The sequence below is a fragment of the Neltuma alba genome, unplaced genomic scaffold (genome assembly GCF_004799145.2).
Source record: "Neltuma alba isolate B1F8T4 unplaced genomic scaffold, ASM479914v2 tig00006075_pilon, whole genome shotgun sequence".
In the NCBI taxonomy this organism is placed as follows: Eukaryota; Viridiplantae; Streptophyta; class Magnoliopsida; order Fabales; family Fabaceae; genus Neltuma; species Neltuma alba.
In genome coordinates this window covers 1-121,712 of record NW_021634340.1, presented here as the reverse complement: position 1 = coordinate 121,712, position 121,712 = coordinate 1, and the positions used below count along the sequence as shown (strand labels likewise).

The window sequence follows — 121,712 nt, the reverse complement described above, 5'->3', positions numbered from 1 at the left end:
GTGAACGAAAGAATCAGCATCATAGATGCAAACGGCTCCGTCGGCGGCGGCTGAGATGAGATTGCGAGGGAAGTTTAGGTGGGAGGAGTATAAAATGAAGGGAGGTGATGGTGGCAGTGTGGTCATGAAGAGAGAACCGAGGAGGAGGAGGCATTGAGATCGTATATATGGATGGTGTCGTCGGTGCCGCCGGAGGCAACAACGGGCCGGAGATTGCGACGGCTTTGATCTGAGAGAGATGAGAAGGATACGAGAATAGTGGCGACGTGATAGGGTTTCATCTGAACGATGAACCAAAGGCTTGAGCTTGAAGCCCCATATGATCTCTCGTATGACCCAGCGACCAGGCTCATCGTGAGTATGATCAAACCCCGCAAAACCCTAGGAAGTATGCCCGAGTTGACGGATGTATAATGACAAAAAGGGGCTAAAACTTCAAATTGACGAAAATAGGGGCTAAATTAGTATAAAGTATAGGAGATTTTATTCTATGGCTCACCAATAGTGCCAATTAGTTACTCATTATTCTATTTTTTATTATAAATTTCAAATAACTAATTTATAGATATAAATAATTAGTTAAAAATAATAAATAAGTTAAAAAATATAGTTTTATTTTAAATAGGGAAAATCCCTTAAAAAGACAACTAAATAACCTAAATTCTTATTTGGGTCATTAATTTGTCAAATCTCTAATCGGGTCATATGACCTAGAGAGGGATTTTAAAACTTTATGAAATAACTTTAATGCCCTTTCATTAGAACTAAAAAAAATTCTAAATTAACATATTTCATTTTACAATTAACATATTTTAATTCTAAACTAACAACTTTCTATCTTTATAATACATTTACATGAAGTCTTTAATAAAATTTTATTTATTGCAATACAGCTTGAAAAATTAAGAAGTTCAATTATGCAGTTAACAAATTTCAGTTCTAAATAATTAAAAATTTATATCTTCATAATATACTAACAATAAATATTTGAATAAAACTTGATCACAATATAATCTTCAAATTAACATGTTCTATATTCACTGTTGATACTTTTCGATTCTAAATTAACAACTTTTTATCTGCATAAAACACTTGCAATAAGTTTTTGGAAAAAACTTGATCATAATATAACTTTAAAAGTTAACATGTTATAATTTACAATTAACTTGTTTCGATTCTAAATTAACAACTTTTTATCCCCATAACACACTTGCAGTAAAACTTGATCACTATAACAACCTTGAAAATCAACACGTTCATTACGTAGTTAACAAGTTTTAGTTCTAAATTAACAGCTTATATCTGTATAACACGCTTGTAATGAGTCTTTGAATAAAACTTGGTCACATACAACCCTGAAAATTAACACGTTCTATTTCACAGTTAGTACATTTCTATTCTAAATTAATAATATTTTATCTTTATAACACACTTGCAATAAGGGAGGAAAATTTAATATAAAAACTAATTCACCACTACTTACTTGATCAATTTTTCGATTTGCAATGGTATATGCCAATTTTCCTCATTTAAAATTCTTAGGCAACACGAGAATGATACAAATTCTCATCTCTCTAGATTTCTAATAAAAGGAGTATTAAAGTCATTTCATAAAATTTTAAAATCCCTCTTTAGGTTATGTGACCTGGTTAGGAATTTGAAAAATTTAACGACTCAAATAAGAATTTGAGTTATTAAAGTGTCTTTTTAAGGGATTTTCCCTTTTAAATATGACTTTGTAATAAATTAAAAAAAATGAAAGAGAATATATTAGAAAATGTAATAAGAGAGTATGACAAACAAAGAGGATAAATAATTAAAGAAAAATGACATAAAAAAGTTGAAAATTACAATATTTCAATTCAGGTACATAAGATATCAAAATCTCAAAAAAGAAAATAGTGCCTGATTTGGTATTTTGCAAATATAGTTAAATAACTAAAATGCTGTTGTATCAAATTTTCTATAAAAAAAAAAAAGATATCAAACTTCTCATTGTCAGTATATTTCTTGTCATTACTTGTTTAACACTTATTATTATCAATTCACAACTTATTAATAAATAACTTGTCATTACCAATACATTTCTTGTCATTACTGTTCAATACTAGTAGTCATTGCCAATTTACAACTTGCTAATAAACTTTTTAATAAAAGAGCATTTTTATCATTTAACTATAGCTGCAAAATACCAAATCAGGCATTACTTCCTTTTTTAGATTTTGGACCTCTTAAATGTCTGAATTGGAATATTGCAATTTGCAACTTCTTTTTATATCATTTTCCCAATAGTTAAAGACAAAACTAAAAAAATACAATAATTTTTAAACAAACTCCAAATTCAAGCTTATTAAATGGACCACACTCCCTCCAAAATTGAAAATTAAAATAGGACCGAAGGAATACATTTTAAGATTAGAAGACTACTTAAAACCTTTTGCCATAAGACTTTAAAAATAAACTATATGACTAAAAAAATTAAAATTAAGTTTTATAAATGAATTATTAAAATATCTTTCACTTAAAAAAAAAAAAAAAGGCGGTTCATCCTTTCGTCATGGTTGTTCGAGTCACAGTTAAGCTCTATTATCTGCTATGGCCAAAAGAAAGCTCAATTGTATAGATTTACCAATGCCAAGTAATGGCCATCGTGAGATGTTCCTAAAACAAGATTTGAATTCATCATCGTATGGTTTACTTAAAATATTTTATAATCATTAGGTCGTTGGTACCTTTTAATAACATAATGTATGTTATATACATAATGATAACTTAATCTACAAACCATCCAAGAAAGTTTAAAACATCATAAGGATATTTGCAAGATTCCTATAATGGAGGTTTCCGGCTTCAAAAGAATAATTGTGAACAGCATTCTCAATTTATATTGTAGTTGTAAATTTGTGGCAATGAAGTTGTCAAATCTAATGAGATAGTGACGGAATATGAAAAGATATAATTATGATTTAATTATATTTCCAAAATATTTGAATTATTTAGGATATTTAGATTATTTAGATTTTCAGTTTTTTATTATTTTAGTATAAGTAACTTTAAGTTTCTTATTAGACGGCAAACTTGAATCAATAAATTAGATTAACAATTATCGTTCTTTCTCACTTACTCTCCTGACTTTCCTTTCCTTATTTTATTTTCTTCTTCTGCCTCTTCTTTTCTTCCTAAAATCTCTTCTCTTTCCTCATTTTCTCTTCTTATTTTGCATCAATTTTGGCATAGAGCTAGGTTGTAATTTCCTTTCCTGTGCCTAAATTCTTTTCCTAAACCACTAAACACATCCTCCCTTCAAACTCCTCCATATCTGTTACTGCTTTTCTGTTGTCGTTCACTACCTTCCTGTAATCTAATCATCAAGAAACCGCTTCCATTGAAAGTGGCTTGAGAAACTCAACCAGATCAAAAAATTTCATAGTGAAAGAAGCTGTCACGTATTACTCCATTCTTCTGCAAGTGAATTCTGGCATGCCGAAGCTGCAATGTCTAGAATTAGATTTTTGCAACAAGAACACTTTTCAACTCAAACTTTTGGAAAAAATTACACTTTGGACTCTATCTTTGTTTGAGAAAATTTCACCTTGAACCCATTTTGGCAAAATTTGCACTTATGACCCATTTTTTGGCTGCCTCTCCAATTGTGGACCTTCAGCATGTATATGGAGAGCTGGTATGAGTATGACACTCTATTCCAGCGTCAATCAGATTTTAGAGATGAATATCGATGTCATTACTCAAACTGTGGTCAATATGAATATGTATCATAAAAAATACAAGTATACTAATTATGCTTATGAGAGTTATGAGCATGTCGTGCAATGACAACTTGATTTCAAGGTGCGAATAGAACAATTTAAAGTAAAACTTGATACTGCAAGCAAGCATATGACTATGTATTTGATAAGTTGGAAAAGAGAGTTGATGAGGAATTGATGGGCTTTATAAACTTCTTCAATAACTCAAAGAATCAAACAGAAGAGGCTCTCCAAACAACCAAGCCAATAAAGGTCAAAGGACCTTCACTAGACACGGAAGAAGATATTGTCAATCTAGTTGAAGTGGCACCTCCAACTCATCTGGAGTCAATTACTCAATATGCACCGTTGGACCTGTTTGTAATTGAAGTAAGTGAGGTCTCTAACCAACCATGTTATTATTAGTGACAATAATTCTGCGAGGGATGATCCAACTGTCCAACTGGCAAATAAGTAGTTTTCTTCTCACAGATTGTGGCCAGCAAGAACCAATCTCATCATTCTACAAAGCCACCTTATCTAAAAGTTGCACCTCCCAAGGTTGCCCTATTACACCTACACCTCCCAATAAAGTTCAAAGCTCCTTCACTAGACACGAAGAAGATATTGTAAATCTAGTTGAAGTGGCACCTCCAACTCATATAGAGTCTATTACTCGACTTGCATTATGGGACCTGCTAGTGACTGAAGTAAGTGAGGTCTCTAAACAAATTATTATTAGTGACAATAATTTTGTGAGGGATGATCCAATTGTCCAACGGGCAAATAAAGTGGTTTCTTCTTAGATTATGGCCAGCAAGAATTAATCTCATCATTCTACAATACCACCTCATCTGAAAGTTGCATATCCCAAGGTTGTCCTGTTGCTGAACGAATTTTTCCAACAATATCTTGTCAATTGGAAAGGTTTCCTAGATAGTTTCCAAGATCTAGCTACTCATTCCTGTCAAGATTTTCTTTTTTGGTACCTCACCTGTTGGAGGGATTCCATATTAAAGCATCATGTCGAAGTCTTATCCCGCCCTTTCCTCCCTAGCATTGCACATCACTTTTAACTCGTCCAGAGTGGAGTTCTTCAAGAGGGGGAGAAATGATGGGATATGAAAAGATATAATTATGATTTTATTATATTTCTAGAATATTTGAATTATCTAGGATAGTTAGATTTTTAGGATTATTTAGATTTTCTAGAATATTTGAATTATCTAGGATATTTATATTATTTAGATTTTTAAGATTTATTTAGATTTTTAGTTTTATTATTATTTTAGTATAAGTAACTTTAGGTTTTTCATTAGACTACAGACTTGAATCATGGGATTAGATTGACAGTTATCATTCTTTCTTTCTCTTCCTCTCCTGACTGTCCTTTTCCTTATTCTATTTTCTTTCTTCTGTCTCTTCTGTTCTTCCTTAGATCTCTTCTCTTCCTCATTCTCTCTTCTTGTTTTAAATCATATAGTTATTGATAGAGTTGAGGTGTAGAAAGAAAGGCAACTGATATTAAGATGGTATTACTTGGAGATGAATATTTGAATTTGCAGCGTGCATTATTGATACACAAGGGCCAAGTCTAAGATATTTATTATTCAATTTTGTTGCTGTTTTGTTTTATTTTAATTAGTAAAATGTAATACATAACTTCTTACTAATTCAAGATTCACCTTTTCAACCCAAATTTTAGTCATTGTGGGAATAAGGTTAGAAGATTAAGATGCTCATTTCCTTGTCTCTTGAATGACTGGTTATATGTTTAGTTACCTCCAGTTAAATATTCTATTATAGTAATGTAGAATTATTAGGTGTGTGGTTAGAAATTTTGGCCAAAAAGATCAAGTTAGGGGTCACTCAGGTGATTCAAAACTTATAAAGTGTCTAACTAATTCTATTTAGATTTTTGCATTTCAAATTCTCCATTTTTGGCAAGATGATTGCGAATTACGTGTGTGTTTAAAAAATCTCGTTCCAAGTCCCAAGTAAACACTTGAATTACCCAAATCAAAGGTCGGTAGCTTAAGACATGAGCTCTCATGTTATGGTGGGCACTGTTCGTCATGGGGAATGACACAAGAGCGCCCTTCGCTCTGTGTATTTTGGTATGATGAAATCTTGCACTCGTGAGGGCCCTAAATTATTGTGTTTAGGAACTGGTGGTATGATAAAATTGTGAATCATTGTTTAAATTGCCTGTACATGCGCAATATTTGACTCTTGCACCTTGAAAATTGTTTCTCTTTTCCCCCCTTCTGTTTTCTTGCTGTTTTTCCTCCCTGTTTTTGGGCTTGGGCGGAATATTTTGAGTCCATATATCTCGGGTCCATCTCTCTTAAAATAATAAACTTGTTATTACGATTGATTTTTAATATAACAACTAGTTGGGATTTAACCTGATTTTAAATATAAGATTCTTATTTTATTTGTTCTGAATATTTGTTCATTTTGTCCCCATGTAAACCCTATGATGGTTGTGTATGCCAAGAAACTTTCATCAAGTGATAGTTTTAATGTATACAATTAATAAAAGTTTTGAAGGAAACCATCCATTTGTTTATTCATAACTAATTTAATTAATTTTTTTTAATATATATAACTTATTTATATTATATTACCATAGGAGGAAGTATTAAATTGTCAAAAATTTATTTTGTGAAAGTAATAGAGTCTTGCTCCCTTTTATTAGTTTTTTTTTCAAATTCAATTCCATATTTATATTTTTTAATCCTTTACGTTTTCCCCTTAACTACTTAATCAAAAATTTGTCTTCCATCATTTTTTTAAATTTTTATTGCAAATATTGGACATGCATGGAATTTTAGATTAGCTCAAGCCTAATATGTTTAAAAAAAAGGGTAAAGTCAAATTCTTGTTTTTTAATGATCAATAATTAAAAAAAATTAGGGAAAAAAGAAAAGAAAAAGCCAGGTGCAAGGGATTGGCCTTGGCCTGGGCCAGCAATCAATTAAAAGTGGTGCTGCCCATCAAAGTTTCAGATATTGGGCATCGGCTTTTTTTTGTGAAAGCCATCATGATAATCACAAAAAGCCACCGTTGCTCCCTCCAAAATAATTAATTAAATTGATCTGTAGAGTCTTCTCTTTACAAAGTTCTAGAATTAGGCTTGGTTCAAATTCCATGACAAAAATACCCTTTCCTAGATCCATCGTAATTTTCAATTCTGGCTGCTGCAGACCGCACAGTCAAACATTCTGACTTGTCATCCATCATTTACTTAAAAAAATTGAGGTAAGCTCTATTTTAATTGCTTTTACACGCAACACTAAATTTTAAAAGCATTTGTATTATTCGAAAATTGTCTGAAAATTTTTATTTTTATTGCAAAATTTATTTATCTAAATACCTAGTATCATAGATCCTTAACCGGAGCAGCTTTTCCTTTTATATAACTAAAGCATAATTAAAAAAACTTAAACGCGCAAAAAAAAAAAAAGGTTGCACAGGAGTATTTAACGAAATTTTAAATATTTCGCATTTGTGAGATTTTTCAATAATTTTACACATTAGCAATAGTAGAGACAATTAGGAGTATTTTTCATTTATGATATGGAGAAAGGCCTTTTTTTTTTTTACAGAATAAAATTGGATTTGGAGTATCCTTTATATGACAATAAATTTAAGATAATTGCATATTGATTAATTATAAACACTGCTTTAAATTCTTTTCCCAATATGCAAATGAATTAAAAAGTCTGATAATGCAATAATCTTTGACCATTTTGGGCTGACACTGAATTTTCCCCATATTTTTGGGGCACAGCAATAAATGTGCATGCCAGCTAGAAGAAAAGGAAAATGTCAAATTCTTGTTGTAAGTGCAGCCCTTGGTGGTAATGGATGACCACAAACCCAAATTTGGCTGTCAGTTGGAAAAATATGATGCTGTGGCTTGTGGGGGTGACAGAGAATAATGCTATCTTTTCAGATCTTTCATTAGATTTTTCCTTTCAGCAAATTAGCCGCAGTTTTGGTAAGAGAGAATAATACAATATTCACCAAGCCTGGATGTTTAATTCTTCCCTCTTCTCCTTTCTCTCTCTCTGCTTTACTTTTAATCTTTAATTGCTGCTTATTCAATACATTTTTTCCCTTGCTTTCCCTTTACTGTTTCTTTCTCTCTCTCGGTTTCCTCCATTGCAAACCAGCTTCCTTTCCAGCTTGCTCTGGTCCCGATCTTTTCTTCCTCAAGCACAGCACCCACCAACCATTTGCCCCGCCTTTTTCTCTTTTCTATCCTGTGAAATCTAGCGATTTTTAGTCCCTCTGAAGTTTTCGATGGAATAAGAGTTTTGTCTGGCTCTCATTACTCTCCGTTATTTTAATATCCCACTTGAGTCCATAGTCCCGCTTGTAGTATCTGAGTTTTATATTGTGCTTACAACGGAATCTATCTATGCTCATTGAGTTTCTATTGGTTGAAAGAGAAGGCCAGCTCTCGCTTCCTTGGTTGCTGGTGGTAGAAGAAGATCAGGGAGGCGAGTTTAGATACTACAGAAGGTAAATGGATTCTCTGTCTTTCTGAATCACTTTTTTTGTGCAACTCTCAGTCTCATTTTGCTTTATCTTTTTCGTTTGCTTGGATGATAAGTGATGCTTTCGCAAGTTTTGGGTTTTTTTCCCCTTCTTTTTTTTTGGTTCTTATTGATATCTACTGCTTGTGATTACAATTTACAAACGGTGGGATATTGGATAGGCCTTTACTTTCCCAAGGGATTTCGAGTTTAATTTGTCTTTTTCTGATAAGGTCACAGACACGCGAATGGATTTCTGATTTGTTCAATGTTTGAGGATGGCGCTGCTTTTTGCCATTTTACCTGAAAACCCATACCTTCAAATTGAATTGATTGAAATTTTCCTATTCCAAATCTTGATAAAGCACAGGGGCCTAAAAAATCATGATAAAGCTGAAACTGGTGATCAGCTAACTTTCTGTTTTTAGTTTTTGCTTATGGCGATTCATAGCAACAACTGAAACGTTGGCTGTAAAATTGGAATGTTTAAATGTGAGTTGCCTAGCTGTGTGAAAGATATACTTAACCTTATTCTTGTCCTCAGGTGGGAATGCATTAATTCTGCCAGTGGAAGTATTTTGTGGGCGAAATTAGTTGACCAGATAGCATTTAATTATGTCGACCAATAGTTCTTTGAATGTGCAGCTGTCTAAGAAGACGACATTTTTGGGTCTGAAACTATGGGTCTTAATTGGGATTGTTGTGTGTGCATTTATAGTCCTGATTCTTTGTATGTTATCTGTATGGGCGATGTTTTGGAGAAAGTCAAAGAGACCGCTGAACAAACCACTGCATCACAAATACCAATGTGTCGAAAGAGATCAAGGTCGATAAGGTTGGAGTGCAGAGTTCTTATAGTCACCCAGAAAGTGTATATGTTCCCTTTCATGAGAAGGCTAGTGATAAGAATCCAGATAAGGCTTTAGTACGGTCAGGCATGAGCAAATCCAGTGATCCGGACAATGTGAGTCAGTGCAGTTCAATGTATCATCACGAGAGAAGAGGTAGTTCGATGTCAGGTGAGGATGGGAGCTCTGGGACATTCAAGAAGCAATCTGCATTATCATATGGTGGAATGGTGCCTGCCTCTCCTTTAATTGGTTTTGCCAGAATTCTCTCATCTTGGGTGGGGCCACTGGTTTACGCTTAGGGATCTTGAACTTGCAACAAATCGATTCTCAGCAGAGAATGTGATTGGTGAGGGTGGATATGGGGTTGTTTACAGGGGAATGTTGATCAATGGAACCGAGGTGGCAGTGAAGAAAATTCTTAATAACTTGTAAGTTTTTTCTTCCTGTTGTGCTCATTGGCGTTATCTTAAACAATGACGTTATTGATTCTTGCTCTCTGTGATTGTATTGTTTATAGGGGACAAGCAGAGAAAGAGTTTAGGGTTGAAGTGGAGGCTATAGGCCATGTTCGACATAAGAATCTTGTACGCCTGCTTGGATATTGCATTGAAGGAGTTCACAGGTAAAATTTGTAATCATCCCGTGGCAGTGCGTATGATCTCTTTCAAAACTCATTAATAGCTGAATGTTTGAGTGTATCAAAGTGTTTTCTTTTTTGGGGTCCAAACAGAAGAAAGATAATCTTCTGTTATATGTTTCTTTTTCTCTTATAAACAATTTACTTTCAAATAAATATGCAGGATGCTTGTGTATGAGTATGTGAATAACGGTAACTTAGAGCAATGGTTACATGGGGCCATGCGCCAACATGGGACATTTACCTGGGATGCCCGCATGAAAGTTATAACTGGCACAGCCAAAGCGTAAGTTCAACATTCAACTTTCAGCCAAAGCGTAATTTGTGTTGCTTTTCATTTTAATTATTACTACTACCATTTTATTTGTGTAAAAACCTGTTGATATGTTATAGACAGTTAATTTGTGTATCTGCTTAATTTTTAGAACCCATTAAGTTTCCAGACAACACAAGACTGGAGCCTTTTCTTCTTTCATTGGAATACGGATTGAATTCTCAAGTCTAGTAACCATAGGATCTACTCTGCAGATTTTCTGTATAGTTGCTGACATTGTTGCCAAGTGTACTTAGCATTTTCAGATTTATCATTATGGAGTTTCATGTTTTTATGAGCTTCTCACAGAATTTCAGTTTGTATTAAACCCCAGTCTTTGAATCTGAAAACACTTCTTATTGTGACTGTTGGCAGGCTTTCATACTTACATGAAGCAATAGAACCGAAAGTTGTTCATCGTGACATAAAGTCTAGCAACATATTAATTGATGATGAGTTCAATGCAAAGGTTTCTGACTTCGGTTTGGCCAAACTTTTGGATTCAGGAGAAAGTCACATCACAACTAGAGTCATGGGAACATTTGGGTACACTGAATATTTCATTTCTTCTTCTCCTTACATTTAATTAAATGATTCACACACTTTGAAACTTATCCTGTTCTGAATTCCAGTTATGTGGCACCAGAGTATGCTAATACTGGTTTGTTAAATGAGAAGAGCGATGTTTACAGCTTCGGTGTTTTACTTCTTGAAGCGGTTACTGGAAGGGACCCTGTAGACTATGCCCGTCCTGCTAATGAGGTAACAAACTCTAATGAGCTAGTCTGCTAGGCTGTTAGTTCTTACTGTGTCTTCCATGATATCATCGTTGCTTTGAGTGCTTTATTTATTTATTTTTTTTCTTTTGAGTGAAAATAACATCGAGTGCTTTATTCCTTTGGCAGGTTAATCTTGTTGAATGGCTCAAGCTTATGGTCGGTGCCAGAAGAGCCGAGGAAGTCATAGACCCATGCCTCGAAGTCAAACCATCAACACGGGAATTAAAACGTACCCTTCTGGTTGCACTTAGGTGTCTTGATCCTGCTGCAGAAAAGAGGCCCAAAATGAGTCAGGTTGTGAGGATGCTTGAAGGCTGATGAAAATCCATTCCGAGAGGTATACATCAATATAACTTAACCCTCCTTATATATATTCCATTGTCTCCCTGAGTACTCTCTGTTTGTTTTCCACATTTTTGGAACTTTTGGATGCAATGTATATTCTCTTTACTTTCCTGCGAAGTTTTGCTGACTTACCATCAACTAGAATGAATAAAATGTTAGCCACCTGGGGCTGACCAAGATGAGATATGATGAGGATAGTGATCAAAGATTCAAACCCTCCCGATATAATTTTCTTTTTAAAAAAAATTGAGATATTGGGTGTTAACTTGATGAAAAAAATTTTCTCTTTGATCTTCTTCCAGTATATTCTTACCTAGTCCACTCAAACTTGTTAACATTTAGATATGCAGAGGAAGGATAAACTTACGCTTGTGTTATGATTCTGTATCTGCATATTTACAAAGCTTTGTGATGCATAATACTGAACTGATTTAGCTAACTAACTGTCTGATATAATCGCTTACAGGATCGAAGGAACCGAAAGGGCCACACTGCCAGCATGGAAATTGAAACCACAAAGGATCTGCTTGCTGTGGACGCAATGCTGAGAAATCTGGGGATTCTGAAAGCCATAAGCCAGAGGCAACTCAGACTATGATTGACAATGACTCGGCCTAGGCACGCAATTGCTGTGCATCGATTCCATACACATCCAAGTTTGTCTTTTTTGAAAGTGAAGTATCTGAATCTGAGAAGAATCAGATCAGAAGCAGCCCCTTTGATTTTTGGGTAATTAAGGATTATTTATTCATCAGGTAATATGAGACACCAAAACCTACAGGGAAGATCAGAGTCAGATTGAGTTTATGTTGTACAGAGATATATTCAGGGCTCATTCATTACATCATTGTTGATATTTTGGCCCTTTGGGCTACGAGTCTGGATCTTTTGGAGTTCTTTTTGTTATAAGGTTCTTGCAAGGTTCTGAAGGAGAAAAACTAGTGCGAGAAAAAGAAGAGAAAATCTACTCTCTGCGAGAAAACGAGAACTCGAAGTGATCCTTATACTTGGGTGGGCTATTCTTGCTATATTATTTTTAGAGAGTGACATTGTGAACGACTATTATATTGGATTCATTCATTTTCTTGCCGTTTTTACTATTTTGTGTTAGTGTTTTATTCAATCAGGTTATACCATCCTCATTTTTCTTTGACTTTTGCACTTTTTTCTCTCTCCTAAAAGCCGAAGCTCTAGAAGTTGTTGTGGCTTATGCATTATGTAGATTATAACATTATATTCTTAATATAAGAACTTTTTTATTTTTATTTTGATTTAAATAAAAATGTCCAATCTATTTTATTTTTTATATTTATTTATTTTTTTAAAGATAGTATTTATAATAATGGTAGTTCTAATAATATATTTGATTAGTAAGGATATTTTAAGAAAAATAATATTTATTTATTGCGAATAATTAATTTAATTAGTTTTTTTAATCTACTGAAATTAGTCAACTAGTTTTTATATTAAAGAGAAGTAGTATTTGTTTATCTTTTTGGTAATTTGTCGGATTATTATTTCTTGTAGGTTGACCTCTCCATTTGTTATTCCCTATGATCCACGACTAACTTGTAACAAAAGTGAAAAACCATGTTGTTCAAGTGTATGAGCAATATTTTTTTCTGGAGGGGTTTGGAAAATCACCATATGAGTTACCTAAGTTATAAGCGGTGTTTTGACCGGGGAAAAAGAAAGAAAGAAAGAAAAAAGAAAGTTTATGAAGCGTGTGCCTTCAAGCTTGTTTGGCCCTAATATCCAATTGAATTAGTATAGTTTTATATGACTAAATGAAACATAATACTGCCTCTCAAGTCCTAATTATAAAATTTTGTTTGTAATCTACAAATAAGTCTTATAATTAAAACCGGAGGTAGTATTATTTCTCGTAAGATTGGATTTAGTTCTAAATATCATTTTTAATCATTTTCTTGAAATTATTTTAATTACCTTACCTCCGTTTTAATTAAAGAACTAGTTGACTAATTTGAGAAGATTTAAAGAAAGAACTTATTAGTTATTGTAATAAATATGTGTTGTCCTTTCCTAAAATATCCTTGCTGATAAATGTGTTGGCTAGAATTATCATTGTTAGAAGGACTACCTAGGAAAAAGATACTCCTCCGGTCCTTATTATAAAGACCCAATTTGACTTTTTTATTTGGTCCTAATTATAAGACCAAATCCCTTTTGTCCTTATATTTATGCTTTTTTTTCCAAGATAATCCTTCTAATAATGATAGTTTTAGCCAATATACTTAATTAGCAAGGATATTTAAGAATGACAACACTTTTTATTATAAATAACCAACTTACTTACTTCCTTAATCTCCTCAAATAAGTCAATTGGTCTTATAATTAGGACCGGAGGAGTAATATAAATATGAGAGATAAAATAAATTGGGATCTTATATTTAGGACCAAAATAAAAGTCAAACAAGGTTTTTTATATAAGGACCGGAGGTAGTAATTTTTTTAACATGTGCAATTTAATACAAGTAGTTTGGAGAAATGTTATAAAATTAAGAAACAATTTGGATTGATATATATATTATATATTTGGACAAGGATTGTATATATTTAGAATCAAAGTAAAATTATAAATTTTTAACTAATTCCTATAGTTAGAACAAGAAAGTATGAAAAATAATACTCCTCCGGTCCTTAATAATAACTCAATTCTTGAGTTGGTTTTGGGTCCTAAATATAAGACCCATTTCTCATATTTATCATTTTTTTTTTTAAATTACCCCTATAGATACTCTCTCACCCATAATTCAGTAAAAGAGGGAGAGGGGGTATTAAGAAAGATGATTATGGTATTTTGGAAAAAATGTGTCACTTTTCTTATATTAACTAACTTAACCTAACTCTTCCTTAATTAATCAATTCGTTAAATGGGTCTTATATTAAGGAGCGAGGAATAATACTACTTTTAATTTTTAATATAAGATTTATTTAATTAATTTGGATAGATTAAAAACATTAGCTAAATTAATTATTTATAAAAAAATATATTTCTAAGATAACTTCTTAAATCATTTGTGTTGAAACTATTCATTGATATAAACTTTCTTAACATATATAATTAATAAGAATATTATCTTCGGTCCTAATTATAATAGCTAGTTGACTTATTTGAGGAGATTAAGGAAAGAAATTAAGTTAGTTATTTGTCATAAATATGTGTTGTCTTTCCTAAAATATCCTTGCTAATCAAGTGTATTGGTTAGAACTACTATTGTTAGAATGACTATTTAAAAAAAATACATAAATATTATAAACAAAATAAATTGGGGTCTTATATTTAGGATCAAAATAAAATTCAAACGAGGTTTTATATTAAGAACTGGAGATATAGTTTGAACAAAAATAAGAGACAAAGTAAAGTAAAATATCGCATTTAAAATCACACTCAAACTCTAGTTAGCTTACCGGGGCATCAATATCACACAAACAGATATAGGCACACAAAGGGCAAGATTTATGGCAAGGTTCATGCGTGCACTATTAATAACTTCCTATTTCGCTTATGGGATTGTACGTTTTATTCCCTCGATTTTAGAAAGTGATGATAAATTCTTTGAAATCTTAATTTTTTGTGCAACATAAGTTATAGCACGACAAGAATCAATGATTCAGTATTTGTGGCCAACCCTATTAGTTCAACACTTACACTATTCATTCGCACGCTTTTCTGATCCTCCTAGGTGTAAATAAATACTCCCATACTTAGTACTTAGTATAAGATCTATTTAACTAATTTGATTAAATTAAAAAAATTAGGTGAGTTAATTAATTATAAAAAATATGACATATTTTTCTTAAAATATCATAATCATCTTTCTTAATATCTTCTCTTCCTCTTCTACTTGATTATGGTTGAGAAAAATCTATAGGGCTAATTTAAGAAAAAATTGATAAATATAAAAAATAAATCTTATATTTAAAATCAAAATTAACTTAATAATTACGTCACATGTTAAGGATTGGAAGAGTATATTCTTGATTTAAAAACGTACGCACGCGAGTCTATTTCTTTTATTTTATTTTTTGATGTGATATCTCTCATTTAATTTATGGTGCCCCAACTTTCACAATCATTTTAATTTGGCAGGCAGTCAAATATATGATTCATTGGTCAAAGCTTCCAATAATTCATTCAATATTCTGAGTTGTTAGTTCCTTTATTCACGGGCTTGCTTTACGGCTTTCTGCTGTGCTGCCCCATCTCTTACTCTTCAACCTTTTTTTAAAAAACTTTTTTTTTCTTTAATTATAATTCACACCACTCACATTTTTTGGTGAATAATTTATAACTCAGCTCTCGTTACTTGAAACTAAAATTATATAAAAAATAAAAATTATTAATTATACTTTTTGAAGCATGACAAATGGGTAGTGCTTTTTAACTTAAAATATATGTAGAACTGATTATCTAAAAAAATCTTATTTTAATTTAAAGTGTATGATATAAAAATATAATAAAATACATATAAATTATTTATAAGATATTAATATTTTCATATTATGAATAACATCAAATATCTGGTAAAAAGAAAATCAAGGATGATGTTTAATTATTTAGCGACAAGAGAGGATATGCCTTGATTAATCAAACATGTATTATACATAAATTTTCGTTTTTGTAATGTTGTCGTAATTAATATTAAATAATTTGAAAAATACTTGCATCATTTTATTTATAGTAATTATGTCAAGTTCTCTAATTATGACCATATTTTTAAAATATTACTCTTCTGGTCCTATTTATAAGATACTTTCAATATATTTCACACAGATCAAGAAAAATTTTAAATTGTATTAACTTTTCATTAACATATAACAAATTTCCAACTTTATCCCTCTTTAATATATATTTTTTTAAAAAGAAATAACTATCTACACTATAATAAATGAAAGACAATACGGTACCTTCATGATAAAAATTTAACGAAGTGACTTATAAATAGGAAAAAAAAATTTCTTTCTATCTTATAAATAAGACCAGAGGAGTATCATTAAATTAAAAAATAAGATATATAACTATATATGATTAGAGAATTTAACATAATGATAAAAACTTAACCTAAATATTATTTTCATTTTTTTTCCATATCTGTGTAATGTATTAAAGAATCTATGTGCCAAAAAATGCCTAAATAATAAAACTAGCCATTCTTGCTTGCTATAGACTTGGTCGGTGAAGAAGAGAAGAGAAGAAAGCTCCATTCTACAAGTAACAGAGACAGGTCACATTAAATTATTGAAATTTTTTAATATGAGACCGGAATGTCATAAATATTTCTGCGTCCTTAACTACCTAAGTTTCACCTAAGCCTTTCCTTCTAGATGACAAGAGGAAAAATCAACCAAGAAATTAAATCATATCAAATATATTATATATAATTTATTAGAAGTCGTATTGTTTACAAGTTATGATGTGATTTTTCGTTTCTTAAATTTCATGGATAATACATGGGGAAAACATATGTGGCTATAAAATTATATGACATTCAATATTACTCGCTCTAATTTTTTTTTATAAGATTCAAATTTTTAATTGGTTTGATCTCTTTTATAAGATTTAATTTGGGGTTGTTTGAATACTAAATGCATTTTTATCAAATTTGCCCCTAATTAATTGCATTATTATTTTCCCATAAATTTTTCATCTTTTTCTCTTATTATTTCTTTATCTCAATTGCCCTCTTATAAATAAACATATATTTAAGGAAAAAAATTACATTCCTTACATTTTCATTACTTTTAACTACTATAAACATATTTTTAAAACACAATTTCATTAATCAAATCTTATTTAAAAAAAACCACAAGTAGTATTAAATAAGATTCGGGCATTGTTAAACTTAATTAGGAGTAGTGCTTTTAGTGTTTTTTTTTTTGGACTAAAGTAAACTTTTAATCCTTTAACTTTATATGAGGTTTTATTTTGGTCCCTTAACTTTAAAAATATATTTTTAGTCCTTTTAACTCCAAAATTGTTAGTTTTAAATAATGATTTTTTGTAACAATCATGATTGTTTTGAATATTAAACTTACCATATTATATTCAATAACGTTTATCAGCATTCAGAAACTCAATATCATTATTTTTTGTTAATAATTTAAAGATTAGAGGACTAAAAGTTTACTTTTTAAAATTAAGGAACCAAAATGAGACATTGTGTAAAGTTAAAGGACTGAAAGTATACTTTAACTTTTTTCCCCCTACCCACAAGGGCGACATTATTTAGCAGAAATCAAGTTTCTTCCACTCGACCTAACTATCAAAGATCACACGGAAAAATATATATTACTATATAGGTAGAAATATTTGAAATTAATTGGAAAATTATTCCTCTCTCCAATGAACACAGACAAGTTCTAAAATTGTTCAGTTTTATCCATTAGTGTGATCACTCCCCATGTTACTTACTCCATACACATGTGATTCATATAAATGAACAAAGGCAGGCATGAAGTCAAACGCATTTTTTTTGGAAGCTTACTGAATTCAAAATTCTGCTCAATTGCTGAGACGATATGGATGATAATGATAGTGACATTCCATACAATAATATTGACTTTAGAGGTCGGCAATTAACGTAATTAATTGACTGCTTTTGGTTTCAAATTGGAAATGATTATAACAATAAATAAATTCCATAGAACAAAATTAAAAGGAGCCCACGAGACAAGCAAACTGTTTTAGACTTCCTGGTCAACAAGGGTAAAGTTAATTCATTGAAAGCCATGGCCAGAAGAGAATTTTGATACTATTATGGTCAAATTAAAATTTCCTTTTTAATCATTTAATTTTATACAAACTTTTTATTTCTTATCTTAATTTTATAAAGTATATTTTCAGTCTTTTAATCCTAATACCATTAATCTCGAATCATGATTTCATGTGACGCTCATTGTTATTTTAAACATTAGACTCAATATATAAATATTTGATAACATAATTTTATCAACGTTTAAATTTCAGTATTAATAATGAAAATAATGATATTATGATTAGACAATTGGAAAGACCATATAAAATTAAATGACCAAAAGTCTTGTATAAAGTTAAAAGAGTATAAAAGTTTGCTCTTGTATATTATTACGAAATATTAACTCAAGAGACTCTGTGTGTGTGTGTGTGTGTGTAACCGTAAATTAAATCATAGAATCACCAATAGTTGACATATCGTTAATGCGATCACCTAATTAAAAGACAAAATAATTAGCGTGAAGATTAAGTAAATAAGAGAGATGAAGAGAGGATAAAAAGATTAGATAGAGAAATTTGTCTTGATTCAACCCTATTACATGTCAATTCTCCACAATAATACTAAAGATTTTTTCAGTGTAATAATTATAGTTGCAACTGAACATTTCTTGAATTTGGCCTCAACTCACTTGTTTCAGCTAATAAAAAAAATTAGTATACAAGTACACTCAGCCTAGCAATAATAAATACACACAGCCTAAGGATACCTTTTCTCATAATTAAGCTAACTAAAAACATAAAGAAAGCTTCCTTTAATTACTCTACTAATTAATTTAGGGCATGTTTGAATATCAGTTTGGTGGCATACATCTAATTTTGCAAACCTAATATTTAATCGAATGCTTGTTTAGTAATTATTTTGACTAAATTTGATTTTGCACTTCAATGTTTTGCTTTCCTAGTGCGACTAGAATGTTGTTGGTTGTATTTCTTTTAATTAAAATCCAAACCTTGTGAAGAATTAGCCCATTCTATTAGATTCAAAGCCGTTGGAAACCTTTTTTTTTTTTATAATAATGTCAAAACATGTACTCCTGATCTTAATATAAGATCTATTTAACTAATTTGATTAGATTAAGAAGTTAGGTAAGTTAGTTAATTATAAAAAATATGACATGTTTTTCCTAAAACACCATAATTATCTTTCTTAATATTATTACTCCTCACTTACTTAATTATAATTAAGGAAGTATCCATATCGGTATCTACGAAAATTGATAAATATGAGAAGTATATCTTATATTTAGGATCAAGATTAACTTAACAATTAGGTTCTATATTAAAGACTGGAGGAATATTAAGTAACTAGATTGTTCATTGTGTTAGTGAACGATGCAATTAAATTCGGTGGTTTGAATTTGATAATTTTTCAAAAGTGAATGCTTGCATTTCCATGATATAATTTGAATAGTACTTAGAATTACAATAAAAAAGTGGAGAGAAAAGGTTAAAAAGAAATTAATCCTTTGAAAAATGTGGGGGGAAAAAACCATATAGTGCTGAGTTTTGACCGCCCAGAATGTTATGTTCAACTAAATAATTATGATTAACGCTTTGTTAGTTCCGCTGATTATGGTCATAGTAAATTGGTCTCGTAATGATTTGCACCTAATTCTGAGCTTAATTAAAAAAGGATTATTGCAATTTCATAAGTATCTATCTGGTTAGTCGTCAGTTACGTCAGAATACTATATAGTCTGAAAAGTATGGGAGTTAGAAATATGAATAAGGATGCAACTGTCCCTCTAATTTTATATCATTGCTATTTTTATTATAAGTCATTTGTAATTTATTATTTTTAATGAAAAATTTAAGTGATTTGGGTTTTGGGAATCAAGGCCAAAACATGTTTCTAAGTTCAAAAATTACCTACTAATATGGTTCTCACATTAGCAACAGGATTCGAACTTATAATCTTATCATTTATGAGCCAATTCACTGTAATTTTATTCTCACATACTATGATAGTGCATACTAATAAATGCCTTATATTGACAAAAATTTCCAAATTTATCTTTGTGAAAGTTTTTTCTCGATCTACATTTATAGACCATTCTCAGTTCTCCATCATCTTTCTCTTTTTTCTAAGTAAGGGTATAAGATTTCAATTAGTTAACCTTGCAATTATTAATCATAGATAAAAATATTTGCTGATTTATTTTTATTCTATTTTGGAAGAAAATATGTAGATGTTGAATATATTATATAACATCATTTTAAAAGCTGAAACCTTAGAGCATCATATCCAAATATGAATAAAGTTATGATGATTTCAATGAAGCCAACTCTTATAACTATTGCTGTATTTTTATGATGAATCAATGAATTAATCAATATAATATATAAAAACTAAAATATTTCTTTACGTCATTCATATAGACATGCTTAATTTATCATTCATATAGCTGATATTAATTTTTGAGTACAGGATGCTATTATATAGAATGAGGTACTTTTCTTTTTGGTTTCATTTGAATACTTTTGTGAAAAATAGAAAAGTACTTTTCTAGTTGATATCCAAATCTCAAAGAGAACATTAATTATTAATTAATTTATAATACATTGAACTTAGATTAATTATTTATAGATATCAAATATTTTGCTAGATTATTAGTTTAGGCCAGCTTGCGTCCCCATAAATGAGAATTGTATCAAATTTCAAATCAGTCAAATATGCTTAGCTATTTGATTTTGACACCGATATAAAAAATTACTAAATTCTATTAATGGACTATTTGTATCAAAATTGTGATCCAAATTGAGCAACGTGTTTTTTTTTTTTTTTGGGTACAATTGAGCAACGTTTTTAAATTCAAATGGCTGGGAGTATTTCTTTGGCCCAAAAAATAAAAAAGGTTGGGAGTACTTCTGGTGTTGGATTTTCAAGACACTTTACGAAAAAAAATATAAGATTATTTTATAATAAACTTGGAATGTGAGAAATATATAAATTTTAACATTGTTAATTAACTTCAGAACCATTCCAAATTTTGGTGAGGCATAGTTGGAATATTCGATTGAAGCATGCTATTGATAAGAAGTTTATAAAATCCATAATCAATCAAAATTGAGTAGATTTTTTTCGGCCAGAGAATCAAAGTTGATTAATTAATAGGATATAATTTGAGGTAAATGAATTAGGTCCAATCATTAGATTATGAAATTAGGCATATGATATTTATGAAAACGACTGATTATAATTATATATTAATATTTTATATATTCCATAGTTCAAGTTTTTAGTAAATAAGTACAAATATATAAACCCCCAATAAGCAATTGACACTCTTTATATCAACCATTTTTTTTTATTGATATTCTTAAATCTTCATATCAATTTTTACGAAAGGAATGAAAAAGATACCACCTTCCGTTGATAATATTAGGATTGCATAATTAATTTGTGTGAATACTAAGAAAATTAGTTAAATAATTTATTTGTAATAAATATGTGTTATGTTTTCTTAAATATCTTTTTTAATCATATACATTAGAACTATCCATAATAAAAACTGTCTTCATATGTGCAATTAGAAAGGAAACTTAGCTTTGGCCAAAAATTATAAATATATAAAACAAAATAAATTGAGGTCTTATAGTTAGAATCAAAATAATTTTTTTGGTATAATTCTTATATTCAAAACTGGAGAATACTTTATAAAATTAAGGGCGGAAACGAAACATTATATAATATTATAGATAATCAAATGTACACTTTCTGTTAAATAAAATCCATCATAAATACTGTTATATGCGACTTGTGAATAGTCTAATCGTTATAAAATTTTCTTTATATATATATATATATATATATATGATGGGGATGGAGCAAATCAATATATACATATACATACACACAGATATGAAAATCAATAATGGAAGTGAAGTTAGGTATGCATCCACAAATCGAACCAAAACTTTAGGCGTTGCTGCCATCAAAAGGAGATCAACATCAACACGCAAACGCTCAAAACCCACACACATGCATTGAATTTCTTCAAACTCTCTCTCACATATTGTACGGAACTCCATTATTTCACCATTCAAATAAAATCCATTTTCATTTTTGTACGCAAAAGATCCAACACCCACATATATAATAAATACTATCTAGTAATTAATAACTCACCATAATATACACGTTAAATCGTTAATATCAATATCCAAAACCCTACTTTCCCCCACCACCCGGCCACCCAGCCAGCTACCTATGAATTTATATATATATCGTAAGTGTTACAATATATATGGCCTTGTCAAAGCTGAACATTTATGAATTATACCAACTTTTAAATAATTTTGTACTTTATAGTGTTGGTGGTGGTGGTACTCCATTATTATTATTGTTGTTATTATTAGTGAGCACCAACTTCTTTCAATTGCATAGTCGAAGTCCAAGTACACATGGCTCTGAAATTGAGAGTTTAGAGTCATGGCCGTTGGTAATTATGTATTGGTGTGTGTATATTCATAGGAAAAAGAGACTACGTACTATATATAGTATTTTCTACACAAAAACATTTATATGCGCAGTCCTTACAAAGAAGAAAATTAAATTCGATTTGTTCTGAACCTAATAAGTAATCGCAATTGATAAAAACTGTGTGTGTATATATATATACAGTGCAAGACGCAATACTGTGTATGTAAATGGATAATGCAAAAGGAATGAGATGTTCTAATCAGGCAGACTACGGAAAATAAAGAAATATATAGATCCAGTCAGTGGATATATAGAGACGTACATGTAATAATGTAATATATGTGTATTTCAAATAAACATTTTCTTCAGCGGTAAACTAGATCTCTTACTTCTCAGGGGTTCAATTTTCATCCATCGTAGGAAAATCAGAACCCAGAACTGATCTCAGAATTTCACAATGCGTTTAATAGTGAAATCAGTGTCCTGATGAGAAGCATATAGAACTCTTCATAGAGAGAGAGAGAGTCAATAATGGTTTCAGGTACCTTCATTATGCTAAGGCGGTCTACATCTAGTCATGATCGATCCGCTTAGTTCATCTTTCGCATCAGTACAGCGACAGTTGATCAGTACAAGATATAGTAATAGGGTTTTCTTCCATGGATATATCTAAATATATATATATTCATGGCTGTCTACCAGGGAAGGATGAAGAAGAAGGAGGTAACAGGTCGTGCAACAAGCCATGGTCGTGAGGGACTTGCTGCTGGTGAAGATGAGTGTTATTATTAGGGTTTTGGTGGAACATGGGATGGTTTTGGTGGTGATGAGGATGATGATGATCATCGCCCTGGTAACTTGGAAGAAACTGAGAAAGAAGTTCCTGGGGAAACATGGCTGTTCTTCCCAGCTGTGAAGAACCAAAAAGGGATGGCGGTGCTGCCGCCGCCGATGATAACATCATGGCAGCGTTGGCGCTGCCGCGAAGTGTTGCCGGACAATGGTGGTTGTGCTGTCCTTCATATGTTGTGACCACAATTGATGGATCCTGGAATGACCTCTCCACCCTCTTCTTCACATTGCACTTTTGACTTGTGCATCTGTAATAACTCCTGCAATATGGTATTCATCATATGTTATGAAGTGAAAAAGTACCAATCACTTTCTAATTACACGGATTTGATTTCTTTGAAAGTAAACTTCTGAATGATGCACAAGAGTATACTTTTGATAACATAAAAAAGGAATTTAGTAGTTCTCAAGCAATATGAAAATGCAAGAATCTTTTGAAAGAAAAACTATATATGATGATATATATAATCAGGTGCAATGAATATAATGATATGAAACGGTTGAGAGGAATCTGTATGAAACTATTTTGATATGATCATAAGCAAAACAGTTTTCACACCAAGTACTTGGAAATAATTAAAGTGTTGCCTGCTTATACTAGCTAGGACTGAATTATTGCATCAAATTTGGAACCCCATATATATTGCACAGTTTAATTAATCATTTTGGTTTTAAAATTAGCAAGAGGATATAAATAATATGGGGAAAATAATAATAATAATAATAATAATAATAATAATAATAATTTGTGAGTATTAATGAATAAATATTTAACCTTGGGTAAGGACTGTTCTTGACGGCTTTCTGCCCATATTTCCTCCACCTGTATCCATCTTCTAAGTGATCGACCTCACTTTTAGTCAAGAACGCAAAACGCGGCTCTCTTGGCTTTTTCTCTTTCTTATTCCCTCCCTTTGGCTTGTTCCTGACAATTTCACACCAATTTCATAACAAGAATCCACACAGTTTCACACAAATCACTTCAACAACACAAATTAATACTGAGATAGAGAAGTTATTAGGGTTCAGTGCCATTATTTCCATGTTACAACACTTTAATTTGGTTGCATAGTTTTAAATCAGTATAGATGCTTATAGCATTCACATATACAAGTACTAAGATATGCAAAAACTGGAAAAAAAAAAAAAAAAACCCATTTCACTGAGGCACTGAAAATCATAAATCTGTGGATGAAAAGGCTAATACTGATATAGGTTTGAGTTGATTGGCATATACTTTATCCGAAAACTTAACTATTCAAAGAAAAATCAGAAGTACAATTCCCACAGAGAACTGATATGGAAGGTATATACATTGAACAAATCAGATCCTACTCATCAAATATCGAAGATGGATCAGGCGAAAACATCTCAGCAAATGGAAGGAAAAGAAGAGGAGGAGGAAGAAGAAGAAGCAAAGGAACTTACTCTTTCTTAGACATTTCTTCTGCATCTTGGTCCTTCTCTTTCTTGACGCTTTTGGTGGCTGAGTCTTCTTCTGTTACCACAGCTTCTTCTGCTTCATTATTAGAAGACGAATTGGACACAGAGGAATTGAGCCCCACTTGAGAATCTCCTACAGTGGTCGTCGGACTAGTGACTACAGCTGGCTTCTTTGGATTGAGCTCATCGTTAATGGAGGGCGAGATCACTTCAGATGCTGATGAGCAAGACAAGTCAAAGGCTCTTGAGAGAGTATTATAGTCCATGAATCCACCATTCAAGCAATCTGTGAAGCTCGTACTACCGTGTGAGGAAGGATGATCAAACCCTTGAACAAGGTTCTGGTGGTGGTTGTAATAGAAATTGTTAAGATCATACTGATCGTAATAATGATCCTTCTCATTCGCCATGGAAGAAGAAGGAGAAGAGGAGGAGGAGGAGGAGGAGGAGGAGGGAGGAAGAAGAAGAAGGAGCAGAAAGATATGGAGAGTTTTGAGAGAAATTTCAGGCAAGACTTTGTTTGGTTGTTATGGGAAAGGAGGCTTTTGGTGCATACAACTTCGTTGGCTTTTTCTTTCTACTTTCACACTCTTGAGTTTGGGGAGGTAAATGAACAGCGCCTTTTATACATGTATATATATGATTTGAACTTTTTGTTAAATAAATACAAAAGTTTTAATTTCATCCCTTAATTTTATAAAATATCTTTTAATTCATTTAATTCTAACAAGTTAAAAGTTAATCAACCAACAATTTTGAGAATATTTTATTACTACTTCCGGTCCTTAATATAAAAACTAGTTGACTAATTTAAGTGAATTAACAAAATTATTTAAATTAGTTATTTGTAATAAATAAGTGCTATCTTTTCTAAAATATACCTGTTAATTAAGTGTATTGGCCCAAACTAATTTTTATTACAATGACTATCTTGGTAAGAAATAGATAAATATCAGAAATAAAGAAAATCGGAGTTTTATATTTAATAATAAAATAAAATTCAAATGAGATTTATATTAAGGCAGAATGTAGTAATATTTAAAATCTCAGTATCAATATTTTTTTTTTGGTTAATTATGAGACGGAAAAAAATACTCTCTGCAAAATTAAGGGACCGGAATGAAATTTGAACGAAGTCAAAGGAGAAAAGTGTATTTCTACCTGTTGTTTAATTACTACTCATATTTTAAAAGGGGAAAGAAATGGAATATTTTGTGGTGTTTCTGCTTAGCTTGAAGCGTGATTTAGTTGATTTTGTATTTGTCACGCCATTGGTTAAAGAATTATTTGTCAATTGGTTGGAAGACTAATTGCATATTTAGCTGATATCGATAGCGACGTCTAATCAAAGATGTCAAGGGAAATAACATCTACGGTAAATTATTTTTTGTTCCTTATTTTAATCTTAAATTTCAATTTCAAATGATCGTTTTGAAAACATTGACACAAAAAAAAATAATGTAATTTTTTTTTCAATATTTCATGTAGGATATGAAGGAGTATGTCCTTTTACTAGTTACATGTCACTGTAAATTCATAAAAAATTTTAAACTGGTGCAGATAATTAACATTTGAATATTTGTTCTATGAAAAAAAAAGAATATTCGTTAAATATTTGCATGTTTGTTTATTATTACTTTGTAGATTGAGCTGTCATAAAATTGGTTAAAAATATTTTTGAATTTCAATAAAGGCGCCTTCAATCGGCTGGAAGTTTTTTCAAAGCATTAAAAATATATATTTCTTAGTATCAATTTGTACGAAAAATTAAAAATAAATATAGCCTTAGGTACACAAACACAATTTGTATTAAGATATTAATTATGATACATGACAAAGCATTGGGCCCATTGTATATGGAAGGCAGGTCATGTATTCAGATTCAGCTGTTTTTCTAATTTTGCTTTATATTTTAATAATCTCAGAAAAATTAGTAAATATTGAATATTATTTATTAATTTTTTAGGTTTCTCTTCATATAGTTTTAACTGTACTGCATATGATTATTTTTATATTAAATATTCAATTGGTTCGGCATAATATAATGAAATATTTATGTTAACCAGCAAGTGTAAAATTAGGGAAAATAATTTATGTCCAACTTTAAAATGACAATAATGAACCTGCAGATTAATTAAATAAGTTTATTTTTGGCATTATGAATAATTTTTCTGTAACTGTAATTTTCTGACAAATCTTTTTCCCTAATAATTGAAGAATCTTATGAATTAATAACTTTTATGACAAGTGAATGTGAGGCTCAAAATGGCCAGATCCATTATTGACCAATTACGGCTGCCGCAGATATTTTACAATTATTTTTGATATTTTTGACCTAGGAAGTGGTTCTACTTTATTTTGGTTGATAAAATTATTAGGTCTTTTTATTACATTAAACTTAAAATGCATAATATTTTTCAAATTTATAAACAATATGTATTCTTATATTTAATGGAAGAAAAGTATCTTGAAATTACAAATATGATCCAATCCATACATAATTTCTTACTCACAAATTTTTTTTTCATACTACTAAGTCACAAGACCATTGGAAACCAATGCATGTTCTAAAATAACATAGACACAAATAAGTATTACGAAATCATTGTACTACGCATCATTTGTAATTTTAAAATAAAGTCAGTTATATTTATGGATGTATATTATATATTTCTAATATATGTATATATATATATTATATTCCTCGATTTCACTACCCTAGATTAATTTTAATTTATATTGAGATATTTTTTAATTAATTAGTAAATAAATATTATAATGACCACTTTTACATATTTTTATGAAGGATATTCTGAGAAAAATAAAAATTGTATTATGTTATATATAAAAATCTAAGGATATAGTATTTATATTTCAATCAAATTAAATAAAAATTTCTGCACACATACAAAGCCTTGTATATAATTTTTTATTTTATTGGAAAATTTGTTAATCAAAATGTGACAAGTATACTTAAAAAAAAAGACACTTATATAACCATTCAATAACAAAATAAAATATGACTGTAAATATACTTTACAACAAATTAAATTGCGTAGTTAAAAAATGTGCTTGTTTTAAGGTTTTGTGCACCCATTAATTAGTTTGTTTTGATATATTGGGATGATATTAGGGTATTAGACAAATCTTAACCTACTTTTATTTACGCAACATGTATCATCTTGGGATGATGTTTTATATACACACACATACTATCTCTGATCCTAATTATAAAAGTTAGTTAACTAATTTGAGGAGATTAAGAAAATAAATTAAGTTAGTTATTTATAATAAATATGTGTTGTCTTCCCTAAAACATCCTTACTAATCAAGTTTATTAGCTAGAACTATCATTATTGGAGGGACTATCTTGGAAAAAAATATAAATATGAGAGACAAAGTGAATTGTGGTCTTATAATTAAGATTAAAATAAAAATCAGACAACATCTTAGGTTATGTTTGGTAAAAAGTATTGAAAATTAGGAGTAGGGATTGAAACTGGAATTAAGAAAATCTATTAAAAGAATATATCATAAGAAATTATTTGTTGTAAGAGATTAACCAAATCCATGTATATAGAATTAGAAAATACTATGAGAAAAAGTAATATTCTCCAATCTCACCTCTATAGATTTGTCTAATCCTATATAACAAGTAATTACTCATATTAAAACTATTTTATTGATTTTTCTCAATTGCGATTTCAATTTCAATCCTTTATTTTCAATGCTCTGTACCAAACTATCAAGGACCAGAGTAGTATATTGTAGAGGAGTCGTGCACGCAGAGACATAGAGACCGGCCGTTGAAGAATGAATAATAAAATTTTTGGAAAATGAAGAAAGAGGGAATTGAAAAGGGAAAAAGGAGGGAGGTGAGAAAGAAAAGTGAGAAAGATGTCGGGGGAAGAGGGGCACCGTCATTTGACCGCCGTAAGGCACGTGCGAGAGCACGCCTAATAGGACCGGCGAATATGAGGATGATGTGGCTGATTTTACTCCAAATGATAAGCTTCTGTAGACTTCTCACGACATCCAGCAGCGAACCGGCCACCTCGCCCGCGGTCTGAATGTTTTACCAGACCATTCATTTGATAAGAGGTGATAGGCTGTATGTACAAAAAGCAGAGACGTAATTAACACCAAGTGATTATTCACATTTAGTATTCTGATATTATTTTCTTGATTTATTTATTATTTTGATATTATATTTTTAGTTACATTTAATATGTTAATATTCAAAGTACTGGATGTACAAAAAAAATAAAATTAGAATGTTGTATATATTATAAATAAAATAAGAATATTAAATGCACATGATAAATAATACTAGAATGCTAGAACCTGCTCCCTTTAGTTCATAATGTGTTGGTTAGAAAAAAATTATAGTTCAAAATATAAGAAGTTGTCAGGATGATCAATGTGATTTTTTTTTTTTAAATTTTTGCTCGTATTAATATAAGAGATAGAAGAAAGAGATGAGCAATAATAAAAACATGATACTACCTCTGGTCCTTAATATAAAATCCCGTTTGATTTTTATGTTAGTCCTAAATATAAAACCCCAATTCATTTTGTCTCTCACATGTACTCAATTTTTTCCAAGATAGTCCTTCTAATGATTATAATTTTAGTCAATATACTTGATTAGTAAGGATATTTTAGAAAAGACAACACTTATTTATTACAAATAACTAACTTAACTTCTTTCCTTAATTTTTTTTCAAATTAGTTAACTGGCTCTTATAATTAGGACAGGAGGTAGTATTAAAGGTAATTTTGTCATTTTTAAGGATAAAATGTAAAAATTTTATCATTCTAGGACAAAATTAATGACTAAATTTTTTTTTTTATGCTTAAAAAAAGTTAACCAAGTTTATATATCATAGATCAAGGACCATATCAATATGTTAATTAATAATGAGTTATGTTTGTTTGTTTGTGGGGGTCCGTGTGGGGCATGATGAGGGAGGGAGAGAAAAAGGGTAGGGTTGCGGAGTTAGTGCCACGGTTATTGCCTCAGCTTTTCAATACCAAACAAAACCGCGGTTGGTCCCAAATATCAACACGTACCCCACCTCCCGCCTCTCCCTTGGAAAATGACCCCTTCGCCACGTCACCACTATACGCACTCACCCTTTCGTTTCAAAAGCACCCGCTTCTAGTTGTTACACATTTTCACAGTGTTCTCAAATTGTACTACCTCGGTCTTACAACATTATACTCCTCCGATTCTAATTATAAGACCCAATTAATTTATTTGAGGAGATTAAGGAAGTAAGTTAAGTTGGTTATTTATAATAAATAAGTGTTGTTATTCCTAAAATATCCTTGCTAATTAAGTATATTGGCTAAAACTATCATTATTAGAAGGATTATTTTGGAAAAAAATGCATAAATATAAAAGAGAAAATGGATTGGGTCTTATAATTAGGACCAAATAAAAAGTCAAATTGGATCTTATAATAAAGACCGGAGGAGTAATATATTAATTTTGTTTTTATTTAATATACGTATTTTAAAAAAATAACAGTATACATTATAATATTACCTCCGGTTCTAATTATAAGATCTCGTTCGTAGAACAAGATCTTATAATTAGAACAGGAGGGAGTAAATAAGCAACAAAATAATAAATTCATATTAAAAATTTAATAATATGACTTATAAATACAATCAAGAAAAACCTTTCTCTATTTTATACCAAAGGAGTATTAAAATTCTAGCTTTCGAAAGCATCAAATGTTTGAGAAGAAAATTTAGATTAAATCATTGGATCGTGTAATATATGGGCTTAAACTAGATCATACAGCCTATGAATCATATTTAAGATTTGAATTTTTTTCAGAAAAACAAAATGTGTGTTGGTGCGTTGGCCCAAATAGAACACCAAAGCTTAACCCAACCCCACTCATTTTGTAAATGGGCCAACTCGTATTTTGGAATCTTAGCGGAGTAACATTTAATCCCAATCCAGTCAGATTCAATTCTACCGTCTCCAATCTACAGGAGTTGGATTTAACAGAAAAGACTAACCTCCTAAAACATAATGAACCAAAATTTGAATTCCCCTTAAAAGAAGTATTCACATTTAGTATACGATAGTATCTCAAATAGAATTACCTCATATTAAAAGATACTTTGGCAAAAAAAAAAAAACTCCTATCTCTCGGGTGTGCCCCACAACTGTTATGGATAATTAAATATTACTACCTCCGATTCTAATTATAAGATCCAATTTTAATTATAAGATCTTGTTTGTAGATTACAAATGAGGTTTTATAATTAGAATGAAAGTAGTATTACTTATAATAAAGCAAACATCTAAGTAGCATTACAATAAACCCTTCACTCACATTACGTGGATATAGTAATCCGACTTATCCATTGATTTTAACCATAACAAAGTCGAATTAGGATGGTTATGGCATTTAGAAGGCAGAAGCAAGGAGGAACTCTCAGATTTGGATTGGAATGATTCCAAGTTGAGTTTTTACAGTTGCAGACTCACCCTAACTTATGATGAATCATGTATCCATGAACTTGGCAATGAAGAACTGAATATTTGGAGAAGCATAATTTTCTCTCTTTTTCCAATCTTTTTCACACCACAGCCTCGAAAAACACCTAGTCTAAGTGTTTCTCGGCCTTCTTCCACAGCTCTTTTCCTTATGTCTGCCAATAAAGCAGCTCCTTCAGGAGTTTTCATGGCTTCTTTTCCTGCTTCAGACATCTCTGTATCGGCTTCTTCCTTTTCCGTCCCCTCGATTCGATCCTTCCCATGCTTGCCGACATCAGGTCCATCTGCCTTCTTGCCAACAGAATCATCAGGACCACTGCTTCCCCACCATTTGTTTGAAGTAGTCGAAAGGCCTTCCGACGGAAAACCATACTTGAATTCATCTAATGCTGTCATTCCTTTGGTCAAGTTTGAGCTGACCACGTTGTGGGATGGCCTGGTTTCAATGTTCTTGCTTCCTTGTTGATGATGGGGATTGTGAAACACCGTTACACCCGATGCCTTTGACCTCGCATCATTTGGGTGTTGTAAAATACTGCAATTGAAGAACAGCCACCATTAAAAGTTTGATTAGTATGGATGTTCCATTGAGATTTGGTTCCCCTCATTTTCAAAGGAAATTTCAAATTTGGAAAGAGAAAGGCATAGTATGTACAGAGCTCATGTGTAATTGTAAAATGACGTCCGCTAATGAAGTTCTTTAAATCAAATCCTCTAGAGTCATACAATTATGTATTGAGACACATGCACGCACCCATACATGCACCGACAATGTGACTACACATAGGTACCATTTCCCTTCCCTGCAGCCATCATCTTTTCTTCCTCCACCTCGCTCTAAAGACACCAATGAAGCTATTTTTGGGGCTGCAAATGGTTCACCCTTCCACCGAAAGACGTTTACTGCTAAGTTCTGATGTATTCATGCCAGATAGCTAAATTTCCAGGTAACTTCTAATGCATATTTCGTAATTTTTTTTAACGTCATCTTATATTATTTCCTATGCTTTCTGGGACTTTCAAGAGACATGTGACAATTGATTTAATAAAAGACATTACAAACAATATACAACTCCCACAGAGGAAACAGTCCTTTTCCTATTGGTTGGAATAAGAAAAGACATTATTACGATCAAAATGGAAAAACAGAATACGAAGATCACATAAATCCTCTTATAACAGAAAAACGCCAGATTTAAGAAGAAAACAGAGTGAGAAAAATCAGACACAAGAAAAGGAGATTAATACAACCCATTAAGAGTTAGTTAATGAACACATTCCTGATATAAATAAAACTACCAATATTTAAAGAATGCATAGGTGCTAGGGGATTTTGAAGCTTACCTTTTGTTATTGCCGCTTATCAATACCATTGTCGCAGTTCTTAATATGAACAGACACGGTTCAACTCAGACCTGGAACATTAAAATTTGAAATAATATTTTCGTGAAGATTACACAAGACTTTATTATTAATAAAAGATACAGCATGTTCAAATTTTCAAAAGGTTGTTGGCGCAGTAAGAAATTTATAGAAGTTCCCACTAATAACAATATCATCATGAATATGCACTCAGGAGGGCTGCTGCAATGGACAAAATCGAGAAAGTTATCTAACAAAAGTAAAGAGCGAAGATATTGTTGTCATAAACAAATATAAGAATACAACATACGAAATGACTCGGTTTGATGGTTCTGCTTTGCCAAATTGTTGAGGAGAAAGCAGTACCAAACTCAAACAACTTTCTTTCCCTCATCCTCTTTGCATCTGCCAGGGGCCTCCCTAATCCTATTACCCAGATAGCAACTATTTGAACTGTTTTAATGTAAAATAAAATATTCAATTATCATTTTAATAACTTGATCACTTCTAACAAGGATATTAAAACTTGTTCAAGAAAGCATGATTAAGAAATAGAAATAAAATTGTTTAAAGAAAAAAAAAAAAAACACCAGCACAATTGCAACAATACGAAAGCAAAAGGTTTTGCTCCTTGACTAGGAAAGTAAAGCGGAAAACGAAAGCAAATATAGCTCGATGACAGAGTGTTGGAAGATAATATAAGAATCAAGGGTTTAACCAGTTTTATAGAACAATAACGAAATATATTCACCAGAAATTTTAGTGAAATTTGATATTTTTGATGAAAGGAAAAATAAACACCACAAAACAAGGGGAAGAAGAAACTTGCCGACAATCCAAAGCAGCAAACTTGCTTCCAAGTAGACAAAAATTGGATTGCAATGCCCTTTATGAACTCCATTTCAATCGCAAAATCTTAAAGGCAACACAACTTGAACAACAATTACAAAAGTTCAAAACCAGATAACGAGGGCTTTCGAAGATTTCCGACAAAGAAATATCAGAAAATAGAAGGAAGCATCGTTGTGTAGATTACCTCTCAGATTTCAATTTGGATTGGAATTTGGAACAGTGCTTACTGCTTAGTCGTCCGGCATCCTTCACTCGAAAGCAAGAAATCAATATTCAATGACAGGAAATAAAGAGGGGGAAAAAATGTGACTGCCCGGAAAAAAAAAATCTGAAAAAAAATAACAGTTAAAATTTAAAATTTTTTAAAAAAATTATTTTAAAAATATATTGTTATTTATTTTTTGACTGTAGTCATTTTTTAGAAGTACAGCAACCAATATGTATTTAAAATTTTAAAATATAATTATAATTTTTTTGGGATTTTTTTTAAAAAAACTGAAAATCTATAAAATTTTTTTTACTTCTTTTGTAATTGTATAGATAACGATGTTAAACTCGTGAGTTTAAGTAAACTTATAATAGAGATGTAAACTCATATCATAAAAAACTCATAAGAGTTTACCTTTATTAATAAATTAATATTAAAAATATATAATTAAATAATTAAAATATGAAAAATAACAACAATTTTATTTAAATATATTTTAAATTAAAATAATTGAAATTAAATCTATCAACATTAACAATTTATTATGTCCAACAAAGAAAATTCTATGGAATATATAAAGTTCTAAACATAACTAAATCTAAAAATTTAGCACGGGTTTAAAAGTAAATTGACATGATTTTATAAATTAAAAATATAAAAATAGTAAATTCGATTAGTAAATTCATAAATCAAAATGAGTTTACAGCTAACATGAGTTTAACAATAAATCGATATGATTTTGCAAGTGAAAAATGTAAAAATGTTAAACTTATAGAGTCAACTCACGAGTTTGACAATAATGTGGATAACTTATACTTCCAACTAGTTGGAAGTTCAATTTTATTCTAAATATAATATTTCAATATATTTTATTGACGATATTTATTTATTTTTTTCGAAGTAACCCCTATGAGATTTTCATCAAGAATAGTTTTAATTTATATAATTAATAAGAATATTTTAGCAAAAGAAAATATCGATTTATTATAACTAAATGACTTAACTAATTTTTTTAATTTTCATAAATCATCTAAGTTTTGTATAAAAAACAGAGGGTGGTATTTAAAAAAAATAAAAAACAATAAAGATTGCGGGTAAAACATACATGATATAAATAAAGACTTGATGATGAATTGCAAGTTTTATTCTAGTCTATGTCCAGGAAAAGACTTCACACCTCAAGTTTGAGATGATTTCGTTAAATTAAAAGTAGATGGTTCAATCTTGCAGGATGATAGAAATGGATGTGGAGGTGCTGTTTAGAGCAATCATGACCAATGGCTAGTTGGATTCAGCTATAAACATACCTTTGTGCAACCAATGATTGCAGAGCTACTTGGCACAATTCATGGTCTACACCTTTGTTGGGACATAGATTACCAGAATATGGCGATATATACTAACAGTGTAGAAGCCTTGTCTATGCTATGTACAGGATGTGAACAAACACATCCTTTCAAGGATATTGTTGGTGATGTTAGACTCTTACTTCACAGGGATAGGAAGGTTGTGCCAATTTGTATTTTTAGAGAGTCAATCCCTACTGCTGATTATCTAGCTAAACTCTCTCATTTCATGGAGAATAACTTTTGTATCCAAAATCAACCGCCACATATTGTGGTAGGGGAGGTTGAGAGAGAAAACTAGGTCTTGCTTTGTACTGGTGGCCTTTTGTAAGGAACTCCGTCTTTGATTTAAAAAAAAAAATTATGTATGTATCATTTTTAATCTATTTTTGACGTCACCTATATAATGTAAAAAATAAAGTTGTTAGTTGTTAGTATTTTTTAAATATTTATAGTGTTCTTTAGGTCTGAAATACAATCACTTTATCCCTACAATCTATTTATTAAAATAAATTATGTATCCAATTTTTATTCAGTCAATTAAAATTTAAAGAGGAGTTAATGAAAAACACCCACCTAAAAAAGATTACGCGTACAATTTCAATTCAATCAGTTATGTTATGTTTAGAAACACTTTTAGTGGGTTTATTATTGAGTTACGGCAGAAACACAAATATTGAAACTTGCGAAAATAAGTTAACTAAGCAAACTAAATCCGTCTAATACAGGGTTTAGGTATAAATTTATTTCGAAAACTTTTACTCAAGAATATCAGGCACTTAGAAAAAAGTTTAAATCCCTAACAATTTTACTCCATACTGTTAAAAATATTAATAGCTAATATTAATACTTTAATACCAATGTTAGTTTTTTAACGATAGGATGTAAAATTGCTATAATTTAAAATTTTTGGGACAATATTGAACCCAAAAAAATTTCCAGGGGAGGGTAAAAACTAGGGGTGTTCAAGGCCGGCCCGTCCCGGTCGGCCCGTTCCGGTCCCGGTCTTATTGGGACGGGACGGATCCGTCCCGAAATATTTCGGGACGGGACAAACCGGGACGGGACAAGAAAGGGGACCGGGACGGGACGGGACACGGGACGGGGCCGTCCCGTCCCGGTCCCGTCCCGGTTCTTTTTTTTTTTTTTAAATTTTTTTAATTTTTTATCCTATTTATATAATATCATTTTTTTCATATTTTTTTAAGATTTGAGACTATTGTATGTAACTATGGAAATATTTATTTAGAGTTTTATATTTGTTAATGATTTGGGATCATTGATGATTAGAATTTTTAGCAAGTTTTTATTGTGTTAAAAGCTTTTGTTTAAAGTTTTTAATGACTATTATATGTAATATTTTGAGCTTTTGTTTAAGAGTGCCCAAACAAATAAAAAAGAAAATAAAAAGATGTTTTTATAAGGTTTAAGCCCAAAAAATTATAATTAAAAAAAATCAGATTTTTTTAAAAAATTAAAAAAAATTAAAAAAAATTAAAAAAAAAAATTAATTCGGGACGTCCCGGTCCCGTCCCGGATCCGTCCCGTCCCGACCGGGACCGGGACAGCCCCGGGACGGACCGGGACACGGGACAGATTTTCTGTCCCGTTACTGTTCACCGGGACGGAACCGGGACGGGCCTATCCCGGTCCCGATCCGTCCCGTGAATAGCCCTAGTAAAAACTTTTGGAATAAATTTACACCTTAACTCTACTGTATATTTAACTACTTAAGAATCAAGGATGAGTAGGAAAAGACGAAAGTACCCAAATGTAGAGCAACTAAGAAATGGTTGGAATGGGAGTAGAAATACCATGGCAATGCCTGAAAATTACATTTGGTAAATGATGGAATAGTGTTAACATTGGAAAATTTGCAGCAAGTATTAGAAATATGATAAGATTACTATACACAATAGTACTACCGTTGTTTTTTACATATTTCTATCTTATTTTCTCTTTCATTCCACCTTACATTTCTCTTCATTTTTTTCCCAAAAATAATCCTTCTATCATATGAAACATAACTTTCTACAGAGCATTGATAAGATTCGACTTTATATATGCATACAGAGTAGATAAGTAGCCGAAGACTAACTCAGCTAACTTGTTGGCAAAAGGGGGTGAAAAACTCAGCTAGCTAATCAACCTCATGCTGATTTATCAGGGTCCTTCTCCTTCTTTCCGGCAAGAATCATTGAAATCTGTAGCCCTCTACTGAATGCTTGATTGAACAACAACCTTGTTTGGAACTCTGATACAAATGGGAACCATGACAATACAGCAACAGGCATGAAGATGATGAATCCCATTACGTATTCATATGCTCTGGATAGCTCCTTCACTGAATCCCACACTACAGATTCCTTCAACAATCCCCTGCATGCTTGTGCAATCTTCACAGTTCAACAAGAAAACACACCTCAGTGGTTTGGAGTGCAAAACAGAAAAGTTATTTCCAAGTTTTGAGAATATTTAATTAAATCATAATATAACAAACCATGCGTTATTATTTCCAATTTATAAATAGCGTGACTCATTCCTTAGATTTTAGAGATATGTGTATAGTTACTTCATGTCAAAAGGTTCAAGGACAAAAGTGGCATGCAGACCTGGAAATGCTTCTTCTGAGAAAAATGCATTGTTGTCTAAGTTCTGTCCACACTACACCAGTTAAAAAGTTAATATTTAACTTCCAGTAATTTTTATTTCATCAGAGGTGAAGCCAATTACTTTCTAGAAGGCAGACGTTCCCCAGGAAAGGAACAACTATATCCCATGCAATGGTATTGCCCCTTGGCTTGGTTTGATCACAGGAAGCACATGCAATATAAAGCAATAAAACTTCAATTGGCCCAGGAGACATCGAAGATTAACTAGTTAAACATAAAAAGCAATAAGATATTCTTAGATAGTGCTTTGGGTAATGTATAGATTTAACTCACCAGAATAATAGCCCATCCAGAGGGCATGAAGGCAAGGATTGCAGCAAATAGATCATTCATGGTGAGCCCACAGACCACAAATAATACAGTCATTACTGACATGAAGCCAAGAAAGAGAAGTGCCTTAAGAACACGAAACATGAGCTGAAAGTCTGTGCCGAATCTTTGTCTGCCCATGGATACCATCTGACAGCCAAATCGGATTTATGAAAATAACAGCAGACCAAATGCAAATACGTATTAGACAAGTAAGAAAACCTCAAAACGCATAATGGCAGTTCTAAGTGCTTCTCTGATTAAAAAAGAAGGCCCTACTTTACATCTTAAATTTGACTTATAAGGATAATCATGTCCCAAATCAGTTTGGTTCTTCAATCACATTTTACATCACCTCAATACACAAATTCTCAGTTTTACATATTCCTTCATTCTATCAAATCAGATTTAACATTTCTTGATACAACCCTTTATGATCTCCGTGTTGAGGCATTGTCTATAACTGTGAAGTATATCATAAATGGGAAGATATAGGATAACGCAAAAAACAATAAAAGGACTTATTTGATATAAAAATGAAACTTATAAATTCATGTAACGTTAAAAAATGATTAAAGGATCACATTGATGTGTAATCGATCTTTTGGCGATGAACAAGCCAACTCGCTCATCTTTCAAATTTTACTCCACTTTGCATGAAGACTATGATTAGAGGTCTCAGACAATGGAAAGCAATTAGCTCTGATCTATGAATAGCATTTGCATACCTTCAAAACAACAAGAACAGCAACCAAAATAATCCAAGAAAGTCCAAAGACCTGTAAGGAAAAGTCCAAGTTGTGAGATGGAGCCATTTAAACCTAGCAGTTATTGATATGACTGAAGAACAAATAATTGAGTTTTGTACCAGCAAACTTTTGCTGTGATGAGCTACATCCAGGTGGTAAATGATTCCATATTGGTACACAAAGAAGCGAAATGCAAGAATTATCTCAAGTACTTTTCCCCTGAAATGCGAGTATTTCAGGTGTTCATTTTCTTTATCCCACCAAGATTCCCAACTTTTGTCAGGTGGGATACCAATACCACCACGGTTCCCCATCCACCTCTTCCAATCTGACCAATCATCCACTGTTTTTTGCCAATCAAAGCCAGAGGGATTGAACAAAAAAGGAGCAAACAACCATGAAGTGGCCAAAAACCACATTGAGAATGTGACAAACATATAAACGTTTGAGCTACGATATGACATCTCGTAGACTTCACATACAATCAAAAGTAAGAGAATCTCTAGGCCCTTCACAAAATGACTTCTTGAGTACAACCTGTAGTTATCAGCAAATCTTGCATGGAATACAACAAACCCCCGACCAGTTGATCTGTATTTAGAGCCTCCATGCAAGATAGTTCTTCCATAATAATGTGACTTGGTTCCTAGATGGAAGGTAAAGAAGACGGAGGCCTGCTGGAGCTGCATGATGATAAAATCACCCAAGGCTGTGCGAAAACCCTTCTCCAAGCCGGTTTCCATAACCATGGGTAGTACCAGCAGTAAGCCCAACTGAAAGACAGACTGGGTTGCCAAGGCCTTTTCAAGGGCTATGTTCTGAATCATGTTTGGACTCTGAAGTATTTGTCTTTCAACCCCACTCAAAGCCATGTATAAACGTCCATACAAGAACAAATAGACAATCCACACGCTCATCTGAAAAAAATATTATGACATTCAAATACAACCATTTGTCTAGCCACCATTTAATTCATGAAAGCAGGGTTCTCTGTTTTCTGAATATCTTTTTAGTTCCACCTAGTTGGGTGTACATTGCATCTATCATGATTTGTAAACTACACTTTTCGTGTGTGTGTGTGTGTGTGTGTGTGTCATTTCGGTGGTATCCAATAACACCACTCAAAGGTTAAGTAGGTTATCGTAAACACCCTTCAATTTAAGCAGTGTCGTTTTCATACATAAGACCATATGAGTGAATTGATTTTGACGGGCAATATAAATTTGGTCCACCCTCAACATACTCAGGCAGTGAACACACAGTCTCAAGTGATCCTGATATCAACCTGAATGAACCTCATTTATTATTAGTTATAAATATTTTGTATGAGGTCAATATATGAAGTGGCTATACAGGCGTCTTGACAGCCATGGTTAAGCGCTCGTCGTAAACCTCTAGCTTCAGGGCCTAGGTTGTTAATGGACTGTGGCAAGAGGGAAAAGACAAAAGAGTGTATGAAGGCCTGTCCAAAGGGACGGGAAAGGGTATCACAGCTGTGAGCGTCTCTTGGATCATGAATGTGGTGAGCTGGGTGAGAGAAAGTGTACTATTGGGATTGGGGAGGTTTGGGGCGTGGAGGATTGTGAGGATGTGAGCAGATTGCCGTTTAGTAAAGGAGAGTGCCTGGTCTTCCGAACACCAGGTTAGGAGAGAAGGGCTCCTTTCTTCATTTTCTATTCTGTTTTCAGTGTAAGTTCTGAGTGTGAGTGTCCTCCTATACTTTCCAGTAGCTTATTTTCTACTGTAACTCTGTTTTTACACACTATTTGGGTATTGGATTAAATTCAGTGTTAGATTTCTATCTATTTGGTTGGGCTCCGTCAGCATGATAAGAAATTACCAAAATATCCTTCGATTATCTGTTTCATACCATTCCTACTGAGAAGTTTCCTGTATGGTAAAATATATGTGCACTTTTATGTGGTCATATTCTCCAATAAAAACGATAGATAAGTGGACATTTTTCCGACTCATGATCAAATGATTGGGTTCTTCAAAAAATTTCTTCCCTATGTTGTTCTTGAACTAAATAGCAAATACCTTCGGGCTTCACTAAAGTCATCTGTATCGTCTATATCATGGTGGACCTTCTTTCAGAATAATTGGACTTAAATTTATCTCAAAATCACAAGAAGGTTCAATCACAAGTCCTAGGTTAATCTATTCAAGCAACATGTTATGTGGCCAAAAAAGGCAACCTCCTATTAATAATAGCCATCAAATAAAAGACTTGCCATAATGACTTAAATTGATTACCATGCTACTGAAATAGAAACCAACTGTTGTGAAGTAGAAGGATAACATTCTGTAGAAGTCAAACCGTCGTCCAAGCCGATAAACATCACGGCTGAGTGTTTGCTCTCCATTTCCATTTGCAAGCTTAGCCTCAAAGAGTGATATCTGATTCATGCCTACATCACGTGCCTTACCTACTTGGATGTATTCATGATGTGTGATAAGTCCTCCACGAAGAGTTGAATTGAACCCTAACAATATAAGAATAATTAGTCTTACATGTTCCATCCATCAATCAGACAATTTCTGCTGAACCTTGAAATACCTGCAAATACATCCTCGCTTAGGTTTATAACTTTTGAAGCTTTACTGATGCCGCCTCTTGTTATGTGGAAGATTCTGTCAAATATATCAGGATGTCCATAATGGAATCGTACCCTGTAAATTAAGCAATATAGAAAACTCAAACAATGAAGACTCATAAATACTATTCAACAAGGAAAAAAAGCATTAAACTCTTGCATATCCAGTCACATCGTTGATTTAAAATTTTTCAAAATTTCCCTTATATTTTATCATTTTTCTGATGGAACTAAATGATTAAATCAATAAGTAGTTGAATCCACAAAAGTCAGTTGTGGTTCTTCAATGTCCCCTAATGAAAGCAATAATTTACAAAAGAAAGAAAAGAGAGAAAATGAAAAGAAATGATGTCCTTCTAAAGTAATGACTTTTTTAGATTATTTATGGATACGTTACTTCAATCAAAGAAGAAAAAACAGATAAAAGTCCTCCAGTCCCAAAGTTAGGACAACAAATCTACAAGAGGAATGCCCGGAGATTGTTTTAACACGTATATATATCTCTGATAATGATTTCTTGAATTGCTAATAAATCATCTTTAACCAAGTGTTAAGGGTTAGATTCTCCATATCCCCATTCTCGTATTTGATTTAATTTAATTTCAGGAAAAAAAATAGCAACAAATCCGTTGACAGGGTGTCAGGCCCAGAGGGCTTTTGCCCAAAGAGCCATTCCAGAGAGATAGAAAATCATGCTTTTGCAATGCCCTAACATCACAAGCTTTTAGGTTGCGTAGTTCAATGGTTTCCTGACAATAGAGACTCAAGATAAATAAAGGAGAAAAAAGAAATGGAAAAGTGGGGAAATGCCAAGATATACTTGCAAGTACCAACCCCCTTTTGGGCAGATCAAGTGGAAAAGAAAGAAGATGATAAAGGGATAAGAGACAGCCAAGGACAAATACTCAAGAACCTTCATTCCATATTATGAACTACATGCAACATGACATTCATAGTTATGGACAAGCATACCGGTACCAACCTTAGAAGATTTGCTAATACTCGTTGGCCAATGGTCACAAAGCTAGTCTCTTGGTTTGACATGAACCAAGCAAGTGATGAAACACTGCAAAATAAGATATTGTAGATATCATAATTATTTGATTGTGTAATTATTAGCTGACAGTAGGATGTAAACATAAGATCATGGATTCTATCCCTTTAGTTTAGCAATTTGTCTTCTAGCATTTATTTTCCCTTTTTTAAAAATAAATACTTCATGCAAACTCTCAATGAAATCATCAAGAACTATTTCCCTCATCCTTTTTGTCAGTGACTGTATCAATATCATGAAGCCAATTATAAATTTTCACTTTATAACTTGCGTTTTTGAACTAGAGTTATCCTTACCATTGGTTAAAGACTCCAGGATCAAATGGTCTAGAGACCGTACCTTGTTGCTACCCAGATCTCTTAATTAAAATTTCCCACATAAGCACAGCAATCCAGTGTTTTGTCCGCATTTCAAGCCCAAAGGGATTTCAAGTTATTGGGCATGCCAAATAAACTAAAGAACTAATAATGGGCTTTCACTTGATAACTTAAACATTTCAAGTGGTTTTCGTCACTAACCATAGAATACAGGTTTTAGGGTTAAACACCCCCCACCCCCCATAGAGAGGAAAAAAGGGGGGGGGGGGGGGAGGCTTATTCAACTGATATTGAATACATTGTCACAGGGCTGACCTTCCAGTAAATATATGCTCCCTTAGACCCAATATGGAGGGTTTCCGCTGCCCACTGTGATTTCTATGGAATTCCTCCAATAGATTTCTCATTTTGAAAGCTTCTTCATAGTAGTTGTCCTTATAAAAGAGAATATGACAGTGAGCAGACTGAATTACAGAGCATCAAATGCATCCTACATTTATATCCCAAGCAAAGCTACCTGATTCATGTCTATGGTCTGCAAAGCTTCTCCACGTGTAAATATAATAGCATGATTTTGGTTTTCAGGCTTCCCTTCACCAATCGCTGTGGGAGAACCAGGAAGCTTGATCCGATATATTTCCTAATAATGCAACGGAAAATCATTTGTACTAGAGTCACATGATTACAAATAAGGACATTGACATTCAGTTAATCATCAACCATCATAGATGGATCAGAATAATGAGGACATTTAAGGACCGGAAGAAACATGACACTAAGGGAACCAAATTATATCCGTAGAATAGCCACAGAACCAAATTACATGCCAATGAGATCCCCAAGGATACTGTTCGGTATTTCATTCCCCACTCCACAATGACTTGTCACATAACTTCTTTTAGAAAAATTGCATAAAGCAGAAATCATGAGGAAACATCAAACTAAATTATTTTGTCCATACCTCATCATACTTGTCCCCTCCTTTGACAAGAACAGAGTAATAAACTTTCTGAGTTTTCTTATCCACTATCTCTTCCTTTTCATCAATGTAAGCGACGCGAAGAGCCGGATTTCTGCATGGCAACTTGCATGTTTATTGTGGATGCCATGGATATCATCTATTATGCAACTATTTACAATTCTCCAAATGATTACATTGACTCACGTTAACATAAGATTGAGAATATTATTATAGCAGCTTCTGTCTCGGGAATTTGTTGATTTCTTTTGAGAACCATAGATCTGACATGAAACAACATAGGTGAACTTTAAATCAGCCCAAGCTTGGGCACGATCCAAAGAGTTTCTCTGATCTTCACTGAAATCTACAGTCCTGTAGCGACCAAAGATGGCTGCACAAGGAACATATTTCACTTATAAATGGATTGCTTCTGCCACATTTTGGAATTTGATTTTGAAAAAACAAAAAGCAGACATAATAGGAAACTAACCATTGTCTTCGGCATATTGTAGAAAGCATTGAAGGTTCAGAGCTTGCCTATAGTACATCATTCCTCTTACTAGAAAAAGAAACGGAATTAAAATAAATAGAGATGTACATAAAAATCTAACAAAGAAAGCTATATATACACTATGATATTAACCTGTTCGATAGAGTGTCTGCCCTCTGCAAGATGCCCACTGACGTGTTAACTCACCTTCATCTACTTCTCCAGGATAATAATGTTTTAGATCTTCAAGTCTTTCATGGAAATTGGTCCATTCATCTACGGTACATTTAGGGAGTACAATGAGCACAACTAGTAAGTGTTAAAAAGGACAAGGGAGCAAATCAACAGAAGACTCACCGGGATATATCTTCTTTAAGTAAAATAAAATTGAAATCCCATCTTCATTTTCTTTATTGAGTTCCTCGTCAGAATACAACACATCCTCTTTGTAATATGGAGTAAGAACGCTAAAAAAGAAAAGCTCAGAAAAGTTCCACATCACAGAAGCAAGAGGTGAAAAAGCAAAACAACCATCTATATCTTCGGGACACTTGAGAAACTGTAGATAAGGGCACATGACTTTTTAAATAATAGGTATATTGGGAAAGAAAGCCATTATAGTCACAAACAATAATTAAAAAAATGGTAAGCATAATAGTTACTTTTCTCTTTTAATTGATTATAACAGTTGGCAGCTTGATTCTTGGGGGACCAGAGGCACTAGGTTTGATCCCTACCTCGTCACTTTCCTTTTCCCCAAGGCCTTACGCCACCTTTGTAACTGGGGAAAAAAACAGCTCCCAAAACTGCCCTTTTGGAAAACAACACATTTTGGACATAAAGTACCTATCTTCTGGCTGCATGTATATTGTAATTTACTTCAATACATTAGTCTATCACAGCGACCAACCTGAAAGACAGCATATCCTGCACTTTGGGAGCCTTTGGCATATTCATAAATAAAGAATTTGCAAAGAATGTAATACGCCGACGAGCATCCAGATTTTGTGGCACATTTATGGCAGACTCCTTGACAGTTAAAAGCAAATGAAGCCTAATAACCTATAGAGAGGGAACGAAGGTATCAAGAGGCATGCACAAATAATAATGGAATGTGACAAGTTAAGCGTGGTTGTCACGACCTACCTTTTCCTTCCATGACTTGTCTAGTGCAAGTAAAATGTTAATATTGACAAACCTCTGTCCTTCCACGTCATTATCTACAGTATTACGGTCATTATCTACAGTATTACAGTCATTATCTACAGTATTACGGTCGGGAGCATGCAGGATTCTGAAAGAGCAAAGCCAAGCCAATGTCATAAATGAGTGGGCAATCATATTAATGTTAAAAGGAAATAATGCATTATTATGAAACATTTTCATACTTACGAAGGGTCATCAACCATAACATCCTGGAAAATAATTTCCACTATATCCTGCATTACATTGACTATCTGGGGCCTCAATGACTCAATTTTGTGATCATCAGTTTGCTGTCAATGGAATAAATATCAATGTTTGTAAGCTTTGAACTTTGCTCTAAAATGCCTCGCATATGATTTTGAGAAGTATGACACTCCCTATGGTCCAAAATACAAGTCTAGTTTACCCACCGACACACAGACCAACAAAGGAAGTTAAATGGAAGTTAACTCATCAAATTTGTCAAAAAATTATAACACCTTCCAAAACAACACTTATTAAATTCAAAGATGACATTAATTTTAATGAAAAAAAATTATATACATAAAAGGGTAAACCAAGGGAAAGAAAAATCTAATACGCTAGATATTACCAAATGGGACTTATATTTTGGACTAGGAAAATCTTGGACAAAAGGACTTGCATTTTGGAACAGAGGGAGTAAGAATCAGACGTGTAAAAAAACATAAAATGGAAACAAGATACCATTAGAGTTAGGAATTTCTCCAACTTCTCACTGAGTAAGGGCAAGCCATTCATTTTGAATTCTTTGACAAATGTGTGCTGTTCTATGCTCCTTTCAACTCTCTGACATATTCGTTTCACAACCCTGTCTCATGGCCATCCAACCACAAAGGATTCTATAAGCAGAAAATATAGGGGCAAGCAGGGGGCACGGGCAAGTTTCCTCTCTCTCAACTCATTCATCACAAATAGTATATAATTTGATTGAGAGAAAAGATAGAAAAAGATCCATGGGCTGAAAAATGTAGTGAAAGATCAATTAACCATGAGTGTAGTTAAACCTATAATAGTTCGTTTTTCTTAAACATCATCACCCCATGGTCTCTTTCAATAATTCTCAATTTTCTAAGCTGGGGATGGAAGGCAGGGCGAGGAAGACTATCAAATTGCTTCTTACTTACGCCTTATCTGCTCCATCTACCAGGAGGTGATATATAAGTCTCCTGAGTGTCTCATAGCATTCAATGACTGCTGAATACATGTACTCATCACTCTTAATCTTTTTAAATAACTCAGCGTCATCCTTCCCCTTGTAATCTTTTGCCATGTCTAGTGCTATTGGAATCTATCATGTATGAAAGGAAAAAAAGGAAGTAAGTAAAAGTCACGGGAATTCAGCCAAAAAAAAAAATTTATACAGATTCATTCACAACATATACCTTACTAGCAAGCAAAAATGGGGGCCACTGGATTACAGAAACATGACTTGAGCGGTAGGGGACAAGCAACAGATCTCTATCCCTGCACAATTTAAAGATAAAAATAATAATCAGAATCTTGAAATCCATGCATCAGCTGTAAGGAGCATTAAGTAAGTAGTTTGGACCTATTGCTGATCAGGTCTTCATCTCTCATGGAGTTTATAAACTCATTCCAGACCTGAGAGAAGCATGCGATATTTCTGCGTTCATTTGATTCAATCTGAAACAAAAAGTATTCTTTAGCCCCATATAAAAAAAACAAAACAAATAAGTCAGCGAATCCTTCTATTTCTAATGACATAATGGCAATTTTTCTACACTCATAAGTCATGGGATATTGAGCAAGTTCTCTCACTCTCTCTCAGCTTGAGCGATAGTGTTATGTATAATATCGCTGCTAATGCATGCAAATGACTATAATTTTACATGTATATATAATATGAGAGCCGTTAAAAAAGCAGTACATAGGGAATGTCACAAGTAGAGTTAAATGTCTTGCATGATTAACTAAATAATCACAACAATCATGTGGGTCAAATAATCGCATCACATACAAGGTTTCTGAAATTGTAAATATGAAGTTCAGTACCATATCCTCTGGCTTAGTCTCACTGTTACTTCCGGGCAGGAAGCACTGACTGAAAGCTGATGGTATAGATTCAAATCTGGAGCGCAGCATCCCAAGTGTCCTTATCTAAGAGATTAAAAATGCCCCAAGGACATAATCAACAGAAAAGTTTTTTACCACCAGTACTATAACCTTATTACCACAATAACAGCAATTTATAAATATTTTGAACAGTAAAAGCATGCACGGAACATCTGTTTGAAGTGCAAATGTGTGTGTGTGTGTGTGAGAGAGAGAGGGGAAATTTTTTTGGAGGAGTAAAACGAACAACAAAGAAAACCTTAAAATCCACTAACCTCGCCCAAATGATGAAAGGCTCCAATAATCCCGCCAAGTAGAGCAGAGTAAATGGCATACCATATTTGAGTATCCATAAAGTAAACCTAGATATTAATGAAATGTATAATAGAGGCATGACTTCATGAAGATAAGAAGTAGAAGCCAATGCAATAGATCAAGGTAAAGTCAGTGACCCAAGAAATTCCGTTTTACCCAACTCACCAGTATAATTGGAGCCCATATTGGAATGACAACAAAAATATTATGAGTATCTGTAGAATTTGCATAGTGTGAGCTGATGCCAACTATATCCGCAGAAACTACAGTATAGATAATGAGAATATGCAGTACAATGTTACCATTTTCTGGAAAGAATTCATGCCACTGGAAGTTATCTATAGGCATCTCCATGATTAATTTTGTGGGTCCAACAAGGGGCAATATCTATGAAAAAATAGTTTTGTAGAGCAATGAGAAAATCAAGTTGTTGATACATAGTTACACACATAAAGGACAATGAAGAAACTGCAAGCAACATGATGGCAAGATCTCAACAATTTACAGTATGAGGGAATAATTTGTTGATTTCTATCTCTGATCCCTTAGTTTACAACTGAAGCGTCCATCTTTGTTTCTTGTGTAGGACATCGACCCTCAACAGAATAAATACCAATGATATGCTACAAATTAGAAGGCCAAATAGGATTCTTTTCTCTTTTCTCTAACAAGTGTTCCTTGTGTAGGACTATTTCTAAAATAACTATACAGTTTGTTCAGTTGTTCTTACATTGTACTGTGGTTACTTTGCTTTGGGACGAGTTATTGGGAATCTTCGGGCAGATTTGAGTTTGCCCAGAAAATAGGGATTAATTTATATTGATTCAGTATGTAATTGTGCAGGAAGAAGACAAAAATTTTTGGGGAAATGCGTGCATAGTTGTATTTAGTTGGAAAGGAATGTTATAATATTTTATTATGGGGGTTTTTGCTCTTAGTCTTAAAAGGTGGTCCAAGTCCCTATTGTTACCATACATCATTGCCACATCAGTGCACGTCATCTCTAAGGACATTGACCAAAGTCAGCCAAGATTCTAAGGACTGATTCCTCAATGAAAAATTATAGGGGCCTTGACCCAAGTTGACTAATCTACAGGAACCAAAAACTATGATTTGGCATCATTTTATTTAAATTCCTCCACAACTTCTAAGATTTATGACCTGCATATTAATATAATTATAAAATTATAAAATTATGAGTAAAATACTCTAACCACCCATCTATTTTGCATCAATTACATAGACAATCCCTGTATTTTGAAAACATAAATTTTAGTCTAAACAGCAATACAGTTAAAGAATATTCTAAAACGATTCTGAAACATAATATTTTTAGTTTTAAGGAGGTCCATGCATGTTTTCAAAATAAGAGGGAAGTTTTTGTAATTTAGGTTAAATAAAAGAGAGGTTAATGTATTTTACACTAGAAATATAAAAAAATCTTAATTATTGATAAATCATGACTTCGGCTATATTATACCCTTAACTAGTGGAAAAAAGTGTAGAGCTCTTCTGTGTTATATAAGATCATCAGGAGAAAGGCAAGTTTGCACAAGTCACAATCCAGCAGCAAGCCCATGGAACAAACAAAGAAGCATCCTCATTTATTTTAGTTTTGAAATTATTACTGCTCTATTTTTCTCCTAATCTATTATTTTTGTTTAATGAAGAATAATGGTTTCAACTAATTAAGCATAATAACCAAGGTGTACATCCTAGAATCATGGGGCTAATATGGAAGGTAATTAAAAGAGCTAGAGTTAAGGAATCAATTGAGGGAAGATATGTTGACAACCTTTCTCATATACATTTCTCTTCCCTCCATTTCTGTCAGCCCTATCTTCCTTTTTCCCCTCTATTTTTTTTTATTTTTCTTCTCTTGTTGCAAGAAAATTCATTTGGACCAGGAAAATAAGAAAAGTCAGTGTCAAGCAGAGGCTGACCATGTGTGGCAAAAAGAGCCCACATGTGGGACCAAGGGAGAGCGGCAATGAGAGATTTATGTGCATAGTGGTGTGCAAAGCAACTGAGGTTTTTCAATATGCTTTTAGAGTAACATTATCACTGTGTCAACAAGAAACTCAGGTGTGACATTTTAAAAATGTAAATGATATAGCAAAGCCACATGTAATTGACCTAGAGACTTTACCTCCACATAGTAGCTAAATGCTAGCTTGCTAATTAGAAGCAGGATCCAAAACAGGGTGTACCTGCCACAATAGACATATGTTAATGCAAAAGTAAAGAGGAACTTTTAGAAGATTCAATTGTGCCAATGATTGAAAAATTTTGTTTAATAACAAAAATATAGCAGGAATACTTTTCACATGAGAAATATGAGTGCTCAAAATTGAAGACAACACCAACATGTATGTAGTGACTGACACATAATGGAATGGATGATCTAATATAAAAATAATTTTGATAATGGAAAAGATCCTTCAGTTATAAATATAAGAACATAGCAAAATCGCACATGCAAGAGTGAGAGAGAGTCACTTTCCTCCTGCTTACCAAACAGGTCATAAACATTGTGGAAATTGCAATCAAAGATACATTCACCAGCACAGTAAATTGCAATTAAAGATACATTTATCACTATGTACATAACTGAGACTGAAAATCTAGCCAATTTAAAATTGGAATTCTCTGTATCATTCTGATTGATTATCCAACCATCTAAAAATAATTTCTTGCTAAATACAGATGGAAGCCAATTACCATATAAAATCAGGTGATTAAATAAAAAGTTACCAGAGTTTTTCACTTACTTCAGTAGTGATAACAAGTCCTCATGCACACCCCTACCCACATACAGTTCTGGCTGAAGAAAGGTTGATGTTCATGAAGAGAAAACAAATTAGAGATATAGAAGAATTAATTCAATCACCTAGCAAGCTGTAAGTCTAGCAAATGCTGGTCTTGTTTACCTGAGCCCACCACATCAGAAGGGTAACAATTCGCACATTTGAGTGCTCCAGCTTTCTCCGTATGGGTGGAAGGAAAAACAGTATTACAGCCACAATGTTTGGCAGTAAGTAAATCACAACAACATACGTATATAGTGACTGGTTCCCCCAATCCCCAGCCCAACTGGTTAAGGATTTTAGAAGCCCTGATGGATTCTGAAGAGAACTAGAATAGCTGACTGGCAAAACAACAAACCAAACAGCTGCGGCAACAAATTTCAGAAGATACCGTAGCAACTGGGAAATTTTCATATTCTTCAAGGCATTCCAAGTCAGAATAATATCCAAAGAAGCTGCAAATAGAAGTTATGAGAAGTGGTTTGAATGGTAACACTAACAATAATAGCAAGCAGTCGCATTAGCACTTATTCCCACCCAACATAAAGCACAGAAAATTTCAAGCACATAGGATCAAGCACCTTGCAGAAAATTGAGAATGGCATGTGTAATGAATATGCTCATAATACTTCTGAAGACATCTGCATCATAAAACATAGCAAAAGGTCCCAAGGAACTCCATGCAACAATAATCATGGCCTGAAAAGCAGTATCTTCACAAATGACACAAACTTCTTTTGTTGAAATTTGAAAGCTATATCATAATTCCAACCATCATGGATTGAGATTACTTGTAAAGCCAAGATAAAGAAGATCCACATTCGATCAAAACTCCGATAGAGGCTCCAATATGTACGAACTTCCACAAAATTTGTTTTGGGCTTCTTTCCAGCTCCAGAGCTAGCTTGGTTAGGACCCTAACATTGGCATTTGATATTCAACAACAGATATTTCAGGAATAAAAAATGACTGAGACCAAGAACAAGGAAATGAAAATGCAATTTTTTTCCCCTCTTAACAAAGAAAATTTCCTGAATTCTGGAGACGGTCATGGAAAAAGAAATATAACTGTATAGATTGGCAAATAAACTTTGAACCATGAACCACATGAAATATGTTTCAATACCATTTAGAAAGATGATTCATCCAATAGCTAAGGAATAGAATTTGCTTAATTTCTTTTTGACAATTTCTTAAAGAAAGAAAGCTAATCAATGTATTTGACCATCTATTTCTTATTTCTAGCCTACAATTTCATTATTCTCAGTGGCAAGATTAGTAGTGAACAAAGCTCGCAGTAGAAAGGTCACCATACAGAAGCGCAGAAGTTTGACACTTGCATATTGACACAAAGCCACATAAATAAAGCATTTCATAACATGTGGAAAATATCAACACACCATGAAGGAGTAGAAGATATATATACTCATTTAAAATCATTCCTATTAAGCAGTTTCATATACAAGAACAGCTTCGTGAGACTAGCATTTGAAAGTTCAAAACCACAACTCTTGAAATAAGGAAGATAAGGGGAAAGGCATAAAGAGAGACCTCATTTACTGGCAGTGACTCAGCTGAATTCCTGAAAAAATCTGCTTCTGGGTCCATTGGCCACCCCAGCTTAAAGCATTTGTCAGACCTAGGAAAACATAGAGTTGGACATCTTGTAAAACATGATAACAAAAAGGTTTTAGTGTTGTTCTCAACATTGAGATAATTATAAACTCATTAAAACATTTACCAAAAGTATTCATTCAGATCATCATAATTTCTCCACTTGGAATGGCTGGCCTTGCCCTGGTTGTTCCTTTGAGCTTCCTGTTTCATTAAATTCAGAGAAGAGTTTCAGGCACACATGTTTCATAAGAATGTAGCAAAATTAATACAATTATTACTGTATCAAACTCACCTTTGCTAAAACATTATAAATAGGAGTTATAACATCCCTCAGAAAGGTTTCTTCACCTGGAGCTTCTGCTTTGTCATTCTCCCCACTCGCAGGATGGACATTACTTTGTAGAATATCATAGACATGACGGCACATCTTTGGCAAAAAAAGTAATCAAGAGCTATATCATAATTTCATTGATTAAAGAACTTGCATTTTTCAATCTCAAGCAAAAGGGGGAAAAAAAAATCTGTGATAACGTAGTAGCTATCTACACCGGTTAATTACTAGTCTTGCAAAATACTACTGTACTAGAGTCTTACGAGGAAGAGGAATGCTGTGGGGGGAACTTTCTAACAGTTACATGCAGTTGATAGTCACATCATTACACAAGGAATATTGAATCTGGTACGGTTTATAGAAGGGTTAACTTGGCTAAGGTAAGATATCTTTCTTAACTTTAATATTTCATATGCTCCAAGAAGAACAATTTCAAAGTCAAAATGTTTTCAGCAACGTAGCTATATATGATAGTGTAATAAACGAAACACAAGAAACGTTTTTACATAACATACTTATGAATAAATCACTGAGTATTAGAACATGTGCTTGATGCAAGGCTCACCATATAAATATGAATTAAAAAAAAAAAAAAACTCACATGATGAAAAATGTAGCAAAGACATTCAGGCATAAAGCGAATATTTGAAGCTTCTCCCCAAATAAGAAGATAAAGAGCTATGTATATCAGCTCTAGCTGTTGTTTGTCACCATCTTCTGGAAACCTGTAGGACCAAAAGTAAGCAAAATTTTGGCAACGTTATCCAAAAAAAAAAAAAAAGAAAGAAAAGAAAAGAAATTGCACAAAGGAAAATTATACAAGCTGCCCTTGTTTCTAAAACACGATTAAAGCTTATTACAAGAAACATCTCATAGACTTCAAATAACAATCCTCCAATAATAAATTCACATACCTAAGATTGGGTTTACGGCGCACATGATTACACCATGAATAGTAATTCTTGAACATTTTATCCAGTAAATGTGGTACAGTATTTTCATGAAGCCGCAAGAATCTCTCATTAGTCTTCAAATCAAACATAAAAGTATGATATTATATAGCAATCTAATACATAATAGAGATTTAAGAATGAGAAAACTAGAGAAAATGAAGCTGTTAGTGAGAATCATTAATTCACCTCATGAAATTCAGGTTTTGTGTTCCTTATATCAATGTTGGCAAGCAATAATATTAGGTGCTCTCGTTGATTTGCCACATTTCCTTTCTTCATGTCCAAAAAGAAAAGAGAGATTTGGTCAGACAAGTCACTAGAAGTTTCTAGGACAAAAATAACTTGTATTTCCCATGTGAGACACCATATTAAATGAGGGTAAACATGAAAGGAATGTGTATTTTTTAATGACATTAACTGATTTACTGAGGTGTAAATTAGTTGAAAATGCCTTATAATTTTAAATGGAGAGAGTGTCTGTAAAGAAGACACAAAAGTTTAACTTTTATGATTGAATCAGGTTCACAATTTTGAAGCAGTAAACAAGTTAATCGTACAAAGTAAATGATCCTATGATCCATCGCAAAATTTCAATGACTCTTGAGATGAAAATAGATAGTGCTTAGATGACGGATGACATTGATAAATAAGTGATTCATTTGAAAAGTTATTATCTCTTGTTTCCTATTGATGTTTTGTTCTTTCATTAAAAAGTAAGAAAGATATATGGCCCTAACTCTCTCCTACATAATTAACCGGCTCAACTTCAATCTTAGAAGAACCTAGGAAAAGAAACAAATACTCCTTTGGTCCTATTTATAGGACAGAGAGAAAAAGTTTTCTTTGGTCCTATTTATAAGCCACTTCATTAAATTTTTACAATGAATGTACCATATTGTCCTTCATTTATTATAGTGTAGTATTATTTTTAAAAAGAGTATATATTAAATAGGGGTAAAGCTGGAAAGTTGCTATATTTTAATGAAGAGTTAATGCGGTTTAAGGTTTTCCTTGGTCTGTGTGAAACATGTTGGAAGTGCCTTATAAATAAAACCAGAGGAGTATGAAAAATATTTATTACCTGAAACCCAAAAATAGAAGACAGCCAGTCAAGTACGTCATTAATTTCTTTAAATCTCTCCATTGGGATTCTAGAAACACCAGTAGAGGAATCATTTCTTGAATGAATTATAGGCAATGGAAGATTTTCCAGATTGCGAAGAGCATTAAGTGCTGCTTGGATCTATATTTTCAGAAGAAATAAAAGATAGTCACAGGAAAAAGTTAAATTTCAGGAAGAGTATCATATCAGCAGAGATAAAACTGTCATTGCATGAACTCTCAAACATACAAACCTCAGAAACTTCCATGATTGCTGGTTTAACACCAACAGCATACAGTGGAAGAATGTTATAGTTTTCACATTGTCCCCTTTTCTTCTCAACATCCATTGCATATTCTTTTGTCTAGTGATGAAAGAAAGAAATCCTTATTCAGGGTCCTTACAATGAATAGAAAGTACCCTCAAAATAAACTCATAGTAATCTAATCAAGAACATCGAACCTTATTTTCAATATCTTTTGGAGGTACCATTGCCTTCAGAACATCATACAATACAGAGGCAATCTGAAGAATCTTGTCCATCTCCTCTCTTCAATAGCAATATGAGAAGAATAAGACAAGGTAAATTAATGGCATCACTCATTTCCAAACAAAAACAAAAAAGGAAAAAAAAGCTATCATTGACAGAACTTGCAGGAGCAGAATTTAAGATGAAGCCTCACGGTTTCTTTGTAAATTCACCACCCCGGACATGTTGCTCATAGAATGTTTGATAGTACCACTGCAATTCTCTGGTATCACTTCTTTTACTAAACTGTTTAGTATATTCCCCTTCCTGCAAACAATTTTTTTTTTTTAAAGTTCCAAGAGAAAATGAGAAATAACTGCAGTTATAATTCTTGTCTGATGCTAACGATTTTCGTGATTAAAAACTAAAAAAGCAAAAGAATATTAATTAGACTGGTTAAAATATAAATCCATAGGACAGAAATCTTTGCTAGGTGCTCATAGACACCAATAAGAAGTAAGAAAATAAAACCTAAACAAGGTAAAAAAAAAAAAAAAGGAAATTGCAAGCAAACAAGATTAGTAATCTACTCTTTGCAGTCTGTGCAACATAAAAGTCTTGAATTGACGAACCCCACGCCCACTTGATGTTGGATCCATTATATGAGTCTTCTCAAATGCATGGAAGCGGCCTATTAAACAAACAAAAGAAATTAATATTATTAATGTCCTATATAGTCACTCAAAACTTTGAAGAACCGAAAACAAACTATACTTCATGTGCAACATTAATATAGATGACAGTTTTCATTGACCAGTTTGAATTTTTAAGAAGACAACATTGAAAATTAAGTAATCACCAACTTAATTCATAAACAGAAAGCAAAACTTTTTAATACACGTAAAAGGAAAATGTAGCGCTTAATCGTAGGGAACAAAGGCAAAGTAATGTTTTAATAGAAAGGCTATCTGCCCATGAGCAAAGTAAAAGAAGATGCGTTCAAACACTCACAAAGATAAGCAACTCTGGGATTTTCCTCCTCAATTTCATTGGCTGCACGGAGGATTGGAACAATAACTGCAAGGGAAGATGGCACAGATTCACTGTCAGTAGCACCCTTCTCATCCAACAACTCCACATCACTCGTCGGCAGCCGTGTCATCCGCCGGGAAGGCAGCCGAGGGACACTGGGCACAACACCCTTTGTGCCACTCGTGCTCGCCATTTCGCCAACAATCCCACCACCACCAGTACAAAATTTGTTTCTTCAGTTTTTACCCAGAAAATTTCACAAGTACCCAAATGCTTAAACCCAGCATTCGAGTCTGATGAAGTGAAAGGCAACATTGGTTTTTTGTATAGGGGAAAAAGAAAGGCGGATTGGGTAGGATAGATTAGGAACTTTTGATCGCGGGGTGGGCCAAAGGAAGAAGCTTTAGAGTTATAAAATTGAGGAAAGGCAAAAGTGGTTTTGAATGGAAAATCAGAGCAACAATGGTACGTGTGCTGGTCTGGGGTTGTGTTGTTGCAGTGAGTGCTTCTGCTTTTTAACGAAAGGAAACTGATAATCAAATGAACGATGAACCTTCAATGTGCTTTTTCGAGGAAGCAGCCAAAGGTAGTATGACTTATAATCGGCATTGCTTCTTACTTTTGCTTTATCAGTGTCCTTTGTGTTTTGTTATCAGTGACATCGAAGGGCGGGAAGGAAACTGCAGGTTTTCTTTCTCCCTAAGGAAGAAGAACGCGGGAGCCTTGCTAATCAAATCCTGACACGTTATACAGGTCCGCTTAAATAAAGATTTTTTTTGGGCCTGGGCTGAATAAAGAGTTGAGTACAAATCTATAATTTAACTCTTTAACTGGTGAATTTAATGATAATGTATTACAAAGAGTTTACAGAAATTGATTCAAAGAGTTAGGTAGAATATGATCATAACTAGCACTTGGATTTAAATACAGGCTTTCTATCTAAGGGAAATAAAAAGATTTAGGGGATGTTTGGGTGATGACAAAATTATAGTTTCATAAGTGTTTTTACGGTATACGAAATAAATATATAAAAGAGTTTGCTTCTATTTACGAAAAAATACTTTTAAAAAATGTTTCTCAAGACTACCCAAACATCTCTTTAAATGTATGCTCTGTTATTGAATTTTGTTCCCATTGTAATCATTTAATCACTTTTATGCGTGTTTTTAAGAGGTTCTGACACTTTTTCTTTTCACACGGGATTCTGACACTTTTCAGTCTTATTTATTACTCCTTCCGTTCCTTATTATAAGAGAAAAATAACTGAAATGCGTTGATCAAAAAAATAGTTAAAATTAGTTAAGAACAATTAATGTATAAAAAGTATAATTTTTTTCCCAAAAATGCCCTCATTAATAAGGAGAGAGAGCATGAGAGAAAACAATTAAATTATTAAAAGAAAGAGAAGTGGGAGGGAGAGAGAGTGTGAGTTGGAGATAATAAATATGGGTAAAATAGGAAATCAACACAAAAAAGTGGAGACAACTTTTAAGCGTCTTTTATATATAGAAACATGCCATAAGCATCAAATGTCTCTTATAATAAGGAACGGAGGGAGTAGTAATTGTGTTTAGAACAAGATGTAAAAAAAAAGTAATGATCTAAAAAATATGAGAGAAAACGACAAAAAAAAGTTAGAAATTACAAATCCCAAATCAGGTTTGGTAACACAACTTTATTTGGTATTAATAAGTCTAAATTTGCAAATGACAACAAATTTTTGTTGACATCCTTGTTTGATATTTACAAAATTCTAACTTCTTTTTGTATCATTGTCCCAAAATATAAAGTATGTAACCTTGAAACAAAAATAAAAAATCCTTAATACCAAAAATATAATAAGTATGTAAATTATAATTTATTTATTTTCCTTTAAAAACTACAAAAAAGATCAGACTCTGGAAGCATTCAATTGAGGGGAAATTTAAGTTTACCTAATCAGAATTCAGAATTAACTTTTTTCAGTAACTCCAATAATTTTGAATAATTAGAGTTTAAAGAAATATAAATACTAAAGTGAATGAAAAATGAAAAATTAATTTGTGCAGAACACCGTAAATATCTACAAAATGAATATTGAAGTGATTATTGCTGAGTAGTCATCTTGCTTTTACTTTTTAAAAAACAAATGCACAGGGAATAAAAAGGGAGGAAGGGTAAATTAGTAAGTTTCATCACCTTATTATATGTTAAAGCTAGTTTTGACCTGTGAGACAAAGTTGTGTCAAATTATATATATATATATATATATATATATATATATATATATATATAAAATAAGTGCACGTTATAAAGATGTTAAAGCAATTGTATCTTTGCCTAACCCGTAAAGGCAAGCTCGTATAATAATAGACCTTCCCTTTTAAAAGCCTTACACTTTAAGCAATTAAACAAAAATAGGCAAAGCAACACAATCCATCCGCTTTATAAAAAGAATGAGAAGAAAAGTTGAGGGCAAAGTGAAAATAAGACAAATAAGACCAACTCAATTATTTGTTCACTCGGGTCAGGGCCAGTGCCATTCATATATACGATTGCAAAATATTTTCAGCGAACATATATATCATAAGTAATAACTTCATCTAAAACACGGATGGTACAAAAGAAATATTACCTCTCTTCCTGGATATAAAGTCTAAACAACTAATCCGAGAAAATTGAAAAAATTAGTTAAATTAGTTAATTATAAGATATGTGTGTTGACTTTCCTAAGCTACCTTCTTTAATCATATGCATTGGAATTACCCTTTGGTAGGAACTCTTTACAATTAATATGGATGTTTTAGAGAAAAAAATATAAATTTGAGAGACAAAATAGATTGAGGTCCTATATTTAGGATAAAATTCAACCTTTAATTAGTTTTTATGTTAAGGATAAAAAAATAATACTATTTCTAATCCTTAACACATAAGAGCCAGAAAATTAACTTACAAATATTTAAAAAATTAATTTAATTAGTTATTTATAATAAATTGATATTATATCGTGATGATTTTAATTAAACATATTCAGAGACAACTATAAGTTAACATCTTATCTTAGTATGCATTTTCACATGAAACTAAACACATTCTAAAATCTTGTCTACCACGCACCACAGCTTGTTTGGATGGATGGTGATGCTTTGTCAAGTATGTACTAATTAAGAGTAATTAATTTTCCCTAATCATAATTAGGCATTGAAAAATTTTCTTTTTTTTTAAATGCTACTTTCAACAATGGCAGATGGTGATAATGAATGGTACATAGGGGTTACTTTCATACCACAGTATGGACAGCCAATGCCGAAAAACCATACAAATAAATATGAATAAGATATTGTAAATTGATTTAAACATAATGATAGTGAGATTATGTGCGCGAGAGGGTTCATACTATCCGGCTAACGTGTGTTTGTTTCTTTGTGTGTGCGTGATGCTTTATTTACTCTCAAATTCATGTACATGTTGCAAATCAATCAATCATTTTCATTATATATAATTACATATATATATTAAAAAGAATGAGAAGAAGCCAAAAATATAGGTAATGATTTTTTTTAATAAGTACATAAATTCATTAATTCAAAACATAAAAAACAACAACAAAACATAACTTCTCTGCTAATGCCCAATCTATGTGCGGCATTGGTGAGGTTTTTTTTTAATATGTGTGTGAGTATGATTAATCAATATCTATCAATCTTTATGAACTAATATCCCCTCAACAAGATCTCTAAAGGGATATGAATGATGATTTCTTTAAAATTAAAGGATGATCCTTTACAAGAAGGGGTTTTCTTATATTAAAATTTTAAAATTATGACATATATAATAGCAATAAACATGAAGTTTGATGACTTAAAAAAACCTTAATTAAGACCCACATATTGAAGCTTCAAATTCAATCCATGTAGGAAAAAAAAGAAAAATAATATTAAAATAGTTTTATCCCATACGTTGGTTTTTTTTTTTTTCCCTAAATACCATCCTCTCAATTACTAGCTAGGCCATCTATATATTTACATACTCTCAATAGAAGTTAATTTATATATCTTTAGACTATATGTATATTTGAGACAAAAATCTATTACATTAATTTCTAGGAAATGCCATATGGAAAAGCATAATTAATAAGCTAGCATATACCAAGAGCTTGGTTCTTCTTATACCTCAGGCTAAGTCTAACTATAATTTTTTTAATATAATTATGTGTGTGAATAGAGATGCTAATTAATGGCAAAGCAACCAACATTAATTGGTTAATACTATCTTATTATATTATAATAATTTATATTTAGCAAATAGTAAACTGCGTGCCCTTCATGCCCTCCTATTAAATGTACTACAATTGAATTGACCAACATTCACTTCTCCTACGTAAATCCAAAACATAGCATCTTCTTCTTTTGATGGACTCTCTTACTTTTAATTTGACACACAAAGAAAAAGAGTGCCAAGTAGAACTTAACAACGTTATATATAGATAGCTTGACCTTTCAAATGTACTTTGAATTTTTATTATTATTTTTTTAAATTTATTACTCTACCAATCAATGTTTCCTTATTTATTAATATATTAATACAATGAAAGGTTCCGTAAATTTTTTAGATATTTTCCCTATCTATTATGAGATTTATAATTAAATGATGCAGTAAAAATAATTTTTGAAATAATGTGTGCAATGTTATAATTTTATTTAAAATTAATGATATATACTATATTTTGAAACTTTAGTTTAAAATTGGCCAAAAAATTGTTAAAAAATTTCTAGAATACGTGAAATTACAAATAAATTAAATACAGTGGAGGTACAGGGCGTGGAAGTTTATATTGAATGCCCACATTTTAAGGAATGTAATTCATCAGTGCTTGCTCTGAAAACGAAAACATACCCCATATAGTACGCAGTATTATGCATATGGTTTGTTTTGATTTGAAATTTCAACTTTGTTTCCGAAATGATTATATAAATATTAGTCGTTCTCTTATAGAGACCATGAAGACAATTTAAGTTAATTAATTAGAAGATTAACATTAAAACTTAATTAAAAATAAAAAATCTAAACCATTCAAATAAAATATGAATGGTACAAAGTGTATGTATATTACACGAAACTCGAAAAGAAATACAGACATGGATTTCTAATAAATAAAATAAAATAAAAACGAAGTGAATAAACATCATTTTTGGCATCTCATCAATTTATTTTCCTCTCACTTTCATGCATATCTTCATATATATCCCTTAACACACGCAAATAAACACATACACACACATACATATATATAAAGACGTACGTAGTTTATTGAATCCTCGGAGATAACCAAGAGCCAGCTGTGTAATTCCTAGGTTTTCCAGACACACACATCGTAATCTTCATCTTCATCGAGATTATCATGGGAAAGACAGTGATTAAGCAACAAGCATCCTCGACGATATCAAAGAAAGATCGTCGTCGTCGTCATCAAAGTAAACTTCACAAACAACAACATCAACATCATCATCTTCTTGAAGGGTTCGACAGCTTGATCAACGATCTGAAACCCAAGGTGTACATCACAGATTCCTCAAGCTTCAAGCAGCTCGTTCAAGACCTCACTGGCAATAATAATAATGGAAGCCCTAATTCTTCAATAACTTCTTCTTCTTCTTCTTCCAAAGTCCATGATGATCCTGATCTTCATCATCAGCATCATCAGGTTCAGTTCAGGGTTGAGCCCTCGGTTTCAGCAGAAGCACCAATAACAGCAACAACGACAACTTCATCTGAAGAGTTCTGTCGTAGCGATAATAATTATATGAATGATACCAATGAACTCATCATGTCGATGTACAGAGAAGTTGCAGACCTTGATGGATTATTCTTCTGCGGAAGTACTAATAACCAGATGGTGCAAATCTCGGAGGAAAACGACACAGCCTTTGAAGATATATTGGCGTGTGAGTATGATCAGATTAATTATCTGGAGTCACTGCTTTTTGATGACGATGATCACCAAGCTGTTGTTGAACAACCGTTGATCACTGATCCCTTCTACGCACAGATCACTCAGCCAGCAGAGATCAGTGTTTACGACTATGACTTTTCAGGACTGATTAATTAGCGATATATATTTATATATGTGCATGCTAGCTTTTCTGGTTGATGTATGTACTACTTTCGTTCAAATGTTGAGTACTTTTTCCGGCCTGTTCATATGTATATACCTTCGATTATTGTACACAGAAGTCATCGTATTCGTATCAGAGATTGTATCTATTTCTAAGCGTATTCTTTTGTATATAAGATCCACTTCTTTATGTCCATTCATCATGTACTGTGTGCTTGCTTTTGCTTTCACCAAGCGTATCTGTTTGCTTATATATTTATATATATTGCGGATTTGTGATTAGAGCTGTACAGTTTTGCAGAAGATGATCTGAAACTCTGATCAGTATGTAATCAGACAATGGACTTTAAAGTTCGGAAGAACGGTTGATTAATGAATAATCTTAGCATTATGCTGATGAGTATCACAATTTATTTTCAGTAATACTTTTATTAATTAATTGCGTGAGGCTTAACAGATTCATATATATTTCCAGCTGAGAAAAAGGCCAAGTTTTCCAGTATATATATCAGTATCAATCAATCAGTTTCATTTAGTTTAATATGTCACCTGTCAATTAATTTCTTTAAACAAAAAAAAAATTAAGAATGAAGACGAAATCTGAAAGAGGCAGAAAGAAGACAAACCCTTGAATGTTGATGGATGGCGTGCCTATTAAGTCCTTCTACCGCTTTCATTTTTGTTGTTATTCAACCCCCACCCCCAAGGCAACAAAATTAATGTATAACGACTTGAGGATATAATAATTTATAGAAATTTCATGTATGTGCAGGTTCAAAATTTATGATTTTATATTTCTTCCTTCCGCAATATAAGTAATTGTTTTGCAAGTTGGTTTAGTCTAAAATATAAGTCCATGACCTAACACTGGTAGTTCGTTGGTACGACTATTGTTATAGAGTTATGATGGAGATAGAGATAATCGATTGAAGATATTTGTGAAAAGATAAGATGATTTTTAAAAAAATCAATGAATTTTAATTAATTTTCTGTAAATTAGTTGAATGTGAGTTATAAATAATAAAAATAAAGTAATTGTTTACATGTGTTGGATAGTGTGACCCGTAAAGCTCAAATTTTGTAGAAAACCGGCTCCTTTTTATTATGAAAGATTGCAAATGGGTATCCAGGATGCTTCACTGCTGCTCCTCCTGTGTTTAATATAAGGTTTAATTAAAGGGTTGATGTTGGTTATATATATATAATTTATTTTATATCTTTACCAAATTTTTTCCAAATTAATTCTATTATTATTCTCCAATAATAATCAAGTAGGAGAAGGAGGGAGAAAATTAAAAAAAATGCTTATAGTATTTTTTAAAAAAATATTATATTAACTAATTTAATCAGCATTGTTAATATACTTAAATTAGTTAATTAGGATTTATTTTAAGGACCGGAGGAGTATTTTTTTCCCCTCCAAATACAACTGTCTCAAGATGATTAGAAATATTTGTAAATGTAAAAATCCTAGAGAGAATGAACTTGAAGACAAATAAATCTATATAGACGCTTGAATATAGACGCTTGAATAACTAAACGTTTGGTGCTGAAAGAAAATATGAGAAAAGTTTAATGCTAGGACATGTAGTCCAATATTTGAATAGGCTGCTACAGAACAACTTATTTCCAATTTTTTTAAATTTGTATGATTTTTTTTAGGAAAAATCCTAAAAAAGCGACTGTTGAATTTTAAAATGACAAATCAGTATTGGTTACTACATTTATAAAGAAAATAACTATACTTACAAAGCAAATAACAACATATTTTTATAGTAATTCATGATTTGTCATTTTGAAATTCAACAGTCACTTTTTTGAGATTTTTTCTTTTTTTTTTATGTGACTACTTGATTTGATTGGACTAGATTCAACTATATAATGCAACAGCATAAAAAAAAACCAATTGATGAAACAAGAATGAAAAAAATACAACATATATGTATTGAAGCAAAAACGAGTTATTTAACAAACAAGCAAATCCAAGAATTTAAAAAAAAATCAAATAAATATCTACAATTATACTCTCACTTGGGCTTCCCTTTTCCCTGTGTTATTTGTGTAGAAGCCGCATTATATAAAGACTTCAGTTGCCTTGTTATCAACTTACTATTATGTATAGCTAGTTGGAGCTCCGCATCACTCGACCACCATTGTTCCAACCCATGAGCTTCAAGAAACCTCTGCTTCTCCTTTGTCACCACAAACAATTTTGCCGCCGTTTGCCCGCTGCTGTTGCCACCGCCACTTGCGGGCCTCACATTCTCTTTATCTTCATCTCCTCCTCTTGCTCTGCCGCCATCGCCACCATGATCCGGGTCGGTATAAGAGCAGCATATATAATCGCTGTTATTCACATACAAATGCGGAACCCATCGACCCGAATCCTTCCAACTTGTAAACCGGGTCATCCAACTGCTTGGATTGGATCCGGATCCAGATTCGGGTCCGCCATTTGGATTGTTCGGATCATCCTGGGGATCTGAGTTTGAGACGAAGGATTTCTTGACCTTTTTCCAGAGAAACTCAGCTTTTTCTCCGATGTTTCTGAAACTCATGGCGATTGAAACCGAAGGTGGATTAAACAAATGTGTGTCCACGTAAATTCCTTCTTTGGCCAAAGCTTTTCCAACCTGAAGAGCAAAACCAGCTCCAAGAGAATGCCCTGCCACACACACATTGCTGCTCCCATAGGCATCGCAAGCAGATCGGAGAGCCTCTAAGGCAGAGTTAAACCTCACGGATCCTTTGAGGCTTTCCCAGGCGAGAAATCGGAGGTCATCTTCGATGTCACGGCGGATGGTGGGGCCTTTAAGGAGTGTTCCTCGGAGAACGAGCACGGCTTTGGGAGCTCCGCTGGGTCTGATGAGGACTAAATCAGCCATGGCGGCGGATCGATCCCATTCGAGGATTGCTCCGAAGATGGATCCGTCACGTTCATCAATTAGCGTTTTGGTGAGCTTGTACTTGAATGGAATCCACCAATGTGGCGCTAGAGCGTTTGACTGTGATCGATTCTCTTGCCTATCAAGTTCCAGAAGGTACACAGCTTGGATGAAGCAAGCTATCACTGTTTTCTTGTAATTCGGATCCTTCCTGTAAAGAAAATTTCATGAGGTTAAAGATTGAATTATTGGAAGAATAATAATGTGAAAATCTGGGTCCAGAATTTATAGAATTGTAGTGATGAGTGTCTGTCTCTGTTTTTTTGTTGAAACAGAGATATGTGTATCTTGGTTCGGGATAATAACGCATTAATCAGTTATTTCTTGTTAATCCACAGGGTTTTGTCAAATCTTCTAATCTTCGAATTTGTTTTCCAGAAAACAAAATGGACTGTAATCAAAGGTAATGAGATTGATGCATAAGATTATGGTAATCGTGTTTCCTTGTTTCAAGTTCAAACAGAGACAAAAATGCAATAATAACTAATAAGAATGTTATTGACTAATGCAATTAACTATTGTCATTTTGCCGTCAATAAACTCTTCTGTGTTATATTTACTTCTAAACTAAATGAAATTTAGATCTTGCATCGAGGGATTCGTTTAACTATTAAAGTATTTTGTGAAACAATGTGACATTAGATTTTTAGCATAAAATCTAAAATTAAATTTAGATTTGTATTTGAAGGAGGGATCGGGAGATGATAATGTAATTAAACTTGCCAAACAAACTGCTTTTTATTAAAAAAAAACTTATTTTATTATGGAAAAATATGTGGTTTCTACTATCTACAATGCCTACTTTGTCCAAGTATCAAGAAAAGATAATACATATGCAGTTCAACTAATTGCAATTGCTTGATTAATAATTTTCAAATTAAGAAAACAGATAATACAAAAATTCAATCTCTTATTATCTTGGCTTTGACTATATTCACCCACGCAAAGGTAAGCTTATCCTTGAATCCAAATAGGAAATTACCGCATTAAATCAAATTGCTGATAACAGTTAAGGAAATGCAGTAAATTAGGGTCTACAAAGTTCTATGCTGAATGCTTAAATACTATGGCAGCTAAGGGCCAGAACAATTCCTTTTAACAGATACATAAGCCAATTCAAAAATTACAGAAATCAACCACAGAAAGAAAGACAATCATATAACTAAACAATCAGACTTGGAAATCCAGTTAAACGAGATATCTTAGTTAGATTGGTCTCTGAAATAGTCAAAGCAGCCAATAAACTCAAAAAATTTAATTACATGTTTGAAATAGTTCATAAATTTTCTTATCTTCTCCCAGTTCCTCGTAGATACTGCCAGAAAAGGTCATTAAGCAAAACTGGAAACTTATGTGAAAAACTTTCAAGTGTACGTTCATAACTCAAAACGGATTCTGCTGAATAGACAGAATCGGATCAAAAGACGGTAAAAGAAAACATAAGAGATCCAATTCGAGAAGCTTTCAAAATAGGGAAAACCGATTCTGCCCAGATATTCAGAAAACCCCGAACACTGCTCTGTTTCGAACTTGCTTAAACAGAAGCAATGTTCATGCACTAAGGTGAAAATCGAAGCTAGAGCACTCAAGAACTAATCAGATCCAGAATCGGAACGCTAAATTCACAACAAATCCAGTGAAATTGGTAGTACTTACCAACTAGAATTAATGAGGTCTCTCCAATTAAGAGTGGTCAGATTGCGAGGGCCAGAGACATGAAAAGCGTAGGGGTGAGCTTCGGCTTCGACTTTGGCAACCTGGTTTTGGTTTGAAATCTCACCGTCAGAAACCGGTTTCGCCATTAAAGCACCGAAGTTCTTTCCTTCTTCGTTTCTCACTTGGTTCGCTTACATGATAGAGCGGAGAGAGAGAGTGTGTGTGAATTTATGAGAAGTTGGTGGCTTTCCATTGTTGAAAAACCTTATGTTGATGCTTTGAATCCGATTCGACGTGGCCATTTTCAGAGAATTTTTTTAATCAGAAAAAATACTTGAAGAATATATCCATGGCCTCGCTCCAACGGCTATATTTGTTTCAGTTTTCGAGTCGTCCGTTTTCAACTTTTCATCGAACTGAAATGACCAAACTGTCCTTGCCTTTTTATTCCTTTGCACCTTTTCCTTACGAAAACAATCAACATAGGTATTGTGTTATTACAAAAATATAATAAGAAAAATTGCAGCCAGATCCCATATAAAGGAATTAAATACAAAAAATCTCTTAAAATCATGAATTATTCTAAAGTCTAGAGACTTTTTTTGCAATAAATTTTATTTATTTAATTACCAAATTATCTTTCTTTTTTTTGAAGTTTGTATTAACGACTAAAAAAGTAGCGGTTGACACAACTCAGAGTGCAAGGATTGACAACTATTTCGGCTGGTTTGACAACACATTTTCTTAACATATCACAAAATGTAACGCATGAGTTGTCAAACCAGCCGCGATAATTGTCAATCCTTGCACCTTAAGTTGTCAACCACTGCTTTTTCAATTGTCAATCGAAACTTTAAAAAAAAATAATTTGATAATTAAACCAGTAAAATTTATTACAAAAAAGTCCCTTGAGATTTTAAAATAATTTTATGATTTCAAGGAACCTTTTTGTATTTAATTCTCTTGGATGAGACCTAATTGTAATTTTCTCGATATAGTATTAAAAATCACATCAAGAGCGTTGGCAGGAGAGAAAAAACCAGGACCCTCTTAGAGTTGCATTTGTATCTCAAGATTAAATTATATATAATTGATGTATGATAATTTTAATTCATGGTATGGATAATCAATTATGCAAATGCAAGTATAAGGGTGTCCCGGGCTTCTTTTTTTTTTTTTTTTTATCAATATGACTTCTAATGCTATATATATATATATATATATATATATATATATATTAATGTCATGAGGCATTTCAGGTTGTTATTGTGCATCTTCCGTTACGATGTCACACAAATAGATGCAAGAGTGCACACGGGGAAAAAAAGCTAGCTTACTATATTAATTTTTTTGCCATCAAGTTAATTTATTATATTAATTAATTTTTATGACCACATGTTTTTAACCCATGATGTGTAACTGAAATACATTTCATTGTATTTATCAAGATAAACCTATACATAATTCATATGCATTAAAATATAGGGTATTGGAATATTTTATGATATTTTGATAAGAAAAAGAAATATTTTATGATAATATTTTATTGATTTCTTAAAACATCACATGTAATATTTTATTGATTTGGCACAAACAGTATACCCTTAAAAGTCAACTTCATTTTGTGGTGAAGCTACATATTCACTCATAAAAATAATGAATATTACGCTAAATTAACAATCATGACATTTTTACTTAATTTAAAAGGATCCGTGTGCTTTTTTGTTGTCATGTTAAATTTATAGTGTCAGGTGAGAATTTACAAATAATACATATTTACAAACAAGTGGATTACACAAAGACCTACATAAACATGTACGGGTTCAGGAAAAAAATTTCCGAAATATTGAATAGCTTTTTTTTTATAGTACAAAATATTGAATAGCTGTCGTTAAACCCGATAGAATACTTTATACTTTATGAAATGAGCCAAGTCACATAAAATAAACATAGATAGAAAGACGATTACAATAGCAGTATCCAAAACATCTATACAAACTCAATTCATTATTTTGGTACAATAAATAGAACAGAAAGAAATAGGTCCTTGGGATGGAAAAAAACTGCAACCGTAGTTTCTTCCCCCCCCCCCCCACCCCCACCTTGCCTTTTATAGTAGATTTACATATGAGCCCTTGTTCTTAGTTGGTCAATGTCTTGAACCAAAGCGCCTCTGCCTTTGCTGAAACGAAGCCAAGGCCTCCACAAACTGATCCTTATCAAAATCAGGCCAGAGGTGAGGATCAAAGAAGAGTTCAGTATAAGCAAGTTGCCACAACAAGAAGTTGCTCACTCTGAGTTCGCCACTGGTTCGGATCATTAGGTCCGGGTTTGGAAACTTGCTGCACCTGGTTTCAAGTTCTTGCTCCATCACACCTTCGTTAATGTCTTCTACTTCAATAATGCCATCTTTGACCTTCCCAGCCACAGCTTTGCAGGCTTGCACGACGTCGTATTTGCCGCTGTAGCTAATTGCTACGATAAGTTGCAGTCCACAGTTTTGCTTCGTTCTCTCTTCCATGTTGTTTATGACTCCTTGCAGAGAGTCTGGGAGTTTCGATGTGTCTCCTATTACTGATATTTTGATGTCTTTCCTGTAATAATAATTATATATATATATATATATATATATATGCACCAAAAGGGATTTCGTTTGGCTATTCAGAAAATAATGATAAATCGGTAATAATTTATAAAAATTAATTGATATTTTAAAATCAATTTTGTAGTTATAATTAAAAAGTTTGGCACCAACAAGTTATTAGTTGAGATAACAAACGGTTTTACCTATATAAGAAGAAGGAGAATACAAATTCGAATCACCAGAAGCACACTTGTTAATAGGGCTTTAACAACCCGACAATGATTAGTTTTAAGTTCAAAATTCGAATCCCCAGAAACATACTTGTTGGGAAGACTTTAACAGCATGGTAAAAACTAGTTTCAAGCTCAAAGTGGTGACCTGAAGTTATTCTAATTTAACCAAAAAGCTAAAAAAGGTTGGCTATAAATTACTAGCAAGGGTGTTTAACACGGTGAAGTCGATCACCTACCTGTTGTAAGATTCAATTAAGTTGTTTATGGTACTTCCAAAGAGCGCCATCAAAAAATCAACCTCCACCTACATCATCACAATCTAACTCGTGTTAAAGAATCTACTGCGGACCCCAGAAAATATGAGATAATACTAAATTCTGTCTTCATAATCTAGGCATAAATCAAATCAAGTCAAATCATTTTATTTTAGGTCCACAAGGTCTCTCGTCACTTTTTTTTTTTTTGACCTGAGACAAGGTCTCGTCACTTGACATCAAGCATATTTGTTGAAATTTTTTTGACTATAAACGTTCGAGATGGATGTGTGAGTCATGATAAGGAAAAAATAAATAAATTTGATGCGTGAATCAGGCGACTCTCAATGAGTTAGGCAGGTGAACACGTCAGCTCAGGGGTGTTTGGGAAACCCAAACCATGGTTTCAGAAGCACTTTTCCGCAAAACGAGGTAATCTCTTCCACATATTACTTCGTAATCCGTAAAAACACTTCTGAAACCATGATTTGATTTCTATCCAACACCCTTCACATTACAATAAGATGAAAATTTTTCACCTTGGCTACCATTCTAGGTGGGCTAAATGAGTACTAGTAGTTGACACTCATATTCCCAGCTTTAATACTAACAGTACGACTTACGTTTTTTACTCTAAAACATGTATAATCAGACAATTACGTATTAGGGACACGAGAGGGCCTAACGAATTCCTGACTGGAATTAGAGGATTTTTTTAATTGATTTTTTTATCACGTTATCAAAGATTGGCATTCCTATGTTGAATAGAAATAAGAAGAATTACTATAAATTTCAAGGAAAAAAAACGTAATTATTTAAAAATTCTAGAATAAATGAGATGTCAATATCTTCACGTTGTTCCTTATTTTTTTTTTTTTGATAATTACGTTTCTTTCTTAAAAAATAGTGAGTAATCATTTCAGACTCAAAAAAAACAACTTCATTCTTAGATTCTTACCTCTAGTCACAGAATGACAATTCAAAAACTTCATAAAAGTTAATACTCCTTTAGTTTTTAATATAAAATCTATGTAACTAATTTGATTAGATTAAAGAAATTAGATAAATTAGTTAATTATAAAAAATATGACATGTTTTCCTAAAACATTATAATTATCTTCTTTAATATCCTTCCTGTCTCTTCTACTTGATTATGGTTGACGGAGTATCCATAAAGATATTTAAAAAAAAATTAATAAATATAAAAAATAAGTCTTATATTTAGAATCAAAATTAACTAACAATTAAGTGTATATAAAAACCGACGAGTATAAGTCAAATCAAAGCTACCTCTCCTGAGAATAAATGCTCACCTTTGGACGAACCCAATTATCAACAGAAAACGCGAAAACGGTCAGAACCTTGATCCCCCAACTGCAACACAGATCGATGATCCTCTTCAGCGACTCTACGCCGGCCTTGTGACCCAACGAGGGTGGCAGCCCCCTCATTTTAGCCCACCTCCCGTTTCCGTCCATAATCACCGCCACGTGCTTCGGCATCAGATCAGGCCGCAGCTCCGACGGCAACGGCTCCGGCTGCTGCGAGGATCCCGAAACGACAGCCACATGTGGCGGAGGAAGAGCGGTGCTGGGAGTGTGAAAACTGGGGAACAATGAAAGACGGAAGAATCGGTGTGTTTGGGAACGGTTGTAAGTAGGAGGAGGACTTGAGGTATGATGCCTGGGAATGGGAGTTAGAGCATTCTCCACCGGAATAGGAAGGCTGTGCAGGAACATGGTGTTCCTTCCTTGTTCGGAACCAGAGAGGTCCGTAAGATTTTGAGCTTCATTTAAAGAGGGAACCTTTTGGTTGCTTTTATAGTACTCATTTGGTGCTTAATGTAAGAGATAATTATTAAATTGATTTTGATCATAAATATAAAACATATTTATTATATTTATCAATTTTTTTAAAATTATCTATATGAATACTTTCTTAACTATAATTGGGTAGAAGAGAAAGGGAGGATATTAAGGAAGATGATTATGGTATTTCAGGAAAAACATATTATATTTTTTATAATTAACTGATTTTTCTAACTTTTTTAATCTAATCAAATTAGTTAAATAAGTCTTATATTAAAAACAGAAAGAATAGTATAAAACACAACCATCTAGAAGGCCGAATTTAGCTAAGCACTATCACGTGGCTGAATGCTTTTTTTTTTTTAGCAAAACGTGGCTGAATATTAATGCATAGTCTCTTTACATCTGGCAAATAGCCCTTTACAATGGTACCATGTAAGAAAAATAAAAAGTTGAATTAGAGGGACTCTTTAACTTGTAGTTATGGTAAAGATGACTTCCTCATTTTCTTTCCCTTCCTAATCCTTCTTCAACGTCGTCGTCTTTTCTTCATTGGACGATTTCAGATTTAGGTAAAGAAGAAGGAAGCCGATCATGGTGAAGAAATAGGAAGTTCGTTTAGGAGAGTATTTTTGTTTTTATACTTTTGTTATTTTAATAGTGTGTACGTATATATGTATAATAAATTAGATTGTTGTACTCTTAATTCTCATGTCAAACAAATTCATATAATCTCAATTACATTACATTCTCAGCCATTCCATTCCATTACCTTTTTAATGATTCCATGAACTAATTAAATGTATTCTTTCATGGTAATTTTTTAATAATTAATACTGACACAATGTAATTTTTAATTACGCATTTTGCTATTACTATGAATAAAATTATCTCATGGATACAAAGAAGAGGGGTTACGAAAACTTGAAGTGGATGAGAAGCTTAGTGATGTTTATTCAAATAATAATAATTCATATGTGTAAAGCATTTATATATTTTTTATGATATTGTTTTCTATGTTTTTCTTAAACTTGAGAGTGTGGCATATAAATTAATTCTAAATTTGTGCACCAAGTGTAACTTCCCAATCAAACGGTGAGTCCCGGAGTCATTTACCACAATTTTCCTAACTCCAAGTGCTCGAAAATAAAGAAAATGAAAGCAAATAAAGATGAGAAGAAATTGAAGATCCATCCAACATTGGGATAACTAATGTTATAAGAGAATTGCCAAAAAAAAAAATAACACAAAAAATGAAGAAAAAAAATAATAGGGCAAACTTACTGCGAATCTGCTGGTTGCTAGAAATAAACATGTTACTAACTTATGTCAAGTACTACAAATCGACCAGGTATTGGAGACTGCAAAGCCATGTTTGGACCAAAATAAAATTAGAATATGGACCACACACACACACATATATGTATATGTATAAAAGATTTTGTAAGATATTTGGTGCAATATTCACTAATTAATTATGGATAGTGTTATCTGATACCTCGATATTTTTATAATGCATACAATACCCTGATCTTTCTTTTTTTTTTTGTGTGCATCTAGCACCATAAAGATTAGGGTGTTGATGTAACCCCAAAAAAAAAAAAAGAATCTGAATACACTATAAAAAGATCAGGGTGCTGGATGCGGTTTTTAACCCGTTAATTATTTTCTTGCACCAAAGCGCCTATGTCTTTGCTGAAATGAAGCCAAGGCTTGCACAAACTGCTCCTTACCATAATCAGGCCAGAGTTGAGGATCAAAGACAAGTTCTGTGTAAGCTAATTGCCACAATAAGAAATTGCTCACTCTGAGTTCGCCACTGGTTCGGATCATCAGGTCTGGGTTTGGGAACTGGGTGCAGTTTGTTTCCAGTTCTTGTTCGATCAAGCTTTCATTAAGTCTTCTACTTTCACAACGCCATCTTTCATCTTCCCAGCTATGCCTTGCAGGCTTGCACGACGTCGTATTTGCCACTGTAGTTAATTGCTATGATTAGTTGTAGTCTTGAGTTTTGCTTCGTCCTCTCCTCTGCGTTGCTTATTATTCTTTGTAGAGAAGTTGGGAGCTTTGATTGGTCTCCTATCACTGATATTTTAATGCCTTCCCTATAAAATACCAAAAGGATTTGCTCATTTATTGTTAGGAAAATGGCAGGGAGGTACAAAACTAGCGTTCAAATATGTAATGTAAATCCAAGGTAAATATATATATAATGTAAATCACAATTCATAATTTTTAAAATAGTCTAATCACAATAAAGTCTCTTCAAGACTAGTTTGTGATTAAATTTTGTAGCAAACTTATCTAAATACTCCTAATTGAGGATTTGAAAAACCACAGTTATGAGTAAAAACTTTGCCAATAACCTTGTGCTCCCCATACTTAATGCAAAACTTAATTAACTATTTTAAATAGATTAATAATGTTAATTAAATTAATTAGTATGATATGTTTTTTTAAAGCACCCTATGTATCTTCCTTAACTATCTTCATCTCCTATTTTATTATTGTTAACAAAACATGTGAAATAGGCCTTACATATAAGACCAACATTAACTCCTCATAGATCTTATATTAAGGGCGGAGAAATAGTTTAGTAGCATATAAAAAGCTCTTCTGAAACTGAAGTCATGAGTTTGATTATATTTGTAATCTCAATTTTTTATGTCAACCCCCTTTAATTAAAAAAATACTCTTTCAGTCTTAATATAAGACCCATTCGTAGTGTAAATTTACACTACAAAATGGGTCTTATATCTAGGACCGGAGGAAAGTAATAATATATTAAATAATAACAATCAGGCAGTTAGGTTATTTCGCCCAAAAAAAATAATTTTAAAATAAACCCTAAATTTTTTATAGAAATAAGGGAGAAATCACTAGATAAGCCTTCATACATCTTTCTCCCAAAAAAAAAATCAAAAGTTGTCATCAAGTTGGATATTTGCAGGACATAAATATGATTTTCCAAAATTAAATACTGAAATGAAGTACTTAAAAGGTGTTTAGATGGAATCAAAATCATGATTTTAAAAATATTTTTATGGTATACAAAATAAATATATAGATAGTTTGTCTCATTTTACGTAAAAATATTTTTATGTTTCGAAAACACCTCCTTAGTAGGACATTTAAAACCGGGAGTCAGCTCAGGTACCTTGTGAAAGTCTCATTTCGGTGTTTAGTACGGTTCTTTCGAGAGACCTCAACAAAAAATCAACCTCCACTGCCAATTAGAAAAAAAAAAAAATGCCGTTCAATATATTTATAAATTTTATTTGAACTTATGGCTTCTATATTTATATAATTATTTTTGAGAGTGCTTTTATGACTTCAACAAATACCATTAGACGATGGTAAAAGGGTAAAATTATATGTTATACTTTTCAAAATTATAAGTAGTAGTGGAAATTTACATTATTGTTCATTCTTAATTCCTAGTTCTGGCAAAAAAAAAAAAGAAAAAGAAAAAGAAAAGGAATAGATCTTCAATTATTTATTTAAAAAATAAATCAATATTAAATCCAGATTAAATAATAAACAATAAATCTGCACTTATGAAATTACTGCTTAAAATAATTCATGACATAAAATTTTATTACAAAAGATCAATATCTGTAATGTGAATAATTAAGATGAGTGTCTGTAACAAAACAAAAAAATATTAGAATGAGTCTCTTTCATCAATACAAAAATTTAATGATAACATAATTTAAAAATTAATAAATTATATTTTATTATTAAATATAATACAGCCAAAAGAGACAAACATATGACATTTATTATATTTCTATTCTATTATTATTACTCAGCAATAATTTATATCCCTATCATATTTTAGTTTTTTTTTTTGACCAGCATCCTATCATATTTAGTGCAGGATACAAATAACTTTTATATGAAAAGTCACTTCCTTTTGGTTTTCTATCCATAGACATGGGTAGGGGTACACATGGGCAGGGCTGGGCAGGGTAGGACCCCTGCCCGATGCCCGGCCGAAATATGAACGGGCTGCATTGTGCAGCCCGCTGCCCGCCCGGCCCTGCCCATAGAAGCCCTAACCATTTTGGGCTGGGCATGGGCGGGCTGGGCAAGGCGGGCTTCGTTGCCCAAATAGTAATAACATATCGATATCACATGTAAAAAAACTTTCATCCATAACTGAAAATTACATTTCATAATTTTGCATTTTCGCACATTGAAATTATCCAGAAAAATAATTTAAAACAAGTCTCAGCAAATATCTAAATAAATAATATTCATAATCCATTTAGAACAAAACAACTCTCAAGATTATAATTAAAGCCTTGAATTCAAACGGTTTGTGTCATCTCCATAAAGTTGAGAAAAGAATAAAACATTTGAAAAAATTGAAGAATGGTTTGAAGCACATGAGATATTCCATTGATGGATTGAGATGACGATGTAATATAAGCTTGATTATCCATTCAAGTGGCAAAAATTAAAGGTTACCTAAAGGAAAAAAAAAATTGTTAAAATATTAAAACTGAAGCAATGGTTAAAAGGAATAATATAGACCATATAAAAATATGGTGAAATAATTGTAAAAGATAAATAAAAAAATTCTTAAAATCTTATAATATTTAATATAACCACTTTTAATATGCAAAACTTATTATGTGATACAATGCAGTTAGTAGTCCATACAACTAAAAGACTTCTTTCCATCATATGATTTGTTCATAAAAAATTAATACAAAATAACTAATATAAATAAATATAAACTAAAAGACTTCTTTACAACAGCAACACACAATAAGATGTACTCAATAAAGCTCATGAAGAACAAGTTAAAAGCAAAATACTATTGTTTGTTTAGAAAAATTAGATCTCTAAGACGGAAAACTAACAGACATGTAACACATAATAAATTAAATTGCAAAGAGGAGGGGAATAACTTTTTTTTGGGGTAAAGAAATGTAATATATTAATATTATTTTTATAAATTATAATGTATATAAAATATAATCTGGGCAGGGCCAAATGGGCAGGGCAGCATGTCCTGCCCGATGCCCAGCCCTGCCCATGAAATGCCCAGCCCAAAGATGCCCATTCTTTTTCGGGCTGGGTTGGGCAATTTTCTTCGGGCTTGGGCGGGATAGCGGGCATTTGGGCTTCATGCACACCCCTAGAATGAGAGACATGCAATGGCGTGTGAAAATTGATGGTCTACCTCGGTATGGTATGCCCGGGAATGTGGATCCACCACCCGCCTGCTGGAGTACATTCAATGCAATAGTGCGTAATTATCTTATTTATAAATTTTTCTAATACATTTTATATAGATTAAGAAAAGTTTAAATTTTTTTAACTCTCATTTAAAATTCAATAACTTTCTAATTTTATCATTATTTAAAATATATATTTTTATATGGTCTCGTATAAATAAAGTCAGCACAATAATAAATTAAGGATAAAATTATATATCTATATAAAAAAATTCTCTTAATATACTATAAATAGAACAAAAAATATCTTTTCTCATATAAATAGAACCAAAGAAGTATTATTTTAAATACAAGTAGGTATAGGATCAGAAAAATATTATTAATTATTTTATAACACCTAGGTGTTATAAAATAATTAATAATATTTTTGATCCTATACCTAATAAGTACAATGAGAAAAATAAGTGAAAAAAATGTATAGGATGGCTTATTGTCGTATAATAATATGATCAATTCAGAGTAATACCACAACATTACCGCATAAAAGGAAAAAAAACATATAATATTTATTATATTTTTATCATTATTACTCAGCAATAATAAAAATAATTTTATCATATTTTTATTTCCAAGATACATATACTAATTTTAACATGAAAACTGAAAAGTCACTTTTTTTTACATTGATATCTTTTTTGGTCTTTTCATTTCATTTTCATTTAATTTAATGTACTCCTAGACATAATTTTTATAAATTGCGGAAATCCTAAAAGAAAATAATGATAGTGTGATTTTGATCTTAATTCATTTTATTTCTTGTATTTATTATTAATAAAATGATATGTAATGTAATGTCACATATATAATAATATTTTTTAAAAATCACGTCCGTGATATATTTAACTTCTTTAGTTTACCAATGGACGCTTACCTTGGGGCGTTTCCAATTATCAGCAGAAAATGCGAAAACGGTCAGAACCTCAATCCCCCAACTGCCACACAGATCGATAATCCTCTTCAGCGACTCTACGCCGGCCTCGTGACCAGCCGACGGTGGCAAACCCCGCATCTTGGCCCACCTCCCGTTTCCGTCCATTATGACCGCCACGTGCTTCGGCATCAGATCCTGCCGCAGCTCCGGCGGCAACGGCTCCGGCTGCAGCGAAGATCCCGACACGACAGCCACATTCGGCGAAGGAAGTGCCATCCTGCAACTCCTGGAATCGGGAAAGAGCGAACGACGGACGAACCGGTGTTTGTTTGGGAACGGGCATAAGTGGGAGCACGAGGCTTATTAGGAAGCGGGGTTACAGTATTCTCCACCGGAATCGGAAGGCTGTGCAGGAACGTGGTATTCATGTCTGGAATATGACAGTGTTTGGCGCAGCGGGGGACACTGAGACTTGGGGGGACTTCGATTTATATAAAGAAGAAATTAGAGGAGCAACAAATTACTCCTCCTAGATATCACTCTTTACATGTCTCACACGAACAAAATAAAACCTTAAATTTTTTTAATTTTTATTTAAAATTTAATAACTTTTTAATTTTAACTCTATTTAATGCATATTATATCTCAAGTAAACAAAGTTAACATAATAATAAATAGAGGGTAAAATTGTACATTTATATAAAAAATTCTCTAAATACCTTGTAAATAAGGTAAAAAATATCTTCTCTTTCTATTTTATAAATAGGACATGAGCAATAGGTACAAGTCACAAACTATCATCAAAAGGGCAGAATTTTTGAGGTAGGAGAGCACGTGGCGGTAAGAGGGAGGCCATGCATAATCTTTAACCTGCGTTAAAAATTCAATTCAAGTTGTTAAGCAGTAAATCGGTAAATCAGTTTGCTTCAGTCAAACATTTTGGAAAAATCAGCATAATTGAATTATATATAAATCGGCAGCGTATATTTTTTTCACTTGACTATGTATGAAATCAGATTGTTTTGTGTGAAAACAGTAAGTTAGATTGTGGTTTAGTTATAGTATGTGATTTTCCATTTAGTATGTATTAATGTCTTTTTTATTTAAATAATTACTTTTTTCAAAATTATATATGGGTATTTTTATGTATCTTAATTACATTACACTATTTCCAATCCTTAATATATAAAAGAGATAGTTGTGCAGTTAGATTTGATTTTAAATATAAGATTTCAATTTAATTTATTTCTCTTTTTTTTTTCAAAAATATTTTTATTAATTATAAAATGCTACCACAATAGTTTGAGGAATTCAACACACATTATGACAAATACGCAACTTAATTAATTTTTTAATCTCTTCAAATTAGTTATTTAGTTCTTATATTAAAGATTAAAAAATAATATCATATTAATTATGAAGATTGAGAGCACAAAGTTTTAGAGCAGCGAGAGGGGAGTACAGAAGAAGCTAGGGTGCGGATTGAGTTGGGACAATTTTTTTTTTTTTTAAATATCAGAGGATCCTTCTCGTCTATTTTACTAAAAACAAAGGAGAATATTCTAATATTCTCATCCATTTGAACAAACAGACGAGAATATTAGCCCATTCTCATCTGTTTTATTAAAACAGACTAGAATATTAGCATATTCTCGTTTGTTTTGGAAAACAGAGGAGAACATTGAATATTCTCATTTGTTTTCTTAAACAGTCATTAATGTGCGAAGTAAATGGCCTACTTTGTTGTGGTGTTAATACATAATTAAAAATACATTGCACATGGTTAAAAATGAGTTGCACATGTTTAAATTCATATCTTTTAGCTGATAAAATTTATAGGTGCTTTTAATGAATCTAGATTCTAGGGGACCAAATTCTCACATTATACATGGGGACTGACTAGGGGTGGGGATCATGGATCACCTCAGCCGCGTTCGAACCCCTTTGCCTAAAAGGAACGTCACTGCGTGGGTAACTAATTTGAAGAGGAGACTGATTATATTATAGGTTAATTAAAGAAATTATCGCTGAAAATTAAAACTAATTAAACCAAATCAAGAATGTTATATCTGAGGCTAATTTAGGAGATAAACTATGAGTTAGGAAGGACCCATTTAAAATGGCTTATAGGAAGCTTTTTAATTGTAATTTAAAGAATACAATATAAGTATGTGAGAAAAGCTTTATTTTAGAACGTGTTTGAGTAGCTAAAAAAATGTTTTAAAAAGCACTTTTTTTACAAATCCAGGTAAACTTCTCTATATATTTACTTAATATATTATAAAATTATTTTTAAAATTATGGTTTGGTACTCATCCAAACACCTCTTAATTTACTTATAAGACGTGTTTATTAGTGTTTATTTAAGTGATTCCAAACAGCACTAACTAACCATTCATTTATTTTTTAAAAGAATTAATCTTTTAATCCTTTAAAGTTTGATTCGGTTATGACTCAGCCACAAATTAGTTAAAACTCAATTCTCACTCTTTTCTCAACTTTTAATAAATTAACCCTTTTTTATATATAAAACTTAGCTTAGTCAACACCAAGGAACAAAAAACCGGACCGGTCAGTAAACCGGTTGAGACACTAGGTCAAGGGTTAATGGGTTAGATCGGGGTCAGACCGGTAATAATTAAAATAATTTAATTTAATTTAAATGTGTAAAAATATTCCTATTTTAAAAAAGAAGCAATATTTAATTAATTAATTAATTTTTTCCTTTTAATTCTCTCTCCTCTTCGTACATTAAAATTTTTTCTGTTTTATTTTTTTACTTTTATTTCACATCTTCCCTCCTCATTCACATGGTTTGGTTTGCTTTTTCAAGTTTTCAGCTTTTTGTTGTTTTTCCCACTCCTTCCCTCCTGCCACACGGATCTATCAAATCACACACCACATCCCTTTTGTTTTATGCTCTACACTTGCGTGCCGATCTCATCTCCTCTCTCACCAAGCCTCCCCTCTCTTCTCTCTTCGTTCTTACCTTTAATCACAGTCTCTCTCCCCCCTCTCTTTCTCCTTATCTTCCATCACAACATGAGTTGAGTTGTGAGTCGAATGCTGAGATGAAGATATAGATAGCACCGACAACCATGGAGTGCGAATGACGATGATGAAGCAAGAAGTGAAGAGTGAGATGTCACAACCACGGCTTAGCAGCGACGAACACAGATGAGTCCTAGCATTCTAGACAGACTAACAGAGAGATTTAGAGTTTCTCTTCTTTCTTTCAATTTTTTCTCCAAATATTCACTGTGTTTAAAATTTTTTTAAACATAAAATGATGTCGATTCTTGAGAGTGGAAGATTAAAATCATTAAACTGGACAACCCATTTTAACCGTTGGGTTACTCGGTTTTTACCGGTTCTTATTGGTTGAACCGGTTTTTCCCCAGTTTGAACAGTGTCCGGTTTTTTCTCTGAACCAGACTGGATCAAAGACCAGTAAAACCAGTGAATTGGCCGGTCTGGTCCAGTTTTTTTTTCATTGGTCAGCACATAATCATCCTACATGCCTTCCAAGTAAGCTCCCATTTAATAATTGTATTTGAATTTTTTTTTATGTCATGTCTTGCAAACTTTCTTATATATGTAAGTGTCAGGTGCGTGTTGTTACATGTGCTTCTCTTTTTTTAACTTGTAATTTTGCTACTTTATTAAAGAAAAAAGCTAGTTTATATTAAAGGTGTTAGGTTTTAAAATATGAAAATTTATTAGAAAAAAAGAAAAAGTATATTTGATTTTAAACCATACGTTTTCCAGAATACACTATTAATACCACCATAAATACATATATGTGACAAAGAATAAAGATACAAACTCCTCTGATACTATTTACAAGATAGAGAGAAGTTTTTATTCTATTTATAAGTCATTTTATTAAATTTTTAACGTGAATATACTATTTTATATTTTATTTATTATAGTATAGATAACTATCTTTTTTGGAAGAGATATATATATATAAATAAGAGTAAAGTTAAAAAGTTATTATAGTTTAATAGAAAAACTAATGCATTTTTAGATTTTTTTTAGTCAGTATGAAATATATTGAAATTGCCTTATAAACTAGAGATGAGTAATTATTAGTGTTTGGTATAGGATGGCTGCCGAAGTAATGAAAGGTATGTAAATCACTGCTCCACTCTCAGGCATAAAGTCAATCGTCTAAATTGTTGAGCATAATATATTGCATTCATGATATGTGGAATTCAAATTCTCTCCTTTGCTTGTAAATTTAGGACTCAATGTCTTACTATTAGAACAGATTTTTAAAGGAAGTTTAATACTTCCTTGAGTCTTTAATGTGTGTATATACGTATATATAAAAGCTAGCTATGATCAAATTTAGTTCTAAATATAAAACATTAATATATTTTATCCATATATAAAAGAGCTAGTTGTGATCAAATTTAGTTCTAAATATAAAATATTAATCTACTTTGTCTATATATATAAGAGCTAGTTGTAATCAAATTTGATTATAACCATAAAACCTTAATCTATTTTGTCTTTTAAATATATAATTTTTCCCCAAAACATTTCTATTTATTGCAAGGGGTTATATTAAAGTATAATTCCAATGCACATGATTAAAAAGAGTAATTTAAAAAAGTCAGCACACATTTGTGACAAATAATTAACTTAATTAATTTTCTTAATTTTCAAAATTAATTATTACCTCTATTTTTAATTATAAGATTTCATTTATAAACTATAAACAAAATCTTATAATTATGACCGGACATAGTCTTTAATGTGTGTGTGTGTGTGTGTGTGTATAAGAGCTAGTTGTGATCAAATTTAGTTCTAAATATAAAACATTAATCTATTTTGTTTATATATATAAGAGCTAGTTGTGATCAAATTTAGTTCTAAATATAAAACATTAATCTACTTTGTCTATATATATATATATATATATATATATATATATATATAAGAGGTAGTTGTGATCAAATTTGATTAAATATAAAACTTTAATATATTTTGTCTCTTAAATGTATAAATTTTCCACCATAAAATATCCCTATTATCTCAAGGGGTTATATTAGAATATAATTTTAATGCGCAAGATTAAAAAGAGCAATTTAAAAAGTCAACACATATTTGTGACAAATAATTAATTTAATTAATTTTTTAACATTTTAAAATTAATTACTATGCCTGGTCCTAATTTAAAATTTTATTTATAGATTATAAATGAAGTCTTATAATTAAGAACGAAAATAGTATCTAACTAGCTTTTATATTAAAAATATGAAAAAATCCCAAGTGGAAAAAAATTCATTTAATGTGGAGACAAGAGACGAAAAGGGAGAATATTTCATAGGCACCAAAATTTGATATTTCGCATAAACAAAAGCATAAAATAACTTAAAATAAGTTAATCCAAACAACTTCTCAAGTTCTCATGATAATAAATATAGTTAAATTATCAATATTGTCGTCTTCCACCAAAGAAAGCGCCTGTGTCTTTGCTGAAACAAAGACAAGGCCTCCACAAATTGGTCCTTGCCAAAATCAGGCCAGAGATGAGCATCAAAGCCAAGTTCAGTGTAAGCAAGTTGCCAAAGCAAGAAGTTGCTCACTTTGAGTTCGCCACTGGTTCGAATCATCAAGTCTGGGTTGGGAAACTTGGCGCAGCTTGCTTCCAGTTCTTGCTCTATCAGCCCTTCATTAATGTCTTCTACCTCCATGATGCCGTCTTTGACCTTTCCTGCTATGGTTTTGCAGGCTTGCACGACGTCGTATTTGCCGCTGTAGCTAATTGCTGCCATTAGTTGCATTCCACCGTTTTGCTTTGTCTTCTCCTCTGTGTTGCTTATCATTCTTTGCAGAGAGGTTGGGAGTTTTAATGTGTCCCCTGTTACTGATATTTTAATGCCTTTACTGTCAAACATATATAAAATAAGTTTTACATGTAAAACTACTATCAATTCTCAAATTAAGTACTACCTCCAGTTTTAAATATAAAATCTCGTTGATTAATTTGATGAGATTACGGAAAATTAAGTTAGTTATTTGTAATAAATAGGTGTTGTTTTTTTTTAAATATCATTGCTAATAAAATTATTGGCTAGAACTATTATTATTAGAAGAATTATCTTGAAAAAAAATATAATGAGATTTTATATTTAGAACCAAAATAAAAGTCAAACGAGATTTTATATTAAAAACCTGATATAGTACTATATATTAAGGACTGAAAGTGTAGTAATTTATAAAATGGCAACACATGATTTCTAAAGTAAGTTGTAGGAGTTTACAAGTTTTTTTGCCTTGCTATTATTGTTAGAAAAAGAGTAATGGATACCATCACCGTCAAAAAATTAATGTTTATGATTAATTTTTTTAATGGTAAGGCAATAATACTCTTTTCTTAATATTTTTGGAATGATATTGAGCTAATAAAATTTTCGAATATTGCAGTTTTTCACGAAAAAAAGTAACTCTTAACTGTTAATTAAAAGTAATTGATAATTAAAATGAAGTTATAATTAAAAGCCAGATCACTCAGGGTTTAGGACAGCGGAGGCAACTACCAATTGGCGGGGAGATTAACTTTGACCCAGTCAGTCCTGTCCACAATTCCCTTCTTCACAATGCAAACAACCCGCATCCCAGCCTCAACCATTGCAAGAATCCAGAGTCACATAAGAAAGTTTGTTTGGGGCTCTACTGCGCAGCAGCGAGGCATAAGTCTAGTCAACTGGAATACCATGTGCCAGCCAAAGGAATGCGGAGGCAGCGAATTAGTCGATCTTACGGGTCAGAATTCTGCTTTTCTTATGAAAATAGCCCATGCAGTTCGAACACAACCACATCTTTACTGGGTTCAAATCTTAAGAGCCAAATATGGGTGGGAGAAAAACAGAGGACGCACCACTTCAAACGCCTCGTACCTCTGGAAAAGCCTTTCAAACCTCTGGACGGAACTAGATATGGGAATCAAATGGAAGATTGGCAATGGTAAAGAAACCCGCTTTTGGACAGATCATTGGGTTGGAGACCTTGGACCTCTAGCGCAACTAGCCTTCACGCCCATTGATGATGAGAAGGAAAAAGAAACCGTCGCCAGCTTCACCACAGAAGGAGGGGACTGGAACTGGAACGCTTTCAAGCACCTACTTCCTTCAGAGATAACCCAGCAAATAGCGCATATTGACCCACCAAGACCCAGTGCTGAACCAGACAAATGCTTCTGGCATATGGACAGCAGGGGTGCGTTTACTACAAGGTCAGCGTACCGGTTACTTAAACAAGATGATTGGGATGAGGCAAGCACCACCTGGAAACTCGCATGGAAATGGCCAGGACCGCAGCGCATACGCACCTTTCTATGGCTCGTGCTTAAGAACAAGCTACTGACTAACCAGGTTCGAATGAGAAGGCACATGACCCAAGATGATACCTGCGAGATATGTGGCGAAGCGACGGAAGACATAAACCACATCTTAAGAGACTGTCATATGGCTAGAAGCTGTTGGAGCCTAATTATTCCCGGACCCTTCCAGCACCGCTTCTTTAACACCCCATTCGAAGAGTGGCTACAGGGGAACCTCAAATCTGTATCCCCGAATCATCTTTGGTGCACAGCTTTTGGAACTCTGTGTTGGAAACTCTGGGAGGCAAGGAACAGGACTTTATTCTGTAATGAGTCAATCCGAAGCCACCGTCTTGTTAACGAAGTCTTCTCCTTAACTCATCATACCATGCAGGCTAGAGAGTTCAGGACGAAGCTTCGTAGGAGTTAGCTCTCTTTTGTTTGCTCCGTTTCGTTGTACTGCCTTTGTATATATTTGAATAAAATATCTTTCATTCGAAAAAAAAACTAAGGTGTTTATGGTACTTTCAAAGAGCCGCATCAAAAAATTAACCTCCACCTGCATCACAACACCAGCTTTCAACATAAAAAAGCCACTCATTTTTTTGGGGAAAAAATCTATAGTGCACCCAAAAAAAATATAAAGTGCATTAAAATTATGCATTCATGATATATACATCAATTAAGTAATTTTATTTATCAATTTTATGTGGCCAGTTTACTTGGTTTTTTCATGAGTTAGGTAGAATAAACCGTATCAGTCCATACTAAAATAAGTTCAAAAATTCATTTAATGTGGATATTCATTGTTTTTTTCCTCCCCTTTCAAGCAAGTGAAAAACAAGTTTATCATTTATTTGGAAAAATTAATCTTTTGGTCCCTATAATTTTCACTCATTTATAACTCAATCCCTATACTTTGACTCGGTACAACTCAGTCCCTCTAGTTTTGACTCGGTTGTAACTCAGTCCTTAAAATTTGACTCCCTACAACTCGGTTCCTATAGTTTTAATCATTTTATAATTTAGTCCCTCCTTTTGTTAGATATATAATTTTATTTTTAAAAAACACAAGGACTAAATTATAAAATAGACAAAACTATGAGGACCGAGTGGCAGGGAGTTATACTTCAAGAACTGAGTTACAATCAAATCAAAACTAGAAAAACTGAGTTGTACCGAGTCAAAGTATAGGAACTGAGTTATAAATGAGTGAAAACTATAGGGACCAAAAGATTAATTTTCCCTTTATATTTTATAAAATTAACCCAGAAAACAGTTACAGCTCACAGATCAAAATGCTACATATGACAAGCTAGCTAACCTTTGGGCGATTCCAATTATCAGAAGAAAACCAGAAAAGCGTCAGGACCTTAATCCCCCAACTGCAACACAGATCGATAATCCTTCTCATCGACTGTATGCCGGCCTCATGACCCGCCGACTCCGGCAACCCCCGCATCTCGGCCCACCTCCTGTTTCCGTCCATGATCACCGCCACGTTTTTCGGCATCAGATCCGGTCGCAGATCCGGCGGCAACGGCTCCGGTTCCAGCGATGATCCCGAAACAACAGCGACATCTCGCGAAGGAAGTAAGGTCGTGCGACTCTGAAGATTTGGAAAGAATGAGGGAGGGAAGAATCGGTGTGTTTGGGAACGGGCACAGGCAAGAGTATGAGGCTTAGGGAACAGAGTTAGCATATTCTCCACGAGAATAGGAAGGCTGCGGCGGAACATGGTATTCCGATTTCGGAAGGCGACTGTGCGTGTTTGCTTGCCGCCGTCAACCGCCGCGCAACTTGAGCTATGCGAGCTCGGCTATAACCGACAAGCATGCAGACAAGGCTTTACATTTATTATTAGTATATTGTGGTCCATCTCACCTCTTGTGAAATGAGATTGTTGATGAGTTCTTTAATCTTTTTGGAGGATTTACATGTGCTATTGTCAGATTGATTGTGGTTCTGTCTCACTCATCACTCATGTCCTCTCGACTCTCGAGATTTCCGAAAGCCCCCAGCTTTTTCGTTGGATCAATTTCTTAGTTCCAAACTCCCACCTCTGGTCCTAATAGTAAAAAATTAGTTAAGTTAGTTATTTGTAATAAATATATGTTGTTTTTACTAATATCTTTGTTAATTAAATATATTGGTTGAAACTACCATTATTATAATCACTATAGTTATTTGTAATAAATATATGTTGTCTTTACTAATATCTTTGTTAATTAAATATATTGATTGAAACTACCATTATTATAATCACTATCTTGAAAATAAATAAATAAATACGAGAAAAAAAAGATTATAGTATTATATTTAAGACTAATATAAAAGTTAAACAAACTCCTATATCAATTACGGAACTAATTTTAGTCTGCTCAGTTTTAATTTATATACTACCTTGAGGTAGTATTGACTTTCAAGTTTTTTATTTGACAATCTAATCAGGTCAAATTCAAGTATCTTCAGTCTAATTGATTTTCTTAAAAATGTTCTGTGTAAACACTCGAATTTGAATGAGACCTCATTTTTAAGCCGCTAAAAACACCTTCGACTAGGTCCAACATATGTTTTGTTCTTAGCTTTTTTATTAAAAAAAACTTCTTAATAGTTTAATTTGATTATTTAGACAATTTATTGATGTGTCGTCATTTAACGAAACCTGGTTAGTTAAATATCTTAGAGGTTGCCTAATCAACTTAAATTGTCTAGTTAATATGATATATAGCTATCATCAATCATGCAAAGGTTCCTTAATTTTTTTAAAATATTTGTTATTCTTCTCACTTTCAAACAATATTTAAATAATTCAGTGATAGTTGCCTTGCAAGCTGATACTTTCATATTTTATAATATTTCATAAATTATAAATCATTTTGATATTAAACCTTTTCGTTTAAAAATACTCTCAAATTACTTTTTAGAGATATTTTATTAGCTCAAAATGGAGTTAAAATGAAAGAAGTTATGATTATATGAAGTTGGATAATGAGATATTAATTTTTAGGTGAAATCTTTTAATTGGAAACTAGATATTTAACGCTTTTTAATGACAGATAATTCGTAAAATATAGAGTTAAATTGAAAGAGTGATGACATTCAGAAGTTATCTATATATGATGATGCTAGTAAGTCATTCCATTGAGTATTTGCTTCTATAAAAATTCTAACTGATTAATATTGAAACAATCAATAAATACCATGACTTTTCAAAGAGACATTTTAAATGGAGTAGTCCTGAGCTTACTTTTCAATGTTATTCTTGTGGGTGACACCAAATCAACTTACTACCTCTGGTTTTAAGTAAACAATCTAAGTAATAAGTTTGTATTGATCCTTAATATGAGATATTAATCCAATTTGTCTTTTAAATTTATAATTTACATATGATAAGGTTTTCATTAATGGGTTGTAACAATAACACATTTAGAAAAATTATTCTAAGAAAACCAACATCTAATTATTACATATAATTAATTTAACTAATTTTTTGAATATCTACAAACTAGGTGTCCAACTTCTATATTAAGGAGCCAAGAGAGTAATTATTTGATGAGTGTTACCAGCCAAAGCGTCTTTGTCTTTGCTGAAACGCAGCCAAGGCTTCAACAAATTGCTTCTTGCCAAAATCTGGCCAGAGATGAGGATCACACACAAGTTCTGTGAAGGCAAGTTGCCACAACATGAAGTTACTCAGGGTGTGTGTTTGGATGAAACCAAACCGTGGTTTGGAAAAGTGATTCTGAAGAATAAATTCTGTGGAGAATATATTTGTGGAGAATAGATTCTGAAAAAAAGTGATTATGAGAAGTGAGAGTATTTGAATAGTTATTACTAGAAGCACTTTTACATGTCAAAATTACCAAAAAGGGTATAAGTTAATATGATAATTATATAAGGAATAGATTTTATGATATATTTTGATTTGAGGAAATAAAATTGTTAATGAAAAATTTTTAGTAACATAATTAATAATATATAACATAATATAATTAATACATAATTAATATGTGTATATATATTTATAAAACATAATATTAAATATGTTTATAGAAAAATGAATTTTTTTTTTTGGCTAACAGATAATTAATTAATTTTCTTTAAAGATTTTAAACGTGAAATATATATATTTTTAGAGTAATTAATTAATTAATTAAAACAAAAGGGAGCAAAACGGTGCGCACCACCCCCAACCTAATATACTAATCTTCATCTTGGCGGAGAAGTTGAACACGAGGCGGAGCGGGCTGAGGGAGAACACGCCGAACGAGCAGAGAACGAAACACACACACACGCGGGACGGCGGCTGGGAAAAACAGGGGACCGAAGCACGAACACAAGACGGAGACGCTGCGCGACGGCAGAGGGGGAACCTCCCTTCATCACCATCGTCTTCATCCCTTCTTCTTCTCAGCTCGACCACAGAACCAGCGACGGCACGAGCTCGACGAACCAGTGAACCAGAAGCACATACTTCGACGAGAAGAATTTCAGACCTAAAGAGCGAGGCACCAGAAGAGTTTCAACCGACTGGAATGGAAGGAGCTCTGAAGTTTCGACCGACTGATAATTGAAGCCAGAAGATAATTGAAGCCAGGGCTGTTCGGTCATGTGAGGAGGGCCCACCATCAGCCTTCAATAATTAGAGCCAGAAGCGGACGAAAATAGCTTCTGATGAAACCATGGTTTGGGGGTTCAAAACCATGGTTTCCCCCAAACCATGGTTTTAAATATTTGGGATGCTGTTTGGGTAGCATTTTCCCCAAACCATGGTTTGGGGTGCTACCCAAACAGAGCCTCAATCTGAGTTCTCTACTGGTTCGAATCATTAGGTCTGGATTTGGAAACTCGCTACACTTGGTTTCCAGTTCCTGCTCGATCAAGCTTTCATTAATGTCTTCTACTTCCACAACGCCATCTTTAATCTTCCCAGCCAAGGCCTGGCAGGCTTGCACGACGTCGTATTTGCCGCTGTAGCTAACCGCTATGATTAGTTGCAGCCCACAGTTTTGCTTCGTCCTCTCCTCTGCGTTGCTTATCATTTTTTGCAAAGACACTGAGAGCTTTGATGTGTCTCCAATCACCGATATTTTTATGCCTTCCCTCTAATATACATGCACCAAAAAAGATCCAAGAGTTTTGTACTGTTAGGCTATAAAGCAATTGGCATATTATGAAACATGTTGAAAGTTTCTATGATAAGGATAGGAGTCGAGCGTTTTAAGGAAATCTGATTGATTGATATTGAGATGAAGTTATAATTTTAAAGCTTATTGGCTAGTAGATGTTTAACACATGCAGTGGAGTGCGTTGATCACCTGTTGCCAGTTTCAATTAGGGTGTTTATGGTACTCTCAAAAAGCTGCATCAAAAAGTCAACATCCACCTATGTCACAATCCAATTTCAATATAAAAGGAAAGAAAGGATCAGGAGATGATCAAAACCGAGAAGAATACACAATTATAAGACTTCGTTGGTAGATTGTAAACGGGATCTTATAGGACCGGAGGTAGTATTGATGCTATGAAAAGCTAGCCTTCGTGCGTTTCCAATTATCGCGAGAAAACCAGAGAAGAGTCAGAACCTTAATCCCCCAACTACAACACAGATCGATCATCGTCATCATCGATTTTACGCCGGCCTCGTGACCCGCCGAGCTCGGCAACCCTCGCATCTTAGCCCATCTCCTATTTCCGTCCATGCTCACCGCCCACATGCTTTGGCATCAGATCCCATAGCAGCTCCGGCGGCAACGGCTCCGGCTCCCCCACTGACCCCGAAACAACAGCCGCATCTCGAGAACGAAGTGCGGTCCTGCGACTCTGAAAACTGGGAAAGAGTGAAGGAGGGGAGAAAAGGCGGCGTGTTTGGGAACGGGAACGAGTAAGACTATGAGGCTGAGGAAGTAGAGTTACAGCTTTCTCCACGAGAATAGGGAGCCTGTGCAGGAACATGCTGCTCCGGTTACGGAATACGAGAGAATGTGTGTGTTTGGCGCCACCGTGGACGGCTGGGATTTGAATTCGCTTAAAAAGCGACCTTTATATATTTATTTACAGAAATTTTATTTATTTAATTATGAAATTTTTGGTGCAATGGGTTGACTGTGAACACAACGACCGCAAGGGCCGAATTTTCTTTTAGATTCAAAATTTCTATTTCTATGTGACGTAACTTCTTAATAGTTTGATTTGATTATTTTGACGGTTTATTAATTTGTTGTCATTTATTTATCGAAATAAACAATTTTTTAAGAAAAACATTAAGCAAGATTTTGCATCATTGATAACCATTTGATTTAATCATTCTGATCATAAATATAAAACCTTATATATAAGGTTATACTGTTTTATGAGTATTATATTTTCACATGGTCAATTTAAGTTTACTACATACCAAGGTTCAATATCATCCCCTTAGACTATGTGTACAAGGATATATTTAGGACCGGAGGAGTATAATCTTAACTAAACGTATTTGAAAATTTGAAATTATTTAATCAGTCATGTTTTATCCAAGTGACCTTATCAGGTTATTCTCCACGGACATATATATAATGGGAATAGCCTGTGCAGGAACATGGCGTGTGTTTGTTTATGCAGAAGAGCAACATATCAGTAGGTGTTCTCTTTCAACTTTCTTGGAGCAATAATGCTTTCTGAACTCTTCATCACCAAATGGACCATTTACACCAACAAAGTAGAAGAATTAATCGTTCTAATATCAGAAGGTCTAGTTAATCCCTTCCTCAGATTTGAATTTTCGTTAAAAGAGATGGTCATATTTAGTATCTCATGGCATCTTAAAGTGAGATCGCTTCCAATGAAAAAATAACCATATGCCAGGCAAAAACAAACACAGATACCTGAATTCGCAGCTTCAGTGGTAAATATCTGAACTTCGTAGCATTTTTTATTTGTAGACGGAGCATTATATTGTTGACACTAATGGTGATAGACGCTAGAGAAAAATCTTGGGATGCAAATACTACCCAGCATGTGGATAATTTTGCACATGTAGGCGTATTCAGTATTCATGACAGGTTTCTTTCTGGGCTTCATCTTGCGGCTGCGTGGAACGTCCACGTACAGTTCGGTGGGTAGAGGACCTTACCCACATATCTTCTTTGGATTCTGGATTCTCTCTCTTGATTCATATTAATCGATCGATATTCCTTGCAATGATCACAGGCATCTGTATGTTTGGAATCACAGGTTTGCTGACAAGATCATCATCGATATGTTTGAGGATAAGTGCGTGTGAATAGAAGTCCCACATCGACTAAAATGAAAAATAAAGTACACTATATAAAACTCTGACACAAATGACAGACCGCCGAGCTGGGTCGCGTCAGCTTGTAACCCAAGTGGGGGCATTAAGGTGATGGAACACGGCTCTCGCATCGCCTGGTTGGGTCGGGGGAGGCAATATGCTGGCCTGTCCGTTCCAAGTGGAGAGCTGAACCATGGGTCCTAAGCGAAGGCTTGAGATTCCTGGTTCCTAGACGAGAGGGCACTGCGTGAGGCTGGTTTCACAGAGCAGCGACAACCTCTGGCTCCTCACAGTGGAAGGATCACAGGCTGCTGCTCCTCCGGCCCACTACGCCCGGTGAGCCTAGCCGCTTGAACCATCGCCTTTTTGCTCCGCCCAGAGAGGTCTGTTTCTGCTATTCACATGAATTCTGCATTTTTGCAGAATTTAAAACTGAACCCTGATCACCAACACCTACATTGTTCTTATTCCTCGCCAATATCCTTGCTTTTTAGTGTGTTTACTGAATTAAAATTTTCCAATAAAAATTCTATATATACATACTACCTTTTGTCTATAATATAAGAGCTAATTGACTAATTTAAATATATTAAAAAAATTTTTGATTTTTATGCCATTGGTTTCTCTCTCCTTCTTGATGCTCTCCTTTCTCTACTCTCCTTTCCCCATTCCTCCTTTAATATTGACACAGTTCGTAGGAAGATGTATTAAAACCTGTAGTTATAGCAAATATGAGTTCTTCATTTTCTTTCCCTTCCTCCATCTCTTCAACATCATCGTCGTCTTTTTCTTCACTCGACGATTTCAGATTTAGGTGAAGAAGAAGGAAGCCGATCATGGTGAAGTAGGAAGTTTGTTTAGGAGGGTGTTTGTGTTTTTTTTCTTTTATACTTTTTGTTATTTTAATAGTGTGTGTATATATATGCATAATAAATTTGATTATCATTCTCTTAAAATCTCATATCAAACAAATTCATGAAATCTCAATTACATAACATTCTCAGCCATTCCATTCCATTACCTTTTTAATGATTCCATGAACTAAGTAAACGTATTCTTTCACGGTAATCTTTTAAAAATTGATCATTAATAATGACACAATGTAATTTTTAATCATGCATTATTATTACTATGAATAAAATATTTCATAGATACGAGGAATAGGGTTACAAAAATTTGAAATGGATGAGAAGGTTAGTGATATTTATTTAAAAAAATAATTCATATATTTAAAGCATTTATATATTTTTTATGATATTGTTTTCTATGTCTTTTTTCTTAAACTTGAAAGTGAAGCATATAAATTAATTCTCAATTTCTGCACCAAATATAACTTCTCAATCAAACGGTGAGGCCCGGAGTCATTTACCACGATTTTCCTGACTCCAAGTGCTCGAAAATAAAGAAAATGAAAAAAAATAAAGATGAAAAGAAATTGAAGATCCATCCAACATTGGGATAACCAGTATTATAAGAGAATTGCAAAAAAAAAAAAATGAAGAAAAAATAATAGTGCAAACTTACTGCGATCTGCTGGTTGCTAGAAATAAACATGTTACTAATTTATGTTAGGTACTACAAATCGACTAGGTATTGGAGACTGCAAAGCTGTGTTTGGACCAAAATAAAATTAGAATATGGACCAAACACACACACACACACAAACGCACACACATATATATGTATAAAAGATTTTGTAAGACATTTGGTGCAATAGTCACTAATTAATTATAGATAATAGTATCCGATATCCTAATCTTTTTTATAGTGCATACAACACCTGATCTTAATTTTTGTGTGTGATCCAGTTACTCTAAAAATTAGGATCTTGACGTCACTAAAAAAATAAGACAGGGATGCTAAATGTACCATAAAAAGATCGGGGCTTTGCTACTGCTTTTTACTCATTAATTATTTCTTGCACCAAAGCGTCTATGTCTTTGCTGAAATGAAGCCAAGGCTTGCACGAACTGCTCCTTACCAAAATCAGGCCAGAGTTGAGGATCAAAGACAAGTTCTGTGTAAGCCAATTGCCACAATAAGAAATTGCTCACTCTGAGTTCGCCACTGGTTCGGATCATCAGGTCTGGGTTTGGGAACTGGGTGCAGTTTGTTTCCAGTTCTTGTTCGATCAAGCTTTCATTAATGTCTTCTAGTTTCACAACGCCATCTTTCATCTTCCCAGCTATGGCCTTGCAGGCTTGCACGACGTCGTATTTGCCACTGTAGTTAATTGCTATGATTAGTTGCAGTCTTGAGTTTTGCTCCGTCCTCTTCTCTGCGATACTTATTATTCTTTGCAGAGTGGTTGGGAGCTTTGATTGGTCTCCTATCACTGATAATTTAATGCCTTCCCTGTAAAATACCAAAAGGATTTGCCCATTTATTGTGGCAGAGAGGTACAAAACTACCGTTCAAATATGTAATGTAAATCACTATTCATAATTTTTGAAATGGTCTAATCACAATGAAGCCTCCTGAGACTCGTTTGTGAGTAAATTTTGTGGCAAACTTGTCTAAATACTCTCAATTGAAGATTTGAAAAACCACAGTTTAACGAGTAGTGACTTTGCCAATAACATTTTACTTCTCCGGTCATTAATGTAAAACCTAATTAACTATGTTAAGTAAATTAATGATGTTAGTTAAATTAGTTAATATAATATGTTTTTTTTTAAAACACATTAAGCATATATCTTCCTTAATTTTCTCTCTTTCCTATTTGATTATTTTTAAGAGAATATCAATGGGGTTAATTTAAAAAAAAAATGATAAACATATGAAATATACCTTGTATATAGGACCAGCATCATCAATTCATAAACATATGAAATATACCTTGTATATAGGACCAGCATCATCAATTCATAAACATATGAAATATACCTTGAAATTGTGAGTTTGATTATATTTGTAGATCCAAATTGTTAATTGTTAATGTCAAACCCTTTAATTGAAAAACAAGTAATGACTTCCACTTATATTAAATAATAAACGCTCAAGCAATGAGGGTAATTAGGTTATATTTCGCAAAAAAAAAAAAATTATTTTAAAAGAACCCCTAAAAATTAAATAGAAATAAGGGAGAAATCACTAGATAAGCCTTTATACATCTTTCTCCCAACAAAAATCAAAAGTTGTCATCAACTTGGATATTTGTAGGATATAAATGTGATTTTCCAAAATTAATTGATATTGAAATGAAGTACTTAGCACTTAGCAGGGCAATTCAAACCGGGGAGTCAGCTCTTTCAGTCCAAAAAAACGAAGGAAAAAAAACCGGGGAGTCAGCTCAGGAGGTACCTTGCGAAAGCCTCAATTTCGGTGTTTATGATTCTTTCGAAGAGCCTCAACAAAAAATCAACCTCCACCTGCCGATGAAAAAGTAAATACCATTCAATATATATTTATAAATTTTATTTGAATTTATGGCTTCTATATTTATATAATTATATTTCGAGATGCTTTTATGAATTTAAAAAATATCATTAGACAATGGTAAAATGTGTAAAATTATATGTTATATTTTTCAAAATTATAATTAATGGAAAATTTTACGTTCTTGTTCATTCTTAAATGTCATAGTCTGCACCAAAAATAGAATAGATCTTCAATTATTTATTAAAAAAGCAAATCAATATACATTTAAACTACTTTTAATTAATATTAAATCCAGATTAAATAATAAACAATAAATCTGCACTTATGAAATTACTTGGTTATAATATCTCATGACATAAAATTTTATTAGAAAAGATCAAGATCTGTAATACGAATATTAAGAATGAGCCTCTCTAACCAAAAAAGAATTAAGAATGAGTCTCTTTTCATTAAAAAATAATACTTAATGAAAAATATTTTAAAAATTAATAAATTATATTTTATTTATTAATATAATACAGCCAAGAGAGAACAGACATATGAGATTTACTATATTTCCATTATTATTACTCAGCAACAATTATATATTTTTATCATATTTTAGCGCAGAACACAAATAATAGGTTTTATATGAAAAGTCGCTTCCTTTTGTCTTTCTGTGCGAACCTCTAGCTGAAGGACAATCAATGCGATAGTGTACAATCATGCAGTATTATTTTAAACACTACTTTTTAAATTTTTAATACAAGAACTAGTTTTATTTTTAATTTGATTTTAAATATAAAATTCTAATATATACATTAAATGCTAAACTAATATACTCAATTAGTGATGGTATTTTAAAAAAGACATCATCTATTTATTATAAATAACTAATTTATCAAATTTTTTTAATATATTTAAATTAGTCAACAAGTTTTTATGTTAAGGACATGAGAAGATATAAATTACTTATAAGGTAATTAATAACATTCTCAGATTTTATACCTATTGAATACCATAAAGAAAATAGATAAGAGAAAGTGTACATCATATATTTTTTTTCCAATATTCTTTCTGCAATAGAGATAAATGTAAAATTTTTTATTAATTTAATACTCCTCTGGTTCTTAATATAGGACCCATTTAACTAATTTGATTAGATTAAGGAAGTTAGGTAAGTTAGTTAATTATAAAATTGTGACATGTTTTTCCTAAAATACCATAATCATCTTTCTTAATACCCCTCTCTATCTTCTACTTGATTATGGTTGATGGAGTATCCATAGGGGTAATTTAGAGAAAATTGATAAATATGAGAAATGGGTCTTATATTTAGGACCAAAACCAACTCAGTAATTGAGTCCTATATTAAGGACCGGAGGAGTACATTTCTTAATGTATGAGAATGATATACAAGTTACTTATATCATATATAAGAATAGAGTGGTACTATTCAATATTTTTTGTTCTTCAGTACTTTTTGTAAGAGATTTTTTTTCAGAATTTTCCGAATTCTTCTTATATTCTAATTAGAATGAGTACTTATTAATGATGTCAATTATTCAAAACCGTCAATCAATATACTCCTCTGGTCCTATTATAAGACAGGAAAAAAATATTTTTTTCCTTATTTATAAGGTATTAAGAGAAATTTTTTGTATATGTGTACAATTTTACCTTTTATTTATTATTTTATTGATTTTATTTACATGAGGTATAATGTATAATAAGGATAAAACTAAAAATTATAGAATTTTAAATGAGAGTTAATGAAGTTTAAGATTTTTCTTCGTTTGTATAAAATATGTTGAAAATAACTTATAAATAGGACTACGGGAGTAATTATTAATTGCAAGTCTTTTTTAAAAATAAATTTAAATTTTTAACATATTTAATAATTCACTTAACTTTAACTACATTTATTATCACTAGTTATTCATCTCTTATAAAAACAACTGAGACCAGTAATCTATAATTATCTCTGAATTGCGATGTAAAATTGATGTATAGGATGGCTTCTTCTCGTATAATAATATTGATCAATTCAGAGTAATACCACAACATTATGGCATATGCATGAAAGGAAAAAAAATATTATTTATTATATTTTTATTATTATTACTCAGCAATAATAAAATAATTTTTATCATATTTTTATTCCAAGATACATATACTAATTTTAACATGAAAACTGAAAAGTCACTTTGTTTTATGTTTATTATCTTTTTTGACCTTTTCATATCATTTTCATTTAATTTCATATACTCCTATATTTATTATTTGATAAATTAATCTATAATTCAATGTCACATACATAATAATATTTTGAAAAAAATATGTTATATGTAATTAAGTGTGACATATTATCTCCGGTTTTTAATGTAAGACCTCTTTTGACTTTTATTTTGATCCTAAATATAATACCCCAGTCAACTTTATTTCTCATATTTGTGTAATTTTTTCCAAGATAATCCTTCTAATAATTATAGTTTTAGCCAACACATTTGATTAGTAAGGATATTTTAGGAAAGACAACACGTATTTATTACAAATAACTAACCTAACTTATTTTCTTAATTTTCTCAAATTATTCAACTAGTTTTTATAATTAGAATTGGAGGTAGTATTTAACTTCTTTGGTTTATTAACGGAAACTAACCGCTGGTCAAAGGGGGGGGGGGACTAAAGGAAGCTAACCTTGGGGCGTTTCCAGTTATCAACAGAAAATGCGAAAACGGTCAGAACCTTAATCCCCCAGCGGCCACACAGATCGATAACCCTCTTCAGCGACTCTACGCCGGCCTCGTGACCCGCCGACGGTGGCAACCCCCGCATCTTGGCCCACCTCCCGTTTCCGTCCATAATCACCGCCACGTGCTTCGGCATCAGATCCTGCCGCAGCTCCGGCGGCAACGGCTCCGGCTGCAGCGAAGATCCCGAAACGATAGCCACATTCGGTGAAGGAAGTGCCGTCCTGCAACTCCGGGAATCGGGAAAGAGCAAACGACGGACGAATTGGTGTGTTTGGGAACAGGCATTAGTGGGAGCACGGGGCTTATTAGGAAGCGGGGCTAGAGTATTCTTCACCGGAATAGGAAGGCTGTGCAGGAACATGGTGTTCATGTCTGGAATATGACAGTGTTTGGCGCAGCGGGGAACAGTGGGACTTGGAGGACTTTGATTTATATAAAGAAAATTAGAGTAGCAATAAATTATGTTCAAGACACAAACCTTCATCAGAAGGGCAGAATTTTTGAGGTAGGAGGGCACGTGGTAGTGAGAGGGAAGGACATGCATAATCTTTCAACTCTGTTAAAAATTTAATTCAAGTTATTAAACAGTAAATCGGTCAACATAATTTAATTATATATATTTTTTCCTTGACTATGTATGAAATGATATTGTTTTGTGTGAAAAAAATAGCAGTAAGCTGGATTTGTGGTTTAGTTATAGCATGTGATTTTCCATTTACTATGGATTAATATAATGTCTTTTTTATTTAAATAATTATATGTTATGATTATTTTTATATATCTTAATTACGTTACTCTACCTCTTGTATTTAATATATAAAAGAGCTAGTTGTAGAGTTAGATTTGGTTCTAAATATTTCTTTTTTTCCTCAAAATATTTTTATTGATTATAAGATGTTACCACGATAGTTTGGGGAGTTCAACACACATTATGACAAATAATCAGATTAACTAATTTTTTAATCTCTTCAAATTAGTTGTTTAACTTTTATATTAAAAACCAGATATAGCATTATTTTAATTATGATTGACCTGACCCTGATTTAATAATGGTTAGACGAATTACTCTTGAATAATTACTTCAACCTATTTAATAACCGGTTCAACTTTTAGTACGTAATTAAAGATGATTGATTTTAAAGGCTTTCTCACATGGGATTAGATAATAACAATTTTGCATCATGCCTTTAAAAAGATAGATATGGGTAACATTTTCCATAGTTACCTTTTTCCGCTTGCGTGTAATGTATCTTTGATTATGTACAAAAGTTTTCAAAACAAAAGTCATTTGTACGTAATTAAAAATATATTTCACATGCTTAAAAATGAGTCGCACTCCTTTAAATTCATGTCCTTTGGCTGACAAAATTTATAGGCACTTTTAACGAATCTAAGGGACCAAATTGTCAAATTATACACGGGAATTAGCTAGGGGTAGGATCACGGGTCACCCCAGCCACGTACGTACCCTTTGCCTGAAAGGGACGTCAGTACGTGGGTAACTAATTTGAAGAGGAGATTAATTATAGGTTAATTAAAGAAATTATCGCTGAAAACTAAAACTAATTAAACCAAATTAAGAATGTTATATCTGAGACTGATTTAGGTGATAAACTATGTATGTATAAATGTTTATTTAAATGATTCTGAACAAGCACTAATGGACAATTCATTTATTTTTTAAAACAATTAATCTGTTGATCCTGTAAAGTTTAACTGGTTATCACTCAGTCCCTCAACTTTTAACTTAATTAAAACTTAATTCTCATTTTTTTTCTCAGCTTTTAATAAATTAACCCTTTTCACATATAAAACTTAGCTCATCTTGCGTAGCTTCCAAGTAAGCCCCCATTTAATAATTGTATTTAAAGTTTTTTTTTTAATGTTAGGTCTTGCAAACTTTCTTATATGCAAGTGAGTGTCAGGTGCGTGTTGTTATATGTGCTTCTCTTTTTTTTTTTTTTCACTTGTACTTTTGCTACTTTATAAAAAGAAAAAAGGTGTTAAGTTTTAAAATATCAAAATTTATTTTTTTTAAAAAAAGAACAAGTATATTTGATTTTCAACCATACGTTTTCCGGAGTAAACTATTACCAATACCACCATAAATACATATCGGTGACAAAAAATAAAGATACATAATTATTAGTGTTAGGTATGGGATAGCTGGCGAAGTAATGAAAGGTACGCAAACCATGCTCCACCCTGTCAGGTACATAGTCAATTGTCTAAATTTTTGAGCATAATATATTGCATTCATGCTATATGAAATTCAAAGTCTCTAGCTTATTTGTTTTATAATTTAATTTTAAATATAAGACTTCAATATATTTTGTTTTTTATATTTATCTATTTTTTGCAAGATAGTCTTTGTTATAGTTCCACATATTAAATATTTTATCAAATGATACTTGACTAGCAAGGGTATTTTAGAGAATACAACACATATTTATTATAAACAAGTAACTTAACTAATATATTTAATCTACTCAAATTAGTCAAATTAACACTTATATTAAGGATCGGGCATAGTATTTCACATGAACAATTAAAAAACTGAAATAAGCTTACTCAAGCACCTTATAACCATTTCGCGTTTTATCATATAAAACTCTTTTCACATATTAATATTATATATAGTATAAAATCATTTAAAATAAGTTAATCCAAATTAGACAACAGCTCATGATAATAAATATAGTTAAAAATGATCAATGTCGTCTTCCACCAAAGCGCCTGTGTCTTTGCTGAAACAAAGACAAGGCCTCCACAAATTGGTCCTTGCCAAAATCAGGCCAGAGATGAGCATCAAAGCCAAGTTCAGTGTAAGCAAGTTGCCATAACAAGAAGTTGCTCACTCTGAGTTCGCCACTGGTTCGAATCATCAAGTCTGGGTTGGGAAACTTGGTGCAGCTTGCTTCCAGTTCTTGCTCTATCAGCCCTTCATTAATGTCTTCTACCTCCATGATGCCGTCTTTGACCTTTCCTGCTATGGTTTTGCAGGCTTGCATGACGTCGTATTTGCCGCTGTAGCTAATCGCTGCCATTAGTTGCATTCCACAGTTTTGCTTTGTCTTCTCCTCTGCGTTGCTTATCATTCTTTGCAGAGAGGTTGGGAGTTTTAATGTGTCCCCTATTACTGATATTTTGATGTGTTTACTGTCAAACATATAACATAGGTTTTACTTATAAAACTAATATCAATTCACAAATTAAGTATTACTTATGGTCTCAAATATAAGAGCTAGTTGACTAATTTGAAAAAATTAAGAAAATAACTTAAGTTAGTTATTTGTAATAAATAAGTATTGTCTTTTCTAAAATATCCTCGCTAATCAAATCTATTAGCTAGAATTATTATTACAAGGATTATCTTGAAAAAAGGGATAAATATGATAAACAAAGTGGATTAATATCTTATATTTAAGACCAAAATAAAAGTCAAACAAACTCTTATATTAATGATCAGAAGTAGTATTATACAATAAGGACCGAAAGAGTAGTAATTTATAAAATGACAACGCGTAATTTTTCTACAAAATATGTTTTTATTTAGAGTCTATTTGGTATGAGAAAAAAAAAGATATTGGAGAAAAAATTTTAATAGCGGGATTAAAAATTTTTAATTAATTTTTACACTATTATATATTACTTCATCTCTTTATTAAAATTTGAAAATCTTACTTATCTGATTTTTTAAATATAGTTCAGTAAAATTTTCTTTCTCCTCCGTCACTCTCTATTTCCTCGTACCAAACAGCACTGTAGAGATTTTTTTGGGGCCAATCTTAGAAAGAGACATAGAGCACAGGGAAAATGGGAAGGATGGGTATAACTGTAATTTTCTCTAAAATTCAATAGGCAGACAGAGACAGGACAACATTTGATGAAATAGGGTATTTAGCTGTAATTTTTGCCGAAAATGAAAAAAATTGTCAGATTGAAAGTTCATCACGGCATGAACGATTTCTAAAAAATACAGCATATTGAGAAATAGTTTTCATAATGTAGCATTTGTGTAATAAGTTTTAATGTTTACAGTATTTTGATAAAAATGTCTAAGTTTTTGTTGTAATAAGACCACATTACAGCCAACAAAAAATTTGTCAATAGACTACTTTAAAAGTCTTGACCAAAAAACAAAAAGACTACTTTAAAGGTCAAAACTAACAGCTTCATCATTAAATTGTTACCTCCGGTGCTAGAACATTTTTTTTACCCTAAATCGTTAGTAGAATGACAGTTTAATACCTCATTAAAAAATAATATCAAATCAGGATTTTTCACGATTTAAATTCCCAGATTTCGTCATTCAATTTCTCATATTATATTATTATAGTACTGAAATTTTTTTTTAAAAAAAATTCTGCTCTGACATTAACTTTATTATGGGGTCCATATGAAAATTTTTGAACCGCTGCAATGATATATATGGCTATATATGGGACAATGTTTGTTTTTTTCTTTCTTTTGAGCAAGTGAAAAACCAATTTATCATTATATTATATACATATATATATAACAAGTAAAAAAACTGGACTCCCATTTTATAGATAGGAGAATTCATCATATTTATATTTGAAAAAAGTTTAAAGCCCTATTCAATAGTTCATCACTTGAGAAGAAATGTGATCGCCTTGCCCAGAAAAGAACCAGAAAACAGTTACAACCCACAGATCAAAATGCTACATATGAAAAGCTAGCTAACCTTTGGGCGATTCCAATTATCAGAAGAAAACCATAAAAGCGTCAGAACCTTAATCCCCCAACTGCAACACTGATCGATAGTCCTTCTCATCGACTGTACGCCGGCCTCATGACCCGCCGACGCCGGCAACCCCCGCATCTCGGCCCACCTCCTGTTTCCGTCCATAATCACCGCCACGTGTTTCGGCATCAGATCCGGTCGCAGATCCGGCGGCAACGGCTCCGGTTCCAGCGATGATCACAGCCACATCTCGTGAAGGAAGTACGGTCGTGCGAGTCTGAAGATTTGGAAAGAATGAAGTGGGGAAGAATCGGTGTATTCGGGAAGGGGCAGAAGCAGGAGTATGAGGCTTAGGTAACACTCGAATTTGAATGAGACTTCATTTTTAAGCCTATAAAACACCTTCTCCTAGATTCAACGCATGTGGGTATTGGCTTTCAAGTTTTGTTCTTAGCCTTTTTGTTAAAAGAAAAAAATTCCTTCGAAATGCATATAGTTTAATTTGATTATTTTGACAATTTATTGATGTGTTGCCATTTATTGAAACCTTGTTAGTTAAATATTTTAGAGGTTGCTTAATCAACTTAAATTGATTAGTTAATATGATACGTAGCTATCATGGATCATGCAAATCTTCCTTAATGTTTTTTATTAAAATATTTGTTATTTTTCTTACTTTCAAACAACATATTTAAATAGTTCATTCATATATAGTTGCCTTGCAAACTGATACTTCCATATCTTATAACATTTCATAAATTATAAATGATTTTGATATGAAATTTTTTCATTTAAAAAAACACTCTCAAATTACTTCTTAGAGATATTTTATTAATTAGATCAAAATGGAGTTAAAATGCAAAAAATTATGGTTAATTATATGAAGTTGAGTAATGAGTTATGAATTTTTAAGTGAAACTTATTAGTTATTTCATTAAAAACTAGATAGTAGAGCTTTTTAATGACATTTCTTTCGTAAAATATAGAGTTAAATTGAAAGAGTGATGACATTCAGAAGTTATTTATGATGATGCTAGTAAGTCATAGCGTTGAGTATGTGCTAATTCTATAAAAATTCTAACTGATTAATATCAAAACAATCAGTAAATACCATGAGTTTTCAAATTCTGTTCTTAATTTCCCTCTTTCTGTTTCAAAGAGACATTTTAAACGGAGTAGTCTTGAGCTTACTTTTCAATGTTATTCCCGTGGGTGACACCAAATTAACTTACTCCCTCTGGTTTTAAGTAAAAGATCTAAATAATAAGTTTGTATTGATTCTAAATATAAGACATTAATCCAATTTATTTTTTAAATTTATAATTTGTATATAATAAGAGGTTTTCATTAAGGGGTTGTAACAATAACGTCTTTAGAAAAAATATTCTAACAAAACCAACATATAATTATTATATATAATTAATTTAACTAATTTTCTGAATAGCTGCAACTTAATTGTCTAACTTCTACATTAAGGAGCCAAGAGAGTAATTAATTTATGAGTGTTGCCCACCAAAGCGTCTTTGTCTTTGCTGAAACGCAGCCAAGGCTTCAACGAATTGCTTCTTGCCAAAATCAGGCCAGAGATGAGGATCAAACACAAGTTCTGTGAAGGCAAGTTGCCACAACAAGAAGTTACTCAATCTGAGTTCTCCACTGGTTCGAATCATTAGGTCTGGATTTGGAAACTCGCTACACTTGGTTTCCAGTTCCTGCTCAATCAAGCTTTCATTAATGTCTTCCACTTCCACAACGCCATCTTTAATCTTCCCAGCTACGGCCTTGCAGGCTTGCACGACGCCATATTTGCCGCTGTAGCTAATCGCTATGATTAGTTGCAGTCCACAGTTTTGCTTCGTCCTCTCCTCTGCGTTGCTTATCATTCTTTGCAAATACATTGGGAGCTTTGATGTGTCTCCAATCACCGATATTTTTATGCCTTCCCTATAATATCCATGCACCAAAAAGATCAGAGAGTTTTTATGCTGCTAGGCTATGAAGCAATTGGTATATTATTATGAATTGTGTTGAAAGTTCTTATAAGAAGGATATGAGAGAAGATTAGGAAAATTAATTGATTGATATTGAAATTAAGTTATAATTAAGAAGCTTGGCTAGCTAGTAGATGTTTAACACAGTGGAGTGAATTACCTGTTGCCGGTTTCAATTAAGGTGTTCATGGTACTCTCAAAAAGCTGCATCAAAAAGTCAACCTCCACCTATATCACAATCAACATGTATTAGTTATTTATAATAAATATGTGTTATTTTTTCTAAAACATTTTTGTTAATCATATATATTAGTTAAAACCATTATTTGATTGAATCTTTAACATGTACAACTAATATAAAAACTATTTTGAAAATAATATAATGCATGAATATGAAAAATAAAGTAGATTGGGATCTTATATTTAGGACTAAATTAAAAGTCAAACTAGTTCTTATATTAAAGATCAGAGGCAATATAAGAGTTTGTTAATCATTTAGTTTTGATTCTAAATACTCCTCCGGTCCTAAATGTAAGACCCTTATACACTCTTGTATAAGAGTCTTACATTTAGGACCGGAGGAGTAATAGTATAAACAATAGCCTGGGTCTTGTAAATTGCAATTGCTTCCTTGTGAATTAAATCGGAAACAAAAGAAAAGGAAAGAAAGGATTAGGAGATGATCAAATCCGAGAAGAGTCACCGATCACAATTATATTAATGCTACGAAAAGCTAACCTTCGCGCGTTTCCAATTATCGCAAGAAAACCAGAAAAGCGTCAGAACCTGAATCCCCCAACTACAACACAGATCGATTATCGTCATCATCGATTGAACGCCGGCCTCATGACCCGCCGACGGCGGCAACCCCCGCATCTTAGCCCATCTCCTATTTCCGTCCATACTCACCGCCACATGCTTCGGCATCAGATCCGATCGCAGCTCGGGCGGCAACGGATCCGGCTCCGCCAATGATCTCGAAACAACAGCCACATCTCGCGAATGAAGTACGGTCCTGCGACTCTGAAAACTGGGAAAGAGTGAAGGAGGGGAGAAACGGCGGTGTGTTTGATAACGTGGACAAGTAAGACTATGAGGATGAGGAAATAGAGTTACAGTATTCTCCACGAGAATAGGAAGCCTGTGCAGGAACATGCTACTCCGGTTACGGAATACGAGAGAATGTGTGTTTGGCGCCACCGTACGCAGACGGCTGGGATTTGAATTTGTTTAAGAGCCTTTATGCTGGTTAAAAAAAAAAAAAAAGGAAATTGACTGGGAACACGTCTACCGCAAGGGCCGAATTGTCTTTTAGATTCAAAATTTCTATTTCTATGTGACGTAACTTGCTAATAGTTTAATTTGATTATTTTGACGGTTGTCATTTATTTATTGAAACGGTGCTATTAGTTAAATAATTTAGATTTAGAAGTTGCGTAATCAACTTAAATTGATTTCATCAATGATGCAAAATCTTGCTTAATGCTTTCCTTAAAAAAAAATTTATTCCTTATTTCCAAACATTATATATATAATTAATACAGTTATATTTGACTTTATAAATTGATACTTTTATATTTTCTACTCTTAAAAATTATAAACTGTTTTTGATACGAAACTTGTTTTGTTTGGAATTGAACTCGACTTAAATTTTAAAGATATTTTATCAATTATGTCAGAATGGAGTTAAAATTAAAAAGTTATGATTATATGAAGTTGAGTAATTAGGTACGATTTTTTAAGTAAAACTAGAAACTTCTCCCCGGGGAACATGTGAAGAAACATGAAAATGTTATATGGTAGAATTATTTTAATATGGCAGTAATGCATTTAAAAGTTGTTTATTATGATATTAAGTGGCCAATTTATTGAGTATTTGTTTTTTGTTTTCCAACCTTCTAACCCATTAATTTTAAATTAATCAATCAGTCTCATGAGCATGACTTGTCAAATTGCGTCCCCCCCCCCAATTTGTTTCAAAGACATTTTAAATCAAGTACTTTCATTCTTGTTATTGACACCAAATTAATTATTACCGGTCAATTTGCTCATGTTTTGCTAAAGTGTATTTCAAGGTTTTGGAATTTAACACGTAAGTTTCCAAATTAACCATTCAATAAAGATGAAACTGATCTTTCTTCAAATAAAGTTGAAGAGAGGCTATTATAGATGGGATAATAACATGGCGGCTACAAAAATTGGATAATTACCCATAGTTTTTTTGCCCCCATTTTTTTTGTTTAGTTTTTCATTTTTTGGCACGAATTTTTTTGTTTTGTTTTTCATTGTGAGACATTCAACCTAAAGATAAAATTGTGTCCATTTTATTCAAACGCAGTCTGAATAGATGCCTTAAGAGGTGGTCTTAACGTATTTACAAAGCATGATTTATCTTTGATTCAATTGAATTTGTTTAATATTAAATGATATTGAACCTTGGTACGTAGTAAACTTTAAATTGACCATGTGAAAGTATAATACTCATAAAACTGTATAAACCATTACATTTAACCACATGATAACGAAGTTTAGTATAATCCTAACTAAACGTATTTGAAATTGAAATTATTTAATCAGTAATGTTTTATCTGAGTGACTTTATCTGGTATGCTCCACGGACATACATATAATGGGAATAGCCTGTGCAGGAACATGGCGTGTGTTTGTTTTTGCAGAAGAGCAACATATCATTAGGCGTTCACTTTCAACTTCCTGGAGCAATAATGCTTTCTGAACTCTTCATCACCAAATGGACCATTTACACCAACAAAGTAGAAGAATCAATTGTTCTAATAGCGACGGGTCTAGTCGGGAAGGAATTAGTTCTTATTGAGATTTGAATCTTTGTTAAAAGAGGTGGTCATATTTAGTATCTCATGGCACCTTAAAGTAAGATTGCTTCTCATGAAAAAATAACCATATGCTAGGCAAAAACAAACACAGATGCCTGAATTCGCAGCTTCAGTAGTAAGTATCTGAACTTCATAGCATGTTTTGTTTGTAGACACAGCATTATCTTGTTGACACTAATGGTGATAGATACTAGTGAAAAATCTTGGGATGCAAATACTACTTCACGTGTGGATAATTTTGATCAGGTACGGGTATTCAGTATTCATGATGGCTTTCTTTCTGGGCTTCATCTTGCAGCTGCGTGGAACGTCCGCGTACAGTTCGGTGGCTAGAGCATTACCAACATATCTTCTTTGGATTCTGGATTCTCTCTCTCGATTCATATTAATCGATCGATATTCCTTGCAATCAAAAGCTTCCACTTGATACAAGATCACAGGCATCTGTATGTTTGGAATCACAGGTTTGCTAACAAGATCATCATCGATACGTTTGAGGATAAGTACGTGTGAACAGAAGTCCCACATCGACTAAAATGAACAAAAAAGTACACTATATAGAACTCTGACACAAGCAGCAGCTCGCCGAGCTGGGTAACGTCAGCTTGTAACCCAAGTGGGGGCATCAAGGTGATGGAACACGGATCTGGTATCGCCTGGTTGGGTCGGGGGAGGCAATTTGCTGGCCTGCCCGTTCCAAGTGGAGAGCTGAGCCATGGGTCCTGAGCGAAGGCTCGAGATTCATGGTTCCTAGACGAGAGGGCACTGCGTGAGGCTGGTTTCACAGAGCAGCGACAACCTCTGGCTCCTCACAGTGGAAGGATCACAGGCTGCTGCTCCTCCAGCCCACTACGCCCGGTGAGCCTAGCCGCTTGAACCATCATCTTTTTGCTCCGCCCTAGGATTCAATTAAAAATCAAAGTAGAGGATGTAGTACATTAATTTATTTCTAACTATAAATAAATTTATCCTTTCAAAATATATTTCATATTATAATTGAATTCCTTAAAAATCACATAAAAGAAAATTATATTTTTAAGACATTAGTCTAAAATTATCATTCATCCATCCAGCACATGTTGAGAATGGCTAATCCTGGCCCCAAAAAAAAAAAGAACAAGAAAAAGAAAGGGTCTGTTTGGCTTTATGTTTTTAAACCCATATTTATTTTGAAAAACAAAAAATAAAAAAATATGGTTTAAAATCTGTTTTTGGTTATGTGCTTTGAAAACGAAAAAAAAAGGTTAAAATTTGCTTTAAAAAATAAAAAAATTATTATATCTTTCTAAAGTTTTATTACTTTATGTTCTACAAAATTAATTAGAATACAGTAATAATGACAATTATACTAATAAAGCATATTATTTTTTCACCATTTACTAATTAATGCACTACAAACATACAAATAAAAAATAAAATCAGACAAGCCTATTTTTGTTTTGAAAAAAAGAGCGGCCAACCGTCTCGAATCACCTGGACGCAGCGAATAATGTAATATAAACCCATCATTATTTGTGGCGGTGAGTGGCTCCCAAAAACCAATTTGAATATGGAAATTCGATTCTTAAAGCAAAATCAGAATCAATGGCAATCGTACCTTCGAACATCACATGAATCAGAACCCCATGGCCGTCAATCTCAGTTCCACCGCTTCTCTTCGCCCTGCACCTTCCTTTCTCCTCAGGAAAAACAATTCCGTCCTCAAATTCTACCCTTATTCTTCAACCAGAACTCCTGCTCAGTCACAAGGGGCTGAGGCTGGAGTTACAGAGGAAGATTCCCCGGCGGGTATGTCTTTCATTTTTATTTGGCTTTTTGTTTGCTTTTGGGTTGAATTCAAATCTTAAGCGTGAATTTTCAAGTGCGCTGTTTGAGTTGCAGAGTATACTTCGTTCTATAAGAAGACCGATCAGCTCTATATTCTACTTTTAAGAATATCGACAAGCTTTATATACTTGTGAGCTGTTTGAGCTGCAGAATATACTTCTTTTGTTTTTAATTGGTTAGTCTTGTTGGCTTCTCATGTATATAGCCATGTTTCTGAGTTTCTTATATGAAAGCAAAATTAGTTTGATTTGGATTCTGTGACTCAGCTGAACACAAACACCTTGAGGACAGAAAAATGTTGGGAGTCCAATGCTTGATATACTTACATGAATTGTGTATGAAGTCTGATAAAAGAAACATACATATTTTACAGGATTCATTTGCAGGAAATTTTATGCTATTCTTTTCAGTGTGAGTGAAAGCAATAGAGAAAAGGGAAAATAACGAAAGGAACTCATAGCTTGCTGAAGAAAGCTACTTTTTGCTTCATCAAGCTCCAGAGCTTTTTTATGTTTATGCTTGGTTCTACTAATCAACTAGTTCATGTCCTGAATGTTATTGGATGCAGTTATTTATGCCCTCTCACAGAAGTCCCTCATATTCTTTTATGACTTCTATCATTAGGACCTTTGTCCTCTGCCCGCTCACAGCTCGATCTCTTGGAGCAACTTACATCAACTAGCTCATCAGTCAGTGGTATGTAAACTACTGTCTCTGTTATGTGAATAATACGTATAGGCGAATACAGATTGATATCAGTCAGTGGTATGTAAACTACTGTCTCTTTTATGTGAATAATACGTATAGGCGAATACAGATTGATTGTCCTCTGGTTTTGTAATCTCACTTTATTCCTATCAACCATTCCTTTTCTGAATTGTTTTATCTTGTCATCTTAAATGAAATGTGCAAAATATACGTACATGTCTTAAGAAGGTAGTTATCGATATCAAGATTCAAAAGGAAAACTTGTCAAGAGACCAAGAGTTGCTAAAGATCAAATTTATGCCATTTATACCCTTAATGGCATGTATAGGAAAAACGTGCACACCACACCATAAACATTTTTCCCATCTTTTTATTATTTTTTATTAGCATCTGAGACGTCTTTGGGTTATGCCTGAAAGTAAAGCTACTCTTTCTCCATGAGTTCAAGATTTTACTCTCCATAGGAGCTGAACCCATATTGATTAAGGGGGATGCCATCTCCTCTTACTGCCTAAACTAACTCACTTGTGTCAATTGTGTTTCACATTTCAATCATGGAATATTTCTAAAATAGTATATGGGTAATGTAGTACAATTTTTGTAGTCTTGATGACTTGTTTAGTACCATAGTAGAGCATTCACTATGTAGAAAAGTTAAAAATTGAGCGACACCAAATAAACTTAATATGTTAAATCCAATGACTTGCGAGATAAAATCAAATTTCTTTACAAATCTGGTTTCTCTTCATTGTTTAATGTTTGGGTAAAAGAATGATATTGGAGCCATTTCTGATTTCCAGGTTATGAAAGTGATGGCAGCTCTGGCAAACTTACTATCCGTGAGCAGCTCGCACAGTTGGTAGGAGACAGAGATGATGATTTCAGTATTCCTTTGGGTAAAAACTTGAAGAAAGTGAGCGCCAGGTTCTTGACCATTTCACAAAAGAGAAATATCAGGAGACAAGCTTACCTAAATGAAGTTTCTCAAAGGAATGATTCGGTATTCTTTGCCACTATAGGAGCTTTTGTGATTCTTCCTCCTCTTATAATACTAGGAATTGCTGTGTTAACTGGTTATGTACAGCTTTTTCCATGATATGTGTTATATGAAAGAACGGCCACATAATAGAATATCTAAGATCATGACTTGTTTCCCTCTCTAGTCTTGTATAGTGACTGTCGCTTCTCTTATTTTACTTAGCAAGCGGCAATAAGAAATAGTACAACACTACTTCCCCCCCCCCCCAAACATTCTTAAATAGACTTGGTCCGTTCAATATTAAATAAGTAGAGTAAGCCAGTTATAAATATACATTTAAGCATGTCAGTGATGTAATGTAGGCGCAATTGCAGGCTTACGTGTCGGTTGATAATTCGCTTGGTCTGCTTAATCTTTTTGAATTTAACTTGGAAGGTAACTTCTCCAAAGTGACATGAGAACAAGTGATTAGCCGTAATTCAAATGCAAAATGGACTTTCATTTGATTTCCAAGTGCCAGAAAAAGCAGAGTACTCAGACTAGAAGGTTGCATTACAGCCATAAAAACATGACATCCCAGTTTACCCTGAATCAAATGGTTAAAAAATCAGAATCAGTTACGTTTATGCATTCTTATTCAGTGTGTTGCAGGAAAAGAGTGATTGTGTATGGCACTCCCATCTATACACTTAATCATTCATTTATATTTGAATATGTTCTGTTCGACTCCAATTCTTTATAGTATGGCTGGTTCAGACTTCAGAGTAATACAAGTAATTCTTAGTTGCAGAGATAACCCATACTTCAGTTCTCATTCACAAATGCCTTTCAGATCCTTTGCTCTTTCAATGAAAATGATTCGTTCGATTCTATCTATAAATTATGGCAGAATCCATCAGTGAGATAAACACGTCACGTCAACAGCAGATCTTAAAAAAACTGTGCAATTAACTTGATTTATCTTTTGAAGACCAAATGAAACCCCATTGAATAGCAACAGTATTTAACTTGCCTTTGGTTGTTCCCCTGTACTTTTATTCCCTTTTATCTCTATGAAGGCTACAAGTGAGCCTCATACTTGATATTTTTTAAAATAAAAGTAAAACTAAAAGAAGTTCTTACCAATCTCTAAATAATTACTCTGCACATTTTATACTCCTTTTTCCTATAATAGAAGAAGCCAAAGTTACTAAACAAACTATGAAGTATCAAAACTGTGTGAAAAAGCTGTATTCATGTCCAGCACATGCCAAGTCACAAAATGTTGTGACTCTTCAACATACTTTATCTTCCTTAACAAGATTCAGGCTTCAATTCCTTCTTCTGTTGGTTTTCATCAGGACAAATCTCTGGAGCAGTAGAATTTTGCAATTCACTGTCCAAAACCTGTCCTTGGTTGTGTAAATAAACCCATTTGTCTTGAAAGAGGTACAAAGCCACAATCAAACATATTTGGGCAGTGAAAAGTATCTTCCAAACTGTTACACTTTTTGATGTTTTTTCTTCATAGACTTGTAGTCCTAAATATACACTCAATACACCCAGAAATGAAACTGCTGTTCCTGCTATCCAATGTGAAAGGTACCATGCACTTCTTCTTTTGGATCCCCTGTAACATGAACTGAAAGTCGGAACTCTCCAGAAACAATAAGGATGATTTGAAAAGAATAATGATATTACACACACACACACACATATACATTTGGTATTAGCGGATAAGAAGAAAATTGAAGGACACACCTTTGAGGTCGAAAAATACCAAGAAGGAGCTGCGGCCAGATAATACCATATAATGCTACTCCTATTCTCTGATGAGTATTGTTGAATAAGTTGTTGAAATTTTTTATGGACATTATTGCTCCTGCTGTGGCAACAATAACTGCAACGTGCTGCTGAACATAAAAAGTCTAGATTTTTAACTAATTAAAACAAAATTTAATGTTTTTCATTTTGAACTGAGCAGAAAATGCAGAATGGATGTGATATTTTTTTACTGTCACTTAAAAGATAACGATGATTTCACTTAAGAATTCAATAAACTATGGTTAAAAGTCTGAAGTACATAAATCGTATTTAGATGATCTAAAAGGAATGAACACAACATTTTACAACGTAATTTCTTAATAAGGTCTTCTCTTATCCTCAAAGCATTAATTATTGTCCGTCTTAACAAACTTCAAGTTAACAGTTAAGTAGGAAGTAGCAAACTTCAGGCCAATTAAGAAAATAAGAATAAAAAAGACGAAAACTGGAATCTTTGGCACTCTTGTCTTCCTTTCGCCCTCATTAAAAGTTAATCAGAGAAATTAAATCTATATCACAAACATGAAGCTATAGAACAATCTTTTAGTTTTCACTTGCACATAAGAGAGATTCAGATTATGTACTTGCCTGCAGAACTGCATGAACATAGAATATAATTTTTCGCCTTCTTTGATCTTTCTCTCTGATTGCAAGTCTGATTGCAATTATACCAACAGGCATCAAGAACCCCATTGAAGCCCATAGCAGAAAACCATGTACTCTGATTTCATACAGCAACCTGGGACTCATCTTCACAAAAACAACAACCAACAAAAGTTAGATTCAAAGGAATATAAAGAATAACTTCAGAAATAATTTTAAAAAAAAAGGTTAAACACAGATACTTCAACAATTGAGTCCTAGAATGTTCTTATCAGGCAGAAGACCGCATATTTTTCAGTTTTGTGATGGTCATACAAAGAACAGGAATGGAGTACCTTGAAGCTGTCGCCTTTGTTTCTTGAATAGCTTTTAGTTTGTTCATGTTCTTGAGATGAGGAAACAAAAGGCAAAATGAGAGAAGCAAGACTTGCATGAAAGAAGGAAACAAGAAGATATCTCTGAACCTCCATGCTTCCTTGTTCTATGGCCACTTGCAGACTCAATCTTCAATGAAGATGAAGCTTGAAGAAGGAAGCAAAAACTGTGGAATTTTCATAACTGAATGTGCTTCCCCATTTGCTGGCCCAGGTACTTATTGTCCCTTTCTCACTGAATGTGTGGGTGAGGATTCTAAGCACTTTATCTTTGTTGCTTACCTGATGCAAAGATATACCATGAAATAATCATATTATCTTACAGTGCCAACTTCTTTACCATATTCAAGAGAATTACAGCTCTGAATTATATACCATCGACCTTTGGAAACTAAGGCGGATTCCCTATATCTATGCTTTTGAAAAGAGAATTATATAATAAAATGACTGTATGAGATTAAAATCTCATAATTATACTAATTCACCTTTTTCCCCTTTGCATCCCGTGAGCTTATGAGATTAGACAGAGATTAACCTTAAAAAGACAATTCACTCATACCGTAAAAGTAATGTTAGTGCACGAGATTTGAAAAAGGTAAAGTGGGTATAAGAGGAAGGTTGGGAAAGATTTCAAAGTAGTGGGGTTAACTACTTTTGCAGGCTTTTTTGAGATTGTGGAGGAAAATGTGGAGTTTCAGAGGGGAAAAAAGACAAGTGTGGCTATTCCATAAAATTTCGCAAAAGAGTGAAATTTTATGTTCAGATTGAAAAGAGAAAGTGGATCTATCATGTTCGTAGATTTTCCTGGAAAATCATTATCTTCTGATGCCCACTATTGAATACACACCACTATACTATAAAATGCTCCTTCCACCAACCAAATAATTCAACGTCTCTCTTCTTTTCATAAATTTTAATTTCTATGTCCGAAAGTTCAATAATTAAAACCAAGTTCTGTTAAGAACATGATTGCTTTTTGTTCAGATATAACATGGAGTTTCCCGTTTTGTTTGTTCCTACTTTCTGCTTTATGCCATAACCGTACGTTGAAATTTTGGTTTTAAACTGTACACTTAACTACACTTTGAAGGAAACTATATTATTGTCAATTCTCAGACACAAATGAATCATTAAAAAGATAAACATCAAGTCAATAATGCTGTCTAATACTCTTTTCTGTACATTCTGCATCGTACCACGTATGTCTTCTCGTTATTTTCTTAATTTTCATGTGATACATGCGTTTCATCATTATATTCATAATTTATTTCCATCAGATCTCTTTGCATGTATCGTGTAAGTTTATATAATAATTTTGTAAATGTGAGAGATCTGAACTGATTTCTTCTTAGAATAGAGAGGACAAATTCAAAGAGAATTAAAAGAGAATAAAAGAGCGAACCTGCACAGGTGTCCCGCAAAAATCCCTTGAGAATAAACCGACATATTATTCTGTGTGCTTTCATGTTGGTGTTCATGTATTTCTGCATTTTACAATTTAGATCTAATAATTTTTATTTATATATCATTTATTTTTAAACTAAATGTTGAAAATTAAAGTTATTTAATGTGACCAGAATATTTTGGTCACGCACACTGATGATTAAGTTGGACTAAACTAGCCGGTTAGATTGAAAAAATAGTAACTGATCACTTGTCCAATCCGAACAAAGAGGTAAATTGTCTCAAAAGAGAATTGATTATAAGAATTGGTGGAACGAGTCAAAATTAATGGTGCATAAATACTTGACTAATACTGAATTATTTTTAAGCTTTGAATTACTGTTTTGACTTTTAATATAAGTCACTTGTAACATATTTTCACGTGTTAAGAAATTCATTAAATTGATATAAAAAAAATTTAGTTTTACCAGACTTCTCTCTCCCAAAGGGAAAATAATGTAAAATAACTGGATTGATATGTCTAAAACTCTTAACCAAGACTGATTGAAAAACTGGTTCGTTGATCTGAATTGCCAGCTTACATTGATAGGAGGGAGAACATTAAGAAATAGTGGAGTGTGTGTGTGTGGGGAATGTACGTAGGAGAACCATGAAAGAAAAAGCAAAGTTGGGGGACCAATTGAGAGGGAATAGCCAATTCAACTTTGAATTTGAGGAAAGCACTTTGTTTGTTTACGAATCAGAATATGTGTTACCCACTAAAGCTATCTTCTACTTATCTGTCCCTTTGAGTGAGAATGACACTCAATTCTCTTTTCCACGTAATTCCCTTTCCCACATTCATTGCCATTCCACTACCCCCGTTGCTATCATATTACTATCACGTAACTTTTTTATATATGTTGGAAATATAAATATGAATAAGGAAGTACGTACCGGGCTAGATCAATGCAGAAATTAAGAACATCGCATAAGAGAAAATATGATAGAGAAGAGATAGTCGAAAACTCAATGAATATGGAGCGAGTTGAACTAATAGATGGTGACCTTATTGACATTATTAAGCAGGAACATTTTAGGAAGACAAAATATCCACAATATCTATCTGTTTGGATATATTATTAATATCATTTTATATCAATCGGTACGATAATGATTTGAATTTAAAACTGATTTAAATCTTTATCATATATTCTCAATTTCAGCTTATTTTGAATGAATTCTTGATTTAATCTATAGATATTATGATCATAAACACATGTTCATTTATATATATATATTTTCTGGATAATATAATTTAGATAGCTTATTTAATTTATATTATATTTAATCGAGTGATCTTCTTAATTAACTATCCAATCAATCAAAATATAATCTTACTTGATTATTTTATTTCATTAGGATATTCTCAAACTTTTCAATCAAATAGTCCAACCCAGAAAGGACGGACCTGAACCCCCACAATATACGTTATTTATTTTTTACCTAAAAGTTTTGGTAATCGCCATAATTGCTTCCTTAACGATAACGTTGTGAAAGCAAACCAAATCTATTCGATTCATGGTTGACATTAAGCAACCTCAATATCAATATAAAGTTTCTATTGATATTAGACTCAAGTTCCTATGAATACAAACAAGCCAGAAAAATTACTTTCAATTGAATATGACAATAGTTAAATCTAACATAATAAATTAATAATATTATATATTAAGGTATCATGAATATGTTATACATGGTGGCTCACATCTAGTTAAGGCTTGATCCCTCTAATACTTGTTAAGGGATTGTGCACATCTAGTTGTGAGATAAAAGAAAAAAAAAGGAAAAAAAAAATAAAAATATTCTTTCCTATTAAAATTATTTTCTTGCCTCTCCTTGGCCCGTAGAATGAGGCATAAATCATTTTTAAAATTCAAGCATTTTCTAATGTGAAACAAGTAAAAAAAAAACTCTTAAGTCCACTGTTTTTTTTCCCTTAATTAATTCTTTAAACATATTAAACAAATAAACCATAAGTCAGAAATTAATTTTCAACACAAGAGGATCCAAATTCCACATGCACTCGATTTTGTTAATAGACTTCAGCTTTCAGAGTTGATTGATGGACCCGTGATTGCACATTATTAATTAATTTAATTAGTTTGTGTGTAAGTCAAAAAAGCTAAATAAACAAAAAGTAGAACATTTTTGTCAAGAACACAAATCATAGCTAAAGACAACCCACCCACATGAGCCTGTCATAATTTCTCAAAAGGTGGTTGAGACGTCAAAGGTTTTATTATAATAAATAAATTGCACAATCATATTTCCCCTTCACAGACATTTCATCCACCGTTCCTGTTCAATTTTTTCCTAACAAAGAAACTATATATTTATGTATTTAAAAATGCATACATTATATATAAAAACTCCAAATTACTGCCATATGTAAATAATTTTTTTAACTTTTAAAATTTCTAATAAATTTCCCTGAACTTTTACATTTATCCAAATAATTACGAATGATCAATTATGTTCCTTAAACTTTATTTTGTACCCCTCAAATTTTAAATTATAGACAGATAAAGCAATTAAAGTTGTTTATGGATAAATAATGAATATAACTAATAATATGAGAATTGTCTGCATAGATGTTAAAGTTTAAAGAGGTTTTTGTAAAGTTTCAAAAGTTGGAGAGATTAATTATTTACACATGACATAATATTAAGGGAGTTTTGTACTACAATTTAACCTTAAAAATGTTGGTTTAAAATATAAAGATGAGAATTGAATTAATGTGAGAAACGAGGTTGCTTTTTCACTTCATTGATATTCGTTCATTAACAAGGATCTAGTTATGATTCTTTATTTCCGGGACAAAGTAGCATAGAGCTATTCATTCATTCATTTATTTATTTAGATCTCATCATAGTTTTTGTGTGTGTAGAATTTAATATTTTATATTACATGAGATATAGGATAAAAATGATCGTTTAATCATGCATCCAAATATAATGATTGAAAACAAAAACTGTGTGTGTGTAAATTAGATTATCCTGACCTACTAATAAACGATGGAAAAATTATCATTGATCTTTGTTCCTTTTTTACTTAAAGCAAAGATGGTATCGATAAAAAATATATATGAGAGGTTACCTGATGACGTAATGCCATGTAATCTTTTATCATTACTATATTTTTATTTTATTTTATTTACTTGTGATAATTGATACCAAATTTAAGTAAATTTGAGGAATCTTTTCCAACATGCTACTCCAATCTTAATATAGAATTTAATTTAAGAGTTGATGTTGATCTTACATGTAAGATTCATTTCACACATTTATCAATTTTTTTCAAATTAACCATAATGATATTCTTCAACGATAATCAAATAAAATAGGAAGGGAAAGAAATTAAGAAAGATAATTAAGGTAATTTTAGAAAAAAAAATATTAATTAATTTAACTAATATTTTAATTTACTCGAATTAACTAATTAGATTTTATATTAAAAAACATGAGGAGTAATTTATTTTTGATTCGTAAAATTGTTATCTTATTAAACGCACCAGTCCCTTCCATTTAACTTAACATAAATTTATGATAAGTTCAGCATCACCAATATCAATACATTAATATATAATATCTATAAAAAAAAATTAACATGAATTAGCCGTCTAGTTTTTAAATCTAAATTGTAATTTAAGTAAGAAAATACTCATTCTTCAAATATTTGAGGTAACAAAAACATTAAAAAAAAAAAGATTAAGTAGCCAAAATTTCTGAACAGTTCCAACAAATTGATGTGCCCACATGAAGGAACATCATAAGATCAAATTGACAGAACCTTGCAACAAACCTCATATTTCAAAAACTTGACTATATATGGATGTCTTTATGTCTCATTATAGCTTTTTACATAACAAAACACTAAAATCAGGACAGAAATAAGAAACTTCCCAGAAATTGAAGTCACAGTACTAATCATTTGTGGCAAGAAAATTAGCATTTTGACATATACAACCCATCTTATTTCTTACTCAACTTCAATTATGTTCCTTTCGGTTTCTTCTTATCCCTTTTCTATTATTTTGTTTGGTTCATAGGGTTTTGTTTTTTTGTTATGAGCCAATTGTGGCCATCACCCTATTTGATAACTGGTGTCTAAAAGATAATTTTTTTTCCTTTTTCAGTTATTGAAAGATAACATTAAGAAATGTTATTTTTTGTTGTCACTCAAAGTATTATTAAGTTATTTTAATTTTAAAACTAATTTTTGTCAAGCTAAGAATATTAAGGTTAAAGTCTTCCCAACAAGTGTATTTCTCGGAATTCGAACTTGTGTTCTCTCCTTATGAGGGTGAGACCGTTTACCATCTTAATAAACAACTTGTTGGTAACATTAAGAAATACTTTAGTTCTAAATGTAGAGGGTATATATTAATTGAAAAAAATTTAATATAGTTAATTAATTGTAAAAATTGTGTATTGATATTATTAAAATAATTTTTTTAACTTTTAAATTATTCTCTTATTAAGGGAAAAAAGCCATTAAAATGTGAGTTTATTAAAAAAAAATTGAGTTAAAGTGCAAATTAGAAGATACATAGTAAATGTTGTAAAAATAAAGAAGACTTAGGAGAGATGTGGCATATTAAGAAGATAAAGAAATTTTTTTTTTTTTTAAGAAAAAGATTCAACAGACTATATTGAGACCCTATTTTTGCATTAGTGAGTAGGTCAAGCAAAATTGGGCTTAAGATAATAAATGTAATATTGGGCTTTAAAGGGGTTATGAAGCCCAACAATAGAAAGGCTTTAAGGCCCAGAGAACATGTTGTGGCCTTGTCTGACCAGTTCCCTCTTGAAACTAAGGTATCCATTTTCGTCCTCCAAAACAGGCGGTAGTTTAAAGTTATGATTTACAGGTTTTTTTTTTTAAAAAAACCCATTGGCAATGCACAAAGTGTTGGATAAATTTTTTAAATTTAACAATTACGTGAATGAGCATCAATCAATTAATTAATGAGAACGTTTAATATACTTTTAAGCGATAATCCCTTTTTTAAACAGATCAATTAATACTTAAAATTAACAGCTAATTTAGACTTTTTTTTTTGGCCAAACTAATTTAGACTTGAATAACCCTAGTTAGTAATTACATTTTATTCTATAAACATAATGAAAGTTGATAATTTCTTACTTTTTATCATTAATTTGATACCTGGTAAGTATCATACGAATTGTTTTGGTCATGAGGCGAAAATAAAGCGTAATAATTATACGTATAATTAAATAATTTAATTGACAACATGTTTGGAAGATATGTTCAAATTTATAAATCGATGAAATTCTTTCCAGCTCATATTCATAATCAAGAAACAACATTTTATTTTTTTAAAAAAAACTATTTCAAAAGAAGGGGGCTTGTGGTGTTTGACCAACAATTAAAAGAAATTTAAAAAAAAACAAGAAGAAGAGAAAGGCATATGGTGGGATTGAAGGAAAATATTTTTCTGATAAAGACAACCAATGAAGTCATATCTCACACAGAAAGCACACATAAGAATGATGTGATATATTACTAATAAAAAAGGTACATTAATTAATAAAATACAAAATGAAACTATAAACAGAAGGAGGAGCTGTGGTCATTTATTATGGTTTGGTATATATCCCCACCAAAGGCCACCTCATATCCGCAGCCAGACAACTTGACCTCCCTCTTTAAATGATTTTATATACATTTATATATACACACACTTACCTCCGGGTTTAAATGATATCTTATATTAGAACCAGACCAGAGGTAGTAGATATATATAATTAGAGTGACTAGCATAATAGGCCACTTTCTAAAACAGGATCCTAATTATCTATTCTAATCTTAATTATGGCTAACATGCGTTGCCAAAAAATTATGAACTGACAGAGCAATAGCAATTTGCTTTGACTTCATAAAATTTGGGTTAAAAAAATCATG

The 121,712-nt window shown here is 32.5% G+C and overlaps 12 protein-coding genes and 2 pseudogenes across 17 annotated transcripts; 2 read left to right on the top strand and 12 right to left on the bottom strand.

The window, feature by feature from the left end:
• The first annotated feature begins 7,931 nt into the window (after nucleotides 1–7,931).
• Nucleotides 7,932–11,816, top strand: LOC114749523 (probable receptor-like protein kinase At2g42960; annotated as a pseudogene).
• A 10,874-nt stretch (nucleotides 11,817–22,690) lies between these two features.
• Nucleotides 22,691–25,248, bottom strand: LOC114749514 (WRKY transcription factor 71-like). The gene is made up of 3 exons (XM_028938005.1): nucleotides 24,700–25,248; nucleotides 24,047–24,196; nucleotides 22,691–23,531 (listed from the first exon to the last, which is right to left on the bottom strand). Exons 1-3 carry the CDS (start codon nucleotides 25,122–25,124, stop codon nucleotides 23,105–23,107), a joined length of 1,002 nt encoding a protein of 333 aa, XP_028793838.1. The 5' UTR covers nucleotides 25,125–25,248; the 3' UTR covers nucleotides 22,691–23,104.
• A 5,774-nt stretch (nucleotides 25,249–31,022) lies between these two features.
• LOC114749516 (uncharacterized) lies at nucleotides 31,023–33,714 on the bottom strand. Of its 5 annotated transcripts, XM_028938013.1 has the most exons (4): nucleotides 33,633–33,705; nucleotides 32,963–33,049; nucleotides 32,579–32,649; nucleotides 31,023–31,769 (listed from the first exon to the last, which is right to left on the bottom strand). In XM_028938013.1, the coding sequence occupies exons 3-4, from the start codon at nucleotides 32,605–32,607 to the stop codon at nucleotides 31,232–31,234; spliced, it is 567 nt and encodes a 188-aa protein (XP_028793846.1). In that variant the 5' UTR covers nucleotides 32,608–32,649; nucleotides 32,963–33,049; nucleotides 33,633–33,705; the 3' UTR covers nucleotides 31,023–31,231. The 5 variants fall into 5 exon arrangements, with proteins under 5 accessions (XP_028793846.1, XP_028793842.1, XP_028793843.1 ...); XM_028938009.1 differs by lacking the exon at nucleotides 32,963–33,049 and having other exon boundaries at nucleotides 33,633–33,714; XM_028938010.1 differs by lacking the exons at nucleotides 32,963–33,049; nucleotides 33,633–33,705 and adding an exon at nucleotides 33,426–33,593.
• A 3,071-nt stretch (nucleotides 33,715–36,785) lies between these two features.
• On the bottom strand, nucleotides 36,786–70,318 carry LOC114749511 (callose synthase 7). 2 transcript variants are annotated; one of them, XM_028938002.1, is made up of 43 exons: nucleotides 70,315–70,318; nucleotides 56,057–56,310; nucleotides 55,636–55,736; nucleotides 55,260–55,372; nucleotides 55,039–55,126; nucleotides 54,830–54,940; nucleotides 54,556–54,717; nucleotides 53,661–53,747; nucleotides 53,436–53,548; nucleotides 53,123–53,246; nucleotides 52,483–52,617; nucleotides 52,315–52,391; nucleotides 52,125–52,212; nucleotides 51,365–51,490; nucleotides 51,155–51,272; nucleotides 50,697–51,028; nucleotides 50,538–50,590; nucleotides 49,916–49,976; nucleotides 48,069–48,153; nucleotides 47,932–47,981; nucleotides 47,727–47,813; nucleotides 47,392–47,496; nucleotides 46,928–47,022; nucleotides 46,761–46,842; nucleotides 46,503–46,666; nucleotides 46,063–46,186; nucleotides 45,544–45,647; nucleotides 45,298–45,445; nucleotides 45,062–45,213; nucleotides 44,509–44,618; nucleotides 44,305–44,427; nucleotides 44,152–44,220; nucleotides 43,866–44,052; nucleotides 43,662–43,773; nucleotides 43,218–43,340; nucleotides 43,016–43,134; nucleotides 42,312–42,395; nucleotides 41,293–41,405; nucleotides 40,989–41,218; nucleotides 38,852–39,649; nucleotides 38,712–38,762; nucleotides 37,948–38,133; nucleotides 36,786–37,398 (listed from the first exon to the last, which is right to left on the bottom strand). In XM_028938002.1, the coding sequence occupies exons 2-43, from the start codon at nucleotides 56,268–56,270 to the stop codon at nucleotides 37,153–37,155; spliced, it is 5,850 nt and encodes a 1,949-aa protein (XP_028793835.1). In that variant the 5' UTR covers nucleotides 56,271–56,310; nucleotides 70,315–70,318; the 3' UTR covers nucleotides 36,786–37,152. The 2 variants fall into 2 exon arrangements, with proteins under 2 accessions (XP_028793835.1, XP_028793836.1); XM_028938003.1 differs by lacking the exon at nucleotides 70,315–70,318 and having other exon boundaries at nucleotides 45,298–45,371; nucleotides 45,414–45,445; nucleotides 56,057–56,727.
• LOC114749513 (GDSL esterase/lipase At4g10955-like) lies at nucleotides 64,064–66,958 on the bottom strand. The gene is made up of 2 exons (XM_028938004.1): nucleotides 66,773–66,958; nucleotides 64,064–65,267 (listed from the first exon to the last, which is right to left on the bottom strand). The coding sequence occupies exons 1-2, from the start codon at nucleotides 66,916–66,918 to the stop codon at nucleotides 64,199–64,201; spliced, it is 1,215 nt and encodes a 404-aa protein (XP_028793837.1). The 5' UTR covers nucleotides 66,919–66,958; the 3' UTR covers nucleotides 64,064–64,198.
• On the bottom strand, nucleotides 68,922–71,582 carry LOC114749515 (dehydrodolichyl diphosphate synthase 2-like). The gene is made up of 3 exons (XM_028938006.1): nucleotides 71,157–71,582; nucleotides 69,826–69,893; nucleotides 68,922–69,366 (listed from the first exon to the last, which is right to left on the bottom strand). Exons 1-3 carry the CDS (start codon nucleotides 71,580–71,582, stop codon nucleotides 68,922–68,924), a joined length of 939 nt encoding a protein of 312 aa, XP_028793839.1.
• A 1,731-nt stretch (nucleotides 71,583–73,313) lies between these two features.
• LOC114749518 (dehydrodolichyl diphosphate synthase 2-like) lies at nucleotides 73,314–78,079 on the bottom strand. The gene is given in 5 exon segments (XM_028938015.1): nucleotides 73,314–73,549; nucleotides 73,552–73,593; nucleotides 73,596–73,779; nucleotides 77,600–77,638; nucleotides 77,766–78,079. Coding segments are annotated over 5 exon segments (783 nt in total). The 5' UTR covers nucleotides 78,048–78,079.
• Nucleotides 78,080–83,206: 5,127 nt separating this feature from the next.
• On the bottom strand, nucleotides 83,207–87,023 carry LOC114749522 (dehydrodolichyl diphosphate synthase 2-like). Its single transcript, XM_028938017.1, has 4 exons — nucleotides 86,429–87,023; nucleotides 85,613–85,663; nucleotides 85,375–85,385; nucleotides 83,207–83,669 (listed from the first exon to the last, which is right to left on the bottom strand). The coding sequence occupies exons 1-4, from the start codon at nucleotides 86,840–86,842 to the stop codon at nucleotides 83,207–83,209; spliced, it is 939 nt and encodes a 312-aa protein (XP_028793850.1). The 5' UTR covers nucleotides 86,843–87,023.
• Nucleotides 87,024–88,666: 1,643 nt separating this feature from the next.
• On the bottom strand, nucleotides 88,667–91,062 carry LOC114749520 (dehydrodolichyl diphosphate synthase 2-like; annotated as a pseudogene).
• Nucleotides 91,063–94,277: 3,215 nt separating this feature from the next.
• Nucleotides 94,278–98,866, bottom strand: LOC114749519 (dehydrodolichyl diphosphate synthase 2). Its single transcript, XM_028938016.1, has 3 exons — nucleotides 98,441–98,866; nucleotides 95,684–95,751; nucleotides 94,278–94,735 (listed from the first exon to the last, which is right to left on the bottom strand). Exons 1-3 carry the CDS (start codon nucleotides 98,864–98,866, stop codon nucleotides 94,288–94,290), a joined length of 942 nt encoding a protein of 313 aa, XP_028793849.1. The 3' UTR covers nucleotides 94,278–94,287.
• Nucleotides 98,867–101,162: 2,296 nt separating this feature from the next.
• On the bottom strand, nucleotides 101,163–103,441 carry LOC114749517 (dehydrodolichyl diphosphate synthase 2-like; the record flags this gene model as incomplete). Its single annotated transcript, XM_028938014.1, has 3 exons — nucleotides 101,163–101,655; nucleotides 102,255–102,343; nucleotides 103,205–103,441. Coding segments are annotated over 3 exons (774 nt in total), but the record flags the coding sequence as incomplete, so codon positions are not given.
• A 1,233-nt stretch (nucleotides 103,442–104,674) lies between these two features.
• LOC114749510 (dehydrodolichyl diphosphate synthase 2-like) lies at nucleotides 104,675–106,376 on the bottom strand. Its single transcript, XM_028938001.1, has 3 exons — nucleotides 105,934–106,376; nucleotides 105,356–105,423; nucleotides 104,675–105,148 (listed from the first exon to the last, which is right to left on the bottom strand). The coding sequence occupies exons 1-3, from the start codon at nucleotides 106,348–106,350 to the stop codon at nucleotides 104,701–104,703; spliced, it is 933 nt and encodes a 310-aa protein (XP_028793834.1). The 5' UTR covers nucleotides 106,351–106,376; the 3' UTR covers nucleotides 104,675–104,700.
• A 3,209-nt stretch (nucleotides 106,377–109,585) lies between these two features.
• Nucleotides 109,586–111,904, top strand: LOC114749524 (uncharacterized). The gene is made up of 3 exons (XM_028938018.1): nucleotides 109,586–109,835; nucleotides 110,499–110,570; nucleotides 111,383–111,904. The coding sequence occupies exons 1-3, from the start codon at nucleotides 109,658–109,660 to the stop codon at nucleotides 111,676–111,678; spliced, it is 546 nt and encodes a 181-aa protein (XP_028793851.1). The 5' UTR covers nucleotides 109,586–109,657; the 3' UTR covers nucleotides 111,679–111,904.
• Nucleotides 111,905–112,645: 741 nt separating this feature from the next.
• LOC114749525 (cytochrome b561 domain-containing protein At2g30890-like) lies at nucleotides 112,646–114,635 on the bottom strand. The gene is made up of 4 exons (XM_028938020.1): nucleotides 114,303–114,635; nucleotides 113,953–114,114; nucleotides 113,302–113,450; nucleotides 112,646–113,170 (listed from the first exon to the last, which is right to left on the bottom strand). Exons 1-4 carry the CDS (start codon nucleotides 114,435–114,437, stop codon nucleotides 112,855–112,857), a joined length of 762 nt encoding a protein of 253 aa, XP_028793853.1. The 5' UTR covers nucleotides 114,438–114,635; the 3' UTR covers nucleotides 112,646–112,854.
• Nucleotides 114,636–121,712: the final 7,077 nt, after the last annotated feature.

Bases quoted from the DNA above. Each gene is read 5' to 3' on its own strand.
- LOC114749514 (XM_028938005.1), bottom strand. From the start codon at position 25,124: ATGGCGAATGAGAAGGATCATTATTACGATCAGTATGATCTTAACAAT. The intron at 24,197-24,699 runs GTAAGTTCCTTT...TGAAATTGTCAG, and splicing joins GAAGAAATGTCTAAGAAAGA to GAACAAGCCAAAGGGAGGGA. The intron at 23,532-24,046 runs GTTAAATATTTA...ACCATATTGCAG, and splicing joins AAGAACAGTCCTTACCCAAG to GAGTTATTACAGATGCACAA.
- LOC114749516 (XM_028938009.1), bottom strand. From the start codon at position 32,607: ATGGTATTGATAAGCGGCAATAACAAAAG. The intron at 31,770-32,578 runs GTAAGCTTCAAA...CTTCAATTGCAG, and splicing joins ATAAGCGGCAATAACAAAAG to TATTTTACAACACCCAAATG.
- LOC114749511 (XM_028938002.1), bottom strand. From the start codon at position 56,270: ATGGCGAGCACGAGTGGCACAAAGGGTGTTGTGCCCAGTGTCCCTCGG. The intron at 47,497-47,726 runs GTTAGTGGATTT...TTAATCTCTTAG, and splicing joins CCTTTCATCATTTGGGCGAG to ATAAGGACACTTGGGATGCT. The intron at 42,396-43,015 runs GTCAGCCCTGTG...CTTATTTTGCAG, and splicing joins GAGCATATATTTACTGGAAG to TGTTTCATCACTTGCTTGGT.
- LOC114749513 (XM_028938004.1), bottom strand. From the start codon at position 66,918: ATGGCGAAACCGGTTTCTGACGGTGAGATTTCAAACCAAAACCAGGTT. The intron at 65,268-66,772 runs GTAAGTACTACC...TTTTCTTTACAG, and splicing joins GACCTCATTAATTCTAGTTG to GAAGGATCCGAATTACAAGA.
- LOC114749515 (XM_028938006.1), bottom strand. From the start codon at position 71,582: ATGTTCCTGCACAGCCTTCCTATTCCGGTGGAGAATGCTCTAACTCCC. The intron at 69,894-71,156 runs GTGAGCATTTAT...GTGATGATGTAG, and splicing joins ATAATTGGGTTCGTCCAAAG to GTGGAGGTTGATTTTTTGAT. The intron at 69,367-69,825 runs GTAGGTGATCGA...TTATTATTACAG, and splicing joins TTAATTGAATCTTACAACAG to GAAAGACATCAAAATATCAG.
- LOC114749522 (XM_028938017.1), bottom strand. From the start codon at position 86,842: ATGTTCCGCCGCAGCCTTCCTATTCTCGTGGAGAATATGCTAACTCTG. The intron at 85,664-86,428 runs GTTAGCTAGCTT...GTTGTGATGCAG, and splicing joins ATAATTGGAATCGCCCAAAG to GTGGAGGTTAATTTTTTGAT.
- LOC114749519 (XM_028938016.1), bottom strand. From the start codon at position 98,866: ATGAACACCATGTTCCTGCACAGCCTTCCTATTCCGGTGAAGAATACT. The intron at 95,752-98,440 runs GTTAGCTTCCTT...TTTCATCGGCAG, and splicing joins ATAACTGGAAACGCCCCAAG to GTGGAGGTTGATTTTTTGTT. The intron at 94,736-95,683 runs GTACCTCCTGAG...GGTATTTTACAG, and splicing joins GAAATTGAGGCTTTCGCAAG to GGAAGGCATTAAATTATCAG.
- LOC114749510 (XM_028938001.1), bottom strand. From the start codon at position 106,350: ATGTTCCTGCACAGGCTTCCTATTCTCGTGGAGAATACTGTAACTCTA. The intron at 105,424-105,933 runs GTTAGCTTTTCG...ATTGTGATATAG, and splicing joins ATAATTGGAAACGCGCGAAG to GTGGAGGTTGACTTTTTGAT. The intron at 105,149-105,355 runs GTAATTCACTCC...TGGATATTATAG, and splicing joins TTAATTGAAACCGGCAACAG to GGAAGGCATAAAAATATCGG.
- LOC114749524 (XM_028938018.1), top strand. From the start codon at position 109,658: ATGAATCAGAACCCCATGGCCGTCAATCTCAGTTCCACCGCTTCTCTT. The intron at 109,836-110,498 runs GTATGTCTTTCA...TTCTATCATTAG, and splicing joins AGAGGAAGATTCCCCGGCGG to GACCTTTGTCCTCTGCCCGC. The intron at 110,571-111,382 runs GTATGTAAACTA...TCTGATTTCCAG, and splicing joins AACTAGCTCATCAGTCAGTG to GTTATGAAAGTGATGGCAGC.
- LOC114749525 (XM_028938020.1), bottom strand. From the start codon at position 114,437: ATGGAGGTTCAGAGATATCTTCTTGTTTCCTTCTTTCATGCAAGTCTT. The intron at 114,115-114,302 runs GTACTCCATTCC...GTTTTTGTGAAG, and splicing joins ACAAAGGCGACAGCTTCAAG to ATGAGTCCCAGGTTGCTGTA. The intron at 113,171-113,301 runs GTGTGTCCTTCA...TTCATGTTACAG, and splicing joins GGTATTTTTCGACCTCAAAG to GGGATCCAAAAGAAGAAGTG.